We start from the raw sequence: 144179 nt of genomic DNA on the forward strand, positions 1-144179 counted from the left end.
CTCCATTTTTTTTTAAATATTGGAATTTGATTTGGCTAACAGATCTGTTGGTTTAATCTATCACCAACTTGATATAAATAGGTTTTGGGTCTTAGGCAGGGCCTGGCCCCAGGTAAAATTGTGAAATTGTTGAAATGAATCTCTGGCACCCAACTATCTTCCTTTCTGGCTTTCTCCTCTCATGCCCCTTCTCCTCTGGGTTTGCCCTGTGTTAGCTGTTTCTCTTGGAAAGTATTTGTCAATTATAATAATTTTATCTGAATAACCAATTACAGTTGCATAATAACATCATTTCTAAGACAGTTTTAGGCATTTTCCCACCTCTGTGCTGTTCAGTTTTTGCCAGAAGTTAGTGGTCTCTAACCTTGGCTGACCATAGAATACCTGGAGATTTTTGTTCCAAATACGGGATCCCAGGTCCCACCTCAAAACAAAAGAATAGAATCCTGGATAGGGGCCTGGGAATTGGTATTTTTTAACAAGATCTCCAGGCAATTCTAGTAGCCACTGACCTTTAGTTGGAAGTTTCCTTTCAACCCTGAGATTCTGTGATTTTATCCTCATCACAGCCCTGGGAGGAATCCTCATCCTCCTCATCATAGTAACAGGAAACAAATTAAGCACCCACTAGATAATACATTCAGAGTTGAAGCACTTTATATGAATTATTTCAGGGATGAGGCCATTCTTAATCCCTCTTCAACAATGGAGACATTTAGTGCTCATATTGGGCAAGGTCAGCTGGTAAGGAACTGATCAGTACGTCTTAAAATTCCTGTAACTACCAGAGAGGAATACATTCTCCAAATTCTCCATTCTGGGTTTCAGGGCTTTGTGTGTGTGTGTTGAGGGGGGCAGCGGTCAGGTCAGTGAAGGTTGTTTCAGGTCATTAGGCCTGAAACATAGCTGTGAAATCCTTAAGGGCAGGGAATGTGTCTTCTTCTCTGCCTCTTGCCTCCCCCCGACACACACCAAGGATCATGCCTGGCAAAGAGAAGGTCCTCAGTGAATGGTTTGTTGAGTTAGAATTATCTGTAACCCAAGTCTTATAACTTCTAGCCCAGGGCATTTCTGTTATCTGGGACTCAATGAACTCCAAGACCCAAAGGTATAAATTGGGAACAGGGCTTAATTTGTTATATCATGGATAGATATTTGGGATTTCAAAGACCAAAATCATACAAATTACAAAGATAATGATCTCTAATGATGAACTTTCAGACACCTGGACAGCTAGAACAGTTTTGGAAAGGTGTAGATTGTAGATCCAAATATACACAGTCACTTGATTTTCAACAAAGGCACAAATGCAGTTCAATAGAGAAAGGAAGTTCTTTCAATGAGTAGTACTGGAGCAAGTGATTATATGTATGGGGATAAAAAAAAGAAACTCTTAGTCCCTACCTCACACTATAATTTGAAATAGGTTATAGGCTTAAATGTGGAAGCTAAAACAATAAAACTTCTGGTAGAAAACATAGGAGAATCCCTTGTAAACTCAGGGTAGGCAAAGATTTCTTAGATCACAAGGTTATTAACTACAAAAAGAAAATTTGATAACTTGGATTTCATCAAAACTGAAAACAAGTGAAAGTCAAGCTATAGTATGGGAGAAAATATTTGCTAAAAGACTAGTATCAAGAATATACAAAGAACTCTTACATGAGTATATACAAAATTACTGATCTGCGTACTTAAAATTTCTGTACTTTACGTAAATTATACTACAATTTAAAAAAAAATCTGCAGAGTGTATAACATTCTTTACTGTCATTTCACAACAGCTGTATGAGTCAGCAATTATTCTCTCATTTTATAGATATTTCATTTCACTTAATAACTTGGACAATATCAGACAGAACCAGGGTTCAAACCCAAGTTTTTCTGACCTCAAAATGTCTTCTCTTTCTACTCGCATCATGGGACAGCAACAAAATCGTTCGTTCATTCATTCATTCACTCATTCCTTGCTCAATTAATATCTATAGAGAACCCATTGTACATTGGATACTGGGCTAGCAACTGCGATAAAGAGAAGAATAACACATGTCCTTGCCTTCAAGGGGCTCATGGCCTATAGAAGAAGACAGATCTCTGTGTGTGTATATATCTGTATATCTATATTTATCTATTCTACAATGTGATTAGTGTTATATTACATTGAACATCTTTTCTGAATTCTCAAATCAGGACCTCCGCTGGTACCCAGCCGTGGGCAAAAAGGGACAGAATATTTGAAGTCAGAACTTGTTCCAGGAAACGTGGTCACAGTGGACTAGCACCTTTCCAAAGCTCTAATGGAGCCTAGAAGAAGGAGGGTGGAAGTATTGCTTCAGGAAGAGGGATTGTTGCTCAGGGGCTCCCAAGTGCCCAGCACTATGTTTTACAATCCTTGTCTCTGCTGATCCTGACAACATCCTCCATTTGTAGTATTATAATAATATTTGTCTCATTTTACATTCAAGGAAACTGAAACTAGAAAAAATTAAGGAATATTCCTGGATCATATTGCCAGTGGGTAGCAGAATGTGGATCTGATTCTAGATCTGTTTACTTTGGGGGAGGGATGGAAAGGTCTTTGACCCCCTGGCTCTTTCCCTTGCCCCTTGCTGGCCCCTTGGGGGCTGCGTGTGGACTGTGCCCCTGCTTCTCTGTGTGCTGACTTCCACTGGTATGCTGGCGTGGTCTGCACACGTTTAGCAGGACTGATTTTTAAATATCTTCCCAACTTGGAGCTCAATGATAATCATGTTGGTAGCTTAAAATTGGATATGGTGGGAATGTTCAGACCATGGAAGTCAGCAAATGCTACAAATCAGGGTTTTTTTTGGTGGAGGAGGGTGAGACCAGCTTTCCCAGTACACCACTACTTTAGTTACCCAGAACCAGACCCTGAAGGTCTATACTTACCTACAACATTTTGACTTTTTTGTATTTTAGAAATGTGCTTTATCCAGTTAAATTCTTGCATGTAAATTTAATTTGCTTAGATTTTTATGCTCTTAAAAAGCTTTTTCCATTGTTGTAGTTTTCTTTGGGGGTTTGGATTTGTTTTGATTTTATTCTTTACTTTCCTATTCCCTCTGCTTTTTGCCATTATATTAATATTTGCAATTGGGGTGACTTGGTCCAGTTTGAGCTGCCACGACCTTCCCCTTTGACCTTGTTACTGGGCTCCCCGGGTGAGCTGCTCTTTCACCCTCCACCCAGTCTTGTGACCACACACAGCCATCTGCTCTGAGACCTCAGTCTGTGCTGTTGCCTCCCAAAATCCATCTTTCATGCCTTTTTTCTCTTTTGGCATTCACAGGCTGCTGGAGTTCAGCAAGTGACTCACAGGTGTTGATGTGTTGATCTTTTGAAAATAGTCTATTTTTCTTTGTCAACTCCCCCACGTATCTCACCATTGTCACCGGTCAGCCTGAGATACGAGAGCCTTAGCTGGAGACCACGAAGTGCCGGCTCTCTGGAAAGTGCTCGGGCTCCATCAATCACAGGAGGCTTGGGGGGCCCCGGAAGCGCTGGCCTGGGTTTACAGAGAGGCCGCTGGCCCAGCTGCTGGGGCCTGGGTGCACCCTGGATTATTTCTTCTAGGAGTTGGGTGGGGGGCTGAATTTCTAACTTTTCTGGTCACATGGAGGAATTTACCTCATTTATCTTCAACTCAGGCTCTCCCTGTACCTAAAGAAAGATACCTGCGAGACGGCAAAGAGCAAACCAGCTCATCCGTGGACCAGCCCGTGATATTGGCAGCCTGATCTCGCCTGCCACCGCATTTATTGAGTGTTTACTGAAGGCCAGGTGTTCTGCCAAGTGTTTTAACGGCACGGTCTCATTTAATTCTGATGGCAAATCCGACGAGGAAGCTCAGTCTCAGAGAGATTAAATAACTTTTTCACGGTCGCATAGCAATTAAGTGTGTGAGTCAGAACTTGAACTCAGGATTGCCGGTTTCCAGTCAACACAATCTCCTAACCTCTCTGCTATGCTCTCCCCACCCTAGAGGACGGAGCAATTTACCCCTCGGTGAACAGCACCTATCCATGTGTAAGCCTCCTTATTGTACAGGAGGGAGCTGGGGGAGTGGGGAGAAGAGAGGCCAGATGTTGGCTAGGGGACCTGGACACTGGGGGACACTTTGAAATGCAAACTTGGCCTTTGAGATCATTGTGAAGGTTTCTTTTCAAAGAATTTTACAGGAGTTGCAAAAACAGTGCAGAGAAGTCTTATATATCTTTCACTCAGATTTCCCTAATTTCAACGTCTTAAACAATCATTGTACTATCATCAAAATAAATTAACACCAGGAGACCATGTACAATCGTACAATACTATTAACTAAATGACAGCTGAAGCTAGTAACTAATGCCTAAGCCAGAAAGGAGGTGACTGGTCCTTCCAAAGCTAGGAGTGGGATCTTGGAGTTTGGTGTTTCCAGGCTCTCAGGGGTGGCCCTGGCCAGTGAATCCGCTGTCCTGCAAGCCAGAGGTGTGGGGTGGGTGGGGGCCTGAGAGGTCTACCCAGAGGCCTGGCATTAGCCCAGTAACGTCCTGATGTCCCCTTCAGCTCTCTGATTTCACCATTTATAATCTGATGGGAAAGAAAATGGTGTTCTCTATGTCTTAGATACATTTCATGGGAAGATCTTGGGGTCTAAGAATCAGGAGACTGAATATTAGATTATGTTAAGTTTTGGAAGATTATATATTAGACAACACAGGTGTTTGAAGAAGCCAAATGCTGTATGCACATGTACGTACATGCAAGTTGTCATCTTTTTCTTCTTAATTTCCCTGTCTCTCTGCCTTGCTATCTGCTCATGAGTAAAGGGCACTGACCTAGGGTCAGGTGGTCCTGGTCCCCTGCTCTGAGCTCAGTAACCCTGGGCTCTCACTGGCCTCAGGCAAATCCATTCACCCTTCAGCCTCCTGCCGGCAGTTGAGAGGGACTGATTCCTGTGATCTTTAAGCTTTCTCTCGCCTCTGACTTTTGCATTCTGCCTTCTTTGTTTGTGATTTTTAATCTACTGGATTGATTCTTCGGTCTCATGTTCTTCTCATTTTTCCCTCTCTCGCTCTTATTTTTCTGCATTTCTCAAACTTTCTTTTTCTCCTCCTCATTCTGTTTCTTCACATGTTCCCTGTGCTCCTCTGGCCCCAGTCCTCCCTTCTTCTACCTTCCTTTCTTCATCTTCCTCGTCCCGTCCCACTTTCCCCTCCCACCATTTCAGTACAATCGTCGTTATACTAAAGGCCCTCCAAATGCTTGTGGCAATTATTTCAAATGAGAGGGGAAAAAAAGAGGGAATTGAATCATAGTATTGGCAGCTGGCAATTTGCTTCAATCACAGAAAAATGTCCCCGGCTTCCTCGAAAATTGAAACATTGATGAAGAACAGATTTTCTCTGGCAGTGTGAATTCCCCTCTGTCCAAGTTTGGCGGAGGGCCTGCCTTGCTTGACATTATTATAGGCGTTTCGATGCATTCCCTGTTTAGCAGAGTTGGAACACATTTCAACCAACCCCTGTATTGATGTAAAACTGTTTTTATTTGTAATGAGGGTGTATTAAAATATATATACATTTCCACTGATTTCTGGCCCTTGGGAGGCCGGGGTCTGATGACGTCCAGGCAGGAAGGCCTGGGTTTTTCCACCTTCTCTCTGTGGGGAGAGTGCTGGAACTCGGACGCTGCCTTCTTCCCCACCCCCTGTGAGACTTCACTGATTTTAATAAACATTTTTTTCCTTTGCTTTCCTCAGTGACATAGAATCAGATGGACGTCAGTTGGACGGGGTTTTCCAAAGGTCATCTTCTCTATCCCCTGAACACAGTGACAAGGGGCCTGATTCAGTCAGGGTCTGGTGAGGTTTCAGGGATGATGCGAAGACAAGAGGAAAAGTCAAACATATGAAAAAGTACACGGATACAGAGAGGCAGCTATTTCCCTGTAATTCTGTGTGTGTGCAGGGGCACAGGAGAGAGCACGTGAAGGGGCGCAGAGGCCAGCCCTCGAGGCTGGTGAGGGAGGCCGTGAAGGAGGCAGAGGCAATGTGGCAGAGAGGAGCACTGGAATATTCGGGAAGGCCAGGAGTAACAGCTGATGACAGAGAGCTTCACCTTTCTGGAAAGACCTTTAGTGCCTTCTGTCAGGGTAGAGTCATCTTTTTTTGTCCACTAAGTTTCCTCCCTAAACCTCCCCACCTGCACACTCGTGGATACAAGCTCTTTGGGTCAGAGCCACAGCAATTATGGGCCTAGATTGCAGAGTTGGCAGAGACCTTAGAAACCATCTAGTCCAGGGGTCTCCACCTGCAGCTCCTGAGAGTTCTGAGCATGCCGTGAAATGAACAATAAAATTGCCTATGGGGCCATTTCCCCAGGGCATGATGGGAAGGAGTAGCTTTCCTAGAGGACATTCCTAAAGGACATGGTGATCAAAAAAGTCTTCCAACCACTGGTCTAGTTCAGTCTCTGTGTGGATTATCCGGGGGAACCGGGGACCAGCAAGGTGAAGTGGCTGAGCTAAGGCCTCATAGAGAGTAACATTTACAGATGATGAAACAGGCCTGGGGAATTTGAGTGACTCAGACAGTGAGCGGGAGAGCCAGGCTGAAGCTTAGAGGCTTCTTCTGTACGTCAGCATCTTTCCAACTGGGCCACCGCTGCCTGCTTTTGTCTCCTCATCCTGATCAGACAGCAGCAATGGCTGTCTGCACAGACTCCCAGTACCTGCTACTGAAAACTGGTTTTCATGAGACTGGTGTTCGCTGGGATCCTGTTTACAGGCAACATTCTAAGCTGCCATGAATAGCTCAAATGTCTTTAGTTTAGGGACTTGATAAATGGCAACTTTAAGACTTGAGTTCAACAGTATATCACGCAGCCCCTGTCGATCTGCACTTACTGTACCTATAACTCATACTCAGTTTGCTCCAAAGTGAATTTGGTCTGGAGATCAGCTGAGGGGTGCATAGGGTCAGGAGGTCTTGGCAGCAATTTGGTTCAGTCTTTCTGGCTTTGTCACTTCTCACTGTGGATGCCAAGCTCCAGTCACCCTGATCACGTTCTGTTCTTTGAGCATGCTGCTCCATGCTTTTGGTGCAAGCTGTTCCTTTGGCCTGGAATACCCTTCCCCTAGAAATGCCTTCTTATTCTTTAAGACTTTCCTCAAAAGTCACTCCCTCTGTGAAGCCTTTTCTGACTCTTGGCAGAGTTGGGGCTCCCTGCTCCCTCTTCCTGTGCCTGGTTCAGAGTTTATTATGGGGGTCAGTGAGTATTGGTGTAGATGTCAGTGTCATCTGCACTGGGGACTGCTGGAGGATGGGGGCTGTAGAGCACACTACAGGGCAGTGATTCTCACCCGGGGCTGTTTCGTCCCCCTGGGGTGGGGGGCATGGTGGTGTTAATGGCATCTGGTGGTAGTGCTCAGAGATGCTGCTAAACATCCTATAACACACAGCATAGCCCCTCTCAACAAAGAATTGTCAGGTCCCAGATGTCAATGGTGCCTCTGTTGAGAATCCTGCCATGGGGAATCAATGATCCCTGGTTGAATTCCTCAGATGGCTGGCACAAGCATGCTGAGGGTTAGTATGGTCTGAGAAGAGTGCTGTTTCCATCTCTTGGTAGACAAGACAGGGGGTATGCCCTTTGAGTACGGTGGTACAAAACAACAACAACAACAACAATTTTAAGGATGTTTCAAACACTTGGTTTGTGCTCTAAGAGTTTTTTGTGAATCTCTCAGCCTCTGGAGAAGATGACATTGAAGGTTTTTTTTTTTTTTTTTTTTTTTTTTTGCCAACCCTGGCATTCTAGACTTCAGTGCTCATCAAACATGTCATGAGCAGGCAGGACTAAAGGCTTCTGGCTCTTGACCTGGAGACCCCATTTGGGAAGATTTCATCTTTTTGAAACTCCTCCTGTGTTCTCAAAGGCACTAAAGCGCTTTAAATGGAAATTTTTTTTCCCCACTCGAGAACTTGTTGCAAGATAAAAGATAGACTACACATAGAATTTTGGGCATATTTTACCTAATTAGCCATATTCTGGAGTGTTTGTTTTGGAACAAATACATGCACATGCTATCTTTAAATAGTCAGCATAAATACTAAGACATTTTTTTTAGTTCACCCCAAGTCATTGTTGGCAAAATGTGCTAGTAGAGAAGGCTCAGGCAGGGACTGTGCCAACATGTGGGTCCATTCAGAAGGAGGCTGGGGCTGGGATGCTGAGAAGGGGTGTGTGTGCACGTTCATGGGAAGGAAGACAGGGAGAAGGAAGGAGCAATAAGAGGAGGTTGTTTGGGGGACAGGGAAGATGAGGGCAAGGGGTGGGGCAGGAGAACGGAGTAGGGTCCCATAGGAAGGTTGGCCTGACGAGAATGGACCATCGGTTTTAGTGACATGGTCTTGGATGAATTGAGTCATTTGGGGTCAGGGTAGTCCAAGGCCACAGGGACACACATCTATATCTCTAAGAGTAGTGGTCCCCAAACCCAGAAGCTCATTGCAATCATCTAAGCATCTTTTAAAATATTCAGATTCCAAGGTTCCATCCCTGGAGGTTCTGATTCTGTAGGTCTGGGATGAGGCCCAGGAATCTTTAGTTCATAAGAATTCCCTTGGTGATTCTGATGCTCACTCGGGTTTGGGAGTCAGCACCCCAGATTAGAGAAAACAGAGGGGTGGCTGACAGCCGAGGGGTTGCGAGGGAACGGATCTCCAGTCAAACAATCGAACCAGGTGCGAGACTGTGCTAGGGGATGGGAAAGACGCAGGTCTCTGTCCTTAAGGAGCTGTAAGGTGGTTGAGAAAAGGCAGTGGGTAGAAATTAAAAGAGAGTGACTGTGCAAACAATACATGAGGGCCTGGTACGTGGTAAGTAAGTGATCGCAAGGACTGTGGAAGACAGAGGATCTCAGGGCAGGGGTGGGTATATGTGAGCCCTGTCTGGAATGGCAGGTACAAAGTCACTGGGGAGGGTCACTCAGAGAAAGGATTCAGGCCTGGGAAGGCAGGGAGACAAAAGGAGGTCACAGGTGAAGTTGTGCAGTAGCCAGAGTTTGGACAAAGTCTTTCGTTTTGGAATCAGGAAGGATGAGTAGAGCAAGGAGTCTCTTAGGAAATGCAGTAAATGTGTTGCTAGGGCACCTCTCTTCCCTCCTTGTCTCAGGGCCATGGTGTTATCTCTTTCAAAGAGGGGCCTGCTCCAGATCAGGCCGTGTGGCTGCAACTCCTCAGAGACCTGGTGGCTACATCTGTCATTGAGGAAAGTCCTTGGGTGGGAGAGTGCAGGATCCCCCTGAGGACACTGCTGACATCCCGGCTGTAGTCATTCCCCGCCTTGGGACGTGGTCGTGTCTGTCCTAAATCATCCCTGTTCTGTTCACAAGTCTTTCTCTTCCCCTCAAAATAAAACTGATGAGATGATTTTGCTCTTCAAGCATGGGCTTATAGACAATAGCTTGCATTTACCCAGCACTTACTGTATGCCAGATCAATAACAAAAGGGCTCAGTGACATCATCTTCTTTAACCTTAATGTGAACTCTTGAGACAGGTACTAGATTAGTCTCCAGAGAAGCAGAACCAGTTAGGATTTGGCTCATGGGATGGGGGAGGCTGGAGAGATCTGCAGAGCTGATTTCCCAGTTCAAAGACTGGTAGGTAGGAGAATTTTCTCGTAGTCAGGGGAGAATCAGGCTATTGCTTATTCAGCCTTGAACTGATTGGATAAGCCCCACCCACATTATAGAAGGTGATCTGCTTTACGTAGTCTACTGATTTCAATGTTAATCTCCTCCAAAACACCCCCCCAGAAACACTGAGAACAATGTTTGTCCAAATATCTGGACACCCCATAGCCAAGTCAAGGTGACACATAAAATCAACCATCACAGGTACTAACTATGAGGATCAACATCCCTACTTTGTAGAGGAGGAAGAGAGGCATATATAGGTGAAGTCATGTGCCCAAGGCTACACAGCTGGTAGGTGGCAGAGCTGGAGTTTCAGCTTATGCAGCCACTGCCTGGCCTTCCTAAGCTCTGGGCTTTACTGTCTCCTGCATGGAAAGGGGACTAGGCAACTACTCCTGATGTGATTTACTGGACCAAATATCTCAGGCCTCTGAATGTCTCTACTCCAAATGCCTGGAGTTTCCCCAGGAAGGGAAGTCTCTTGGGGATACTATGAAGCATTTTGTGTATGGTTCTTTGTCTTCTGGGGACAGTGGGGTTGTCTATGTCTTCCATCAGCTAGTCGATCAGCAAGCCTGTCTGACTTATTTATCTAGGGACACTGCATACTCACTGGGCTGAGGGATGGAGAGCTTGGTAAGTAAATTCAGCGGGAATGAGCTTGGTCTGCTGTCCCAGGCTTGGTCTCCTGTGCCACTATGGGGTATCCTGAATAGCTCAAGAGTAGTAAGGAGACACTGAACTCTTGGAGGAAGTAGCAGGCTTCAGGAAGGACGGTTTCCTTAATATTTCCAGTGGTGGGAATCTCACTGCCTCACAAAGTAACCCGTTATATTTTTAAGAGGACTAAAGGAACTTTCTCCTTATAGTGAAATCTGCTTCCTCTTATTCTAGAGTAACAGAATAAATTGTCTCTTTCTTACACGTAAGCTCCTCAGATATATTTGAAAACAGGGATTATGTTCCCATCAGACTTTTCTTCTCCAGGCTAAATACTTTCATTCTTTTTGTCATTTGGTTTATAGATCTTTTTTTTGGCCCTGTCTTACTCTGGCTGTGTTCTGTGCCCTCTAAGATTCCAGATGTTCTAGTTCTGGTCTGACTAATACATTAGCAGAGTAGCAATATCACCTCCAAAGTCTTGAACATTAGGTATGTATTGATGCAGCCCACTTGCGTTAAATTTCTTGAAACTAATTGTTTATTATTGTTTTATTTTGCACCTGCAGTCAACTTAACTCTCACTACAGTTTGCTTGTGCACTTGTTTTTTTTAAAATTTAAAGTGCAGTATTTTACCTTATTATAATTCCTATTAATATATATCTTTGTTAATTGTGACCCATATTACGATCCTACTGTGCCATCTGACATCTGTCTGCTGACTCATGGCTAAGGGGAAAAAGGGAGAGGCATTAAAGACCGAAGTCTTCTTAATTCCTACCTTGGACCAGTGCCGCTCTGCTGGGAGAGGAATGAGAACTGCAGAGCACTGGGCTATACTGGGGAAGTGGGGAATGACAGTCTTTTTAAGGTGGGGTGAGGATCCAGGCCAATATGCCAGAAGTGAGTTCATTTCTCAAATGGAAAAAGAACACTGTGCTGCATTTTCCGTTTCCATTTTCGCTTGTGCCAGGGATCTGAGAACAAGAGAGAATCTGGTAGCTAGGAAGACTGTGGTCACGATGGAAAGACCTAGTGCAAAGGACCTGGTTGCTACTCAAAACTTTTGTGTGCTGCCCTTTATGTTTCCTCTGGGGCTTAATCTAATTTCTTTTAGACCCTTGGGCCCAGAAGCAAGGGGAGACGTGGCCCTCGCCCTCAAAAAGAAGCCTGATTGATTTGGGAAGAAGATCTGCATGTGTGAAACCACAGCAAACGTCTAGGAATGAAGATGACTTTATGCTAAGTGGCCTGGAGTTGCCACAGGCCACAAGGGGGTCTATGTAGGAGGATGGGGGAGAGGGACAGATCCCCCAGGCAGTGTCCCAGAGGAAGTGGGAATGGAGCTGGGTTCTGAAGGATTCGGAAGGGGAAGAAAAAAAGAAAGGCTTTTTGGGGTAAGAAGGGCGTCAACAAAGTGGGTGGTGGTGACAATGACTCTGCAGAGACCAAGGGATGGAAAACAGACGGGTTCTTCTCCAGGCAATGGAAAAACTGGCTGGCGGGAAATACTTGGTGGCAAGGACCTTTCAAAGACCCGGTTCTCAAATCTGTCTCAGCTTCGTCATTTCTTCTACCATCACCCAAATCCAGGCTCTCTTCTCCATATTTCCAGATTCTTTTTTCTTTGATTAAAACCTTAACATTTATTTTAATGAACAAATAATAATTGTGTATATTTACAGAGTGCAATGTGATGTTTTGATCTATGTATACGATGCAGGAAAATTCTATCATGCTAATTAACATATCTATCATCTTACCAACTTACCCTTTTTTGGGGTGAGAACATTAAAAATCTATTCCTTTAGCATTTTTGAAATATATAATACATTATCATTAACCGTGGCATCACGTGGTGCAATTGATCACTAGGAAGAACTTGCTCCTTCAGTGTAACTGAAACTTTGGACCCTTTGACTAGCATTTCCCCTTTCCTCAACCCTCTTCCCCCTCCACCTCCAGCCTCTGGTACCCACCTTTCTACTCTCTGTTTCTATGAGATCAACTTTTTTAGATAGCACAGATAAGTGAGATCATACAGTATTTGTCTTTCTCTGCTTGGCTTATTTCACTTAGCATAATGTCCTCCAGTTCCATGCATGTTGTTCATGCCTTCTTCACTGGTCTTCTTGCCTCTATCTTCCTAAATTCTCACCCAAGACACATGTTAATTTTTTTTTTTCAAACATGAGGATGAGCAAGATCCAAAGAGTCACATTAATGTGGTCCCAATTTCAAATGTTCTTTCCCATTTTCACTGTTGACTCTTAAGTGATAGATGTTGCATCTCAGTTTTCACTTGGAATATGTAATATTAATATTGAATTAATAGTGAATACTTCATGTAATGAGTAATTAATAATGAATAACAGTAGCTGACATCTACAGTGTGTTAACTAGATATGCTAGGTTTATATGCGCTAACATGACAATCCTCCAAGGAGGTGGGTGTTATCCCCATTTTATAGATGAGAAAATCGAGGCACAAAAAGGTTACGCAAATTGCCCAAAGACACATAGATAGCAAGTGGCAGTGCTGGGATACGCACAGGCAGTGTGACCCCAGGCCCTGCCCTATGTGCTACACTCCACACTTCATCACAGCAAATGCAGAGTCATGGTCGGCAGGGAGAGGAGTGGAGAGAAAGGGAAAGCTCTTTCTGACACCTTGTAAGTGTCACCCCTTGTGCTCAGGCATTGCACAAACATCATCTACTTTCATCCTCACCCCACCCTGAAAGACAGGCATCACTACTGTCTTATAAGTGAAGGAAACAGATGCTAAATGAAGTGGCTGGCGATGGGCAAGGGGTCGTCAGCTTTAAACTGAAGCCTGTCTTTTCCTCAGAGTCCATGTTTCCATCACAGATGTGAACTGGTTCCCAAGCAGTTGGTAGAAAGAGGATGAGAATGGGCCACATGTGAGCAAAGAGAGCATGATAACCATTAGAAAGCACAGCATTTCAGTCTGTGAGACACAGCTGGGCACAGCTGGAAGACAGCAGTTAGGGAATCTGCAGCCAAGGTGCTGTTGATTCATGTGTGTGAGAACAGAGAGTCTGGCCTGGCTTCAAGTGTTTATGTGCGATAAATCTGAGAGAGCAGCAGACATGGCCAACGCCAGCTACCGCCTGCATCAGACAGCATCTATCCCCTTCGTACAGGGTGGCAAAGGGCCACTCCCTCGCAGTGACCTCTCTAACCTCAGCTCCCACCCAGGTAGTAAATGCCATCTGCAGGGTCATTTCTGGATGACCAAGGTGGGCAAGAACCTTATTTCTGTGATTTTGGAAAATCTGGTTGTTCTGTTTTCTTATCCACCTCCTTTTGGGAAGGGAGAGGAAATAGGCAGGGAAAGCAGAGACCAAGAGATGCTTCCCAATAGGGCATACAACTCCTTTTTTTTTTTTCTTTTGAGACAGGGTCTTACTCTGTTGCCCAGGTTGGGGTGATCCTCAAGCGTCAGCCTCTCAAAGTACTGGGATTACAGGTGTGAGTCATAACTCTCAAGGTTCTAAAGCAGAGTTTCTCAAACTTTACTGTTCATCAGAATCACCTGGAGGTGATGGTTAAAACTAAATCTTGTTAAAATTAAGATTGCTGGACTCTGCTCCCATGGCTTCTGATTCAGGCGGTCTGGGGTGGGGCCCCCAAATTTGCCTTTTTAACAAGTTCCCAGGTGATGCTGATGCTGATGCTGCTGGTTCGGGGACCACACTCTGAGAAGCCAAGCTCTAAGGCCATCTCCAGTGGGCATCTGTGATGGAAGCGTCAGCCCAGCTGCTATACTTCCTGTTCCCTCCCGAGCACAGTATGACCTGTGATCACTAACATTCCCCTTCCCCATTTTTAACCTTTGCTCTTGCATTGAACATACCCAGGTAGACCAGGCGGGGTCCTTGCAGGAAAAGCATTCATTCCAGATGGTTCAAATGAAAAGACTTAAATATTTGGGAGGCCGAGGTGGGAGTATCACTTGAGAATAGGAGTTTGAGACCAACCTGGGTAACATAGTGACACCTCGTCTCTACAAAAAAAAAAAAGAATTAGAAAAAAATTAGCTGGGCGTGGGGCACACACCTGTAGTTTCAGCTACTCGAGAGGCTGAGGCAGGAGGATCTCCTGAGCCCAAGAGTTTGAGGTTGCAGTGAGCTGTGATGAGGTAACTGCGCTGCAACCTGGGCAACAGAATGAGACCCTGTCTCAAAAAAAAAAAAAAGAAAGTGTGACTAGAGTGGGCTCAGTGGCTCACCTATGATCCTAGCACTCTGGAAGGATGAGGTGGGAGGATCACTTGAGCCAGGAGTTCGATATCAGCTTGAGACCCTGTCTCTATAAAAAAATAAGAAAAAAATTAGCCAAGTGTGGTGGTGCACACCTATAGTCCCAGCTACTCAGGCTGAGGCAGGAGGATCACTGGAGTGCTAAGATCTCACCACTACACTCCAGTCTGGGCAACAGAGGGAGATGTTGTTTTGTTCTGTTTTTTTAAAGAAACTTAAATGAAGAGGCTGCTTGTGGAAATGAGGGCAGGATGTTACAGGCGCACACAGGGGAAGTTGAGGCACCTGAGACGAGCCGCAGCAGGAAGCTGTTACCACCTCTTGGGCTGCAGAGGCAAGTGGAGGAAACAGTGTCCTCCTGCAGGCTTTTGGATGCACTTGGCCGCTGCCACAGCACAGCAAGGAGGGACCTCGCTCTTCTTCCCCAGGTAAGTGGCCTCCTGGAGAGCCCTGCCAGCCGGCCAGGTGCCCGAAGGCAATGGGGGAAGCAGCTTCCAGGGATCAGCCTCCCAGGCACAGAACAGAGTAGAAAATGGATCTGGGGTGGGGTGGGGGCAAATGGGGAGTAACAAGATGTCAGCGAGACTCTGCTCTCTCTTTCTGGCCATGCCCCATCCCTCAACATATATTATACCTTTGCTTCCTCCAGAAGAGGGAAGAGAGACAGCATAATGTCTGCAGTCTCATTCCAGCTTTTACCCTGCTCACCTACCCTCAGCCCCCATCTCCAACAGGAAGGCAGTGTGTGCACGGGCCTTCTCTGGCTGCCAGGTGGCCAGGGCGGATTGGAAAAACACTCGCTGCTTCTGCAGCAGCCTTCACGGGGCTCTGATAGGAGAAGTCTGAGGGGCTGGGGGTTCAGCGTGGGATGGTTGGCCGGGAGGGGACACAGTGTTTCCAGTGATTTCCAAACCGTAAGGAACACAGAGTGCTTGGCATTGGCTCAGAAAGACCTCCCTTTCCATCTACGGAACAATGAAAATGAAATCTTTTTTAATCCTTAGGAAAGAAAACAGAGAGAGAAGAGGGGGAAACAGGAGGAAGAGGAGAAGTGTTTACACTTGAGAACCGTCCCAGAGCTGGCAGGCAAGGGGTTGTGTTGCTGCTGGCCCCGCTGGCGTGAGTTTGGTGTCTCTATTTACCTTTTTGTGGCTGTCAGGATATTTTTCTGAGCTACGCAGCAAGATCTGTGTGTCAGATAACCCCTCCATGGTAAGATAATATTTGAGCATGTTTGGGGGAACTGTGGGCTGGCCAGCTGTTTTATAACCTGACATGGAAGCCAGTGGGTGGCAGCTACGCTTGGAGGAAGCTCGCACACCCTGGGGACCAGGAGGGCCAGCCTGCTCGGTGGGCTGGGAGGGCATCGCAGGCGGGGGTCAGGCTCGCAGGAGGACGAGGGGCACCTGGGCAGAGAGTGCACTGGCAAAGGGGTCTAGGCCTTCCCCAGGTGGACTAAAAAAATCCTCTTCTCAGCTAAACTTCCAGTTCCTTTTTTTCTTGACATTAAAAACAAACAAAAACTGAAGTCAGAGTCTGTCAGGGGATCCCTGAGCCTTGAAAGAGGGGCCCCTACAAATTAGAGCCAAAGAGATAGAGAAATAGAGTCCCCATCATCGGATGGCCCCCTCAGTGGTCATTCATTCTCCTGGAGCTCTGCATAGAGACCTCGGCCTCACTGTCTCACTCCATGAGCCCCAGCTCTGCCCTTGAACTTACCACGCCGCCATTTTGAGTGCCTCTCCCTCATACACAGTCTTCTTCCTGCCTCCTTCCACCTGGACAGCACAGAAACAACAGGGAGGAATACAAGCCTAGGCTGTGTTGCTAGGATGCTGGTGATCGGGAAGGGAACAGCAGTCCTCTCTGGCTGGGTCCCAGGGAAGCGGTGACACTGGAGTGGTAGGAAGCCTGGCAATGTTTGGTTCCTGGATCAGGGTGAGTGCTGGGGTTCATCCTGGCTTCCTGGGGCAGCCGTTTCTCCTGCCCCACAGCACCTCAGAGCTGGAAGTAGATCTACATAGGTCGTCTGGTCTGGGACACCGGGGACTGAGTTCACCTTGTGCCACAGTCCAACTTGGGGGACACCTTCCCTCTCTGGGTTGCTAGTTCCCGGGGCTCTGACACAGAGGTTTGGCTAGATGAACCCTGAGATCCTGTCCAGCTTTGACAGTCTGTGATTCCAGGACTCCATATTGTCTCCACAGTGTTCTATATACCCAGAGATCTCGCCAGGATTCGCAGGTATGCTTTAACGAGGAAAATGGAGATTTGGGAACCCACCACATTTGGGAAATGCATCTCCCTGACACCATGACGGCAGTGATGGGGGTTGGGCCACAGGCACCACACCCTGTGATTTCCACAGAAGATCTGCTATGAGATGAGTTGGGGCTCCTTCCTCATTCTTGAGCCTCATGGGCTGTGCCTAAAGTCTCCATTCAGACACCTCCTCTTCTGGCATCCTCCTCTCTAGTCTCCTGCATGAGTCTGGCCCCAGAGCCAGGAGTTATCTGGAACCTTCCGAACTGGCTGCATGAATCTGTCTTTTCTGTATGTTCAGATTGAAGTGAGGTGCTCAAATTGGTGGCAGAGCTAAAGGCATGTGGGGGACATGGGGCTGGCCCAGGGTTGACAGAAGAGACTGGAAGCTGGTGGAGGTACCATGAGGCCCTGTCTTTGAGGTCTGATGGATCCTGGGCTTAATCTGACAGCCACTGCTCATCAGCTCTGTGACTCAGGGCAATTTGTTCCACTTCCCTAGACTTGCCTCTCCAATGTGAGAAATGTTCTAACCCTTAGGAGATAAAATTTCACCCACTTTTGAGGGTGGCTAGGAGGATGAAATGAGAACATTCATGTAAGGCATTTCCCTCATTTCCTAGTTCCTATTAGACATTCAATTCATCCATTTACTTCCCTCCTCTTTCTTTACAACATCCAAGTGGTGACGTTTTGGGCACAAGGGACTCATGATGTGTCCTGGGGCAGGCTGGCACAGTGCACAGAGCCACGGCTTCCTGGCTCCCTTGGTCCCTGAAAGAAGACAGAGCGTTTCTGCAGAAAAGAGGCCAAAGGATGATTTGGAAGTGACCTTGACATACAGGAAGGGTCTTGTGACCCAGATGTGTGCACATTGTGCCCTGAGGAAAACAGAGCAGCTGAAGGCCCTTCCAGGAAGAAAAGAATTTCACATAGCCACAAACACACAGAGCACAGGGCGTGGGAGGGGAGGCACGAAGATCCATCACCTGTGGAGTTGGGGGGCCTTCAGCTCACAGATTGCCAGTCTTCCATGGGCACCTGGGAGTTTCTCCTTGCACTTTTCTCCTTTTCTCTCCTCTTCCCCACTTCTGGGTCTTCTCCCTGCCTGTCTCCCTAGCCCTGTTGGCCGTGTGAGTCCTCTGTGGGAGCAGGCTGTGCTAGTTCAGGTTCCTCAGCGTGGAACGCTGCCCACACTCACAGACCTTCCCTTGCTGATGTTGGCGGCCTCATGACGTCACCTCAAGAGTCAGCATGCCAACGGAGTCTCTTCTCAGACAGGTGAAGAGGGGAGTCCAAGGAGTGAGGGGACCACTGATCCTGCTCCATTATAGAAAGCCTCAGTAGCCATATATGAGTCTCCAAAGGCTCATCTCACAGAGTAGCTTGAGGGATTTAAGCTAGACATGAAGAGGAACATTCTAATAATGAGACTTAAAGCCCTAGATCAGGTGAGCAAAACAAAGTTCACACCCCTTTCAACTCAGTGCATTTTCCTGAAGTAGAAAAGGAGACCCTTTTCAAAAGAAGAAGCCCCCAAGGCATTTTTTCCTCTAAGCTCCCATAAATCAGTTCAGATATGGCTGGGTCTAATGGGAGCCCAGTTAGGGGGCTGCTTGCACACTCAGGTGGGGATTTAGTTCCCTCTGAACCCCATCCTCGTGCTCCCTAAACCCCTCCCCACATGCACCCAGACCCAGATTCGCAGCATGGGTTCTCTCCTGCCTGCAAAAACCTGCCTTTGTTCTGTTGCCCACTCTCAGCTTTCTCTGAGAACAAAGAGGAAGTCCAGCTACAAACTGTCCTCTTGCAAAGTAATTAAGCTCACGGCATGGGGGCCGGTGCTGGGAGGGTTGGAGTCCACAATAGGTCTGCCAGGAGGGACCTGCTGGTTCTCACGTCCTTCTGTCCCCAAGTGGAGGTGGTGCTCCCACACGTAGCTGTCCAAGTGGTGACGTTTTGGGCACAAGGGACTCATGATGTGTCCTGGGTCATGCTGGCACAGTGCACAGAGTCACGACTTCCTGGCTCCATTGGTCCCTGGGATACTGCAGACTCACCCACACGTGGCAGTAGCGAGTGCTTGAGGAAGGGCTCTTTTCACTCAGAACCTATGAATCAGCTCATAAAAGAGAAGGCTGGGTTGCCAAGGGCATGCTGTGGGGGAGGAGGGAAAGAGAGGAATTAGCTATTCTTTATAGAGTGGACAGGGGCCAGAGAAGTTCTCTTTCTTCACTGAAGGAAGAGACAGAGACTGAAAAATAAATTCAAGTTGGAGCTGAGAACTGGGATCTTTCAGCACTAGGACCAAAAATAGGAAAATGGGCCGTGTTTTTCCTATGAGTAGTCTTCAGAATGGACTAGGATAGATATCTGAGAATCCCAGCTAAAGGCAGGGAAGTGAACTCCCCGGATGTGGGATGTGCAAGGTACTTGCCAGAAGTAACAGATCTGAAATGGTCTGGGGAGGGTGGTGGGGGGAGGAACATGGCATCTTCTAGAATCTCTGCTATGAATTAGGAGTACTTTAGTGATGTCCTCTCCAGAGGGCGCAACTAGAGTCCAGAGAGGTTATCAGAAGGAAGGTTTAGGCTGACTAGAAGGAAGAACATTTTTAATAATAAAAGCTGTCTAATGGTGGAATGCACTGTTTTATTCAGGTAATAAACTTTTGATTGCAGGATTTCTGATTTAAATCAAAGACTCAGATCTGGAATCCTTTGGAGGATTTTTTCCTACATTGGAAGGGTGGAATTGATGCCCCTCTAGGCTCCTTTAGAGAGCTAAGATGCCACATTTCTTATTCATTTATTTGTCTCAAAGTTAACGTACTTAGAGCTATAGAATTCTTTTTGGTGGAAAGTGCCCTCCATTAGGCTAGAGTTTGTTCTTTAATTCATTTACCTGTCCTTTGAATACCTACGAGGTACCACTCCTGGAGATACAAAAATGGAAAATACATGGTGACTTTGTATTTGGGAAGTTCTTGGTATATTGGGAAGGCAGACAAGGAAACAGATAAATTGCAACTCTGCAGGGTGAGGGCTTAAATAGCATCAAGAGCTATGGATGTACAGGGGAGCGGATAACACACAGCTCTCCCTGGGGGAAGAGGGTAAGCCTTCTCAGCCGGCGGCTCTCTCCCAATCTAAGTCCAGTCCAGTCCATACAGCCTTACTGAATGTCTGTTGTGTGTAAGGCAAAGAGAATGGATGAAAACATGCATTCTCTAAAGCTGCTGTCTCCGACTCCCGGACTGCAGACCTCCTACCCTGTCTGTGGAAAAATTGTGTCCCGTGAAACTAAGGAATGGGGGTGGAGGGGGGGAGCACACAGCAGGAGGTGAGTGGCAGGTGAACACGGAGCTTCATCTGTATTTACAGCCACTCCCCATCACTGGCATCACTGCCTGAGCTCTGCCTCCCCCCAACCCCTTCCCCATCAATGGAAAAATTATCTTCCATGAAACCGGTCCCTGGTGCCAAAAAGGCTGGGGACCACTGCTCTAAAGAGCTATTTGGACACAAGCTCATATTTGTGCCTTCAAGAGTGGTGTACCTTGGATGGGGGACACTGACAAACAAAATATGGTCTTTAAGGAGCTTCCAGTCTTACAGCAGCCCTTCTTTCCAGGCTGTGTGTCCCCTACTCTGTTGTGGAATCTAGATCAGACAGAGGGGTAGATAGGGTGGCCATTTGGAAGCAGGGTGTTGAAGGGTGGCAGCAGGGAGTGCCTTTCTGTGGCTCCCCTGCTCTGCTCTGACACGTGGCTGTCCACATGATGCCATTTGGGTCTGCTGGGTCCTCATTTCTCCAGTTAGCCGCCCTGGGTGAGGTCTGCTGGATGTCAGCAGGAGGCAGGGGGCATGTTTTGTGCTCTACTTCTTCTCTGGGTGCGGCAAAAGGTAGGAAAGGAATGGATGCGGGATGGAGAAAGATGAAAGTCCTCTCTTTAGCTCATTCTGCAGTATTGGTACCATCGGGACCACTGAGGAACTCTAGGCAGCTCGGAATATATTGGTGTATCCATCAGGGCCCAGTCAGGAGACAAATTAGCTGGTGTGGTTTCTAACAGAGGTAATTTAACCTACAGAATTGTTACCTAGGGACTCAATGTGAAAAGGGAACACTGAGGCATCACAGAGCAGGAAGCAGCCCCATCCATAGGGCTGGGGGAACACAAGAAAGGGGTTGGAATTATTAAAACTTAAAAACATAAGAGAAAGTGCTGGTCTCCCAGAGGTAGATAATGAGGCTATTACTTTGAGCGGTGGAAAAAATGGCTGCTACTGGGATGAAGCGCAGCTGCTGGGGTATCGAGTGAGAAGTAGGGTGCAGTGACACAGCCAGAGACGGAAGCAGGAATGTAACAGAAAAGGCGACAGACAAGAGCAGACAGACACCTCCTCCCTTCTCCCAGTCTTGCAAGTCTCCCTCTAGTGTTCCCTAAAGCACAGCTTAACGGCGGGCAAAGCAGAACTGTGGCTTGCAGAGTCCCAGCCCAGGGAAGCATGAAGCCAAGGACGGAAGGATGGGTTTGCCCCTGAAGTCATTAGCTTACCAGTTGGCTCAGCTGGGCTGCTGAGGAGGTGTCAGACCAAGAAATTTGCCAAAGAAGGTCAGGTTGGATTCTGAGTTAGTTGAGTTAATACTAGCTACTGAAACAAACATGAGCTCAAAAATGTATATAAAGCCTCAAATACAGTATCACTGTTTTTCTAGTTTGCATAAATCCCAATCGGGTGTTTCTGACCACTGGGGACTCTCTCGGCAGTGATTCGGGCATTCAAGTCCTTTCCATTTTATGGCTTTGCAACTTCAACGCATGGTTTTCAAGTTTGCACACTCCTCTGTGTCAAGACAACAAAACAAGACATACTGTAGAGTATGTGAGGTTTTCACGTGTCAGGCCTAGGGTGAGCACCTGTGCCCACATTCCACTGGCTAAAACATGCCACATGGCTCACTGCAAAGAGAGGCTGGGAAATGTAGTCTAGCTGTGTGCCCAGGAAGATGAGGATAAAGAAGGGATAATCAGGCAGTTATGCCACATGTTCAGCAGACCCTAAATGGCCTTTCAGCATCTTTCCTATGTACACTGGCTGAACTTAGCTCACGCCACAGGTGTCTGCACAGAAGAGGAGCTGAAGGGTGTGGGAAAGATTGAGTTCGAAAATGCCCCAAGAAATCATAATTTGTTCTTTACTTCAGTAAAACGCAGGCTTGTGTTCTCATGGTGTTTTGGTTTCGGACAGACTTCCCTTTTATTCCAATTTCATTCCTGGGAAGAAAAGACAATAATAGAGAAGACTCTTTCCACCTTTTTTTCTTTTTTGTTTTTAATTAGTGAAGTAATTCACACCCACTGTCAAGAAAAAAAAAAAACATTCAAAGATTTCCTTATATGGATGTCCCATTTTTTTTGCTTGTTTTTTTGATTTTGTTTATGATGTCTTCTGTATAAAATGTTTTATATTTTAATAGTATAAACTTTATTAATTTTTTAGTTCTGTCTTTCCTGTTCCCTATCCCAAAGTCATAAACACATTCTCCCATATTTTCTTCCAATTCTTTTATGTGTATACTGTTAAGGTTCTAATCCATCTGGACTTTATTTTTGTGAATCACACGGCATAGAAGTCCGGTTTTGTTAAACTTTTTAACCAGATGACTAGCTAATTGTCTATCTTTTACTGACTGTAACAGTTCTTTCCCAGTTATTTAAAATACTACTTTTATTACATCTTAATTCCTTCATATATATGATGTATTAATTTCCTGTTGCTGTTGTAACCAATTACACAGTTAGCAGCTTAAAATAACACAAAGTCATTATCTCGCAGTTCTGGAGGTGAGGGTCTGAAATGGCCTCACTCACTAGGCTAAAACCAACGTATTGGCAGGGCTGCATTCCTGCCGGGGGGTTTTGGGGGGAATCCGTTTCTTTGCCTTCTCCAGCTGTCCACATTCCTCTGCTCACTGCCCCTTTCCTTCTTAAAGCCACTGAGGGTTGGTTGTCTTTCCCATGCTGGGTCACTCTGGAGCTTGCTCTCATGAGCAGCAAATAGTCCTCAGGGCTCTTCATTAGGATGACTAAAAAGATGTAGAATGATAAAAGAGAGACATCAGGTAAATTTGCCCATGGAAGAGAATGTGTCTATGGCCCAGAGATATCAAGGGTTAGGGAATCAGAGGGAGAATGAATGACTGTGTCTCTCTCAGGTTGCTCAGATCAACCCCCTACCTGGCCCCAGCTGCCGGAGCAGCAGTACGTAGCTGGGGTGAGTTGACCTTGACTGTCTACCTGGACAACCCAGGGTCCCTTTCAGTAGCTGCCCAGTTTGAACTCTGCCAGTCTCTCATGCAGCTTTGGGCAGGGGTCGTGATCTGTTGGCCACACTCAAGGACACACTGCATTTACAAACACTTGGGAGGATTTTCCAAATCTCTTTTAGCAGCTGTACTTTCTAGATGGTGAATATTGCCTGTTTCCCAAAAAGAGGAGGCTTTTGTGCTCCCATCTCTGGTCCATTTCCGAGGGCCTCAATTTCACAAAACAGGAAATGGATGCCTGAGAAGGAAGTGTCCTTATTTGAGCAACATTGTTCACTAATTCTGGAAGTCTTAGAGCTGGGGCTCTAGGGTCATTCACATTTTAGGATATAGCCCTTTCCCTGGCCCCTCTGGGCTGCTGGGTTAAACTATGATCCATAAAACAACAGAGACCTATATGGCAATAGTAGTATGTAGTGTTCACATGGGGGAAGGAGATGTGTAGGAAAAGGGGGCGAGGCCCTCCATTTTTCTCAGGCAGATAGAAGACTGCTGCTTGTCCATGAAAACTGAGGAAATGTTTTTATAGGGAATTGAGTATTGGATCCATTTGTCCATTCATTCGTCTATTCATTTGTCCATCCATCCATCCATCCATCCTTCTGTCCATCTGTCCATCCACCCACCCATCTGTTCATCCATCCATCCATCCATCCATCTATCCATCCATCCATCCATATATTCGTGTATGCACTACCTGAGTAGTGTCTGAATAGCATGGAATTGTGACATGTCTTCCTAAGAAATTTGGATTTAATCCTATAATCAGTGGGGAAACATTGAGGATTCTTGGATGAAGACAAGATGCAGGAAGTAATTCAGTGAGAGGGAGGCAGCATAAAGATAGATCCACGGGGCAAAGACTAAGTGTGCTCTTTTCGTAGGCATTTGCATGTCTCTCTTTTTCATTTGGCGCACTGAACCAGCTTCTGGCCCTACCTGAAACAGAGTCAGACAAAAATGAGAAGGATGTAAGGACTGGCTGAAAGCCTGAGAGATCAAGCTATCTGACACCATGTGTTGGGTGGACTTGTCTGGAGAATAATCAGTTCGAAAAATATTTGCTGGGTACATGCTTCTTAATTTTTCCTATCACTTTTCTTTCACTTTCCTACCCAGGGGGGCCCCGTGCTTTCTGGCAGGACCATTGGGAAGGAAAGGAAGGGGCTGGACTAGGCATTGGGACTGTACTTTTTGCACATTTCTAGCCACCCTAGCAAATTGAGCAATCTGGCCTATTCATTGTGATTTAGGTCTGAAGAGGGTACAGTGTGTGCAGACAAGGGGCCGGAAAAGATAGGGGTGTGTTGGGGAGTAATTACTGAGGGTCAACATTAGGGACGGTGGGAAAAGAGACCCTCCTCCTCCATCCTTAATTAAACAGTCTCCTGCACAAGTCTCTGTGTTGGAGCCCTGTAGGGCACATTGCTAGGGTCCCTCCTTCTAGAGGATTATGGCAAAGGGTAGGGGAAGGAGCAGGAGATTTAGAGTCACACAGATCTGCTTACCAGCTGTGTGACCTGGGTCCCGCTCTCCCCAAGCTCTCTGAGCCTCAGTTTCTTCAACTGGAAAATGAGGATAATAATGTCACCTGACTTGGGATTATTTTGAGGCCTAAATACAATAATGTGTGTGAGAATTACTTTGTAGAATGTCAATCACTGTTTAAAGATTGAATATGAATAATAGCAAGAATTTTCCCAATGTAATTTCTATTGTCTTTGAATGCAAGCCCGGTAAGCCCCTTCTGAAATCCTCTGTGCTGTCCCATCTGGAGGGGCTAATGTCCAGGAGAGAAAGGATGACCTGGGCCCCTCAGTATTTACAAGTGGGGGCTGTATTCTCAGCCCATAAATCCACAAGCATGTGGATAAAGCACCTGCCTTTCCAGGAATGCACATGTATCCTGTTTTCAGACTTCATGACCCTGTATTGGTTTTTAAAATATAACTTATTGTGTTATCATGTCTAGTTGAACTTCTCATGTTTTTTTTTTTTCTTTAAATCACATTCAGAAAAGTGAACCGCTAATTCCGAATGGTTGGAGTTAGAGGGAGAGGGCGTGGAAATATGGCCCCAGGTTGAACTCTTTTTCAGAAGGAAAGCCTTGCTGCTCCTCAGGTTCTGGGACAGCCCTTCTCCTTTGCCCAGGGGAGAACCTGCCATTTGCTAACGATTGTCCTAGAGGGGCAGCATGGGTCCTCCACTAGGTCCAGGGGTGGGAGCCTGTCCCGTTGTCGAGAGAGCAGGGGTAGAAGGGCAGGGAAGGGTGAGCTCCAGGAAACATTTTTCCTGGCATCAGGTCCTGCTTCTTGGGGAATGAAGGATGTGAAAACTTTCTGTTTAGTTTTAGTTTTCCTGTTTAGCAACTGATAATCTCCCTGTCTGTTGAAGGCGTGGGTGCAGTTAATGCTGGGGCTTTTTGCCTGTTAAATTGTTAAAATGCAGAATGACAACCCCTTTGCTGGTGAAGGATATTTATTTCAAGTCCTAAATCAATTTCAGCCTCTCTCCCTCTCTCTTCCCCCCTTTCTCCTCCTAGTGCACCCCTCCCCTTTGGAACTTGGGAAAATCCAATTTCCTTCCTGCCTTAATCTCTCTCCAGTTTTGCACAGGCTCTGCTCTGCCCGCACCTGCTCCTTCCAGCTGTGAGATTCCTTTTGGTAAAATACTTTGTGTCCTGCCAAGTTGTCGATGGACAAGACCCCCATTGCTGCTTCCTGGCTTTCTTAATGAACACAGTTGTTCTGTTCCACTAAGTCCCCAGGAGCTCCCCCATTCAATCTATTAGCCAGCGGTGGTTTCCACAGTTAGAGAGAGACCCCTGCCCCAGGCCCCCAAGCGCCTGCTCTTGAATGAGGAAAGAATTTGAAATCAAGCACTCCCTGTGCTGGTACTAAGTGCTGTGAGCTTTACAGCCCCGACTCCTGTATCACAGGAATGTCAGGCTGAGTGAGAGAGACTCCAGATCTGCCATCTCCTCAGCCTTGGGGCGAAACCATCATTATTAATGACAGCAATCACCACCCAGAACTCAAGTCATAAATAATAAGTGTCTTTCAGCAGTCGCAGGAATGAGTGCAGACGTTCATCATCCACACACCTCTCCAAATAGCTATGGGAACGAGCTGCAGAGCTGTTATGGCCAGATTCTACCTCTATTCCAATGCCAGCAGCTTGGTTTTATTTAGAAAAGAAAATTCCCAAACAGCATGAACTTCAGATGATAGTAACAGATATTCCACAAAAAGGGGTTCTATGGCCAAGTAAGTTTGGGAAATCTTTGTTAAAAAATAAAGTTAAATATATTTCTTCATAGAAAGATTTCTCAGAGTCTTTAATATACTAATATGCATTGGGAATCTCCAAGAGAGGTAACTTATGTTTACCGAAAGTATTTGACCTTAACTGTTTTCCCCCGTTTTGGCATAACATGTTGTATCTTGCAGGACACTATTCAGTGATGTGCTGGAAATATTTAACAACTGGCTCTCTGGGGGGTGGGGGAAACCCCAATTAGTAGTGTTTGCTGATTTCCAACCATGGCCGTGAAGTTTCCAACTACCCACATGAAGTTACTGAACATGGAGTTGGGAAGATATGTGCACAATCAGATCTCTGAGCTGGTGGAAACTGGTGGGAGCTGGCTCTGGGTGACCCAGCACCCCGTGCACTGGGAATGGGAAAGAGAACAAAAGCCAAAGGATATGACTGGTGTTGGACTCCACAGTAAAGCAAGACATTCCCAGTTTTAGCAATTTTTGTTCATTTCTCTAATCAGCGATTTGAGTGGACTTTCTCTGCCTGCCTGCTTATTTATAATGGATGTTGGAGTCTCTGATGGAGTTTTCTGGCCCTGTGAACTAATAGTGAGAGCCACTCTAGGGTAGATTGATCTTGACTTTGCTACACCTTTACTGACCTCTTGTCTGTCTAAGGGTAGGTGCATCGGTGCCTGCCTGCCCTCTGGAATGGCTCTGTGGCCCCCTACTCAGTTGGGGTCAGAACAACCTTTCTGACCAACTCCCCTGCTCACACTTGGGCACCTCCCTTTAACCCTGACCAGTGCGTGCTGGATATCTTTATTCACACAGCTCATCTGGTAACACAGAGGCAAACTGAGATTTATATCTCAGGAGCGTTTGGCACAGTGGACCACTTTCTTCTGTTTTTAGTCATTTTCTTTTCCTGGCCTCTGAGATAACACTCTCTCCTGATTCTCCTCCTGCTGCTTTGGCCAGTTCTGCCTTGCTGACTTTTTCACTTGCTATCTAAATGCTTGCATTTTTTTAGAGTTCTTTAGACCTAGCTTCTTCTCCTTCTCCTCCCCTCCCTTCTTTTCCCTCTCTCTAGATGATCTAATTTATCCCCATGGATTTAAACACTATCATTTTGATGACTCCCTAATTTATAATTTGAAACCAGACATCTTATTTGAGCTGCAGACTTATATAACCCACGGTCTACTTGACATCTCTATCTGGATGTCTTACAAGTTTCTCAGCTTTGACTTGTGTGAAAAGGAACTTGATGTTCCCTGTGTCTCCACTCTGTTTCTCCCCCAGACTTCCTTATCTCAACAAATAGCATTTTCTTCCAAACAGTTGCCTGAGCCCAAAATCTAGGCATCATTCTTGACTCAACCTTTGTTCTTGTCTCCTGCAATCTATCAGTCTTGAATGAGTGAATTTCACTCACTTTTTCCTTTCATCCTCCGAGGAGCATTATTTTATATGACACTCAAGCTTTGTAACAGTCTATTGCATTCATAACCTACTCCTTTGCTCTACCAAGAAGAAAGATCTAAGAGAGGAATTTCAGCTTAATTACCCTTAATTCAATGTTCTTCCTCTGACAGTTCTTTAGACCAATAAGACCTCAAGAACCCCCAGTGTTCTTCCTGTTCTACAGATCACAAATGGGTGTCTCCTTGTTCAGTGGACCCCAGTTAGCGGGGGTTCCCTTCATATTTTCCTTATATTCAGTCATTGTCCTGTGGCTTTGACATTCCATGAAAACCCCTACTAATAGACATAGATGGGTGGTCCAATGGGACAAGGCACCTTCTGAAAATTCAGATACATGTGGTAAATTCTTCAATAATTTGAAGGTAAAATCTTCAATAATGGTTTATTCTTTCTTTTATGACTTTAGGTTTCTAGGGTGCTTTTGGTTTCATGGTGATTTCCTGTATCTCAATCTCACCTTTGGGAAGTAGAGAGTTTCAAGGAATTTTTTTTCCATTTTAAGATAGAGAAACTGGGGCCCAGATTGTGACTAAACATACTGAAGACCATGTAGTCAGTGACATGGCCATGCGGTCCCTTTGGCCTCAATTTCGGTTAGGAATAGAGAGAGACCAAAGCTCAAATGTCCCCAAGAGCACTGCTGTGTTGAGGGATGGCACGAGGAAGGACATACCCAGGTCCTGGGGGACCCTATGCTCACACAAGAGGGGCATAGAAGAATATGGAATTCCACCCAAAAGTGAACATTTAAGTTCAAAGAAGAAAAGACATCACCACAATAATGCCAGATTCAAAAACACTTACAAAATCCCATGAGCATCACAGAATTCAGAGAATGACATTTATGTTTTTATTCATTAATTAATGGACTACCGCTATACTGCTTTTATCTACATTTTTGGCTGAATACTTTTTTATTGCTTTTTTATATATCAATAATTTGGTAGTATTTTTTCTAGTGAGAACAAAGATAACTCAGTCTTTGTGTGGATTGAAATTTGCTTTTTTAAAAAAATTATTGATCACTTAGAATATATTTTCTGTCAGTTTTATAACTGGTTATTGGCAACGTCATGGATGTTTATGATTGTCAAATCCTAAATTCGGGAACACGTCTATCACTTTTCTCTCATCTGAGCTGTAAGATTTAAGGTGTTTAAAGTTTTGAGGGGTTTTCTTGAGATTTAAAAATTTTTAAGTGTGGTAAAATGCACATAATGTAAAATTTACCATCTTAAATTTTTTACATACAGCTAAGTGGCATTAAGTACATTTACATTGTTGTGCAACCAATCACCATAATTTTCTTATCTTACAAAACTGAAACTATAGTCATGAAACAACTCCCATGTCCCCTGCCTGCAGCACTGGTAGCCACCATTCTACTTTAGTCTCTACAGATTTAACTCTCCTAGATAACTCACACCAGTGGAAGCATAGAGTATTTGTCTTTTTGTGATCGGCTTGTTTCATTTAACATAATGTCCTCAAGAGTTATCCATGTTGTAGCATGTGTCCGAATGCTCTTCCTTTTTAATACTGAGTAATATTCCACTGTCTGTATATACCACACTTTGTGTACCCATTCTCCTATTGATGCTACCACCTAATATGAAAATTAATTTCATTGTGCAGCACGTTTATAATTGTATACATTGAGTTATCAAGTGTATGCCTGGTAAGAGAACACTTCCCTTTTGCCTAAGTATTGATGAGAACTGACTCCTCCACTTACAATTGTATGCTTCTGAGACTGAACCATTTTCCACATATTGGTGTCTGGCTCCTTATATTTCAAAGCTTGGTTCTTCTACATTATGCAGATTCTTCCAGTCTGGTGCCATTGGATACATTTATGCCATGATATGCCCTCTGGCTCGGCACCTTTATGCCAGATACCAGTTGAGTCAGTAGAATGGGTAGTAGGACTATTTCTGCACGTTACTCTTACAGTGGGACAGCTAGGACTACAAATAGAAGAAATTGAACCATGTAAACATATCCCACTAAATCAAAACTAAATATACTCTAGATTCAACTCTCTTTTAGCTAAACTTTCCAAATACCAGCAATGCTGACAATAGGGGGCTGAGGGAAGTCAGAGTGGAAAGAGACAGTGGTCTTAACTGGTTATGGTTAAAATATTCTTTCTTTTCCAAATTTTGCACCAAAAAAACCCAAAACAATAACAACAATAGCGACCAAAGTCCACCGTGTAAAACATTGCTCGGACTCTTTCCAAGGCCTTGGAACTGGCCTATGCAAGGGAGTGGCCCTGAGGGTCACATTTTCTTAGCTTCAGCATAGATTATGTCTGGGAGCAGGGTGGGCAAGTGGAGCCCCGTTCTACGGGAAGGGTGAGATGAGGAGTGTGGGGAAGGGCAGTGGTCTGGTCCGTCCAGGGCCCAGGACATTTTCAGGCCTTCCTGTGCTGCTTCTGCGATCACATACCACATGCTCTATATTCCTGGAATGGCCCATCTTGGCTGGGGACAGTGGATTCCCTAGTAAGATGACTGCAAGTTGTGATATTTTTATTTTACTGTCCCACCACTCTTCACCTGCAACAAGTGTCCCCTTAATAGCTTCAGCATGAACCCCAGCTGCCATTCCTATTCCTCAGGGTCTCTCAGTCCCAACCTCACAGTAAACTCAAGACATCCAAATGGTGCTGCCAGACAAGGCAGCTGGAAGCCAGACATCACGGCCGATTTGAGCAATTAGCTGTGCTCCCATCCTGGGCTGGCCTCATTAGGGTGTCCAGATGTCCACTGCTAGAGCTGCCTCCCACCCCTGGGGCAGGCTCTCTCCCCAGGTGAGGCCCAACTGTTGTCTGTGGGAGGCATGTTAAGGCTCAGAGAGCCCTTCCTAATTTTCAGGGCTGCTAATTGAAGTGGGGTGAGGATCGCAGAGGCATGGTCATGGCTTCCTGGTCCCTAGGGCTCCCTGGTTTCCCATGCATAATCGTCATCTGCACAGAGCTCTCCCCATCTGGGGCAAGCCCAGCTGCCACAGCTCAGTCCGTGGGGAAGGGCGCTCAGGCACAGTTGAGCTATTTGTCTGCTGCTCAGCTCCCACCATGACTAAATGGGAACATCTGGAAAAGGGCAGGGCAGGGCTAGGGCGAGGAGGAGAAGGGCAGGAGAGGATTAAGTCTTCTCCAACTTTATAGGAAGATTTTTCTTCGATAATGTGGGCCTTTTCTTTCCTGCATGGTGGGAGGTGGGGTAAGGAGAATTTCATCCTAGCATAAACTGACAGAGGGTCCAGCCGTACGTACCAGCTGTTATTAGGGCCTGTAAGGATCTCCACTAAGGAGGTTGTTCACATCTTAGTCTGTGTGGACAGGACCCCTTGAGTTTTGGGGTGCACAATATGTGTGGTCATAGTGTCAGTTAGACACAAACTAGAGCACAGGACTGGTCTTAGTTTGGCTGTTCCAGGTGTGGACTCTGAGATAAGGAATTGAGCACAAGTAGTTTATTTGGGAGACAATCCCAGGAAGCACCAGTGGGGAATGGGAAAATGAGATGGTGAAGGGCAGGAAGACAGATTGCATTTAGGATGCCAAGCATCCCTTTTGTTGGGGACTGAGAGTTTCCCTGGGACATGGGACTTCTAATGCTAAATGGGGGAAGTCCTGTGCAAACTGGGACAGGTCAGTCACCCTTGTGAGAGTGACTAAGATTACTGCTGCAGGTAACTGGGCTCAATCAGTTCCTTTAGAATTGCCCCACTGAGGGGCTAAGGGGCCGGAGTATTTATCCACTGGGTCCAGTTTGCCACTGGTGAGGGCTCCTCCCAAAGGTGTTAATTCTCTGCCAGTTCTGGTCTGCCCTGCCCTGCCCTGAGGCAAGTATGCTCCAATGGCCAGAGAAAGGAAAGGAAGGAAATCCAGAAATGAATACAAAACAGACCCTGCCTTCAAACATCCTTTAGTCTGGATGTGAGGAGGAGGCAATCTTAGAGGTGAAGAGGTCCTACCTGGAACGTAGGCCCCATGGACCTTTATTCCCTGAAGTTCTCACTCCCCCACAAATCTCCATTCAAGTGCAGTCTAAGTTCTTCCGCCCATACCTCCTGACATCCTGCCAAGTCTGCCTTCAAAGGGAAGGAGGTAGCAGTAGGTGAGGTGGCAGGTAGCTGTGCCTTGTTGAGTTTGGTGGGCAGAAAAGTCACGTTTGACCCTGTGTAGGCTGCACATCACGGTCACAATCCCAGTTGTTTCATAACCTGTGCACTGCAGAGCCCTGGGGCTGGATTGATCCTTTCCGTTAGACAGAATTGGCCCCCAGAAGATGTCCAGGCCCTAATCCCTGGAGCCTGGGAATGTTAGGTTATATGGCAAAGGGTTGCTAATCAGCAGACTCTAATATAGGGAGATTAACCTGGATGAAGTGGGCCCAGTATAATCACAGGGGTCCTTAAGCAGGAGAGAGAGGAGGTGAGTAGGAGAGAGAGGTGGAGACGTGCCCATGGGTCAGAGAGATGTGATGTTGCTGGCTTTGGAGATGAAGAAAAGGGGCCCTTAGAAGCTAGAAAAGACAGGAAGTGGATCCTCCCCTAGAGCATCCAGAAAGAAACACAGCCCTGTTGACACCTAGATTTTAGCCCAAGGAGACCTGTGTTGGGCTTCTAACCTCTAGATGTTAGTGGCTTGTTTTAAGCCACTTAGTTTGTGGGGATTTGTTGTAGCAGCCATGGGAAACTAATACAGATTCTGGCTCTGTCAAAACAAACTTTGTTTCCCTCCTTTGTGCTTTCCAAGTAAGAATTCATTTAAATTTAGAACGCCAGGGCTGGAAATCTGAAAGCCAACAGAGCAGGCCAATGCTGTCCCTGTCTTCTCAGAGTGGACAGTCCATGGTTGGGGTGGGGGGAGACTGAGGATGCAGAAAGGCACCTGCAGGGGTCTAGAGGAAGTTCTCTAGGAGCAGCACCCTAGCCCTCGTGGGAAGAACTAGGGCTTTCTGGAGTCTGGGGCCTAATCTTCAAGGTTTGAGCCTGGTTTGATGCAGGGGGATTACCCCATAGGGCCACACAGCAGGGTGCAGGAGCTGTTAATTCAATTGAATTGAGTTGAACTTGGAGTGGGCTCTTAAATTCTGTTTCATTTTTCTCCTATACCCTGAAGAAGGCCTGGCCTGATTTCGTCTGAGAATTCTTTGTGAATGGTGCTGTGAGCACTCCGAGACCTTTCTGAAGCAGTAGCATCTGCTTTGCTGCTGAGCTGGTTCTTCCCACACATCAGTCACAATTCCCAAGGCCTTGTCCTGTGGTCAGAGCACTTGGGTCTGAATTAGCTTATTTGTGGAGCACATGCATCACCTGTCCAGTGCCCTCTGCCCCAGCATGACATCTCCGTGTCCTGTACAGCAATCCACATGCTATACTGGGGCTTGTGTTATTTTATCTGACTGTCCTGTTAGGCTATGGGCAACTGAAAGGTCCAACTGTGTCTCATTCAATTTTCTAGAGTGACAGCTTTTAGCAAAGTGCTGGGGGCTTGGCATACTCTAATAGCTAGGTGAATATTTGTGAATAAGTTAATGAATGAGCCTTTGCCCTCCAAGTTGCTCTCTAGGTTTGAGTTTTCTCCCATGCCAATACAAAGGTAGCAGTTGTTAATTCTGACTTACAATGCAATGCTTCATGGACCATGTGGCAATTGAGCTGGTCCCTTAGAAAGAAGTAGAGCAGATGGGTGTCGAGGTGTATAGGGTGAGGGAGTCAGCTGGGGTCCAAGTGCAGAGTGTGCCTGGGGACTAATGATCAGACTGGTGTGGCTGTGGCACAGAGGACATGGGTAGGTATAATGGGAATTGAGTTTAGGATTGTGGATGGGGAAAAGATCATGAAGGGCTTTCAATGAAGCAGCAGGAGCTTGGAATTAATTGTCTGACCAATGGGTTGGGTGGGGGGCAAGGAAGAGTTTGGGACATATGAGAAAGTGGGTTTGGGTAGCAGTTGTAGGGGTTTAGTCTGGACATTTTAGAGGATTTTCCCAAGGTTAGTGGGTCTGAGTTTTCAATCTCTTAGGCATCTGAAAACGACTGTAAATAAGTTTCCTGGATCTTATTTATAAGGTCAGGGGCCCTAGGAGAGAATCTGTATAGTCTCTGAGTTGTGTCCAGACCTAAGAACCTCTGGTTTGTGAGTTTTCTTCTAAGGAACACGCCTGTGTGAGTGTGCTGTGTGCAGAGGCTCTGGGGCTGGCGTCTCTACTGGAATCAGCCAGAGGTCTCCAGGCCTGCAGGGGATTTTAATTATCCATCCTCATGCAGCCTCTTGGGTCCAGGGGGTGACGAACTGCACCTGAGGTATGTGTAGTACATCACTATTTGGCTCAGGGGTGCGAGCTCTGTGTCCTTCAAGATGTTACCCAAGAGTAATTCACGATATGTTCTAGAAGGAATTTTGCTGAGCAACTTGTGCGGTTTTGGATTATCTCTCCCCCAATCACGGCTGTTCCCCTGGACAAACATCTTAATCCCTGGAGTGTGGACCATAACCTCACATCCGAGTCCTCCTTTTCTTAGTTGCCTGGCCTAGGGCGGGCTGGTGACCCAGACTTCGAGTCATGCAGACGAGAGAGAAAGGGGCCTTATCCTTCTTCCAACTCTGGTCAGCTCCCCTTGTCCATAGAACAAATAAGGCCCAGGGGTTGTTGGTGACAGCTTGGTGAAGAGAGGAGGGCCTGCTGGTTTGTGGTCAGAGTGGAGCCCTAGAGAGCTCAGGCCAAGAGGAATTTGGGGGACATTAGCAGGGAGGACTAAAGGTTTGTGTCACCTGTATCTGCTTGCCAGAAGAAGGTGAGGCAGCAGAGTGGGCCCAGTCTAGATGCTTCCAGCATCCCCACACTTGTGCCATCTGCCCTAACCTTTCTTCTCTCAAAAAATTGCTGTGGGTTTGGACATCCCTGACCATCAAGCATTTGCCAAGGAGTTGGAGTGCTGAGGAAAGGCTTGTTCTTATGGACTTTTCTTGGACCCAGGACACAGAGGAACAAGTGGCACAATATACCTGGTGGTGCTCAATCATGGGAATTTGTCCACAGCTTGTCAGAGCTCACATCTCCTGTATTAAAAAAAAAAAAGTTTTTTATATATACGAGCTGTCCAGAAATATCCAGCCATACTTAATATAAGAGGAACAGTTCGTGCCGCATTGCTGCAACCCGGTAGCCAGGGCGAGTGGACTGGGATGCGCATTCGTGAACAGTGACGCCCTCACTTACTAGTCAGTAGGGTGCGAGATGCTATTGAGTGAGCACATGTACTGTGTGGCTGTCGCATTCAAAATGACTGAGTCTGTAGAGCAATGGATCTGCATCAAATTTTGTGTTAAGCTTGAACATTCCTCTGCAGAAACTATTAGGATGATTCAGAAGGCTTTCAACGATGATACAATGAGTGCAGCGCAAATAAAAGCGTGGCACAAATGCTTCAAAGATGGTCGAGAATCTATTGAAAGTGATCCATGTTCTGGAAGGCCTGCGACAAGCAGAACACCTGAGAATGCTGAACGTGCAAGAGTTAGTCTAAGAGACTCTGGGAGAACTGTATGAGGTCCCCAGGTGCCTACTTTGAAGGGGAATGAGGTGTCATTGTCCTATATACAATGTTTCTTGTATCTTCTTCAATAACGGTCTCTATTTTTCATAAGACATGACTGCATACTTTCTGGACAGCCCCGAATATACCATATAGCCTGTTGCTTCTAGGCTCCAACCCTATACAGTGTGTTACTGTGCTGAATGCTGCAGGCAATTTTTAACACAATGGTAAGTATTTGTGTATCTAAATAGAAAAGGTACAGAAGTTCTCTATTATAATCTTACTGGATCACTGTCATATATGCAGTTTGTCATTGATGGAAATGTCATTATGTGGCACACGACTCTATATATACACACACACACAGGCAGAGGGACTGTCTGATAGGCAGCATGCATAAGTTTTTGTTGATGAAATGCCTTGGGAGATATTGGTCCATTCTGTCTTTTTTTTCCCCCATAAAATCATAGATAATAGAGTCCCCAAAACATAGAAGTAGAAGGCACTTCAGATAGAGACCACCTTGCCCTCTCCTGGCCAAACTATGTGAGGCTTTGAACAGCAGCGCTTTCTTACAGGGGCGTTTGTGAGTCTCAGGCTGGGGACTGTGTTGAGAGGATGCTGGATTGGTGAAACACAATCTTTTTTTTCCTGGCTGTGTTTTCCCAAAAGCCTGAGAGGAGAGGTTCATCTGAATGCCAATCTTGCAGGGGAAAAGGAAATAAGAACTGACACTGGGAATGACTCTCCCCTGGAACTCTCCTTTGCTGTGAGCTATCACTTACGTGGGCTGGGGAGCTCTCTCCATGCTCGGCTTGGTCTCAGAACACGGCATGCTGAGGCTGTGGATCTGGGCTTGGAAGCCCTCCGAGGACAGAGCAGGCTGTCCAGACTACTGGTATCTGAGGGGCTTCCCTGGCGGCTGCAGCGCTTTCTCTTCAGCTGAGATCTGGGTTACATCCGTGGGCTGCTGTCTTCCCCAGGCCCTGTGTAGCTATGAGATTTATATTAAAACACAAACGCCACGAAATAGAGGTCCCTCCCTCTTCTGGGGTTAGAGTCTTAGGTGCTTAGGAGGGGGGCTCTGGCCTGGTTTCCAAGGGAAGCTACAGGTCCCTGCGTGTTGAAAGGAGGCATATTCTGCTTAGTTAGACCAGGGGGGAGTTGAGTCAAAGCTCCTCTTATTTTTCCTCCCCTCTTCTTTGCTCTATATCCCGTAGTTATGCCCCTGAACTGAACTGCCCCACCTGGTTGTGATGGGAGAACCCAGAATGCAGATTGTCTTCCCAATTTCCTCCCAAGGATGTTAGCGTAAGTTTTCCCTTTCAGTACCAGCCTCCCCCTGCCGTTAGAGAGGGAGAAGTAGAGGCATAGAAATAAAAACAAACATCTCCACGCTCCAGTTTTCACCCCATTGCAGACACCACTGGCTCCCCAAGCCTCAGTGGCACACATTAGTGCCTGACAGACCCAGAGGGAGACTTTGTCCGAAATAGCTTGACTGAGCTGCCCCGGATTTTGCTCTGGGAAGATGCCTGTGGCTCTATTCTTAACTCAACCACTAACTCATGCTGTGGTCTTGGGCAAGCAAGTTTGCTTCTCTGGACCTTGGTCTCTTCCCATGAACATGAGGGGGCTAGTTTAAGTGGTGCCCAAAGACCTTTCCCTTTCCAACATTCCCATCTCCAAGCTCTGATCCAGTCCCATCTTTCAACCTTCTCCTAGCGTGCTGCTGCTGCTGTTCCGGCAGGCAGGCTCGCTAGCACATGGGGTTGTTTCCGCTGCTTGTTACCAGAGGGACGGCAGTCATTAGCCTGCTTTGCTTGCGGAAGGCTTCACTCTTGAGATTTTATGTAGTGATGGCAGCGTTAACTCCCAGGGCTAACAACAGCAACATTTCTGGTTGCACTTTATTAATCCTGCAGCTAAACAGTGAGTTCAGGGAGCACTGGTGGATGGGAGGACAGCGGAAGCAGTGGGCCTTCACTAACTGCTGGTCTCTGCTGAGCGGGGCAGGGGTGGGGATGTCTGGGAGCACGCAGGCCAGGAAGGTGACTGGTAGTTCTCCCTTCTGCTGGGACACGCACAGCTAGATTGACAGTAGTTATTAGTGGGCTTTGGGGGACTGGCTGTAACATTATGTGGAAAGGAAGTGGGAGAACCACGAATAAAAACCATTCTGTGGATGGAGGGGACTAGGAAGAAGAAAATAAGCACTGCCCAGAGTTGGTGCTTCATGGTCTACCTCAGCCCCTGTTAGTTCTGTAGGCCCACAGATAGTAGGTTTCTAGTACTTTCTCAAAGGGTCAGAAGGGTAAGGTGGACTCTACGCAGCCACGATATTTTCAACAGGGACCAAAGACTCTGGAACCTGGTGTCTGAAGAGCAGGGAGACTTCTTCCCAGGGGCTGGTACTTCTGGAATTTCTGCCACATTGGGAGCCAGAGGAACTAAGTATTTTGCGTAGCATCAATCCTATGAGGTGCTCAGGAAAAAAAGATATGTCCCCATAAATTCTGTAAGTGCTCCAAACTCTGTTGGAAAGGAACACTATACAATACTACAGCAATGTCTCTGAAATCCCATAAAGTGAGGGGAACTATTTAATTTTGTCTAAGCTTGAGGCACCCACGTGTATTTGAGAACAGAATCATATAATTTTTGGAACGTCTACTAATGCCGCATAACTAGCGTTCTATGGATCAGACTTTGGGAAATGCTACTCCTGGGTGAACTTGGATGGTGGAAACTATCGGTCTGGGTCAACTTTCCCGTAGAATTGCAGTGCTTGCTCAGGGTCTGTGTGACTAGGGTTTTATTTCTCTCCAGATCCTGGGAAAGGTGTATATGTGGATTTATATTTTATTTTTGATAAATCAGCCAAGGGCATCTTAAAACTCCAAGCTCAAGGTATAAGCCAAAAATAAATGAAATGAAAATAAAGCAACTATAATTGGTGTTAACAGCTGGTGAGGTATACTACCCCACTTTCAAATCTTCCATTTGGGAGACACAAATTTAAAGGAGGAGGAAATACAGTAGCTAAGTGGCTAGGGGTGGGCAGTCTGCCTACGTTAGGGCCTCCAGCTGGAGAGAGAAACCATAATGAAGGCTGTCTCGGGCTCGATTCTTCAGAACAGAGAGCTGGAGGCAAACGTGCTAACATTTTGCTGAAAAGTGCAATCCTAGGGCAGCAAGAGTGAGGGATACACAAGATGAGGCAGGAAGGAGGGGAAGAACATGCAAAGTGCTGTGTCACAGAGTTGGCCACGGCCTTGCAAGAAGGCACACTGTGAGTTATTTGGTCACATAGGAAATCCTTGGAAAGGGTGTAAGGAAAAGTCTTGGAATATCTTGGAACAGATCTTTGGAAGAATAGAGAGGAAGGAAGAAGAATTTGCTGGATCCTTCCCATGCTTTGCCTCCTACCATTCAGTGTTCACCCTTTCAGGCAGCTGCTGGGAAAGCCAAAGCCACCACGAATCCGGCTGGGTGAGACTTGGGTGAGGGCTCACACAGAGACAGGCATGTCGGGGGCTGCACAGCCCCTACTCTGGGGGGACGCAGACATGGCTGACAGTTTTAGAAGATGAGGTGATGGCAGCCTCAGAGACTCTCCACTGGGCGAGCATTTTGGGTCCAGGGACAGGTGGGGCCAAGCAAATCTGCCGAGAAAACAAACTGAGTCCAGTAGGAGGATGACCTTAAGAAATAGAAACAGATATAATCCCTCTGGAAGGAGAATTACATAAATCACTTTTTTTCAATGTCATCATGCCTTGGGACCTAGGCATGATGAAATAGGATGGATAAGACAGGCCAGGCAGTCAAAAAGCCAACCTGTCAACAACCCCAGATTGTCTTCTGACATTGTGGCCTGCAATGGAGGACAGACACGTGTCATTTTATATACTCTCCCTTGCAGCAACCTCTGTCTAGGAGCCATCCCCAGTCTGGCCCAGGAGATGAGAGCCCTTAAGTACTGGGGGTTGGTTTTGCCTGTCCTAGCATTCAGACTAGGACAAGTTTATTTTTGGTTCAACCTTTGATAATCTACTCCCAGAGACCCATGCCTCCTTTGTACAGAAATTCTTCTTCTCTTTGTAGTCTCTAGGCTGACACTTGGCAGGCCTGGCCCAGCTGGGAGGCCATCTAGAGTTACATCTTCATAGGGGCTCACAAAGATTGTTTTCCTTAAGGTTCTCAAATGTTTTGCAAACGAAAAACAAACAAACAAAAAGAAAAAAAGAAAAAAAGAAAGAAAAACAGAAAACCGATCCCTTCCCTTCTACCACATAACTTGGGCAAGGACCTGGAGTGGCTTCTGAGTCTCTGATCTGCAGGGACAGAGCATCCCCTCCTTCCAGGAGGCACAGCACTTAGCAGGATTCTTTAGACTATGGGGCTGAGTGGGATCAGAGGCCTGTGTCTGAGCATGAGGTTTTTGGGTTGGGCGGATGTGAACATGGAGTTCATCTCAAGTTGCCATTTGTACATTGTCAGCAGCTAACAGGGTCAGGGTGGTTACATAACTCGTCTAAGGTCACATGGTAGCAGCAAGGCATTGGCTTCAAACTCAGGCATGCCTGAATCCAAAGTTTGTTTGAATCTCTTTCTCACCCCATAGGGTATTGCCTCCCTTCAAGGCTCCCAGGCTTGGTGGGTAATGATGATCAAAAGTTCTTGAGGGCCTTCAATTCCCTGTAGATGAATATCATAGTACTGTCCTCAGAGGTGAACATTATTAAGATAAATTTAGATCCTGGGAAACTTGGACATGCGTCAAAGCTTCCCGCATTGACGTCCTCTCCTTGTCCCCTTCAGGGACTAGCCCTCCTGTGCTTCTAGAAAAAGTCCTTGTGGCACTCTGGCCTCTAGGTTGGGGCTGGGTCTCCTTTTGGCTTGGTTGATGTTCTGACCTATGCCTGGGAATGGCATCCGCTTACTGCTGTGACTGCCTACTGCACAGGTCACTGTGGCCATCGCCCCTGCTCCTAGGCAGAAGAAAATGGTCTCGTCTGTTTTTGTTCTGGTTAATAATTTTGAGATTCATCAAAGTACCATTTTTAAATGCTTTTGGATATAAGTAGAACAATGAAAAAATCGCTTTAATTTTGACTTTGTTTTGAAGGATCTTCCAGACAATTTATGTCATTGCTTGACAGAGAATTTGGGCGATTTTTAGCATGACTATTATTACATCTTACAGACATAAGATTCTAGAACTGAAGTTCTTGAAAGAAGGCCCTGCTCCCCTAAATATTCAACAGTTTGGCTAGAAATATCATGTATGTCCCTTGACCTTTCGTAGATGCTGTTTTATTTCAGAGGCAGAAGAGGTTCACTTCCTCATTATAAAGACCAATACAACTTCTCACTGAAAAATTAGAAATATATTCAACAATAAGATGTTTAATCTGGGAAGGATCTTTGAAAGGGTCTAGTCAAGTGATTTTCAAATATGTTTCATGAAAATATGGGGTCTCATGAAGGAGTTTCAGGAAGATTACAAACATTTATTTTATTCACATTTCATGCTAAAAAATATGTAAACTATTTTAAAAGCTCTCATAAAAGCAGCATATATTAGACACCATACATTAATGCATTTGAGAACTGCAAAAAGTTAATTTGTGTTGCCAGGTTGTCAGGGTAATATTAGTTGTTGCAAAAACTTACACAGTGGTTCAAATATGGCAATAGAATAAAGCTTAAAGTTGGTGTTCCTGAAAGCCGGGCAGCTGTCCTTCAAGGAGAGATGTGGGGGTCCAGGATCCTTCTGTCTTGAGGCTCTACCGTCTTTCACTCAGGACTTCAGGTTCTCTGTGTTCCTTCTGTATTGGGCAGCAGAAGGAAAAAGAACATGAAGGATGGGGTGTCAGAGATTCCTTGGGGGTGGTGCACATCCTTCCACTCATCTGCTCTTGGCTAGAAATCTGTCATGTGGCCACATGTAACAGTGACGGACTCTGGGAAATGTAATTTACCTGCCCAGGAAGAAGAAGAGATGGGCTTGGCAGACAGGTAACTGCCCTCTGCCTTTCCAGCATATCTCTTTAAGGCACATGCTTGGAAATCAGACCTATTGTTTTGAGGAGTAATCATTCTTAAACCATTTATCTGTGTGAATCTGAATTTTGAGACTGTGTAATTAAGTTTAAAACATGATGTCAGCTTTTACCCCTAGTTCTGGACCTGATATTTTTGTATTCATCGAAGCAGCCTCATTAGTCTCACTGTTCATGTAAATACCAAGTAAATATCAGACATTCGAACTTAAGAAATGTTTTATGCTACTTTTAATCTGCTCTATAAATTATGTTCTACTGCTAAAAAACCTTGAAAAAACTGCTGATCAGGTGCAATTTCCTTATTTTATAGGAAATTGAGGCTCAGAGAGAGTGGGATACTTGCCCAAGGTCATACATTAATAAAGAAATTGCTGATATTTGAATGGGACTTCCTGGCTCTTAGGCCAGTGCTTTTCCTTCTATTGCCACTTGCTCCAGTGAGTGCGTCATAGCCCCAGATGCAGATGTTTTCCAGCCTATTTTCATTTTCTTGGTCTTTAAGGAAGAGGACAGCTGAAACTTAAGGGTTGTTAATTCTGCCATAAGATTTAATACCTTGCATTTTTGGTCCAGCTGTGCTATGAGTCAACATTTGACAAGCATTCATTGAGCATTATATGCCACATATCGGCTAGGAGCTGAGGATGCAGAGGGTGCAGCAGGCACCTTTCTAGAAGGATCTCACAGTGCAGCAGAGAAGCCAGATAGTAAACAGTGGAACAGAAGTAGAAATGCAAACATCTGCGAATAGGTGCTACGAAGGAAAAAGGCAACGGGCTGAAATAGAGAAAAACTGGGTGCGGTGTGTGCTTTCATATGGAGAGATTGGGGGCCAATGGATTCCTTGGCTTGATTCTGAACCCATTCCGGGGCTGGCGTGTGAACAAGCCATGATCCTGGAAGGAATGGCATTTTCCCCGTCTGAACGTCACCAGTGAGATTCTCGGCCTGGGAATATAGGTCCTCAGCGTTTTTGTGGCATAAACATTATAAAACTGTCGGAGGCTGTAGAATGTGCACAGACGTGAAAATAAGTACAAATAATTAAAAGATGAAAGTGAGTCAAGATTCCTCCAAGAACTAAATAAGAAAAGGGTTTTCCCTGATGGCTGATGAAGTAGCTAAGTAAAATCTCAAAGACAAATAGCTTTTCCATTTTTTAAAGGGGTAGGTTGGTGGAAATTTTTATTAAATATTCATTGGGATACTTGCTGCCTTTCCCTTCTCTCTGGGTTTTTACAGCCACACCCTGTTCTGGGATCTTCCTTCACAGGTGAAAATGAAGACAGAGGAGGCAAGAGCATGCAGGGGGTGGGTACTGAAGTGGACACAGGCCATGAAGCAGTGGGCATCGAAGTGTGTGAGTGGGGGTGTGTTGGCTTGGGTGTCCCGGAGGGCACACGGGGTGTTCCCACAAGCTTCTCAGAAAGAGGTGGTCTGGTGGGAGGAGGCATGCTGCTATATCTCAGAAGCCAGGATGCTAGGTATAAAAGGGATCTTAAAGAGCATTTGGCTCAACCCTTTTTATTAATATTTCCTATATGAGAAGACTGAGGCCAGAGACAGGAAGTAACATGCTCAGGGGTGCACAGCGAATCAATGTCTGAAGTCAAGGCTAGAACCTTGGCTTGCAGGAATGTTCTCATTCCTGCACTAGTTATATTCCAGGGCTCTGTGGGGCCATCCATTGAGAAGCCTTGGAGTAGGAGTTAGTCTAGAATAAAAAAGAATTTGATTCTAGGAGAGAAAGCCCTTCCTTCCACCTGCTTTGGAGGCTGGAGTGATGTGGCTAGTATAGAAAAGAGGTGAGGGCTGAAGATACAGCCCTGTGTGACCACGATAGCGTCACGGTTGCAGACAGCACGAGATCAGACGGAGGACGGGGTGAAAGAGTGCAATTGTTTTTCAACATCTCAAGTTGAAATTGTGACCCTGGTAAGAGCCATATATGTACTCATATTTTATCAGTAGAATGATACTTTTATTTATTCTAGTGGAATTTTCTCTTTTTTTCCCTTCTCTCCTCTCAAAACATTTGAGTAAGTTTGTACAAAGAAGCAGAGTTAATGCATTGTGAGGGAGGACAAGGAATCGAACTTAATGTTTTTCTGAGCCTTTGAAGGGTCCACACCATGTCTCTTTTCATTCTAGCCATTCTCCCGGCTTCAGGTACCATTGATGTGCGGGGGAATCCTGAGTCCACATTCCTCTTGCGGGTACCCGCTGTTGGAGATCTGTCTTCACTTCTTTGTCCCACAGTGATCTCAAACTCAACAACATTTCTCTGTCTTAGGCTGAGTTTTCCGGAAAGCAGAGCCTGAGACAAAGACTTATGAATTGTCTTAGTCACAGTTCTCCAGAGAAATAGAACCCATAGGATTTGTGCATGTGTGCGTGTATGTGTGTGTGTGTATGCATGTAAATATACAAAAGGAAATTTATTTTAAGGAATTGGCTCACATAATTATGGAGACTGGCAAGCCCAGATCTGCAGGGTGGGTCAGCAGGCTGAAGACCTAGCAGAGCTGATGCTGCAGTTTGAGTCTGAGTGCCACCTGCTGCAGAGTTGCCTTGTGCTCGTGGAAAGTCAATCTTTTGTTGTATTGGGGCCCTCAACTAATTAGACAAGGCCACTCTCAATATGGAAGGCAATCTGCTTTACTCGAAGTCCACTGATTTAAATGTTAATCTTATTTAAAAACACCCTCACGGAAACATCCAGAATAACGTTCGATCACATATCCGGGTGCCACGATCTAGACAAGTTGACACATAATATTACCCATCACTTGCGTGAATAATAGCTTATTTTGGAAAGTAATCCCAGGGGAAGTGAGAGAAAAGGAGAACGGAGCAAGGAAGGTGGGAGATCTGAAGCAAAGAGGCTTTACCACGTGGGTCCCGGGCAACTGGATCAGCCAGTTTCTGAGTAAGGGAACCATGTTCCCATCAGGTCCTATCCTCTACGGTTGCCTTGACAGCGGGAATCCCATCCTGCTCATCTCTTTGTACCCACATCTTGTAAGGTCCAGCTTGGCACAAAAGGGGCGCTCGATATGACAGTTGCAGGTAAGAGTCAGAAGGGACTATGCTTAGACTGCTGGTGGCTAGACCTCCTACCTGAGATCGTGACGCGGGAGGCTGGGGAATGATCGCATTACGTCCTCTGGCAGAGTTTGAGAACAGGTGAGGGCCTTGTCATCTGGATTCTGTTAGGGACAGACCTGGCTCAGCCAAAGGGGGTGGATCTATATGTCCCTGTGGAGCTCCTTTTTCTTACAGTCTGAGCCTTAAGAAGCCCAAGCGTAGCTTAAGCAGAAGCTGAGTTCTTGAGGTCTAGCCAGGGGAGGGTAAGTGTTGGCCCCTGTCCCAAAGAGCCAGTGCTTCTAGGTTCTGGGAATTTGTTCCCTAATCTCTGCTTACAGGACTCCAAGTGGCTGGAGTCTGCATGAAAGGGGCCTTTGTCTGATATGGGAATGGCTTTGGGGGCTAATCTCTCCTTGGATGCATTTTAATTCACTTTAATGACTCTGCCTCCTGTCAGGCTTTGCTTCTGTGAGGGGGGTTTGTTAAAGAGATTAGGAGGGGTGAACATGAGCCCCTGCATCCCGCCTTCCTCAGAGGTTGCAGTTACAGGGAAAATAGAGTTCTGCAAAATGTATTAGGATGCTCTGGGAGCGAGCGCGGAGGGCACAGAATGGAGAGTAGGAAAATTCCGCATCTAATAAACACGCTCACGTCCAAACCCTGCATGTCCTTCCACCAGCACGTTCACCAGCCTGCCGCCATTCGGCCCCCCGCCCGCCCCGCCGGTGGTGGGAGTCTGGGCAGACAAGACAGCATGATGTCATCCCCAGGACACTGTCCTTTCTCTCGTCTTTCTCTCCCTCTCCTCCAGTTTTGTATAAACACAGCTGTTTGTGAGGAATGCTGGCTTGGGAAAACATAAACTGTCTGCATTAGTGACCTTTCCTCCGCCACACACCCCTTCCTACCGAACGTGGGAGACTGGAATGCTTTCAGGCCAGCAGGCCCATTGTCCTCCTGTCTGCTACACCAGGCCTGTCAGCTCTCTGGTGGGGCCTGGGGTGACTGGACTCAGGGACCGTGCAAAGCCCAGCAGGCCAGACAGAAGCTCGTCAGCACTCTGGTTGTAGGTGACACCTCAGACCACCTGTGGGAGATTCCTCGAGGGCCACAGAACGGGGAGGAGGGGGATGCGGGCTGGAGGTTGGAGGGGTCAGAGGGGCCCGCGGCAGACACAGGTGCTTCCTGATCTGCCAACTTTACCCTCATAGCTGCCAGCCTCTGAGAAGCTAAGGCGGGGACAAAACAGCACTGACGGGCTCTGTCTGGCCCCATGCCTTGGTGTCAAGCTATTGAACAGCGGTGTCAGGGACAACTCCACCCTTGTCCCAGCAACTCACTCCTGCTTCCAGTTCACTCACAGTCACAATTTGGGACTAAAGGCCTTTTATCCTTTCAAAGAAGAGAGCCCAGGGGCAGCCAAACGGAGAAGCCAAGCCTGGCTCATGCAGTCCAGCTTCTTTTGAAATCCGGTGGTACTGTAGCCCACAACAATTTATTGGTGGTGGTTTTCCATTTCCAGATGGTGACCTCTGGGCTTTGGAGGTTAGGATGGATTTTATTCAAGCTACTGAACTTGTCATTTTGGCTGAGAACACGCTCACTTCCTGGCCCCTTGCCCCCAGCCCGGTCTGCTAAATCTCTCTCAGTGCCCCACTCTCCTGCATGGTTTTGTGGCCACAGCTGTGAAGGAGAAGTAATGAGCACTTCCTGGGCCTCCCTTTCCAAGGGGCAGGCACCTTCGAATGGGGCCCAGGGTAGCTGTCACTGTGGAATGAATGAGTTCGGTGCTGGAGAGGTGGGGGTGGATGGTGAGCCAACAGCCCTCTGCAGTGTTCTCCTGGGTTTCCACGGGGAGAGAAGACAAGGCTTCACCCACTTTGCCACATTAAGTAGAAATCAAAGAGGCATAACAGTTGGCTACTGGTTGCCTCTCTTGCCTACAGTTTGCCAAGGAAATCGTTGATCTGTATCCTGAGACTTACTGGCGACCTGCTATGCGTTGGGTGGGTGCTAGATGCTTTGCATGTGTTTTATCCTCACAGCTACAGTGTTAATAAACAGTGTGATTTTATAATTAATGATGAAGAACCTGAGAAAAAGGTAGCTTTGCAAACAGTATTCAATGAGTTAGTGATGGAGCCAAGATTCACATTGGTTCAAATTTTAATGTCCATGCATTCATGGAATTCAGAAGGAGACAGAAGAGGTAGGAATGATCAGAATGAACTTGTTGGATGGAGACAGCAATTGCCTTTGTGAGGTGTTTTGAGGGATAAAAAATAACATTCCTCCCCTCCCCAAATATTCCCCTTACAGCCAGAAATCTGACATCACAGAGTCGCTCCTTTGGGTTAAGCGTTGCCCTCCAGTTTTGCTCTGTTTTTGAATGCGAATATTTTTGAGAGAGAAAGTCTTCTAGCAATTAGAATGCTCTACTTAAAAATCCTCATTTTCTTTTAAAATGTTTTACTGTGTGTTCCTCATAAAGTAATACTTAACAGAAAGCAGTCAGTATCAGAATAAATGGCTGGGAGGGGACCTCTTAAGGGAGTTGAGAAGTGTTAATCTTTGACATTTACCATTATAAGCACATTTTAAGTAATTCCTGATAAAATCTGTTAGGAGAAAAGGATTTCTCTCTTGTTTTTTAAGTAGTAGAAAATTTTACCCTTCTGATCTGAAAAAGAGATAGACACGGGGGTTAACTTTCTGAGATATACCCACACGGTTGTAATCCCTCAGGACTCTGCTTCAAAGAAGGAAAAAGAAGGCATTTGAAAGATTTGTTGGGCTGAAGCTTCAAATATTATAAGATGAGATGATATTTGTAAAAGCACTTGGAGAAACCCTAGAGTTAAATGAATAGAAGCTATTATCATTCCTCCCAAGAATTATATCGACAACAAAGAGAGCGGGGGTGGGGAGTAGTTTCCTAAGGGAGCATTGCCCAAGAGTTTCCTGCTGACCTCTGTGCCTTGGGTTGTTAATAGATGCCGCATGAATGCAGTGTCTTCTGGTTAAATGAACTTGGAGAACATGGGGTTAAACAAAGTGAAGCATGTTTCTTCACCATAGGAGTCATCAGAACTTTTCATACATAGCCGTTTGTGGTCATTCTCCCAGGGGGTGGACAGTATAGTATAGGGGCTTCCTAAACTTATTTGACCACTACAGAATCCTTGTTTGGGGAGTAGAGGATGGGGGTGGCATTTCATAAGACCAGCATTCCCTGGAATACAGTTTGAGAAATGCAGCCCTAATCAGTAGTCATATTGGCTACAAGAGCTTTGGACACTAAGGTGTCTTGAAGCTTTAGAAAAACAGGGCATTAGAGTCCCAATGAAGAGGGGCAGGGAGTGGTAGATTTACAGATGAATATTCACATCCATTGTCAATGAGTAAGTATGGGGAATTGAATAAGAAGGCATTTTGACTTGGTCATTTAAGTCAATTTTATATCCAACATCCTCCAAAGTCTCAAGGCTTGGTGGAATTGTGGGCCTTGGGCAGTAATCAGCATGGGTCTCTCCCTCCTCTAAGCCATTCTGGCCACTGCTGTTAAATTAGTGTCAGCATAACACTGATTGTTTCACATTCAAACAGTCACAAAATTAAGTTCAAACTCTTCAGTCTTACATGCAGAGCCCATTACTTTTTGGTCCTGCAGTTATGACATGGTGGTTCAGACAGTCTGAATTCAAACCCTAGCTTCACTGCTTAATAAGGATATGAGCTTGGGCAAGTTATTTAACTACTCCATGCCTCAGTTTCTTCTGTCTGTAAAATGGGAGTAGAAACATTACCTTACTTCCTCAGTGAGTCTTCAAGGGTAAACAAAAACTGTCTGCCAGATATTAAGAGCTCAATAAACATTAGCTATTGTTGTTATTGACATTTTGTCTGGGTCCCCTACATGCGCTCTGAGCTCTGGCCCCAGCGAAAAGGAAAAATTCACTGTGTATTTCCTCCACCTACAATGCTGTACCCATCCTCATCTTTGCCTGCACAAAACCCCAGCAATATATATCTCAGTGCTTCTTGCTCCCTGAGAACATCCTAGATTCTCCCAGCTTTCCCTCCTCTAAATCCCTAACATTCCTCTGTGGGTTTCTTAGACTTTTAATATTCAGCTTCGTATTTTTGTATAATTTAGTTTATCCTTAGGAAGATATCTTATTTATCTTTGATTTCCTGATAGCTGGTATGATACCTTAATTAATTGCAGCCTCACTGAAAGTTGGCTGAATTGTTAAATTTCAGAGCCTTCTACTGAAATACAGACACCTCTTTAGTGAGATTATCTCTTAAGTCCTTACTTGTATACTCTTCACCAAATTTTTTATACTTTGGCAAGAATTTGTGAAAATGATCCCCAAGCTAGGCTGGGCATAGAGGTAGGAGGAGAAGCCAGGAAGCAAGAAGAGGATTATGTACTATGATTATATGTCTAAATTATTTTTTTCGGGAACTTTCCAGTTAAAAATATTCTATCCCATTTTCCCTGTTCATACTGACCACATATATGGATTTTATTTGCTTATGATATGGTTAAGGAAAGTAGAAAAAAAATCAAAGACAACTGCCTATAATCACAATTTTACTAGTACAACTGTAAGTGTCCACAGCTGCCATGTCATTTCTTTCACACATTCAACAAATATTTTCTGAGAACCTACATGTGCCGAGCACTGTGCTGGGTTAGGGACACAAGGATGAGCAAGCCAGACCTGTCTCTTGCCCTCATGAAACGTGCAGTCTGATGGGACTACAACCAAGTAAACAAAATATTCAATTGCTAAACCAAGCATAGTCATTGGTATACTGTATACAATCATTTATTGTTTGAATGACTGAATAAAAGAATAAAGACAATAATTGCCCCAGACCAACCTTGCTGCTATGTCAGGCCCCACAGGCCACGTATTCTGCACACAGCCAGGGAGTCCATTCACAGACACAAGATGTGAAGATTGACTCTAATCAGAGCAAGGCAAGGATTGCTTTAGAAATCATGTCTCATACATAAGCTGGTTCTGCTTCTAGCTGCAAGCGATCATGACTTTCTAACTTTTCTGCGTTTGCATGACGCACGGCCCTGAAATGTTGCACAGCTGCTGTCATCTCTCAGAGAGCTCTCACAGTCCTTTGCACAGTCCATGAACCACTGTTAGCACTATTGTCACCATTAGTATTTCTGTGCCTTCCCTGTGGGCTCCATAGGGCTCTTGCTGCTATCCCCTGCCCTAGAACACAGAGCCTGGCACATAGTAGGTATTCAAAAGCTGATAGTGGGGGGATGAGAAAGTGTCCTACGTGATGCCTCTAAACATAGGCTCAACAGTTGCCTCCCAGCTCCTCCTACGTCTGAAATCTGAACCCTATTAGCAAACCCCCTTCCCTGACCCTGATTTGAACTTCAGTTTGCTAAGCTGAAAAGGGAGAAAGGCGTAAAATGGGAAGAGGAGCAGACGTTTTCTTAGCCCTGTGGGCCATTTCACCCCCCTTGCCCATGCATTCCAAGACAAATCAAGAGCCAGGTGGAGCTGGCTGCTGTCCCCCTCATTCCCAACAGACAGGCGGGAAGGCCTGGCCGGGGACCTCCGTGGCCCATAGGGTATGTGGAGGCCATGCTGTGACTTGCAGCTGAACTGCAAAGGCCCAGCCTTAATACCAGTGCAGCTGCTCTTGGGGTGGGAGACGTGGGGGGAGGGAAGACCATATCTAAGTCACAACTCCCAGAGTGCCACAGTGTAGACTGCTCTTTGCAGGTTGGGATAATTCCTGAAGGACTGAGTTCTTTCTCAACTGGGTAGACCCCCGGAAAGAGGTCCCACAAATCTCCAAGAAGGCTGAGACTAGAGATAAAACAGGGAGGAAGACCAGGGGTGGGAAGTCATCCCTTTCTATGCTGTAAGAGAAAGACAAATATATGGAGGGAGGGAGGGGGAGAGAGAGAGAGAGAGATATTAAATGGAGAAACACCAGGAAATATTTCCCTATTATTCAAGTATATGAAAATGAAACAAGTTATTATGCTTCATTTTCTCCCATTCACTCTTGTCCTCTGATTCTGGGTAAACCTTGAAAACAGGTAGAGCTCTGCAGAGCAGCTGAGGACACTAAGGCTGGAGAGAAGATACTTGGCTCATACCTTAAATTCCAGGAGTCTCATGAATTCCTTTCTAGGAGATGTTCTAGCGAAGAATATGTGGTCTGCGGTGACCTTGATGGTTCTCTATTCCAACCTCATTGTTTTCCAGGTAAAGCATCTGAATGCTGTCATACCTTGCCCCAGGGTGCTATTGTTTGAATGTGTCTCCCACAAAGCACGTGTGGGGAACTTAATTCCAATGCAATAGTGTTGGCACTTGGGGCCTAAAGAGAAGTGATTATGCCACGAGGGTGGAGTGAGTGGATTAATGTTGTCACCCGAGAGGGTTCGTCATTCTGGTAGTAATAAGTTCCTTCTAAAAGGACAAGTTCAGGCTCTTTGTCTCTCTCTCCCCCTCTACCATGTGTGGACATGGAGAGGGAGAGTCCTCACCAGAAACCACACCAACTGGCACCTTGATCTTGGACTTCCCATCCTCCAGAACTGCGAGAAAATAAATTTCTGTTCTTTGTAAATTATGCAGTCAGTAGTATTTTTTCACTGCAGCAAAAAATGGACTAAGACACAAGGGAATAAAAAAGTGTTTTGGGGATGGAGTCCCCAAAGAGTGATTGCCTCATGCATCCTGGGGGAAAAGAGGGAGGCCTGTGTGTGCCTTGCAGGCACCATCCTGCTCACTGTTAGGTCTCTTGTTCTGTGCCTGATTTCCCTCTGTGTTAGCTGCTAATCAAGCCCTGGATGAAATGCTGTGTGGTGAAGTGGTGGTTCTGGGAAGCAGAAGGCTCCCACCATGTGATTTGATGTCTCCATTGTACTCAGGGATGGTCCCATCCTCAGAATCTGACCCAGCCTCTATTTGCCAGAAGCTCCAAGGGAAGGAGCAGAGTGGCTTGCTGGGTTCCAGCACCATATTAGCCCCTAGAATGGAATGCATGGAGTTCCAAAGCTGTAAAGAACTAGCAGAGGACATGCAGTAAGAACTGGAGCCCTCCATGCATTCTGCAAGGTGGAGGCAGAAGGGCTGTGCTTCTATCTCTGTGAGTTTTCTGGTGTCTCAGAGCCTCTGGCCTGTCCACAGTGCAAAGCTGTGCCTACTCAGGGGGCAGCTCCTGCACATCCACTTCTCGTCCTCCCCTCCCCCAAACCTGGCCCTGCTGTTTGTTGCCAGGGCCAGGGAAACAGAGATGGGATGAGTAGAAGAGAAAATGGATGAGGTTTTGGAAACGACCAATGGATTTATTAGGTGGTCTATGAATGGGGACAAGTGTCACCAGTACTTTTTCAGATGGAAACTGCAGATTAGACAGTGTGTTGGTCAAGCTCTTAGAAGTTGTAAGAATAGACACACTAGGTCACAGTTCAGTTCCTGGGCTTTCTTGCAGACATACAAAGGAATGCAGACTAGCATGCAATCTGATCTCTACAGCAGAGCAGCAGGAGGGACCTGTGCCTTCAGGACAGTGGGGGCAGCACTGAGCAAACCCTCTACCTCATTTAGGATTTGACATGATTTCCAGGGATTTGCTTTCTTCTATGTGTGTTTTAATTTACTTAGTCCATAGGTCAGGAGGTTTCCAACTGCAAAAAACAAGAAGAGTCTCAAACCTGTTTAAGTGATAAAGATATTTAAAACTTCACATAAAGTCTAGAGGTAGGATGGGCTACATATAAAATGTGCTCATGTGGTTGGGTTTCTTTGTGATTTGCTCTGCTCCTTTCCCCTGGAAGGGTTGGTCTTGGCTCAGGCTGTCTTCCCTCATGGTTCCCAGATGGCTGCCCACAGCAGCTGGGGCAAATGACTTCTTATGTCACATATGGGCAGATAGGGAAAGCATGGAATAAAAGCCCTTCCTCTCCACCTGATTGGCCAACCTTAGTCATGTGCCTACTTCTGGGTAAGTAGTATTGCCCAGGGAATGCCATGCGCTGATCAGCCTACACCTGAGTTCTTGAATCAAACACTGATCAGGAGATGAGAATTAGTGCACTCAGAACCCACACCTGAAGGCACACAGTATAAGTGGACACTTGAACAAAATTGAGGTATCCTAGGAAGGAATAAGGGGTGAGAGAGGCTGGACAGATCCCCAAGAGAGTCCACCACACCTAGCATGTGAGCATCCCAAAGATACTGTCTGTCCCTGTGCGCTTACCGGGTGGATTTCATCTCTGAGGTCATCAGTCTTCCTGACCCTCGGCTGACATGTGGTTGCCTTTGACTGTTCCCCTTTCTCTGGTCCAAAACGTTGTGATAAGGCAGCACGCTGGTTTTTCTCAACACCTGAGGCATAAACTACAGTAATTTTTTTGCGGGAAATGACTGCACAAAGCCATTGTTATAACTGGCAGGCTCCTATAGGCTTTATGGTGGACTTAGTTCAGAAAGGTTCAGCCCCTTGCACAAGGTCATGCTCTGCTGAGTGTCAGAGCCTGCACTAGAAACAGGTCTTCCTACTACACTGGGAAGATGTCAGTGTGGTGGAAATGACATTATCCCTTTGGGGGTAAAGATATGTGTGAAGAATGCAAATTTTGACCTTGGGCAAATTCCCCAACTTTTCTAGGCCCCGGTTTACACACTAATATAGTAAAGGGATCTTATTAGAAGATATTGACAAGATCTTCCAATTCCCAGAATCTATGAATAGCTTTAGATTATGTGGCTCTTCCAAGAACCTGACAACACTTGCTCTATTAGATCACTTAACTGCAGATTATTTGTTTAAACAGTTTCCCAGGAGTGACCCAGAACATCCTACATAATAAACCAGTTGTTAAATCATAAACAATATGGAAAGGATTCATCATCATTATGCTTCTCAACGGAACATCCCTGGGGCCTTCGGGCTGCTTGGACACTCTGCCTAATGGAGTGTTGTCAGGGATTCCTTATGTGGGTGACCATGTATCCAAGAATTGGAAAAAAAACAGACTGTAACAAAAACTAGAGCTCTACTGGAAAATATGTGGGTTTTTTGGAGGATGAAATATAATAGAACTGTGAAGAATCAAAGAAATTTGTCTGTGTTCTTCTTTTACCTTCCTTCTTAACTTGGGGTTCTGTTGTCATTGTCATCCCCATACTATGTCACTGTCAGGTTCTCAGCTTATGGCTACTAATCCCTACTTAACTGGTTGAAGTTTAGGGTGTTATGTTTCCTGGAATATTCATAGGAAATCATAAAGCTTCCAGCCCCAAAGGAATAGATACAGGAACATGTAAGTACGGGCAGCCTGGCATCCCCAGTGTGAATTCCTCAGTGTCTTTTTGCAACAGTTTCACCCAAGAACTCTTGTCCTGAGTCTCTTTGGCTTGTCTTGAGTCAGTGCCGACACCATGACTTTGATTCGCCAAGCTTGAGTCATGGGGGTAAGAACCATGGGCACACCCAGCCATGGGGCTGAGCGAGAGGGGTGGAGTGGTCCCCCAAAGCACATTTACAAATGGAAGAGGTGACTGGTTATCCTATTGTGACCGGCCAATGGGAGGATCATTCCTACCAGGAAAGTCTTTCAGACCTTGCGGTATAGTCCCAGGAAGGCAGCCATGTGCTCACGTGGGACCAGACTCCTGCTCTGTCTTCTAAGACGGACGGGGCCTCATAAAAGGTGAGGGTCCCTCAGTGTGCCTGGCAGGGTAGGTTAGCGTGGCTGGAAGGCCCTGGGAATTGAGCTGGGGTGGTGGTATGTGTGTTGAATTTAGTTTAGGCTGCTTAGATGGAAATAACCGCTGCAGTCTGAGTCATTTTTCATCTACAGCTCAGGAAGGCAGAAGAGGGCGCAGCAGGAGCCAGGATCTCTGCAAATAAAGCATCCATCAGGTTAACCATGTCCGAGTGGCATCTTAAAGAGAGAGCGTGGCTCTGTGGTCAGCTGGCCTCCGGGTCACTACAGGGCTCTGGATTTGCCAGCCCCTGCTGTCTGCTTTACCATGGCATATGTTGGCTCATGCAGACCGACATCGCACCCCAGCAGGTCTCCAAGATACCTATAGCGGCTGTCCTCCTTCTGAGCCCTCCTGGTAGCATGGCCGCCTGTCCCCTTTGCTACTTGTTTTGTAATGTGGGGACACTGGGATTTGCCAAGATTCAGCTTTGCTCTGTGCACACATGATCCAAGACCACCTCTGACCCCCAGGCCTCATCTAGATAGGGCAGTGGAGATGGGTCCAGCCATTAATTTCCAGGGAGACCTCAGTGGCTTCCACCTCCTCTCAGTTAAAAGGTAAGAGGGTCTATCAGACACCCTGATCCTGCTTCAAAACCCACGCGTGGTCACAGAGCATGAGTCAGAGTGCCACACGGGAGGCAGTTACTGTACTTATGAAGGTCATTCTGTTATTTAGTTCTTTTGTTAAATTTTTGCAGACTGAGGGGACCAGAACCCAGAACTTCCAATGTCTCAGTAATTGTTTTTCTCTATTATTCTCCCTCCCTGGTGACTTCTCTGAGTGAAGTGAGAGGACAAAGGTCGGGATAGCAAGAAGAGTATGGGGCTGAGGGCTGCACCCATTTTGGGGCTAAATAAGTGTTTTTTTTTTTGTCATTTGTAGAGCTGGAAATGCCAGAGCTATAGGGCACGTCAGGGTTCTCCTGGCTGCTACATGGAGCTACAGAGAAAGGGTGTCCAGGTCACAAGTCATGTCGCACCACAGTGCTGAAGGAGGAAGGAGGGAGGTCCTGGTCATGCAGACAACTAATTCTAGAGAATTCCAGAGGGCACTTCTCAGGCTCCTTGGAGGCTTGGAGGCAATTTTGATTCAGTCCACGGAGGAATGTTTGTAATCCAGAGCTGTCCCACTGTGAAAGCTGCTATCTTGTGAGGTAGTGAGCCCCTGTCAATGGAAGTGATCAAGCAGAGGCTGAAGGAGCAGCAGACAGGGACACTGTGGAGCATGTTCCTGTGCAAGAGCGAGCTTTGAGCACTCCCTTAATTCCCTGAGTTCCCAGCTCAGCAGAGGGAAACTCCCCCTGGCTCAAAATCAATGGGGTCTAATGCTGTCCTTTCTCCATGGTCCTGGCCTGGCTCCAGTGCTGTGGCTGAGGCACAGGAAGTGCTGGCTCCAGGCCAGGCCTGGCCAGGTGCATGCACCTGCTGGGCCCTCCTCTCAGGTCTCCATCAACAGCCGCCTGGGTGAATCTGCAGGATGAAGAGTGGCTCCTTCGCTCCCCGCTCAGCTCTCTGTGCCACTTCCCCCATCACCCGCCCGTGCATCCAAGAGCTATTTGTTTTATATTTACCCTCAGAGAAGACACATATGAGAGGAAAGAGCCTTTGACATTCTCCCCAGGGCCCTGCAGGGAGCAGGCTGTTGAGTGGTCAAGTTGGAGAAAGGAGTTTTTCATCTGTTTTCTGTTGTGGGCCCCATGGGGGTGAACACCAGGAGGGAGAGAACGGGAGTGGGCAGGAAAGGGGCAGACGGGGGTTCACCTGTCTCACACCTGGATGATGCGTGCCCCAATCCAGAGTGGAGCCAAGAATGGGCAACAGCATTGGCCATCTCACATGGCTCACATGGCCACCAGATAAGAGTGTGTAGGTGGACATGAGCTCCCCATGGCTGTGCCTGGGCTTCCCCCAGGGCTGTGTCCACTCCTGACTCTAGGGTGGATCGGTCCACTGAATGCTGGGCTATGGGGGCTGGCAGTGAACTTGGAGAGCACGAGCTTCATGACCTTGTGGGTTAGAGGCGGGAAATCAGGCCCAGAGAGTCACAGAGAGCTGGTGGCAGAACCTGGGCAGACCTGGGGTCTCTGGGACTTCATGCTCCTTCTGCCATGGAAGCTGGTAAGATGCCCCTCCTGTGACCTGGGCTATGTGATCAGGGTCCCCAAATGCTGCAAGGAATATCCCAATTGTCTGCCCCTTCTAGCATTGTACAGGTGAGGAAGTTGAGACTCAGAGACATGAAAAGCCCAGAAAGATGATGCGACTTCTCCACATACTTACAGCACTGAAGGCAGGCTCAGGTCACCTGGTCCCAACTTCCCCTCTCATATCGACCTGAGCCAGTGTCCTCAGAGCCCCATGGCATCAGATTCATATAAAGCTAAAAACAACCAAACCTTCCTCAGTATTTTTCTGTTTTTCCAAGTGCTTTCACACCTGGATCTCATTTCGTCTCACTGCAGTCCTCCCAGCAAGTGACAATTCCTAGTAGCAGTGCTTTGGGGCTTTCCGTCCTTGTAGGGCTCCACTGTGCACAGGCTCTAAGGACGCCCCATGCCAGGCACTGGGTGTGCTTTCACCTCCTCAGTGGCCTGGGACATCGTGGAGATAGCTTGCCTGTTTGTCCACCTTCTACATCGCTCAGCAAGTCACTGGCAGAGTTTACAATCCGTCTCCCCGACTACTGGCTCCCAGGTCTTGGAGCAGCCCCTGAGTGATGTTGTCAATCACTGAAGATTTCCTGGAGGCCCAGAAAGAGCGTTTTCTGCCGAGTCAGAAGGTTTCTGCTTCCAGGTGGCTGTAAGTTCCTTAGAATGTGTGCTGTGACCTTTGGCAGGTGTTGGACGAGGTGGGATGGAGGTGAGACCATTGCCTGCACTGTGCATTTTATCTCCTCTGTGATTGTAAAGAGCAACCCGGACACCCAGGTCCCACTTGTCCCTCTTTAGGGCCCAAGAGAGCAAGAGTCTGCAGGGCTCTGGGCAGCGGCAGGGATGACCCATCCTCTTCCACCCCTCCCAGCCCTGACATCATGTCCAGTGTCTGCACAGTGAAGGCTCTAACAGCGCTGCATGGTGGTGGCCCCTCTCCCTGCAGGCAATGTGGAGCCCACGGGCTGCCTCTGTGAGGCTTCATTCACCATCCTCTGTCCTCATGAGCCTAAAGCAGCCCCACCCTGGGTGTGCATGGGGGACCTCACGTAAATAGTCCCTGACACACAGAAATCCAGCCCACACTCCAGGCCGGCGGCGCCCCATCTTTCCTGGCACCTGCTCCATCACCTCTCCCACGCTCACTGTCTGGAGATTCTCTGTGGTTGCCCAAATCCCACCGCCTGGAGGGAAGTACTTCTCTCTGCCCTCCAGGCCCCCTCTGTCACTCCTCAGGTGGCCCCAGACCTGGCGTGGCTCTCACGCCACCCATCTGTGCGCATCCTCCCTTCGCTTCTACCTACAAAATTCTTTGCCGGCCACCAGCTCACTTGGCCTTTACTGCTGTGAAGAGTGTTGATATGGGATTTCTAAGGTGGAGGTGACAATTCAGTGAAGGAACTAATGCTCTCAGAGACTAAGGAACTGAGCCAATGTCACAAAGCCAGTGGGGATTAGGAGGGGGCCCGGTCATTTAACTCCCACCCGGGGGCATTTGCGCTGTAGTCTCTCCTTACTTGCAGCCCCTGCAGTCTCCTACTCCCCCCGGGGGTCTGTCCAGCCCTACACGTTTACACCGGCTATAGTGTCCCCTGCATCCCTTCTCCCTTCCCTCCCTGAGTCCCACGTCCCCAAGCACTGTTGCACAGCAGTCTGCCTCAGCCACAGTGTGGCAAGGAACACACACACACAGTTGAGCACACGGGAGACTCGTAAGTAGAGAGACACGGAGACATGAGACCAGAAGAGAGAGGTCAAGTAGTGGAATTGAGGATTGGTGGTAACAAGGGACGAGGGAAGAAAGATCAGCGGTCGGAGTCAGAAGGCCAAGTCCTAAGCCCGCCTTGCCACTCACTCTGGCTGCGTCACTGGGGAGAAGCACTTGGCCTCTCTGAGCCTCATCTGCCAAACAGGTTTTGTTTATTTAATAAGTATTCATTAAGTGTCACTTTTTAGGTGCCTGAGATACATCAGTGAAAAGAATAGTTAAAAAAAATTCTGCCCTCTTGTGAGTAGGAGTGGAAAATACAGATAAATACACTCGGTAAAGGATTTAGTATGTTAGAAGACAGATGCTACAGGGTGTCAGTCTGGGTCGACACCCAGTCGGATTGAGCATTCAAGGAGATCTTTAAAGGAAATGCCTGTGGGAGACAAAATGGAGAGCCACCCGCCAGCCACATGAAGGTGACCCTGTGTGAGGAGAGAGGAGAGAAGGCTGGGTGGAGGAACCCAGGTTTGGCAAAGCCATCAGGGAACCAGTCCTCGAGCCAAAGCTGGACACCAGGGGTCCCGGGTCTCCATGGCATACTCAGTCGTCGGCAGGGCCAGCTCTTGGGAGGTTAGACTCAGCTCCGATGCAGCGATGGGTTTCACAGTAGAGCAGGGGCCCTTGGCCAATTCTGCCATCTGGAGCTGGGGGTCTGTGGGTTGCACTCTCATGGCTGCTACACATGAGAAAAGAAACTCTAAAGAATGGAGCAGGTTTTAAGGAGGGGGGGTGTTGGAAGATGGGCAGGGTGGTCCTCACCAACAAGGTGATATTTGAGCAAAAATTTGGAGGAGGTGAGGGAGAGAGTCGTGTAGATGTCATTGCCATGGTTGTTGTTGACGTCACTGTGCTGTGAGCTATGCAGGACGGTGGTGAGGGTGGCAGGCATTCATGAGTGGGAAAGCACTTTGTAACAGTATAGACCTAGCTGCCTGACAGCAAACAAACAACAAGGCCATTCGTCCTGGCATCTTGGACTGATTGTCCCCAAGAGATGAGATGCTGGCTTCTGTCCCATCCGTGTCAGACCCCCCCGCTGGGGAGGAGCAGCCTGGATGAGCGCACAGCCGTTGGGAAAGCAAGGTGTCCTGTGTCCGGGGTATGCGGCTCCCAGGGGTCCAGAACTCTCCGAAAGGCCGAAAAAAATAGCTCCCAAGTCCCCAGAGGATGGAATCTTATTTTCAGCTCAACAATGGGATATAAAACAAAATCTTCTTTTCTCAGACAACTAAATGAATCTATTATTCTCCCTGACAACCAGAGATAACAATAGCTCCTGATAAGAGATCTATTTTGTCTTTGTGGCATCCTGGCGGATGGCGCTCCATTAGAAACCAAGTATCTACTGTGGGCCAGACTGTGCTGAGTGAGCCAACTTGCTGCATTTTCTTGAGTATCTGAGTGTTCAATTCACTTTACAGAAATAGGAAACTGAGATAAGGCCCTAGGACACCACAGCTGGTGATTTGTGGAGCAGGGATTCAATCCCAGGTAACTACCCGTCCAAGGGTCTCTGTCCCCCATCCCCGCATCCCTTGTCTGCACTGCATGCCCGGGAGAGGAAGGGGTGGACCCCCTTCATCCCTGCTTGACCCAGAGCACACACACGGGCCCTGCTGCAGGAGGCTCTCAGGTTGGGTAATAGACAGCCAGTCCGCACGCCACCGGCTGTCTGCACCTTCTAAGTGAGAAGATGGCCATATAATCTGTTATTCTTTGGAGCTACAGTTCTTAAATAAGTCTCTATCAGTATCAACTAAGGGAAAGTGTTAAAATACCAATTCCCAGGTCCTGCCATTGGAAATTCTGATTTGGTAGGTTCAAAGTAAGCCCAAGAATCTGTATTTTAATAAGCACCATTGTGTCGTGAACATGAAGCTAGTGGGCCACCATCAGGTTGGGGACCAGTACATTTGGTGGCATTCCTAAGGGAAATGGTCCCTGTTCTTCCTCCTGTCCTCAGTCAAAGGGTCAAGGAGCAGAGGCTCTGCCAAATGCCTGGATAACTCCTCCCTAGCTCCAGTCACGGGACAAGGACCTGGATCCAAGCAGAGGGGAATTTGGAGATCTGGAGGGGGCTCATGCATGTCCTTTATGTGGTCAAACTTCCTCTGCCTGCCCAGAAATGCCCCTGTATCTCTTAAAGAAGGGTAGGTGAGCTGGTGCAGGTCTCGGCCCTGTCCTGCACAGGTCCTGTGTCAGGCGGTAGGAACCTCAGACATCTGTCTGTCCATCCCCATGGTTGGCGTATGGACCAGAGAGTGGAGAGGATGGTTTGTGATCACGTGACCAATAGCTCCAGAGCCAGAGGTGGAGCCTGAGTCTCCTGATTCCCATGTCAGCCGTCAACGCCACACTTCCTCTTGCGCCCAGAGCTGTGTGCTGCTCTCATGCGCAGCATCCACTGTCCAGCGTGGCCCTGTGGGCCTGCTGACCCTCTCTGGAGGCACATGGGGATGCGTGCTGGGTCTGGCGGGAGGCCCTTGGGGTGTTACACCCCCAGCTCCCACCCTCCACATGCAGCAGGGGTGATCCCCACGGGCACATCAAAAACCACAGCCAGGCCCACCCCATCTCCATGCTCCATACTTCTCTCCCCTGCTTCCTGCTAACTGATTAGGACCCACCCCTGAGTCTATTGCTTCCTGCAATTCGGTGGTGTCTGATGGGACTTTCAATGGCAGCAGGTAGATATTTCCCCGGTTAACACAGAGTGTTTGCTATACACCAGGTCTAAGGGCTCTAGATGTATTAACATTAAATTCTCACGACTATCTCATGACGTAGGCACCATTATCATGTCCATTTTATAATGAGGAAACTGAGGCACAGTGAGGTTCAGTGAGCTGCCCAAGGCCATGGAGCTGGTGGGTAGCAGAGGCAGGTTTTGAATCCAGGCTCTGAGTCTAGGTCCTGAGCACGATCTATGCTCCTGTGGGATTTTTATTTCAATGTATACTAGAAAACAATAAACAAGTTAAATGCCAGTTGGGAGAAATGGACTCCAACCCCAACTTGCTATTAGGTCTTGGCTAAGATACACAATTTTTAAAAGGTGAGGACACGGAGGCCCCGAGAGCTGGAATAACTTCTCCAGTGTCCTGCTGTGAGTTAGGGGCCAAGCTGGGGCTGGAGTCCTGTTCTCCGAATGCCAGCTTCCTGTCCACTGCTTTCTCCCTGCAGTTGAGTGAAGCCAAGTCTTTCATAACTTAAATCGTTTACACTTCACATTGATACTTTGGAACCAGGCATACACCATGGTTTGTTTTCCATGAGAAAATTTAAAATCAATTTCCCAAAGTGGTTTGGCCAAGAACACTGTCCAGGATCTGCTGGGGTGGGGGTGGGGGACACCATGTAAATGTCTCAGTCAAGACATGGTTGAGTTATAAAGCACCGTGAAAAGTAGTTAAGTGGTATCATCCTCTTCTTCTCCCGCCCACCACCTCTCTTTCCCTAGGGCTCCTGTCCCTAGGGGCCGCTCCCATGTAGCATCTTCACCCTAAAGCACAGATGTCCGGGCCACCTGGACAGCTCCTTTTGTCCTGAACTCATCTCCTCCTCCTGAACCCTCCACCTCAGGGTCATATCAGCCTCCCCAGCCCCATACGCCTACAGCCTCATCTTACACCCCCAGTGGCAGAGAGTGGGGACTAATAACGTGGCAGTTTCATTCTCTCTCTCTTCCTTTTTGGGGCTTTATGCTCTGGAAGTGCTTTCTGCACCACGAACTCCTTTCCCTCCTTCCCCATTTTACAGTTTCCTCATCTGTAAAATGCCGATCGGTCCTGATGGTGCTGACGGTCACTGGTAGCCTGTCATTGACCCTGATCATGTTGGCACTGAAATAATGTTTATTCCCCTTGCCCCTCGTTCGATTTCCTCTCCTCCCCACACTCAGCTGTCACCAGCAGGCAGTACAATTTTTCATTCCCCAGGAAGTCCCCAAATAAAGCTTATTTTTCAATGGAGGTGGGAGGAGCTACACATTATTCTTTTTCAAAATAATGACAGGAGAAGAAAAGGAACAACAACAACAAAATCCCTGAAGCAAATCAAAACAGGAAAGTCCACCCTGGCAGGAGGAGCCGGGAAGGAAGGTCAGCGCCCACCGCATTCCAAGGGACCTTCAGCCCCTGCATTGTGGTTTTATATATTATTAGAGATTTTCTGACAAATAAATGAAGAGGAGAAGCTGGATGGTGCTGACAGTTCTGGTGGGAAGTCGCTCCTGCCCAACAAAGGCCCTGTCTAAAAATACCCGGCCAGGACCTCGCCGTTTCCATAAACAGATGGACACCACGGGCCTGGCGCAGGGGCAGAGGCAGTGGGAGGAAATTGTATCTGACAATGATAACGATCTGGCATCTCCCAGAGCTTCACATCCTGGAGAGTCCAGCGGGCTGTCCAGATTGCCACTTGTGCAAACGCGGCGGCTGTAAATAGAATCGCACAGCCTGGCTGCCCCTCTAGGGGCCCACAGGACATCTCTCCCGCCCCTCCTCCAGAGCTGTGCACAAAGAGGAGGCAGAGAGGTGGAGGGGTGGACGCTGCTGGAAGGCTGGAGGAGGTGAGGTAGGGACCCCAGGGGACTCCATGGCCTCCTCAGTCCTAGCTGCGGGCTGTGCAGATGACATCTGTCTGTGTGCCTGCACACGTGACTTTCAGGAAGTCTTGCTCACCCTCTTGGGATCTAACCTCCCAGATCTGTAACCAGGGAGAGACACAATTCCAGAATGAGTATGTTCAGCTCTGAGGGACACATGTGAAGAGGCCAATGTAACCAAGAGGTGGAGTCCAGGGGACCAGGGACCAGACGAGTGGATGCTCTGGGGGATGAATCAATACGTGAAGGCCTCTCATATGAAAAAAGGATGTCATTTGCTTTTCATAACTGCAGGGAGTAGAGAGAGAATCAGGAAGTGAGAGTGTAAAAATAAATCGTGCCATCCTCCTGGAGAATGTGTTCCTGGTCCAGGTTGCCCACATTGAGTAGGGATGCCAGGAGGGCAGAGCTGCTCATGCCTCAGGTGTAGCAGCAGAGGTTAAAGGACAGTAGAGGTGGGTAGTGATTAAGGCTTTGGAGTGAGGCTTCCTGGGCGAGAGCCTTGCCCCACTCACTCAGCGCTGTGCATCCCCAGGCATGTTACCTGAGGTCTCTGGGCCCTTGTTTCTTCATTTAAAATAGAAATAATAAAAGTTTCTGTTTCATAAATTATTATGAAGATTAAATGGGATAATACATATAAAGTTGTGCCATATAGTCCGTGTTTAGCCCTCCAGACCCTTTCTCTACCCCTCTCTCTGCCTTCTGCTCTGGAGGCTCACCACTATGGACCAGTCTGTGAGTTCCCATGGCCTCTGCTTTCCTGGTGGCCTGGCCTTTCCACACCCTACATGGCCATTTCCAGAGACACCATGAAGTTAAGCACCTCCCTGTGGAAGGAGCAGGTGGTGTAGGTGGTGGTGGCAGGAATCTCTTGGTGCTGTGGAGCTGGTGGGAAGGACCACCATGCTCTGAGTGAGGTAGCATGACAGTAAGACAGGGTGAGAAAGGCTTGCCAGGGACTTCTAGGACTTTACATCTCTTCCTCTAAGCTTCTCTGACCACTTTGGCTCCCAGAGCTCCTGTAGCTTTACCTTCAACCCTTCTCTTCACTGCACGTGGAAACTGCGATAAGACGAGGGTACAGGGCACCTCTGGAGGCTAATTAATGCTGGTTTCATATTCTACCTCTGCTGCCTACTGACTAATTGAGTTGCTTTGGGCAACTTACTTAACCTCTTTGAGCTTAAACCTCAGTTTTATCACCTGCAAGATGTAGTTACCAACAGTACCTTCCTGACAGGGGTTTTTTTTTGAGGAAAAATAAGAAAATGTATGTAAAGTGCCTAGCACAGTTTTATTACGTAGTAGTTATTTAATAAATCTTAGGTCCTGTATCAGTCAGGCTCCCTGCAGACAACATAGGCTGTCTCAGGTTGGGCCCCTCCAGAAGCGGACACAGGGACCAGGTTTGAGTGCCAGTGGTTTACTGGGAGCACTGGTAGGGAGTGGGGAAGTGAGGCAGGGAAGAGAGGAGTGAGGTGGGATGTTAGTGAGCACATCACCACCAGGAGCCACAGGGCTCAACCCTACTGGGGGCCTGTGGGAGAGGTGTGGACACACTTTGGAGTCGCCTCGAATGTCTAGGAAGCTGGGCCTTCTGTCAGTCTTTGAGGACTACCCTTAGGGGTGTGGACACTTGTGCAGTCCAAGCATGTCACTGGGGCTGGGAGAGACAGGAGCACAGTGACAAGTGCACAAGAAGACCCCAGTGGGAATGGTGCCCACCTAGGGGCTGCTCACAGAGCACCATAGCATCTGCTCCAGATGGCTACTCATGAAGGAGAGAGTTTAATGAAGCGTTTATTGACATTGGGTGGGCAGGTTAAAGGAAACCAGTGAGGGATGCTGAAGCACCTGGAGCTATAGGTAAGAAGCAGCTACCATCCCTAGGCCTGAAGGTACCAGGGGGGAGTCTCGTTTCTGGGACCCAGTGAAACAGTAGCCACAGATGGGCCTCCAAAGAACAGTTATGTCCTCAGGTAACAAGATACAGCCACTGCCAATCTTTGGACAGAAAGGGCAGGAACTGGGGAGTGAATATCCAGACCTCTTGCTCTTCCTGCCCTCCAATTTCCTACTGTTGACTCCCAATAATAGAACCCCAGGAAACCAGATAAAAAGGAGCTTGGTTTGTGCATCTCTGAGACATCTCCCCCTGGGGCACAGAGCAAGGTGAAGCTGGAGATGGGATCTGGAGGAGTGAGAAAAGATGTCTTCCCTCATGCCAGATTTCACTAATCATGTCTTTAATCTCATCTCCACAAAGGCATTGTGATGTCCCAGAAGGCTGGGGCTGTGTCTTGTTTTGTGATCCACTTGTTTCTAGTGTAGTGCCTTGCACATACTGCAGACCTAAACATTGGGTGATTGACTGACAGTAATGGAATCTGAGAGCTGTTGAAAAGAAGTGGGTTACTTCTGGGGAGGGGGTGGTGGTCTTTGATGCCTGGGGTAAGGAATGTGATTCAAAGTGGTCCCCAGGAACATCAGTTCTTTCTGGGCTCAGTAAGTATCTGAGGAGTCCAGAGTATCGTGTGAGGATGATGTTGTGTAGGACTCTTGCATCTGCATCATCTTCAGGAGGGTGGACTGCTCTTTGACCTGTCGGTGGTCAGGCTGCCGGCCTCTGGGCTGCTGTCTTCAGTGAGGAGCAGGACGTCCCTCCCCGTGTCATTCTACCACTACTCATGCTGGCTGTGGCTCCACTTTTCCCTGGTTTAATTCCAGTCCACTTATTCCAGCTATTATTACCATGGTGGGTATTATTTATGAGGTACTGACAGAGAGCTTGGCGACAGAGCAGATAAAGAGATGCTTTAGTACATGCCTTCCAGCTGTTGCAACTGCCACCACCTCCTCTTTTGTTCTGGAAGATTCTGAAAGATTTCTCCTTCCCCTATTTGGTCTTGGATGGGAGTTAATAGGACAGTGTTACTCAAAGGGAAGAGCTTGCACCACGTCCAATGGAATCAGTTTGAGAGCTGTGAAAATGCAGATTCTGGAATTCCACTCCAGAAATCATAATCTGCATGTGACTTGCTGCCCTGTAGCTTAACACGTTCCCCAGGAAGTTATTAAGTCCAGTGATTTTTGAGAAATCCTGCTCTGGGAACCCCACTGAGTGGAAAGAAAAAATGAGAAAACAAGCAGGGTAGCAACATGGTGTCTGCTCTCCACGCCCTGACGGACAAGCTCACAGAGAGAACCCAGGAAGAAAGGTTTTGAAGAAATTCTGCCTACCTCTGTTTTAAGACACTGACAAATGGAATACAATGTGAGTGAGAAAGCTGTGTTTGGGATTTCTTGGTTTTAGACTCCAAACAATTTATAAGAAAGTGGTGTATGTGAAAGAGATCTTAGTCATAAAATCACATAAGTAATTTTTATAAAGCTGATGCTAGTTGTTTAGTGAGTGTTACTCTACTGGCTGGCCATTCCTCTAAGGGCCTTTTATGCACAAAGCTCATTTAATGCTCACTATAACCCCTGGATGTCTTTGTATTAAAAATATCTCATTGTGCAGATGAGGAAACTGAGGCACAGAGCAGTAAGTGAATTGCTCAAGGTAAGGAAGTTTTCAAGTAGAGCCAGTATTCAAAGCCAGGCAATCTTACCTCCTGAACGTATTCTATGCCAACTTTTCATGTGATAAAAACAAGGCTGTGTTTGTTAAAGTGTTTTTCTACTGTCACATCCAGTATTAATTCCAGAAACTCTGAGTTGCCTCCTGTGTGCTGGGCACTCTTATAATTACTAAGGAAATACAGGTAAAAAGACTTGGTTCTGGATCTTAAGGAATTCACTCTGGAGTTGGAAGACATCAAACTTGATTGAATTTCTTTCTTTTTGTTTAAATGCAGCTTTTGGGATTCTGTACAGGTTGAGCATCCAGATCCAAAAATCTGACATCTGAAATGCTCCAGAATCTGAAATTTTTTGAGCACCAAATGATGCCCAAAAGAAATACTCATTGGAGCATCTCAGATTTTGGATTTTTTGGATTTGGGATGCTCAACAGGTAAGTAAAATACAAATATTTCCAAATCTGGAAAACATTCTGCAACCTGAAACACTTCTGGTCCCAAACGATTAGGATAAGAAATACTCAACCTGTATAAGATTCTTTGGGAAGGCATCAGAGGTAACTGAACTTGTTGTTTAGGTGGGTGGGAAGGTGTCATTGTATATTGCAGCTGATTCTTGAAAGACATGTAGGAATTCTTTGGGCAGAGAGAGGGATGCCAATTGCAGGGAGAGGAAACTGCACTGGTAAACACACAGAAAAGGAAAAGAATGGGGTATTTTACGTGTGCTGAAGCTGTTGTGTAGCACAGGGACTGTGGGGTCTGGGGGGGAGCAGGGAGGTTGGTAAGGTAGGCTTGGGGCCACATTGTAATGACCTTGAGAGCTGAATGGGCACGTGGGCTTATTCTGTAGGCATCGGGCAACTGTGGCAGGGATGGCGTGGTCACGGATGACTGGCAGTAGTGGGAAACAGTTGATTAGAGGGGGAAAAAGAAGTCCAGGAGACCAGCTTTATGGTGTGGTAAAAACAAAAGCAAAAATAAAAAACAAAAGCCTAGGTAAGAATCACGAGGACCTGAACTCATTGTAATGGCTGAGGAGAGAGAAGAAATGAAGATAAGAGGTATTTAGGAAGAAGGACCAATAGTTCTTAGAGACTGATTGGATACTGGGGCTGATGGAGAGAGAAAAACCCAGGCTGACTCCGGGGTTTCAGGCATGGAAGGCTGAAAAGGTGGCAGTGCTGATGCTAAGGTAGAGAATGTAGGATTAGGGATGGTTTTAGGGAAAGAATAAAGTATTTAATTTGAGGCCTGTTGCATTTAAAGGGCCAAGAAATTTGAGCAGGGAACATAGAAGAGAGATCGGAGATCGTGATACATAAGGCTTACTTTTTGTTAAGGAAAACTTTTTTGCTATCTGATGGTTCTACTTGAAATTTTTGTGGACCCTCCATGCTCATCCCACCCCACCCCAACTGGAGAAATGTCTTAACACTTTTTTTTTTTAAGAACACGTTTGTACTTTACTAGCTGATAAAGAGCCTACCAGGTAAAAACATTACTCAACTCAGATGTTTAGAAATACAACTTTCTTTTTTCTTTTTTTTCAAAATTGAACTCAACCACCATTTTTGCTGATGGTTTAAACTTTTATCTCTGCTCCTGAAAGTGACTTAGCCACTTCTGGTTTACACTTTACTGATTCTGAGTTAATCTTTTTGAAACAGAACCCAGTTTTCCATTTTTTTTCTTTTCTTTGTTTCTTTTCTTGTGCTTTTCTTCTCCCCTGGTTGCATCTGAGCAGAGGTAGATTTATACAGTATTGTGTCGGTAGGAAGACTATCTAACAATGCCTAGGAAATTAATTCACTCGTCTCCTAGTATGGCAAAATAAATTTTGAAATGTTAATTTGTGTGTGTTTTAATCTGTATTTTTTCCTTCTCTAGTTTTAAGGAGGTAGCTTATAAGTAACAAAAAAAAAAAATAGTGGTTTTATCATGGATCACAGACTCTGAAGAACAGGTTGCCTGGCTTCAAACCCCAGTTCTGACATTGCACAGCTGTGTGAGTTTGGATGAGTTACTCAGCCTCTCTGTGCTTCACTTTCCTTGTCTGTGAACAGACAATAGGACCTATCTCATGCAGTTTTTGTGAGAATTAAAGGAACTAAATGCAAAGTGCTTAGAACAGTGCTCAGCACGTAAAAGGGTTATATAAGTTTTAAATTTTATTAACTCCTTGCCTTGCAGGATGGAATATGGAAGCTACATTGAAATCCAAGTTTATCTCTGTCTTTTGTAAAAGCCTAAACCTACCTGGAGACTTTCCAGGTATCTTAGAATGGGAGGGAGACAGGAGGGAAGCAAATGCTTCAGAGCAAGGCAGAGTGAAGACACCCCCAGGGCTGGGTCGGGGGTCTGCTGGTGGTGCCCTGGAGAGGAGGCTAGTCTTGCAGGGAATGATGATATGGGGGCCTGGGGAGGCTAAAATTGGAGCACAGTGACCATTGGACCTGAAGGGACTGTATAGGCCAACACATGGGACATCCTAGCAGGTACTGAGTGGGCTTGTTACCCACAATCAAAGGAGGGTCTTTACGTTGGCACATTTCTGGAGAAGAAGCCTCTCATGAGAATGGCAGGTGACTTCCCACCCTCTTTCTCCTGGTATATTAGGGACTTGGAATGAGATACAAATGGATTTAAAGAAAGTGAAAACTTAGGCCTCTTCTTTTTTGCACACGTGAGGGAGTGTGCATAGTCAGTTTCAGGTAGAAGCATGGGATGGAGGTGCAAACAAATGTCTGTATTACTCTTTGCTTTTAATTAATGAAAAATGCTCTTTCCTCTTCCTTCCTTCTTTTCCCCCTAGGAGAAATAGAAGTCGAGTCCTTGATCTCTGAGTTTAACCAGGACCTCCCTAGAGCAGCCGTCAGACAGAAAGATTTAGCCCCATTCCTCTCCACTTCTCTCAGCCCTCTCCCCGGGACCGCCTGCCCTTCTGCATTTCCCTTCCTGTCCTTCTCCTAAAAGCTCCCCTGTGCAGCTGCTCTGCAGCTGGTGTCTCTCCAGTCACCCCCCCCACACACGTCACTTTCCTGTTGAAGGGGGCTTAGGGAGAGCTGGAAGGTGCTGCATCAATGTGAGACATTTCCTCCCCTGCCCCTCAGCTGCGCTGCTCAGCTGCGCGTCCTCTGGCACCCACAAAATCAAACACCTGCCTGCCAGATGTTTGCACCTACAGGCCTGCAAAGCTGACTGCAGCAAGTCCCTCAGAACCCAGCTGGGTATTTAGATGGGGGCAACATTAAATGAAGTTCTTGGCCCGAATAAGATTTGGGAGGGGGTCATCTCTTCCATTTCTCTACCTTCAGGAAGCGTGAAGCTAAACAATTGAATTCTTTATGCTTTAAGAACATCTAATGGAAGAGTTCACAATTTCCCTTGGGATCAATGTCAGAGGATTTTCTTTATGACTAACCATATTTCTTTCTAATTTTAAAGGAGGTGGGCTAATATCACGCAGCACTTAGACATAATAATCATTCTTCCTTTTTCCCCAGGGCAAGTATTCAGAGGGGAGGAAGTGTGGTGGTGTAGAACGAGCACCGTCTTTGGGGTCACAGAAGCCTATTTTCAAATCCAGGTCTAGCCCCATGCCAGCTATGACCTATCTTAACCCCCATGTCTTAATTTTGTCCTCTTTAAAATTTGTCTAGTAGCACCTGTCCAGAAGAGTTTGGCGGACTAAATGGATACTGTGTGTGCATTCCTAGTGTCATTGCTGGCTCAGAGTAAGCCCCCAGAAAGTCATAGTTGTTTTCATTATCATGAATAGCCCATTTCTTAATTCAAGCAACAACAGCAAAAAAGATATCTAGCATTAATTACCATTGGCCCATTTCTGCTCGGTGCTTGCTGAACTAAGTGTTGCATGAAACAAGGCAACCCACTAACACCTTTTCTTTAGTCCAGGGTTTTGAAAAGTGTGCTTGTACTCCACCTGCATCAGAATTACCTGGGAGCACTTGTTACAACTTCAAAATCCTGTGCCCTAACACACCTACTGATTCGAAATCTGCTGGCTGGCAGAGAATCAGCATTTTATCAACACCCCAAATAATTCTTATCACCTTAAAGTTTGAGAGCTAGTTCTTAGGGTATATTAGTAAGATCAGGTGGCTCATAGGTCAAAGAAGCTATGTTACCTGGTGTTCCCTGGCGTGCAGAGCAGGAGCTCTGCTATGTATCCCTTTGTTCTCCCCAAGAGCCGGCCGTCAGCTGGTGCTCACCGTCTCAGAATCACAGGGGCACAGAACGTCAGCATTTGAAACAGCCTCAAAGGTCATGTCATCAAATCTCTCACCAGGTACAAGAATCCCTTTTGTGGAAACCTTGAGAGCGGATTGTAGTTTCTTTAGAGGATTGAGGGAAGTGGGATAAAAAAAGTAGGAGCCCAGGCACAGGGAACTAGGGAGGGAGAGGTCTGGTTAAGGCCGGACACAGCCGGCAGTAGTTGTGAGATGCTGGTTGCGTGGAGGGCCCAGCACTGGCTTCGGTGGGAAGACACCAGGAATGGGGAGAGAGGACTTGCAGTGTCCCCACCATGCTCAGCGTCTGGACAGAAACTGCGGAATCTAGTCAATTGTATCACTGTTTCTAAATGACCAGATGTTAGATGCCAGAATTTTGAGAAGTTTGAGGTCCCTTTGGAGGACTGAGTGGGGAGCAAGGGAAAAAATGGAAATAGGAAGAAAAGAGAAAAAATGAAACCCAACAAGATATAGGCCAATGATGATTATTAAATTAATGAATGCCTTTCTGGAGCCCTTCTGATTGAAAAGCCCTGGATATACAAAGAGTAATCAAATGTGAATACTCCCCCTGGCCACCCAAGGGGAAGCAGGAGTGTGGGAAGAGTAAAGGCGTTGGGGTGAGATTTGAATTGGGACTCACCACTTAGTAACCCCGGAACCTGGAAAGTGCCTTAATTTCACTGAGCTGCAGATTTCTCATCCTGACAACGCTACCTTTCCTGTTGTGATGAAGACTAAACTGAATAATGTGTGAAAAGCATCTAGTACCACAGTTTATACAACTAATAAAAACCTCCACAGCCTGGAAAGGATTGCTTTCTTTGTTAGATCCTTGAAATTCTCCTTACAGCTTATCTAGAGGCTTATCAACTGATCTTGATTTATGCCACATGGAGACAGAAATAGTAAAAATACCCATCCCTCTGAAGGACAAATCTAGGTTAGGCAACTATTTTGGCTATTTTGTTTTATTATTATTATTTAATTAGAAAAATAAAGCAAGTAATTTAAAAACATGACAGAAGAAAGTTCTGGACCTGGGTAAGATGGAGTAGGCACATTCTACCCTCTTTCTCCCACTGAAGGCAAGGCCTGGACAGAATGCATGGGACACGTATTTGAGGGCTCTGAAAAGTAAATAGTACCAGGAAGATTGGGAGAAAAGGGAAGAATTTGAATGACCACTGAACCAGGAGTGAGTTTATCATTTTTTCCACTCTGGTATTTCCTTGAATTCAATGCAGCCCCAAACCTGGAAATGGGTAGTGGGGTGCAGACAGGGAGGCAGAGAGAGGACCCTGAGAAGCCCTCTGGTTCTGGCTTGAGTGGAAAAGAAAGCTCCTTACCCTCAGAGAGAGTTTAGAAGTTCCTCACTTTTCTTTTCTCTATTTTTATTCTTTTCTTCACTTTTTTTGGGGTCCCAGAACAATCCCTTAGTAGCAACAGCAGCAGTGGGAGGCTGCAGGAACCTAAAACTCTGAGAAAAAAGCCTTTCTCTACCATCAAAGGAGCTGTGGGCCCAAGATTGGTGGAAAACTTCCCCAATCTGGTGAAAGACAGAAGCCTACAGATTCAAGAAGCTTAATGAGCCTCACACCATATGAATCCAAAGTCATCCACACACAAATACATCATAATCAAACTGCTGAAAACTAAAGAAAGCAAAATCTTGAAAGCAGCCCGAGGGAAGTGATGCATTATCCATGGGAGAAAAATAATTCTAACTGTGAATTTCTCAGATTTCCCATCAAAAACCATGGAGCCAGAAGAAGTTGAAACAACATTTTTTAAGTGCTGAAAGAAAAGAACTCTACATCTATAATTCTATGTCCAGTGAAAATAGTCTTCAGGAATAAAAATGCTCAGATGAAGGAAATCAAAAAGAATTTGTTACCAGCAGATCTGCTCTAAAAGAATTGCTAAAGTGAAGTTTTCAGACAGAAAGGAAATGATACCAGGAAAATGAGAACATCAAGAGTGGAAGACAACAGAAATAATAAATATTTGGAAAAATTTAATAGACAATTCTTTTCCTATTAAATTTTTTAAAGAAAAAATATATATAATGATCATTAAAAACAAAAAAAGTAACATTGATGGGGTTTTCTATGTATATAGCTATAACACACACAATAACTACAACATAAATGGAGCGGGAGGGGCCTACATGATGGTAAAGTTGCTATGTTCCATTTGAAATGGTAAAATATTGAGTTAAAGTAGACGTGAAGGAAAAGTGAAGTAAATGTGTTGTAATTCTAAGAGCAACAAGTAAAAACCAACCAACCAACAAAAACCCTATACAAAGAGATACAGTAAAAAATGTAATAGATACAGCAAAATAGAATGTTTTAAAAAAATGTTCAAATAGCCACAAAGAAGAAGGCAGGAAAGGGGAAACAGAAAAACAAAACGGTAGAAGGAGCAAATAGAAAATAAAGAATAAAATGGCAAATCTAAATTCAAGGATATAAATATTACATTATAAAAAATTCACTTCAAATTACATATACATATATGGAGTAATATAAAAGTAAAAGCATAGGAGATGACTTGCCAGGCAAATACTAACCAAAGGAAAGCTGGAGGGGCTATATTAACAGAAGAGAAAGTAGAATTCACATCCATAAAAATGTGCTCATGGATAAAGAGGGGTATTACACATTTCATAATGATAAGAATTCATTCACATAGAAAACATACCAATCCTAAATATTTTGCCTCTAAAAACAAAGCTCCAAATCATACAAAGGAAAAACTGACACAACTGAAAGGAGAAACAGACAAATCCACAATTACAGTTGGAGACTTCAAAAGTCCTCTCTCAATAATTGATAGGACTAGCAGGCAGTCTGGGAGGACATCCTGATCTTTGTCTCCCCCTGTCCTCTAATCTCTACCAGTACCTCCCACCTGGCTGAACCCAACCACGTGCCAGCTGGAAATGTCATCTTCAAAGATGAGCCCCCTAGAGCACAGGGCAGGGCAAAAGGGCAGAGAATGGATTTGGGGTGTGTGGTGGCAGTGATTAGAGACTGTCTAGCACTGAGAGCAAGAGGAAGAATGGCTACTTGCTATAAAGAGAACTTTTAGTTCAGAGGCATTGATTGAAACTGTCAAACCAGATCATCTAGTTGAAAGTCAATGCTCTTAGGTGTTTCCGTGAACAATCTCCCCTTTGCAGGGGAGGCTGAGTGGCCTGGTCTGTGAGGGTGAAGGGACCATTTGCATGATCAACAGAACCAGGTGGCTGTCCTACCTCTGCTTCTCTTTTGGCTACATACACTGAGTTATAGCATTAGGACTGTCTATCCTCCCCCAATTCGCGTTTTCCTACTTATAGAATTAGGCATGGCTTTTCTTCTGCCTAGGTTGCTTTCCTGCACAAGGCTCTTTGAGAAGGATACAGTTCATTTCAGTTTAAGAGATGGCTTGGGATTTATTCTTAAATTTAGATAGGCCTGATCATGAAGACAGGAGGTCTTACAAAAGTAAGATTTTAGAGAGAATAGGCAGTTCACAAAATCACAGAAGGAATGTCTTGCAGATGTCACCACCCACCCAGAGAGTTGGTGCCTCCCTGAATAGTCCAATTCCAACCAAGACTTTGCTTGACACTTCCTCCAAATACAGTGTCTCCTCAAAAGGTGGTGCTGTCGGATAAGGGGAGATTTCCTTGGTGGCTGGCTCACAGGCTCTCTGGAGAGACACTCTGGCTGGGGTCCAGGGAACCCCTGACTCCTGACCTCAGCCTGGGAGTGCCAGCCTGACCTCCACCATCAGATCCCACACAGGCCACCTCCATCTTGGTCGGGTACCCAGTGGGTTGGAGTGGCCATGGGAGGAAGGGGGTCTTGATGGCCTGTGAGGTTTGCACTACTTCCCCTGGTTTTCAGGGAAGGACTGAAGTGACAGCAGGAAAGGAGAGAGAGGAGAAAAAGGAAAGAGATGGAATGGAGAACTCTCCAAGCCTTCTCCTACCTCAAGAAAGAAAGCCAACAGGCAGCCTTCTTGTAAGGCAAAGTGGTCATGGTGCTCACAGATAGCCAATTCAGAATTTTGGGGTCCCATGTAGGCAGTTTAACTGTCAACACAGTATTGCTCTTGAAGACAACTGTCTCTCTTAATTCTTAAGCATTTAGAAAATTGAAAATTGAATTGGCTTAACCCTTTTGATGGTGGTTCCATTTGGAAAACTTCTAACAATCCTGTGGGAATAGTTTAGGATATTCTTGGACAAAGATTATCTCCAGGGTTTCATGAGTTGAGCTAGTGTGTGTTGAGTATGAGTAGAAAGATTTTATTCTTGCAACTTACTACAGAGAAGAAGGAGATATATGGAGGTGAGATGCTGATGGCAGCTCTGTAAGAAATCCCATATTCAGTCACCGGTTCCTTAAATGATGGTTTAGGGCTCTCAAAATGAATTTTAGAATTACCAAATGAAGAAAATGAGCTCTGAGTTAGTTTATTCTTTAACAAGAACTTTTTGTGCCACTGTAGTCAGTACAGGCTTTGCAATCTTCAGTGGAAACCACTACATTTCAGATGCCTCATCTATAAAGTGGAGCCAATATTATTACCACACTGGGTGGTTGTTAGGAATAACTGAGAAAATGGCAACAGAGGGTCCTTAATAAATGTTTATAAAACAAGATATGTGGGAATCAGGTCTTGTGCCAGGATCTCTCTAGGGAGATGGACATGGAAAAATATAAGAGAGGAAGTAACCAAGCTTCTTGGAACAAGCTCACACTCACTTCTAATTTTTTTTTCTTTTGAAACAGTGAATTAGAGGTCAAGGCTAGAGTGAAAGGAGATAAAAATGACCAGAAATACCAATGAAAAAATATCCGCTAGAAAAAATCAGGCACTGAATTCTCCAAAGCCAAGCAAGCTAGCTGTGGCTTTTATACCTCCCCGAACACTGTGACCCAGAGGGTTTTCATTTAAATGGACTGTTTTGCTTTATGGGTTTGTCTTATGACTATTTCTTTCATGGCCAATTGTGCGGAAGTTGCTCCTAATTGCCCAAATGTAATATAATAATAAGGGGACTGTACAATATGCATATTAAATTCTAGGTTAGGAACCTGCTAATAAGAAACAAGAGAGGGAGCTGATAAGATTCTCAAGTACAACTCTCTTGTTTTTAAATTTTTTTTTGGAGTTTTATTGTTTTCAAATTTTTTACTCTAAAATTTTCCAAACAGACACTAAAGTAGAAAGAACAGTACAAAGAGTCCATGTATATCTAGGTCCCACAATTTCCAATTCACAGCCATTCTTGTTTCTCCTGTGTCACTTCTCCCTCCCTGTGTTGAGTCAATCTCAGACATCATTTGTTTCAGCCATAAATGTTTCATATGCATCCAAAAAAGACAGGGACTCTTACAAAACCCTCAATGCTATTATTATATACAAAATTAAAATTCAGTTCTTAAAATCATCAAATACTCAGTGTTCAAATCTTCAATTGTCTCACATACATTTTCCTTCTTTAGTTAGGATCCTGTTAAATCCACACTTGGAGATTGATTGGGGATAGAACTTTTCCCCTAACTTCCTAATTTGAAATAATTATACACTCACAAAAACTTGCAAAAATAGTACAGAGAGGTCCTGTGTTCCCATCACCCAGCTTTCTCCAATGGTGAAATCATATGTAACTAGATACATGACCAAAACCAAGAAATTGATATAGACACAATATAATTAACTAGACTACAGATCTTATTTAAATTGTACTGATGTTTTTGCATGTACTCATCTTCTATGTCTTTGTGTATGATTCTATGAGGTTCTATCCTATGTGTAGTTCATGTAAACACCATGCCAGACATGATACAGAACTATTGTCACCATAAAGGAATTCTCTCCTGCTAGTCATGCCCCTTAATAGTCGCACCCTCCCTAGTCGTCTGTAACTCCTGGAAACCACTGAACTCTTCTACAGCTCTATAATTTTGTTTTTTGAGAATGTCATATAAATGGAATCATAAAAATATATAATCTTTTGATTTCTCTGCATTTTTAAATTCTTTTAAAGAAATTTTCCACGTGAGCCGAGAATATGGAAATAATCATCTTAGGAAACAAAATGCCAGCCTGCTAACTTTAAGCAAATGGATGTTTATTCATTCAACACATTCACTGGGGATCTATGATGTGCTTGCAACTCAATGGTAGACAAAAACTAATTGTTTTCACGCAATAGTGGCTGTGTTGTGTTGCTGTTTGATAAGGTTGTCAGAGTAGTGTCTACAAATCATAAAACCATTCGTCTTTCAGGAAGAAGTTGTTAGGTTTAGCCTGGATTTTAGTCTCTGCTCCCTTCTCTTCCCATGTCTGGCAACTCCTGACTCCACCCATACCATCAGCCTGTCTTAGTTCATTCAGGCCCCTCCAGAAAAATACCATAAACTGGGTGGCTTGTAAACAACAGAAATTTATTTTCTCACAGTTCTGGAGGCTGGGAAGTGCAAGATCAAGGCACCAGCAGATTCAGTGTCTGGTGAGAGCCTGCTTTTTTGGTTTGTGTCCTCACTTGGTAGAAGGGACGGACTAGCTAGCTCTATCGAGCTTCCATAAGGGCATTAATCCCAGGCATGAAGGCTCTGCCTTCATGACCTAATAACCTCCCAAAGCCCCACATCCTAATACTTGTGGGCTTAGGATTTCAACACAGGAATTTTTGTGGGGGGCGGGGAACATAAACATTTAGCCTGTTGCAAGCCTATCCCATGCTTTAGAGCTAATTCTCACCTGAAATGGAGGTGATTTCAATCTGGCCTAGAACCCTGGGATTCAGAAGACTGTCCCTTGTTCTATCCACTTCACTTGAACTTTGTGCTCTGGTTTTGCTAACTGTGTCTCTGTCTTGAGCGCAGCCAGTGCACCCTGCACTCCATTCCTGATAAGTAGGTTTCCGGTATCTGGTCTCAGTTTTGCTTAGTATCCAGGTACATCTGGGGCTGTGTTTGTGCTTTTCTTTACCAGTGTAGGACCCAGATTCTAACCACAGCTTTGAGGGATGCTGAGACTGCACCGGTCCTTGCCAGCCTGCCCACTAGCCTGTGTGCCTTCTCCTGAATTCCCAGTCCCCATTACCCAGCATGCCCACACCTCCCTGAACCATTACCTCTCTCCTGGTGCTGTTTCCTCTGTGTACCAAATTCTTCTTGCCAGATTGGACTTAATTCACGCACAGTCCTGGCTGGCTCTCTCCCTATCCATGCCTGGTTTCCAGTTTTGGGTTCTCTGGCCTGTCTTGTAACACTGGGCAGAGTCTGCTGTAAGACTGGGTCATAGGCTGCTATATCTAAAGATATGGTCTTCAGCCTGGGGCTTGGGGACCCCAGCCTTAGGGTGTCATGACCTCAACTTTAACCTCCTAGATATCTCTAGACCCCTCTCTATCACCTTAGGCCAGGCAACCATTATTTTTTAATGGACTACTGAGGACTTACATTCTCCCCACTGCAGCCAGAATTGTCAAAACCACAAATCTGAACACGTCACCCCCGCTTGAAACCTGTCAGTGCTCAGACTGCACCCTTGCCATTGACCTCAGGGTGAAATCTCTAACATGACTTTTCATGCTCTGTATGGCCTGGGTCCCACCTATCTTCCTTGTCTCATTTTAGGCCTCTACAGACTTCACAATCTGCAATTGAGCCATTCTGAGGTTATTTCAGTTTCCAGTGGCTCCTGCTAGTCCATCATAATCCCGTCTTAACCTCCTGTCTTCCCTACGAGGCCAGGCTGTCTTGTGTTCACTGCTATGTTTCCCATGCTTGCCACAGCACATGGCACAATTGGTTAAATTTCAATAGATTTTAGGGGTACAAGTGTTTTTTGTTGCTTGGATGAATTGTACAGTGCTGAAGTCGGGGCTTTCAGTGTACCCAGCACCAGAGTAGTTAGTGTACATTGTACCCAATAGATAGATTTTTGTTCCTCATCCCTCTCCCCACTTCCCCTTCTTGGTTTTCCATGTCCATTACACCACTTTATGACTATATATGCCCCTTATTTAGCTCCCACTTATGAGAACACACGATATTTGTTTTTCCATTGCTGAGACACTTCACTTAGGATAATGGTCTCCAGTTCCACCCAAGTTGCTGCAAAAGACATTATTTAATTGGTATTTATTTAGGGAATGAAGAAGTTGCATTAATCAGGGCTATTCATTCATTTATTTTTTATTAATTCATTCATTCTCCAACAAATGAATGGTGGTTTTATTTGAGAGAAACATAAACCTAACTCTACTAATTTAAATTTTTAAAAATGGGGGGGGCATATTTGGAAGTGTAACAAAGTCCATGGATGGGAGGGGTTTAGCCACATCTAGATCCAGGAATCCAAACAAGGTCGTCATCTCTCCATTCATTCATGCACCTCTTAACTCCACTTCTCTCCTTGCCTTGGCCTTTATTTTCTCTCTAAGAGACAAGTTTATCCCCCTTCAGTTCTTCCAGGATTCATATCTCTTCTGTTCTGTCCCTCCAAATATAAAGAACTCTGCCAGCTTCAAGTGACAAAACCCCAAGATTGCATTCTATCTGACATGCTCGTACCCACAACTAGAACCATCATTTTGGCCACAGAGATGTTGTCCTGTGATTGACAGTGTCCAAGCCAGTGCCCTCCTGTGGCCAGGAGGAGGGTGGGGTGATGCAGAGGTGGTGCAGCAGGGTTAGGAGCACATTAGTGTGTGCTCAGAACCTATATCACCTGGGTTCAAATTCCAGCTCTGCCTCTTACTGAGTGACCTTTAGCAAGTTACTTAAGTTTTCTCTGCCTCAGTTTCCTCATCTGTAAAATGAAGATAATAATAGTACCTCACAGGATTATTATAAAGATTAAAGAAGTTAATCTATGTAAAGCCCGTAGAGCAATTCTAGGTACATAGCAAGCACCATATTTGTGGGATAAAAGTAATACAATCGAGTTGCATCTTCCAAAGAAATAACCACTTTATTGATACCTTTGAGCAAATTCCCCCCTCTCAGCCCCAGGCCAGTGTGGGTGGGTATGGGTGAGGTTTCAGGAGATTGTGGGTTTGCTAGCTAGAACTGGAATCAGAGGACAGTCTTTCCACCAACTGGGAGCCAAACTAAAAAGGACTTTACCTACAAAAGATAGTATGTTTTTTCAATAACATCTATATAAAGTAGAACAGCATGTTGAATTTTTTTTTGTAAGAGGCCTAGTTTTCAGTATTCTATCCTGAATGCCTCTAAATTATCAAGCTCATGCAGAAATTATGTTATTTTGTTAATGGTAGCTGCCTGAATGTCTTACTTAAGCATTATAATGAAAAATATTTTACATCAAATCTTTTGTCATATCCCATCTCGATTTTGATTTTGGTGGGAGAAGACGGCCATGGAACATGCTGTATAATGATACACTTGACATATGGTCAAAATCATTCTTGAACAATGTTATTCTATAGTCAGATCATATTTTCTCTCCCAGTCTCCTTCCATTGTCTGCAGGGTTAGGGGAATACTTTGTGGCCATTGGATGGAATCCACTAGATTTCATTTTCCAGTGAGACAACTGTCTGCTCCGTCCACTCTGCCTCCCCACCAGCTGCTAATGATAACAGCTCATTTTTATCGAGTGCACAGTGTATACTGGCTACCTTGCTAAACACTTCAGGTGTGTTATTTCACCTAATCCCCTCAACGATTTTCTAAGATATGTTCTGTTTTGATTTCCATCTTTCAAGTTAGGAGGCTGAAGCTTAGAAGCGTTGTTACCTCCTCCTGACTGTGCACCTAGTAAGCGGTAGGGCCAGATTTTGCACTCAGAAAGTCTAGGCGGGGTGCTCAAGCTCAGCCACTGTGCTAGACAGCCCGGCCTGGCACTGGCAAATGTGCTGAAATCCAGTATTTGTTGAACAAATAAATTGGAGGGTGGATGACTCTAAGGCGCTCATCCAGGGACTCAGATCTTTAAATGGAGTGTCCAGGGCCCTGGTCCTTCTTTTGCTGAACTAACCAGGACAGAGTTCCAGTCTCAGAAACATGACCCCAAGCACCTATATTTGGCTAGGTCCAGTGTAAGAAGCAGGGACCCTTCAGATGCCCTCACTGCCCCACAGGCCATCAGGGAATCACCTGTGTGGATCTAGAATCTGGGATGAGGGATTATCGAAGCTACCACGTGCCCCATGGGTGCCGCCTCATTCAATCCACCACAGACCCAGGCACAGAGACCAGGAAGGAACTCTTAGCCTGTAGAGATTGGGGTGTGGTTGAGACACTGGGCACACAGAGGGAGCACACTTGGCTCTGGTTCTTAGCAGAATGTGGTCACTCTCCTGAACTAACAGAGCACCTGCTGAGTAGCTCTCCTATTTATTCATCTTCCTCTGCCTTCTATGCTACTATTGGGGGATATCTCATTTTTCCTACTGAAGTGTGCTTTTTGAGATCAGGGATGGTCTCTGGCTCATATTAGATGCTTAAAGAAATAAAATTAATTAATTGACAAAGCAGACAACAACATACACTGGGGAAAAGAAGCCCTATTCAATAAATGGTGCTGGGAAAATTGGATAGCCACATGCAGAAGAATGAAACAGGATCCATATCTCTCACCACTCACAGAAAATTAATTCAAAATGGATAAAAGACTTAAATGTAAGGCATGAAGTCAGAGGAGTTCTAGAAGAAAATATAGGGAAAACTCTTCTAGATATTGGCCTAGGCAAAGAATTTACGACTAAAACCCCAAAGGCAATTACAGCAACAACAAAAATAAATGGGACTTGATTAAATTAAAAAGCTTCTGCACAGCTAAGAAAATAATCAACAGTGCAAACAGACAACCTACAGAATGGGAGAAAATATTTGTAAACCATACATCCAATAAAGGGCTAATATCCAGAGTCTACAAAGAACTCAAACAAATCAGAAAGGAAAAAACAACCTCATTAAAAAGTGGGCAAAAGACATGAACAAAAATTTTTCTAAAGAAAATAGACAAATGGCCAACCAACACATGAAAAAATGCCAATCAATCAGGGAAATGCAAATTAAAACCACAATGAGATATCACCTTACCTCCGTTAGAATGGCTTTTATTAAAAAGTCCAAAAACAATAGATGCTGGCATAGGTGCAGAGAGAAAGGAATGCTTAGACTGTTGGTGGGACTGCAAACTAGTACATCCTCTATGGAAAACAGTACAGAGATTCCTCAAAGAACTAAAAGTAGACCTACCATTTGATCCAGGAATCCCTCCACTAGGTATCTACCCAAAGGAAAAGAAGTAATTTTATCAAAAGACACCTGCACTCGAATGTTTATTGCAGCACAATTCACAATTGCAAAGATGTGGAATCAACCCAAATGACCATCAACGGCACTGGAAATCAAGCAGGGGGAGGGAGGAGGAAGGGACAAAAACCTACCTAATGAGTACAACGAGCCCTATTTAGGTGCTGGACATACTTATGGCCCTGACTCAAGCATTACAAAAGCTATCCATGTAGCAAAAACATTTGTGCCCCCATTATAATTTGAAATAAAAAATTAATTAATGTGCGTATTATATGCATGTTAAAATAAACTTTTTATTTTGGTATAGTTTTAGATGTACAGAAAAGTAGGAAAGATAGTTCAGAGTTCCCGTATGCCCCACAGAGTTTCCTCTGTTGTTGACATTATGTGTTATTATGGTACATTTGTCACAACCATTGAGTCCATGTTGATACAGCATTATTAACTAAACTCCACACTTTGTTCAGATTTTATTAGTTTTTTTCCTGTTCCAGGATCCCATTCGTACCACATTATGTTTTACTCATTATGTCTCCGTAGGCTCCTTTTGGATGTGTCAGTTTCTCAGCCTTTGCTTGATCTTGATGACCTTGGCAATGTTGAGGAAGGCCGGTCAGGTACTTGGTAGAATGTCTCCCAGTTTGAGTTTTGCTTCTGTTTGTGTCATGGTTTGACTGGGACTTATGAGATTTTGGGAGGAGGACTATGGAGGAGAAGCTCCATTCTCAACACATCGTGTCAAGCGTGTGTGCTATCAGTTTGGCATCACAGATGATGTCAGCCTTGATCACCTGGCTGGGGTAGTGTTGGCCAGGTTTTTCCACTGGAAAGTTACTTTTTAATTTCCCCCCTTTTATAATGTAACCTTTGTAAGCAAGTCCCTGAGCATAGCTCACAGTTAAGGGGTGGGGAATCGTGCCCCATTCTTTGAGAGGGAAGTACCTACATAAATTATTTGGCATTCTTTTGCACGGGAGATTCATCTACTCTTTCATTTATTTAGCTAATCATTCATTTGAGTCAATATGGATTCGTTGATATTTATGTTATAATTTGAGTTATATAATCCAATCCTACATTTTTAAATTTTTATTTTATTATTATTTTTTTATTTCAGAATATTACAGGGGTATGAATGTTTAGGTTGCATATGTTGCCTTTGCACTGCCTGAGTCAGAACTACCATGCCCATCCCCCAGACAGTGAGCTCAAATAATTCCAGTTTTGTCTATTAGGAGTAGGATTTTTTTCGTTGCTTCTTTTTTTTTGGACATATATTTATTATTTTATTTATTTATTTATTTATTTATTTATTTATTTATTTATTTATTTATTTATTTATTTATTTCAGAACTTCCTTACTTTCTGGCTCTATGAGAGGCTCCAGGTGATTTATCTTGAATTTGCCCTGCTCCAGCCCCAGAATCAGCAGTTTCTCCAAGGAGCCCTGGTTCCTTTTGTTGGATGATGGTATTAGAAACCAAGATCTGGGTGCTGGGGTGCTTGTTGCTCCTAGAGTGCCATTGCTTCTAGACCTTCCCCGTGGTCAGAGCAAGGAAATATACCTGTGTATAACAGCCCACGTATACAGACATACCTATAATTATTTTCATGTATAGCCATCAGTGTCTACAGTAAGCTAACCATGAATTCCCACTAACATCTCTGACTCCAATCCACATGGTTCCTTCCACCTTTACCTGCTTCCTTATCTGTAATGGTGAGAAACCTGGCCCCACAACCCACCACTTATTAACTAATTTGTTCAATCCCAGTACACACAGTTTCAGAATTCTTAATCCGTACTGCTATGAGAAACAACTTACCAACTAGAGTACAGTGCTTAAGTGCATTTCTATTGTATGTATTTTAACATCAAGGTTTTTTGCCCCAAGAATTGTTTATTCCAATGCTAAACAATGGCTCTTTCTTAACAATATTGCTTCAATGTGAATATACTTAATGCTAGTAAACTATACACTTAAAAATAGCAAAAATGATAAATTTTATATTATGTATATTTTGCCACAATGAAAATCTTATTTCACCTTCCTCCAAATATCTCAATGAATTTCTAAACCTGGCTGATTATCAAAATCAAATTCTTTCTTGTGTGAACCAAAAATCTGTATTTTTAACAAATGTGCCAGGTGATGTGGTAGCCACTAACTGTACTAATGGACCTTTTCCTTCAAGAAAAGAAGATATGCACCCAGGGCACCTGGGATCTGGGATCTGCAGCTGCACTGCCAGCATCATGGAGAATGCAGGGGTCCTCTGGGACCTGCCGGCAGTGCTGGTTGTCCCATCTGGATGATGAGCAGAGGTGTGGCCTTCTCCACGGCTGGCCCGAGGACCTCACCCAAGCCTCGCTTCTCATCACCAGCCCAGCCCTCCTGCAGGCCTGGCTCGGCAGCTCTGCCTTTGAGCTGCCTGGGCATCTCCTGCAAAGGTTGTGCTGAGTTGCAAATAATTCAGAGCTCTGCCTCCCCCACCTTCGGCGTGATCTAAGCATGTCAGAGTGGCCACATGAAAGAAAGCTGCTTGTTTCTCAGAGCAGTTTGCCAATTGGATAACCAAGGATCATCCTCCCAGCCCATAATAAAACCTCCATTAAAACCTTTTATTACATCTCCTGATCTGTAGAGCAGGCTTGCTTTCGTCCAAGGACTATGGAAGGAGTTTCCAGTGTGGGTCCCCAGCCTCTTGCCTGTGGCTGTCTTCTCTGACACCTCAGAGGGCAGTAGCCTGTCTGGCAGTGAGCGGGGCTTTGATTCCAGAGCCTGACCTGGTCCGTGTAATTAGATCCTCTGGCTAGACCCTATCTCATGGCTGAATCACCAGAAGACGTTGAAGTTACTAGGTCCTGGGAAGCCTTGAAACTGTCAATCCCTTCCCTAGTGGTGAGAGTTTATGTCTACAGAAAACCATGTGGAGACTCAGCAACTACCTGGGTAATTTCAGGTCCTCTTCAAATCACTTTCACCTATATGATCCAAACATGAAGTAAGGGGACTTCCTTTTCACCTGTGTGATTGGTGAATTACCTCTCTTTAAATGCTACATTGTGCTTTTGAGTGCAGGGTGGGCAAAGGAGAGACTGTAATCTAAACAGCCAAGGCTTCACAGACATAAGAGCACAGGCGGGCGACCACGGACAACTCTGTGCATCCTTAGCTTGCAAAGGTCAAGACAGAGGACACTGGGAGGGAACTTGGGCTCAGAAGACAGGTTAGCACTTCAGGAGACTCAAGGATCTTGGGAAAGTCGTGCATCCTCTTTGATTTTCTCTTTTTCTGAAAAAAAAAAAAAACAAACAAAAAAAAACAAAAAAAAAACAGAGTTCAAAGGATTGATGCAAAACCTTAAATAAGAAAATGAGTATGAAAACATTTGTGAAGTGACCCGTTAGGCCACTGTGTTACCGAATTAGCTAGATTGGAAATTAGGTAGTAGATAACATCATTCTACCTTCTCTAACACACTCCGGGCTTGCCGATCCTTCCCTCTCCCATGTACGTGCTCTGAGTGGTCTTCTGTATTCACTGCTTACGATACACACCATTCTCACAGCCTTTCTCTGCCACAACCTTTAGAATTATCTGTCTCTAAAGCTACACCCTCAGCTTCATCTCCTTCTTAATTCCATCTCATTAACTACTTCTCCCCAGAGCTCATTCGTATGCCAGCCACTCTGCTGGAGCGATCTGCTTACCAACTCTACCAGGATGTTCCTCCGCCCTCTCCCCGGAATGTCCTGCTCCCTCGCTTTCCCCTAGAATAATCCCATATCCCATCTGACCGTAACCGTGACCATTTCAGCCCTCAGTGAGTCCCTGCCCTCTGGAGCACAGCCCGCGTACCACGCTGTTGCCTTCTCTTGATCACATGTCTTAGCACTGTCTCTCCTGCAGAGCTGTGTGGTCCAGCTGCCCAGCACAGTGCCAGACCTATAGCACTTGCTCAATCAAAAATGTGTTGAGTGGATTGCAATAGCACCGCTATAGGGCTTTGACTTCTTCCACACGATTTGGCGCAGGTTCTTTATCAAATGCCACCTATATTTTTCAGTTCTGATGGGTGATTTTATACTGTGCTATAGACAAGGGAAGCTCTTCAGGTGGGCGCCCCTGACGGCCCCCCGTGCCTCCTCCAGCCCCTCAGCTCATCTTGGGCACACTTGAGGGGAGTCCCTTTCTCCCCATCCTCCCTCTGCTTGTCAGCTTTCTGCCCGTGTGAGTTCAGATGCCTGGGGGGTGTCTCTTGTGTGCAGTCCCTCATATTCAGTGGGGTAGGAGGAAGTCAGGACACAGTAGCTCGGCTGTCCCGGAAGGTCCTCAGTGGTGTCTGAGCATAAGGGTCTGGGGGATGCTGATTCGTGAGTCACTCACATGGATTGTCACTACATAATATTCTCCCTGACTGCAGTGTTTGAAATCCTGGGAATGAATGGGGCAGTCTGTGGGAGGGTTCTGAACCACTACTGGTGTTCACCAGTGTGAAATGTGACATCTGGAACCTTCCTCTGCTTCACGCAGGAGAGTGGGGCCCCATAGCCAGATTGATTAGTTTTCGATACTGTCTCTGCCACTCAACAGGGGTGAGATTTGGAGCTATTTACTTGCTCTCTCTAAGCCCCAGTTTTTTTCTAATGGATGATGGCATTTATCTCAAGGAGCTAACCAATCTGAACTGCATAGGACACACAGTAAGTGCTTAATATGTGTTAGCTACAGTTACAATTACTGAATAACTTTTCTTACTTTACAAAAAAGTCCATGACCTTGAAGGCATTTCCTCATGTCTGCTTCCACTATCCCATTTCCCTCTTCTCCCTACTTTCCAAAGCATGTACCTCGATGCTCCATCGTCTTATCCCCACCCCCATCCTAACCTTTGTAACTTGGCTTCTATTTTCATCATTCATGGAGGCTTCTTATTGTAACGTATTTGATAACAATCCAGTCTCAAGTCCACGAGAAGCCTTTTCTCAGGCCTCTCTCTAGGTGTAGAACTTGGCACTGTGGAAGGCCCTCCTCTACTGATGTCCTCCCTCCCTTGCCCTTCCTTGACTTACACGACTCCATATTCCCCAGATCTCATTCTCTGAGCTTTCTTTGGCTTTGTCTGTTTTGATAAAAATTTTCTAGTTATATTAGCTCTTGGAGCTTCCCAGAGTGCTGCCCTTGGCTTCTTCACTTCGTTGTCCTGCTCTCTGTGGGTATTTCCCACCCAGTTTGTGAAGGACGGGTCACTGCAGACAGGCTCATGTCACCCAGCTCTGCACAGTAGCAACCGCATGTCGAGCAGGTTAATTTGTGTGTGTGGGGGGGAGAAACACAATTTATACAATGCAGGTGGTTCTGGCCACTATTCCACCCAGTGAATAGGCAATGGGAAACAGGCTTCTACTGTTTTTCTCACATCAGGCCCTGAACACAAGCCTATAATTTCTTTCGGTGCTCATACGGCACCTCCACCTCTGCAGAAATCACAGGCCCTACTGGACTTAGGGCACAACTGGATCTCATCTCAGTTCCAAATGTGGCACCTCTCAAAGGGACTCTCAGGGATCACTTTGCACCTGCTCAGCATTGACCTTAAGCATCGCCTTTGGAACCTCATCCCAGTGTAAGTCACATGCACTGGCCTCCAATGCAGATTCCTGACCTGCCTTGTGGCGAATCTTTGTTTCTGGACCCTGCTGTGACAGCTTCAACTGCTCTAAACATAATTTTATCTCCATTTTACTCTCCCAATCCCGTGCCTTCCGTGTTCTTTGTTGACACATTCTGGAAAAAACTCAAAGCCATCTTTTGATCTTTTTAATCTCAATGCTTCTTTACTCTTTAGGACTTGGCGAGCTCTCTTCTGGACTCTGATAATAGTTTTCCAAGAGGTCTCCTCCCTCGGTTCCTCCACCCTTCCATCCTCACTCCGTATCCTTTCCAGAAAGCTCTCTCTAAAGAGCAGAACCAATCCTACCACTCCCTTGTTCAAAAACATTTCTTGACTCTGCATTGAATACAAACTGGAGTCCCAAGCCGTCAACTTATTCCTTGAACAGAATGCCATTTTCCTGTTGCCAAAGTGTTGCTCACACTGTTTATTCAGCTTGGAATACATTTTCCCCTCATCTGAATATCAAAATCCTTCCTAGCTGTCAGGACCCAATTCAGATGACACCTCTGTAAGCCTTCTCTGATCCCTTAGGTGCAGGATTAATGATTTCCATTTGGGTTCTTATTGCATGTTTTTATATTTTGTGGTGACACTTAGCACAGTCTGGCCAGTGGTCACTGTGCAAGAGTCAGTCATCCCTACGTGGTGGAGGGCAGGCAGGGTCCCATGTCTCTGTGTTTTAGTCATCCCTCAGTCCGTATGTTCCTTCATCTCCTTCAGGGCCCAGCCAAGCAATTTACACACAGAGAGTTTTCCACAAGTGTTTGCTGTTGAAGTGAATTTGCTTTGGGTGTTGCTGGACTGAAAGATTTTCAAGTGGCAAGTGTGGTTCTTTTGAAAAGAACTTCTGGGTCTGCATTGAGTTCCAAGGCAGGCCAAGCCTTGGGAAGGGCAGATCCTATTTCTAGTTGACTGTGGCATGTGCCTTCCCCACTGTAGGCTCACATTCTCCTCTGCAGTCAGTTGCCCAGGACTAACCAGATCCACAGTCCATGCCTTCTGCATCCAAGCCACTGAGGGCCTGGATAAATATTGGCAGATAGACAGCACAGAGAAGTTGTGTAAGACGCCCAGTATCACAAAGCAAATCCCTAGGGAGGAATGGGTAAGCCCAGTGATTCTCTGCAGGCTAAAGACAAATGTCAAAAAATGAAAAATGATTTTCCAAATTATATGTCTTCTCTCCTCAAATGGTCATTTTCTCTGCTTTGCCTGGCCCCCACGCTGGGGGTACATGGGAGGTATGAAGAAGAAAACCTAATTTCCTAAGAAATCTGCTCGACACAAATGTTGCTTGCTCAAATCACCTTCCTTCAGCTTTCAATGGTCTCCTTCTCCATCCTCCTGTCTCATGGCTCCTCTTCCCCTGCCCACCATGAGAACTGGTGTTTCCAGAACTCTCTTCTCACTCCTTATCCACTTCCATGGCTTCGGTTTGCATTTCCCTGCTGAGGACTCCCCCTCCATCTCTGACCCTGGTCCAGACATTATAATTCCTGCCTTCCCAGATCCATAAAATGCCTTTAGTTCTATTATCTATTATTTCTTGCATCTTCAGCAAGGTGAGCTGGGCCAAAGAGTCCTTATTTCCATTTTACAGATGAAAACGCTGAGTCTCAGAGTCAAGGGCAGACTCAAAGCCCCACAGCAAGGCAGCCACACTGGCAGGACCAGGACTTGTCCTCCCTGCTCCATGTGCAGGGCAGTGGTCACTTTAGCCATGACATAGTACTGTCACCTCCTCAGGGCTGGGCACAGAGCTCAACTTCAGAGGCAGGACACCACATCTTGGACCGGCTGGCTGTCCTTTCTGGTAAGATGAAAGTCTCTCCACACCTCTTGCCTCTCCTCTTTTGTTCTCATAAACATTTCTTTCTCTGTGACCTTTCTTTTACCATGTGGAACCTATTTACTCATGAGAAACTCAGCTTGGATGCAACATCTGTTTTCTTGCTTTTTACTCCAAACTCCCTAGCTGAGTTTGTAAGCAGGATGGAGTGGAAGGATTTGCTGAGTTGTTGTTGTTGTTGATGGTGTGTGTGTATGTGTGTGTGTGTGAGAGAGAGATGCTGTTCATGAGAGGACTTGCTGTTGCTACCTGGACCTTACCACTCTTAGGCTTCACCAGCCGCAGGAGTCAGGGCAGAGTTCCGGCTTCTAGGCATCTCAAGACTCACCCCAGAGCTCAGCCTCGCTCCCTCACCCATCCTGCCTTCCTTCCCTGTCCTGATAGGAGGAGGTGGGTGGCTTGCCCTCTTGGTCAGGCTCCCCAAGGGGAACCGCTTCCTCCTCCCATTTGTCCCTGGCTCCTACTGGGCCAGATTTTGGAGCCAGACCTGAAGGGGGGCTCTCTGTCTTCTCAGGACCTCTCCCCATTGCTGACATCCCTCAGGGGCGTGACCCCATCCCAGAGCTGCTTCAGCTCTGTGGAATGCTTTTCATCTTTAGCCTGGGTGAACCGACAGCCTCTTCCTATTTGAAGCTCAGCTGAACATCCCACTTATTTCTCTTGGCTTCTTCCCTACCATGCTCCAGGGCCTGCTGATGGCTGTGCTCATCTGGGCTGTCCTCACTGCTGTGCACATGGGCGAGGGACTCAGGAAATCCTAGGAGAATTAGGTGATGCACAGATAGCCAGGGTCCAGGCTCTTTAGCTTACAGGGTGGGAAATGGAAGCCTTGCCTGGCGAAGGGGCCCACTCAGAGCCATACACCTCGTTAGTCAGCAAAGCTAGCAGGTAGGCATTCTGACCCCAGCATGGTGCTTTTTTATCTGGGGGATGTAGGCAGGCAAGGATGAAATGATAAGAAGTAAGCGTAAGAAAACTGTACATGGGATTGAGCTTTTAGCACTTTAGTACTTTAGGCAGAAAATTGAAACCAATGGTTCCCATCCCAGGATTCTGGGACCTCTCATGGATTTACCAGTAACCTGTATTCTTACATGTGAAAGGGAAGGAAGAGACAGGGGGAGGAAAACTGCTCCCCACCCAGGTTTGGATGACATCCTGTGTCACTGCTTTCTTGGGGCAGCCAGCGTTGCCCACCTAAGCTCCTGAGCAGGCAGATCAAGTTCTCTCTGCTCTAGGGGAGTTCATGGGTTGGCTGAGGAGACTGGAATCACAGAAATAAAAGTGACTGAAGAATCTGGGCCAGCCTCACCTATCAGCTGAGGAGCCAGTTGTCATTAAGTAGGGGTGAGGTATCCTTTAGAGGTCAAGGTCTCCTTGAAAATCATCTAGCCCCCAGAGAGTGCTCAGCACTGACGTTGGGGACCACCACTAATGGACTGTGTCTCTGTCCAGTGGTGTCCTTTGTTAGGAAGCAAATGTTTGGGGGGAAGGTAAGACCTAGGAGAGAATGGGTGAATGCCTGGTGGGAGGATGGCTAAGCCCAAAGGAAAAGGGACTGAACTTGGAGCGGAGCAGCTGATGCTGGCACAAGGGGTGTGAGCTGCTCTGTGGTGCTTGAAGTATGGAATAGGAATTGCCTTTATTCTTGTACTAATTTTACTCTACCAATAAAATTCTTAAATATCCAACAAAATCCATGCCTAAGCCGCAGCTCCCAGGGTGAGTAAAAAGTCCATTTTTTGTGCCTTCCTTCCCCCTTTTTTAGGTTGTGTTTTCTTTTAGGTTGTGCCAGGAAATATGGGAAAGTCCTCTGGTCAGAAGGTTTCAGGAATTTTCCTGAGGATACCCATCAGACAGACCTGCATGGTTGATTTAAATTTAATTTTTCCAGTACCAAGTTTGGCTGCAGGACCTTGTCCCAGCTCCCGGAGTCTCAGTCTCTAAGACTTAGCCACTGGCCAGTGATGCAGGAGTCCTAGCAGAGGTTCACTTGGGATGCAGCCTTTGGGTAAGGGACAGGTTCACGCTGTCCTGGAACTTGTCCCTCACTTGTCCTCCCCATTATAGGACATCCCATCATTTCCTGTCTGTAACTGGGCCACTGTTTTCCTCCTGGACCACAGCTCCCAGCTCCTTCTCTTCTTGTACAAATGGCCTGGAAGAGTTTCAGTTGACCTGGACTTTCAAAGACAAAACCTGCTTTGGGTGACTCCCAGAAATCCAGAAATGTCTCTTTTCCTCCTCCTGCTCCTTCTCTTTTTTCCCCCTCTCCTCAACACCCCTTCTCGATCTCCTCTATTGACTTTCCTTGTGTTTCCTCCATCTCTTTCCTCTTTGTCTCTTCCTCCTTTTCCATTTTCTTCTTCACGTTGAAACACACAGCAAAGATCTTAACCCTGCTTGAACTTACGGACAAAAAGACCTGGCCACCATTCTTCGATGAAGAAGGCCGAAAGCAAGATTATGTTTTGGTGAACTCAGCAGCAAAAAGATGCAAAATCAGATATCAGTCAACATCTCCACATGTCACCCATCACTTGGCGTTTCCCATAAACACTCTGTAGGATGAGAGTCATGGATCTGGACCCTCAATTATTGCAGAGAGAGAGGCTAAATTCAGCGGAGTGGCCAAGGAGGAAGATCAGGAAGGGGCCACCCCTGGCTCTCTCCCTGCTGGATTCAGTAACTTACATCACTAACTGCATTAGTCTACGAGGACTGCCATGACACAATGCCACTGACTGGGTGGCTGGAACAACAGAAATTAATTTCCTTATGGTTCTGGAGGCTGGAAGTCCAAGGCCATGGTGTTGGCAGGTTTGGTTTCCTCTGGGGCCTCTCCACGGGCTGCAGGTGGCTCCCCTCTTGCTGTGCCCTCACACAGCCTCTTCTTCTCTGTATGCATCACTGGTGTCTCTCTGTGTGTCCCTGTCCCCTCTTCTTCTAAGGACACCAGTCAGACCAGATAAAGGTATGTCCTAAAGGTCTCATTTTAACTTAATCACTGTTTTAAAGACCTTGACTCCAAATACAGTCACATTCCGAGGTATTGGGGATTAGCAATTCAATGTATGAATTGAGGCGGGGCACATAATTTGACCCATAACACTACCTAACCTAAGTTCTTGAACCAGTGAATCCCATTCTCCCCACTCAAGGTCCTAGGAAGCACTGGCTCAAAGGAAACTTGGCAGGTCTTTCACAAATTTTAAGACATCCACCATAATGACTCACATTTGTGATTGCAAATTTTTGTACTCCTCAAATGAACCTCATTATTCCTATAGATGGACTCGATACTGAGTTAATGTCAAAATTCTGAACTTATCATAGAATTGGTCTTCTGTCTTGACTATTGGGATTCTTCACAGAATTTTATTTGAATAAAACTCAGATGTGCTTGGAAGCCAATGGAGAAGGTGGACAGATAGCTCCCAGCTGGGGAATCTAATTCTGCTGTTCTAAGCAGCTCCCCACGTGCTGCCTCCACAGGTAACGAGAACACCCACATCCCTTCTTAATCCCATCCTGGCTTCCCTCGGCCTCCTCACATCATGGCGACAGAGGGAAAGGGCTAACACAGCCGTCAGCCCGCTGCTGCTCCTCTCCCAGGGACTGGGGTCAGTGAGATAACGTCTGCGGAAGAGCCTCTGTGGGGGAACCGCTCGCAGTACAAGGGGAGCTCTTGTTATTCCTGGGCTCCCTGGAGCAGCCCAGGTAACCGGCCCTTTCATCTTAATGGGCAGCTGATGCTGCATGTAACTCCTTTCTCCCAGAGTTAAGGTTTTTCTTTAAAGAAATAATTAGCGGGTACTTTTAAACCTCTCCAGTGACTCATTCTTCTTTGAAATACTAACCTGGGGTTGTCTCCTTCAGAGAATAAAATAATGATGATAGCAATTTATTTCATAGCTAGAGCCAGGCCAATTAGCACATGCCCTGTGCTCAGAACTTTGTTTGGAAAAAAAGCTCTCTAAAGTCTCTTTCAGCTCTAATGTGTCCTGAAATTCCATTACCAGGGCTTTTCCTTCGCATGCCCTTTGTGTGGGGTTTCCATAGTAGGGAAGGGGTCAGGTGGGAGGGGTTGGGGTAGTGACCCCACAGGCAGAAGCTTGGGGGTCTAGTGTGCTTTGAAGTCTTGTCTGTCTAGCAGACAGGAAGAAATCTCTGTAGGCCTTGAGAGTCAACCCTCCAACCTCAAAGGGGAAGGGAGAAGTTTCTGTATCATGGAATTTCAGCTTTTCATTTATCTTTATGATGACTCAAGGAGGCTAGGAAGGATTTGTGGCTCACTGACGACACACAGTCCCTTGAACTTATATAACACACAATCTCATTCATTTTCCTTTTCAGAGATCATTTTAGTGCCCACACTTTTTTCCCTTTCTTTTACCAATTTGTTTCTTACTGCAGCTTCTATGAGGTATGTAAATTTAAAGCTAGGATTATCATCCAAGACTCAAAATGACAGCAAGAGAAGGTACCTTGCAAGTCAAGTGTGTCCAACTCTCTCATTTTACAGATGGGAAAACCAAGGCCCAGAAAGTAGGTGGAATACCTTCCAAAGGTCACACAGGGAGGTTTTAGAGGAATTGAGATTAAACCCCCAAGTCTCCTGACTTCTTTGCCTTTTCCACTTTCTAGCTTTGGATATCAAGATTTTGATGTATTTAAAGGAATATAGGCTGGGTTTCAGAGTACAAGGCTCATGATCTTGACAAAGTACTTAAATTAAAGGCTAACTTAAATTTTACTGTAATTGGGCCCAAATTCCCTCTTTCTACCTTCCGTAGAAATGAAGAGTGCTAGTGAGCAACTTTTCAGTTGGACTACAACTGTGGCATCTCTTTCTTGGGGGCATATTTATCACTGGGGTGCCTTTTCTTTAAGTTTTCTCTTTCTCTTCGAATGTAGGGCAACACAGGACCCTGTATGGAACTCCTGTTTGGAACCCAACACGAGAGTCTGAGGAAAGCTGAGGCTTCAGGCTCTGGCCAGATGTTCCCACATCCAAAAGGAGATGCTGAGCTATTCGGTGAGTGGAACGTGAGACCACGTTGCTCAGTTGTTCAGCCAAAGCTGATCATTCAGGAGTGGGGCTTTACCCCATGAGGTTTGCTCCCACACGTCAGCTCATGCACCTGAGCATTTATTAATCTAACAATTTTATCTATTTAGGTTCTGGCCAGTGATGAACTAAACTTGAACAAGTTGCTTAAACGTGTTCGTACATAAATAAGTTGCAGTTTTCTGGAATGTAGACTGGAAATAAAAATAATACCTACCTCCTAGAGTTGTTAAGAGGAACAAATGAGACATCACATGTACAGGATTTGGCACATAGTAAACAGTCCGTAAGAATCATTTTTATTGCTATTATTTCTTCTTTTTTCCCAACCCCACCCTTGGTATTACTTCTTGACAACAAGTCTGAGAGAACTCTTCTTAATTCTTTTTAAGGATTAACTGATCTAATGGACTTGATGGTGCATGGGTTGGGGGTGGTGTGTGGGGGCTGATTCCACATTCTGTTCCTTTCTTCCTAACGTGTGCTAACCAGCGTTCGAGGGCCTCCCCTGGGTCGTTTGTCTGCACTTTCTTGTGTGAAGGACTGCCAGATTCCTGTTCTCTCGGATAGACAGGGATACCAGGCCAATCTCTCTCTCTTCATGGCCAAGCCAGAAGAAATCCATTTGGAGGGGAACAGCTCACCACCCTCCACACTCTCTTCCCTCACCCAGGGCTGAGTTATTCTGAGGCTATAAAAAGATCCCTGTCCACTTCAAAGGGCTTTTTATCAGCTCATCCATACAGATCCTGTTCAACTCTTCTCATTTTCAAAGGCAGAACTAAACCCCTTGGCTGAACCCCCAGCTAGGCTCTTACCTTCCTTAAAATATCTTTCACTTCAATTAAACTGATCCCCCTTAGCTCCTTTTAGCAAGCAGGTTGTCTTCACAAAGAGTTCCCTGACACCCCCCTTCCCCCTTCCACCCACCCCAGTCACCGATGCATCATGCTGATCTGCTGGCAGATTCGTGCAGAATTGAGCAATGTTGCCTGAGGCTGCCGGACGTTTTTAATCCACTCTTGTTTCCCAACATAGCCAGCTCTAAACCACTTTTGTGCCTTTAGGAAAGGGGCAGTTAATTAAGCGTTGATTTGGAAATTAGCAGCCTGGGTTTCCTAGGTTTTGTTGTGCCATAGACCTTCCCTGTGAATTTGGTCGAGTCTGGGTTTCATTTTCCTAGAAGTAAAATGAGGGTGGTCAGTATAACCATGCACAGTGATCTATGCAATGATTTCTTGGGGTAATTGCCTGTTTCTAAGTCTGTCTCTCCCATAGGGTGTGTGTTCCTTGAGGACAGGGAAAGTTGTTATATCTCCGTATCCAAATTTCTCAGAAAACATTCCATGAAGGTGCCTGAGCTCTCCCTGTGTACCTAACCTTCCTATCCAGTTGTACCCATCTAAGGCTGATAGGGTTTTTGTGCCTCCTTAGCTTTGCCCAGTGTCACTATCTCCCAAATACTGAGCTACCTCCCTCCACAGGCAGGACAGGTTCCAGGTGATCTAACACAACTCTATCATGGGAGGCAGAACAACTGAACACCGAACTCCCTGGATCCTCCCACCTCTTCTGGGTTGGATGCAGCATCACATTTCTGGTTGAAGGATCTGGCTTCCATAGTTACTTGTAAAGGGTTCAGATGATGTAACCTAGAAGACCCCAAATGGCCAAACTTGAACTGATGGGAGAGAGGAAATAGGAAGGTGTCTGCATAAAAGTTCATGATTTTTCTTCTCTCCAAGGGTTCTATTTTTATTTTATTTTATTTTTTGGTACAACATGTGCAAAGATGTTCAGTGTGATTGAGTGACCCTTTGGGCTTCTTCAAAGTGTTGTAAAGCTGTGTCCAGCTTGGTGAGGTATCGCTTTTGCTTCTTAGTCTTCCTGCCTCTCTCGTGTCCCTTCCCCTCTACTCTTGCTGCCTTGGGATTGCACCTCCCAGTAAACTATTAACACTGAAGTCTCCCCTCAGACCCTATTTTCTGGGGAACCCATGTTCAAATGTCATCTACCCAAATTAATCTACTCAAAACCTACTCATCCTTATAGGTTCATGGAAAGTTAGAACTAGAAAGGAAACTGCTATTCAATTATCCATTTTAATGGACAATGAAATGAGGTCTAGAGAAAGGAAGAGACTTGCCAGAGTTAGTGGCTAGATTAGTACTAAGAATTCAGGGTTCCCGATTCCTACTCCAAAGTCTAGCAATAGGAGGATGGAAAGGGAGGAAAAACGATTTTCTTCTCCCTGCCTGGTGCTCCAGGAGGTGAAAATTCTTTAGATTGGTGGCAGTGCCAGAGTGAAACGTCTCCTTCTTAGCTGGTCCCTGGGCTGGATGATTTGTCAATAACGTAGGGCCATGTAGGCAAACTGGGACAACAAACATTCTGTCCAAGGAGGATCCATCTGCTTTTGATCAGGGAAACAGAGACACACCCAGGATGGGAGTGAGAGTCTAGAAATCTGCCGTACACAGGGGCTTCAGGAACAAGGCAGACTAAACCGGTATCTTTACTCTCTCATTGGACTTCACAGCTACCCTGGTTAAAAGCAGGGGCTGAACAAGACCTTTAGAAGGGCCCTTCAGAGCTAACAAGTGAGTCTTTGTACAGGGCATCATCTGAGCTCCTTCCTTTTTTTCCCAGGGATGAGACTAACAATCGTGGGTATAAGGGTTTAACCACATGACCATTGTCTGTTTCTAGGATAAGGGAAGCGAAGAGAACAAGAAGCTCATAGAAACACAGAATGGGAGGGTGCTTGGGATTCAAATAGTTAACCTATCTTACTTTACGCAGATGAAGAAACCAAAGACCCAAAGGTCATGTGACCTGCCCGGGGTCAGGCCTCGGATTGGGGTGGATCTGAATTCTGAAATAACTTAATTTTCTAATGGAGAAGGGGAATTTAGAAAAAAAACTTAAGATTTCCAGAAGGCTGGGTAGGGCATAAATCAGAAAGTGGACTATTTTTCATCTTCTTTTCCACAGTCTTCTGTGTCTCCTCTATATACCACCTCATCCTCATAGGAAATTTTAGAATGTTCTGTGGTCTTGATACCACAACTGTTCCTCCTTCTCCTTGCTCCTGTCTGAGCTGTGATGGAAAGTGAGGACAACCTGAGGGAAATGCCAGGGTGTTCTAGTGAGGTAGACTGGATCGGAGTCAGCAGACACGGGCATCTTACTAACTGGGAACTTGGGTACACCCTGCAATGTCTCTGAGCTTCTCTTACCTTATCTCTAACGTGGGGATAAGAACATCTGATTCACAGGGTGGTAGAGAGGAAAAGGTGAGATAAAGTACATCTAAAAGTATTAATCTGGGTCCTAGGAGAAACCAAATTAGGATACTTTGAGGGAATGCACTAGAATTAGGATAATTCAAAGAGGGCTTATTAAAGGAGCCTCTGCGAAAGTAAGGGCAGAGTTTTGAGAAATCACACAGACAAGGCAGCATCCCAGCGTTAGTACCATGGGGGTGGAGAGGAGGGAGGCCTGTTCCAGAGCCCAGGCTGGAAGGGTGAGGAGAGGGACTTGGGGGAGAATCAGTGGTCCGTGGAGAGGGCTTTGGATAGGAGCCCTGGACCTTTCACTGGAGGAGGCGTCCAAACCAAGGCGACTTTGCAGAGAGCTCCTGGGCCTTCCCCTCCCCCTCCCTCTGATCTTCTGCCAGGGCTCCATTGGCCAAACCCAAGCAGGAGTCAAAGGCAAGGTCAGCCTCCCAAGGCAGACAGCAGGGTGCAGAAAGGTAGCAGGGGTACCTGGAAGGGCAAACGGAAGATGGTGGCACAGAACATGCTTGTTAAACTGTGAAGCATGAACACAGTGTCATGGATCTTGTGCTGTGCCATCCAGAGCCACCACAACCAAACTCGTGTCCCCTAGATGCTACCAGTGTTGTCTGCTGACCACTCGTAGCTGAATCCCTCTTCAGGACTTACCCAAGAGGACTTGGGACTTTTTCCCCAAGGTCATGCCCCCTTGCAGCTATGTTTTATTTTCCTCTAATCTGGACTTGAGATCTCTCTCTGGAGAGTGACCGTAAACTCTAGCCCTGCCCTGACAGGGCTCCAAAGGAGGTGGCCATGGGTGTTTAGAGTGCATCTTTCACGGGATACTTCTTTATCCTGGAGGACGGCCTGTTACCTAAGCGTCTGACTCGTGACCAGGTGTCCCTCTTGCAGGAAACTTTTCTATACTGGCAGACTTGTGTTTCTCGTATGATCTGTGTCCAGTTTATTCCTACCAAGACAGCCGCTCTCTGGGAGTACCCTGACCAGGAGGAGAGTTAGGTCCAGGTGTGTCAGCCAGGTGAGACATGGAGGAGGCAGAACAACAAAACAAAACACATGACATGACAGGAGCGGTATATCACTTACAGACCCCAGGGGGAAGAGGGGCGGGCGCACACCTGCAAGGCCAACAGGAAGTGGGAGCCACCCGGGATGCACGCACTTGACCAACAGTGTGGGCGAGAAGGACTCGTAGGCCAAAGCTCTTACTGGGCTCTGGGGCGATACCCAAGTAGGTTTCCCGAGGGAAGTTCTAGTTGGTGAGTCTACAGAGCAGGCCCAGGCTCCAGGGATTCGCACTGTGCGAGGTGGTCACTGTGGCATGTCTGTGCAGCCCATGCGGGGCGTGGGGCCCAGTGGGGTGAATCAAGCAGGCTGTGTCTAGCTGTCCCTTTGGGAAGGGTACGCCAGGAGGCAGCTGTATAAGGCAGATATCTGAATCTATCACACTAAAGAATTGAGAGGGGGCAGAGAACTGAAAACTGCGTTAAGAGGGACTAAGCCCTGCCTCTGGTGTGAGAAAGTTAAACCTATATTCAAAATGGATGTCAAGGCGACATAAAATTATAAGCATTCATTATAGCCCACATCTGCAACTGGCCTCTACGGGAAGCATAGAGGCCCCCAGCCTTACCAAGTTCTAGACAACGCAGAAGGACCGTCTCGGTTGTGGAGCTCCCTACAGGACGGGCGGGGGCCGCTGCTGCTGCTGCGATGTGGGTCCAGTTCTCCCTCTGCCCACTGCCCACCTCCCATAGGTGTTGGTCCCAAGAGTGCTCCTCACAATGCAAACCCTCAACTCTGAGTCTGCCTCCTGGGGAACCTGACCTGTGACACACAGTATTGTACGATTATTACTGATGTGCAGACTTTAAGCAACTGCTATAAGCCCAGCCTTACCCTTTATTCAGCTGCAGTTGTGCAGCTTGTGCAGGCTGTATGGGGACGTCCAGCCAAGCAAATCAAATGAGAGCTGAAATCCATTCTGCACAGCACTTCCTGAGCTGTTGGCCCTGGCATGGGCTTACTTTTTTCCTAATTTACATAAAGTTTCTCTATGGGCTCTTGTAGCGCTTGCTGTAGGCATTTTATTCTCAGTGAAGTGTCCCCAAGGATGAGACAGAAAGGGAAAACAAAATGTCGGGGATGAAGCTGCAACATCCTCCGGAAAAATAAGAACAGCTTGTCCCTTCTTATAGACTCTAAGAAGATGGCATTGAGAGTGAGACAAACCTCCTCAATGAGCCCTAAGGTGTTTAGCTTCTTTCTTTTTTTTTTTTTAATTTCAGAGCATTATGGATGTGCAAATGTTTTGATTACATGAATTGCTTTTGTGCCATTTGAGTCAAAGTTATAAGTGTGCCCATCACCAAAAGAGCGTGCATCGTACCTGTTAGGTGTGTATTTACCCATCCCCTGCTCCTCCCCACCTGCTTGGTTTTTGCTGATTTTACTACTATATGTGCACATGAGTGTTGATAGATTAGTTCATGTGCTAATAGTGAGTACATATGCTATTTATTTTCCATTCTTGTGATACTTAGCGTGTGTTCGTTATTGCATCTTAGCTGGTCTTATTCATTGCAGTGTGACCATTAGAGAGTAACTTATAGTAAGGATGGGATTTGCATCTAATTCTAAATATAATCCTCTTGTTCTAGAGATGGCTTATTTCCTCATTGAAATTTAAAAGCTGATTCTACTTTTCCATGGTCAATGGAGAAGATTAGTAAGAACACTATTAATTCATCTTCGACTATCTCATTTTCTGAGGAAGTGAACTTGGGGAGAGAAGTGACATTCTCCAGGCACTGCAGCTCTCCAGTTTCAGACTATAGGCCAGTTACCCGACTCCCTGTCCAGTGCTCCTACAACAAAACTCTACCAGGCTTCAGCCCCACTGAAGCCCTCTGGATGGTGGAGAAATTTCCCGGAAAGGAAGCCAGAGGGACAAGAGAGTCCCCAGCAGACCCAGCTTCCCTTCCCTTGACAGTGCTGGGGGAACACTGGCGCTGGCTGTGCTTCCTTCCCTCCTTGACCCCGAGCAGACTGCAGAGCTCCCGGGGCAGGCCCTGCAGAGGCCACAGGGTATAGACAGAGCTGCGCCTTTGATGTAGCTCCAGAGAGAGGCCACTGTCATTGACCAGTGGCTGGGGTTCTATTTTATGTAGACATTTCCCATCTTTTCTTAAAACATCCCTGTAGGAGATAAAGTATTGTACACTTACAGCTTTGGTTTGCCAAGAACTTCCCACTAGCTCATCTCATAAATCCTACCAAGCCTCCCTGGAGCAGCAAGCCCTGGCCAGGACTGCGAGGCCAGGGGAAGACAGGAGTCACTGATGGGGCAGCCCACGGCCACCGGGAGATCACTCTCGGGAATTTGTGTCTCCTCATCCTTCCTGCCCTCTGAACTTTGAGTCTCAACATTCCCGAAGACAGTCAACTATTACCTCCAGAGATTATTTATATTCATTCTCTCTCTCCCTCTCCCCACACCACCGGCCCCTCCACCCTGCTTTATCATTCTAAATTTACATTAAAGACAAGCTCTTTCTAGTTCAGAAGCCTCAAGCCTGGATCATGCCTTACTCAGAGCATAGCACTTGGCCTTTATAGATGAAAGCTTGTCTTCTTGCTGAGCCGTGAGACTTGGACAGATGTTTCCTCCACATCTAGTTGGGTGTCCCCGCCTGGCTTGCAGAAAGATGGGAGTTCCAGGGCCCAGGGCAGGTGGGAGGACAGGAAGGCAGCCCTGTCTTCTCTTTCTACTTTCTCTTCTTCTGCCAGCACTAGGCTCCCTTGGAGGTTGGCTGTGGTCTTATCTACATGCAAGTTCAACCAACACAAGCTATTTCTCTGATTCCAAAATATTTTCTTCTTTGGATGCTCTTCTGGCCTCTCTTTTCCAGGTGTTCTTTGTGCTGTTCCTCCACTTATTCCGAAGCCCCACTTTCTTCCCTATGTTCTCCCTCCTTCTGCCCTTCTTTTTCTTTCCTTCCAATCTCTCCAGATCACAGGACAACAGAAATAGCAGAATGTTATTACAAGTTGAGCACCCCCACTTCAAAAATCTGAAATCAAAATGCTCCAAAATTTGAAACTTTTTGAGTGCTGGCATTTACTACAAAGTAGAAAATTCCATACGTAAGTACTATAATGCAAACTTTGTTTCATGCGCAAAATAATAAAAAATATTTATAGCATTACCTTCGGACCATGTGTATAAGATGTATACAAAGAAAAATATCCCCAAGATATCTCATTATGTAATACTTGGAAATATAAAAAAAAAACCAGAATTGGTCCCAAGAATTTTAGATAAGGGATAGTGAACCTGTATCAGATTTACTTTAAAGGTCAAGCCAGACACTCCTGCGTCACAGGAGAAGAATCTTAGGTCCAGAGGGGTGAAGTGTCTTACCTACTGGTTTCCAGGTCGTAGGTGCCAAAGCTACAAATACAATCCACAGCTACTTATTTCCTAACCAGTGCTCTTTCCATGGCAGCACATGCTCCTCTTTTCCCTTTGCTTCATCCCTAATCATTGCTTTGTGCTCAAACTTCTGTCTTTGCCCTTTCAGCTGCTGCCTCTACGCCAATCCTTGTGGCCCCTGAGTGGGAGGGAATGGGAGAAATCCAAGGACACGAGCCTTGATTGCTAGGATGGTCAAGTTCAGAACTTAGTTCCAAAGCCAAGTTCCATGTCTGACACGAGATACCGCAGGCGTGGGCCCTGGGCTGCCTTCAACATCTGTGAAGGTGCACAGCGATGGAAGAGCCTTATCTGCCTGATGCCTGAATGGAGGGAATGTTGAGGAATATTCTGTGGATAAAGGAGAAAACAGACATTTTGTTCCTTTCTGAGATACCCAAGGAGCACTTAACTGGAAACCTTTCTCTTGGAAAGGGTGGGGAGTTGGGTGGGGAGAGCAAACCGGAGATTTCCGAGTAAACAGAGGATTCGTGATTCATTTTCTTTCTGGGAATGACACAGGTCTGGTCTCTCTGTCTTTCTTCTCAAGAACCAACATCGAAGTTCTGGGTACCACTGTGCAGTATGATTTGCGCTTCTTATGGCGGTGGAGAGAGAGAGAGAAGGAGAGAGATGGAAGATCTTATTGCTCTAGGGCACAGGAGGCCTGAGGTAGAGTGTTCAGTTTTAGTGGCCCTGTGGGCAGGGCAGGGATAATTTCCCAGCATGGTTTTGGGATTTCTTGTGACTTTGTCTTGTCAGCTTTGGTCCTAACCCATGATAGGTTTTTTCACTCCAGGCACTAAATGCCCTGTTCCCTAGGGAGGAGGGCCCCAACAAGCCCTTTGGAGATCACTGTCTCCTGGGAATGTGACGAGCTTTTGAGTCCTGCGTTTTAGAGCAATTCCAGCAAGCAGGCAAGTTCTCTAAAAGATAAGGCAATTTCATCATCCTGTAGGGACCCAATCTAGTCAACCCAGGAACCGGCACCAGATACCAAGAAAAACATGGCTTTTGAGCCATACTGACCTGCATCTAAATCCCTGATTTCTTTCTTATAATCACTCACTATCTTTGTGGTCTTGTGAGGCTCAGTTTCCTCATCTGTGAGATGGGGCTGATAATACTGACTGCATAGGTTATTGAGAACAACATGTGGGTGATGAGTACTTGGCATTACTCATGCCCAGGAAATTTCCACTCCCTTAATGTTCCCAATTCCATTTCAGCTCTTCTACCTCAAAAAGCAACCTGAATTAGCCAGAACCCAACAAACTTGAACCCTCTAGTAGCTTTGTTTTTCACCTTTGACTTTTAGGAGAGTGATAAGTAAAAAGCAAACCAGATCACAACCTTTAAGGAGCATCCTAGAGTCACAAGAATTTGGGTAGAGGCTTGGGGTGCCCTGGGCCCTTTTCTCTGCCCTGAGTGGCCCTGGGAAAGCCTCTTCCGAAGTGTGGGTCCCGGTGGTCTCTCCTCTCCTCTCTAGCTCTGTGATTCACTCATTCTAACTTCTAGACAGTAAGTGACTCAGAGTTGCCCTGCAGCTACTTAAGCAGGAAAAAAAAAAAAAAAAAAAAATTTTGGTGGAATTTGATCTACAGTCCTGAACAAAACTTCAAAGTAGTACCAGGCATTTGAAAAAAGATTTACAAATAGTTAACCCCAGTTAGGCATCCTAGAGGACTCCAGCAAAATTTTAGGATTGTTACCGGCAGGTGGAATTTTCTGGGTGACTAGGCTATTCTGTGTTAATTTGATGTAATACCTGTGCTCTAGAGAGTTTACAACGTAATAAAGATGGTAAAATACAAGCCTCTCAGTGGCTTTCCATTCTCCCCCAATCTTTAATACAGTCCACAAGGCCCCTGTCCTCTGGCTTCTGCCATATGTCACCTGTTCCCTTTCTGCTATAGCCCTGCTGGCTTCTTTTAATCAAAAGTTCTGTTTCCCTCTCTCTCCCCGAGCCTGGCACCCCCTCCCCTGATTTCCCCAGGCGTCTCTTATTCATGCCTCAGATTTTAGCTCTGATGTCTCTTTCTCCTGAAAGGTTTCCCCCATCCTTCAGACCCCTCGGCTTCCTCTGTTACAGGCTCTTATTGCCGACCATAGGTTTAGCTCTTGCACAATTATCATCAGATCACTCACCATGTAACCAGTTATTTAATGTCCGTCTGCCCTTCCTCAGCTTCACTTCCGTGAGGGTAGCCCTTGTCTTAGTCATCCTGGTAACCCCAGTAGACAACAAAGTGCTTTGCCATTGCAGGTACTTAATGGATATTTATTGCATGAATGAATGAATATGAAAGTTGCATTTTGCTGTAAGAGCCAAGTTGTCACGTTAGACCACAATACCAGGCACCAGGCACCAGGCAGTGCCTGAGGTGTTGTCTGACCAGTGGGCTGGATGATGCACGCCGAGAGTTCAAAGATGTGGTGGTCACTGTAACTCAGGAAGGCTTCTTGGCTGCAGATCATAAGCGGGTGTGGGCCTCTTCATTCCTCTCATATTCCAATTCATCAGGGTTTAAATCTGTAGACAGCTCTGCCCACATTCTTAGCGTGTTTTATGGGCCAGAATATCAGCATGAGTCAGCACTGCCCCTGTCGTGCTAAGTTTATCCAACATCAGTTGCTGTGATGTACTGACCGGAATTTGTTGACCTCTTACCATGGATAGGTTATAGTCCATGTTCCTGCAGCTGTTTTCTAGTATATTCTTAGGGTCGTACTTCCAGGATGGCGTTAATCCTTTTACTATTTTATAGTGGGCAGCTAGCAGTTGGTATCTCAACTGGGCAACCACATCCTTCTGGAATAATCCATAATGCCCAAGGGATCATCCCCTTCAATACTTTCCATCTCACTGTGGATCCCTCACATTGGGGCAGGCATCAGGCAGTGAGCTGGGAGCACTGCCGCCTGCAGTGGGCAGGACTGGGACAAATAGGGGTCAGGGAAATATTGATGGAAGAGCAGATATGACCCCTGTCTGCAAAAAAGACAATCTGAAATAGGAGGAAGAACATCTGAGAGATTCCAGAAGATCTTGCCATCATCATATGCTAAAAGGGCATTTTAGTGCTGAAGATTTCACCATGAACTATGAATAATAAAGCCTTATATTGCTAATTACTCATTCTTAGTTTTATGAAAACTGGCAGGGTTCTGTATATTCCTTTCTTCTTTTTAAAATAGAAGTATAATTGACATAGAATAAATTAGGCATGTGTAAAGTTACAAATTGGTAAGTTTTGGCACATGTATGCACCCATGAAACCATCATCACAAACAGAATAACCAATACTTCCTTTATCCTCAGGGACCTTTACCCAAATGTCCTCGTCTGCCTTCGTGAGCCCCTCCCTCCTGCTCCCACGGCCACCCCACCCTCAGGCAGCCACTGAGCCACTTTCTGTCACAGTAGGTAAGTCTGCATTTTCTAGAATTTTATGTAAATGGAATCTTACAGTATGCACTCGTTGTTCTCTGGCTTCTTGCACACAGCATTTTCTTTTTGAGATTCATTCAATAGTTTATTCCTTTATATGGCTGAGTAGTAGTCCATTATGTGGCTAGAATGTGATTTGTTTAGTCATCTGAGGATGGTTGTTTGGATTGTTTCCAGTTTTTGGCTACTACGAATAAAGCTGCTATGAACATTTGTGTATGAATATATGGATATATGCTTTAGCTTATTTCTGTTAAATATCTAAAAGTAGAATGGCTGGATCATATGTTTAATTTCTTAAGAGACTGCCAATCTGCTTTCCAAAGTGATTGTGCCATTGCATTTCCACGAGCAGTGTATGAGGATCCCAGTTGTTCTACATCCTTGCCAACACTTCATATGGTCTGTCTTCAATGTTAACCACTCCAGTAGACGTGCAGGAGTATCTCTTTGTGGTTTAAATTTGCATTTGCTAGTGAGTATTGATGTGGAGCATCTCTTCATGCACCTATTTGCCATTTGTGTATCTTCTTTGGTGAAATGTGTTTCACATCTTTTGCCTCTTTAAAATTTTTATTTGCCTTCTTACTGAGTTTTTAGAGCTCCTTATATAGACTATATACAACTCCTTTTTCAGATATGTGATTTGAAGATATCTTCTCTCAGACCAGGGCTTGTTTTTGCCTTCTCTTAACAGTGTCTTTCAAAGTGTGGAAGTTTTTGATTTTGATAAAGCCTAACTTAACAATTTTTTCTTTTATGGATCATTCTTTTGGTGTTGTATCTAAGAAATCTTTGTGTAACCCAAGGTCACGAAGGTTTTTTTGGTATACTTTCTTCTAAAAGTTTTACCATTTTACTTTTAGATCTGTGATTCTTTTTAAGTTAATTTTTGTGTGTGACATAGCATAAGATATGAATAAAAGTTCTTTTTTTTTGCATGTGGATATCCATTTGCTTCAACACCATTTATTGAAAGATTTTATTTTCCTTACCAAATTGCCTTTGCACTTTGTCAGAAATCACTTGTACATATATGTGTGGGGTCTATTTCTAAACTCTCTCTCTTACATTTCAGTGATGTGTCTAACTTTATGCCAACATCATATCCTATTGATTATTATAACTGTAAGTTTTGAAGTTAGGTGGTGTTAGACCTCCAATTTTGTTTTTATTTTCCTAAAATAGACAAAACTTCTTTTGTGTTTCCATGTGAATTTTAGAATACTGTTACCAATTTCTAGAAAACAGGCTGCTGGGATTTGGATTGGGAATGCACTGAGTCTATGAGCTAATTTGGGAGAGAATTGAAATTTGTTTCAATTGGGGTTCTCCAAAGAAACAGAATCAATAGGATGTGTTTGTGTGTATGTGTGTGTTTTATTATGAGGACTTGGCATGTGTGATTATGGAGGTTGGCAAGTCCAAGATCGAAATTTGAAGACCTGAGAACCAGAAGAGTCAATTATGTAAATTTCAGTCTGAAACTAGAAGACCAATGTCCCAGCTCAAGCAGTCAGGCAGGAGTTCCCTCTTACTCAGGGGATGGTCAGCCTTTCTGTTCCATTCAGGCCTTCAGCTGACTGGGTGAGGGCTACCCACATTAGGGAGGCCAGTCTGCTTTATTCAGTCTCCCAATTCAAATGTTAATCTCATCCAAAAACATCCCCACAGACACATCCAGAATAATGTTTGACCAAATATCTGAGCACCACATGACCCAGTCAAGTTGACATAATATTAACCATTGCAATATCTTAAGAGTATTCGGTCTTCCAACTCATGAACAAGGTGCATAGTTTTATTTATTTAGGTTTTCTTTCATTTTTCTCAACAAATTTTTATAGTTTTCAGTGTACAGGTATTGCACATATTTTATCAGATTTATTCCTAAGTATTTTATGTTTTTGATACTGTTGAAAATGGTTTTGTCTCTTAATTTTACTTTTGATTATACATTGCTGGTATATGGGAATATAATTTTGCATATTGATCCTGTAGCCTTGCTATACTCACTTATTAGTTCTACTACCTTTTTACTTTTTGTAGATTGCAGGAGATTTTCCACACAAATGATCACATTGTCTGCCAATTCAGACAGTTTTTTTTTTTTTTTTTACTTTCTTTTACAATACAGATACAATCTAGATGCTTTTAATCTCTTTTTCTTGCCTTACTACACTGGCTAGAGTAAAATGTTGAAGTATTGAGAGCAGACATTTTGTTTTATTTCTGATCTTAGGGGCAAAACTTTAATCTTTCACTATTAAGTAATATCTTAATCTGGTTTTGATATTAGGGTAATGTGAGCTTCATAAAATGAATTGCAAAATATTCCCTTCTCTTCAAATTTTTGCAACAGATTAAGTTGAATTGGCATTGTTTCTTACTTAAATGTTTGGTAGATTTTACTAGGGAAGCCGTTTGTGTGTGGAATTTTCTTTGTGGAAAATTTTTAATCATAAATACATTTTCATTTATAGATATAGAGCTATTCAGGTTACCTATTTCTTCTTTAGTAAGCTTTGATAGTTTTTGTTTTTCAAGGAATTTGTCTATTTCATCTAAATTGTCAAAATCATTGGACTAACGTTGTTTATACTATTCCCTTATTGTCCTTTCAATATCCTTGTGATCTGAAATAACGTCACCTGCTTCACCTATATCCTTGATATAGATAATTGTATACATATTTTTTTTCTAAATCAATGTGACTAGAAGTGCATAATTTTATTGAATTTCTCAAAAAATAGCTTTGGTTTCATTTTTTCTATTATTTTATGTTTTATATTTCATTGATTTCTGTTCTGTTCTTTGTCATTTCCTTTCTTTTGCTAATTTTCGGCTTAATTTGTTCTTTTCTTCTAGTTTCTAAAGGTAAAGTCTGAGGTCATTGATTTTTTGGCCTTTCTTTTTTCCCAGTGTGGGCTTTTAGTGCCATAAATGGTAATCCCATAGATTTTAATATGTTGTGTTTTCATTTTGATTCAGTTCAAAATACTTTCTAATTTCCCTTTTGATTTATTCTTTGACTTGTGGGTTATTTAGAGGTGTGTTATTAGTTTTCAAATATTTGGCAAATTTCCAGTTTTTTTTGTAATTTCTTATTTAATTCCACTGTGTTCTGATAATATACTTTGTATGACTTGATTTCTTTTAAATTTAGTGTAACTTGTTTTATTACCCAGAATATGGCCTATCTTGTAAATACATTATGTGCATTTTTAAAGAATGTATATTTTGCTATTCTTGGAGTGTACTATAAATGTTGATTGTTTAACTTGATTGATAGTGTTTTTCAATCCCACCACATCCTTGCTGACTTTCTGAATTCTTGTCCTATTAACTATTGAGAATGGACTATTGAAATCTGCAACTATAATTATGAATTTGCATATATCTCCTTGTTGTTCTATCAGTTTTTGCTTCATGTATGATATTTTTAAACTCTTTTTTTTGGGACATAACTTTTTAGAGTTATTATAGCCTCTAGATTAATTGACCCTTCTTTTATCATTATGAAATGATTAGCATGGCATAGCGCTCCCAGTTTTGCTTTTAATCTATTTGTGTCTTTATATGTAATCTGCTTGTTATTGGTAGCAAATAATTTGGTCATGATTTTATATCCAATCTGATAATATTTAGCTTTAATTGGAGTATTTTAACCATTTGCATTTAAGGTGATGATTGTGATGATTAGATTAAGCATTATATTACCATTTTTTTTCTTTTTGTCCATTTTTGTCCTTTTTCTGTCTTCTTTTGGGGTTAATAATAATTTTTTTATGATTCCATTTTACCTCTTTTGTTGGTTTATAGATATTAGTCTTTGTTCTTTTATTTTGGTGGTTGCTGTATGGCTTATAATATACATCTTTAATTTATCACAATCTACCAATAAGTGACATATTAATAATTGCCATTCACTTATAGTGGTAGTTGTCAAGTATGGACAATTTTGCCTTCCAGAGGACGTTTGGTAATGTCTGTAGAAATTTTTGTTTGCCACATCTTAGGTGGTGTTATTGGCATCTATTGGAGGTAGAGGTCAGGCATGGTTCTAAACAGCCTATAAACCACAGGAGAGCTTCTACAGAACAATCTTCTACCCTAAAGGTCTGTAATATTGGAGTTGACAAATCCTGCTTCAGTGTAAAACTTTTATAATAGTATATTCCAATTTTTTCTTCATGTTTTTTGTTATTGTTGTCATACATTTTGCTTTTATACATATAATAAGCCCTATGCTATATTTTTGTTATTTTTATTTAAACCATTATCTTTTATGTATAGTTAAGTAGTAAGAAAAATTGTGTATATTTATTCATGTAGTTACCATTTTTGATGCTTTCTGTTTCTTTGTATAGATCCATATTTCCATCCAGTGTACTTTTCCTTTTGCTTGAAGGTCTTCCTTTCATATTTTGTGTAGTGCGGGTCTGCTTGTGATGAATTATTTTAACATTTGAATTTCCTAAAAATATCTTTATTTCACTTTTGTTTTTGAAAGATATTTTTACTAGGTATAGAATTCTAGTTTTATTTTTCTTTTAATACTTTAAAAATGTTGTCCTCATTTGCATTGTTTCTGATAACAAATCTGTTGTCATCCTTTATTATTCTGTACATAGCATCTTTTTTCTGTCTGCTTTTAACACGTTGACTGCCATGTGAGTTGTATTTAACTCAGGCTAGTTATGAGCCTGAGGCTCCGTGAAGCAAAATCTTGCAGTTGGTTCATGAAAATCTCACTTCTTGTTACAATTAATATTGACAATTTAATTCTAAAAATGTGGATTGCATATAACTCATGCATAGTAAACAATAAAAAATAACAAATTAGAAATGATTGTTTTGTTTTAATAAAACACCATGGCCCCAGGGGGAAAAAATTTTTTTTTCTAGTGTGGCAGTTGATGTGTTAAAGATTTTATTCTTTATTACTTGTTTTGAGCAACTTGATTATAGAAGCCTTGATATAGTTTTCTTTCTGTTTCTTGTGCTTGGTATTGGTTGAAATTTTTGGCTATGTGGGCTTAGATTTTTCATCAGATTTGTAACAATTTTGACTATTATTATTTTCAGATATTTTTCTGTCTTCCTTCTCTCCTTTGGTCACTCCAATTAATCATATATTAAGCCATTTAAATTTACCCCACAGGACACTGATGCTCTTTTCATTTTTTAAAAATTCTTTTTTTCTCTGTATGTTTCATTTTAAATGGCTTTTAACAGTATGCCTTCAAGTTCACTAATTTATCTTTTGTAATATCCAATCTCCTATTTATTTCATCTAGTATATTATTTTCATCTCAGACATTGTGCTTTTGATGTTTACCAGTTTTACTTTGGTCTGTTTATTATCCATGTCTCCACTTAAGTTTTGAACATATGGAATAAAATTATAATCACTCTTTTCATAATCTTCTCTGCTAACTCTAATATCTGTGTCAGTTCTGGGCTGGTGTCAATTGATTGATATTTTCTTCTCACTATGAGCCATATTTTTCTGTTACTTTGTGTGCATGTACTCTTTGATCAGATGCTAGAGATTTTGAATTTTATCTGGTTGGGTACTATGTATTTTTATAATCTTATAAATATTCTTGAATGTATTCTGTTACATCATTAAATTACGTGTAAACAGCATGATACTTTTGAGTTCTTCTTTTAAGATTTGTTAGAATCAGATTAGCATTTATTCTAGGGCTGATTATGCCTCCCTACTGAGACAAGACTCTTCTAGTACTCTACCCCCCAATGCCTTGTGAGTTATGAGGTTTCCAGTCTGGCTGATGGGAGCAGGTGGTATTCCCAGAGCTGTGTAAATTTCAGATGCTGTTCTTTCTAATTCAGGTGATCCTTTAACTGACTTTGATTTGTTTCCTCACACACATGCACTGATCATTACTCTGCAGGATACTTGAAGGGGACCCTCTGGTGATCTCCTGGATTGTCTCCCTGTGCAGATCTCTCTCCTCTGGAACTCTAGTCTAGACACTCTAGCCACCTTGGTCTATCTGGACTCTCAGCTCCATATCCCCAACTCAGAAAAGCTGCTGGGCTCTGCCTGTGTGTACTTTGTGCCAAGGCCCACCAACCCTAAAGCAGTAGCTGGGGTAATCCTAGGGATCACCTCATCTGTTTCCATCTCTCAGGGATCACTAGCCTTTTTTGCCTGATTCCCAGTGTCCTGAAAACTGTTATTTCATATATTTTGTCTGAATTTTTTGGTTATTTTGGATTGGACAGTAAATCCTTTACTTGTTACTTCATCTTGGCCAGAACAGAAATCTGCCTATATCTTGGCTTTGGTGATTTTTCACATCTGTACACATTTGTCACAACTCATAGAATAGCACATTTTAAAAGGGTGAAGTTTACTGTATAAAATTTATATCTTAAGAAAAAAAATTTAAAACCTTTATGTTATAGTGGAAATGTGAAAGGTTATAGAGTTAAGAATCCCAGGGGTCACTCATCCACAAACCGGCTATGTGAGTTTAAGCAAGTCATTTGATCAACACTAGATTGTGGTTTCTTCATCTTTTAGGTGCAATTTCTATGCTTTGCTACTTTGTAGGAGTATAGAGGGAATAATGTTAGATAATATATGCACAAGGCTTTGTTAAATTGCCTTTTTATGCATTACCCATCTGGCTTTGCTTTCATAATTTTTTGTGTTTCATCTGTCTTTTTTGTTAGACTAAGATCCATGAGGGCAGAAATCTTACTGGTTTGTTTACCTCTGTATCTTTACATATCATAAACAAATGAATATTTGAATATTGCAAGTTAAGTGTTATAACTATGCACACATACCTTTGACTTACAGACAGATTTTTACAGTCTTTATTAAGACATAAAAAAAATCAAAGTCCTTCTTTACAAAATCATATAGCTTACGAAACTCAGTGTGGATGGCTTAGATTGGTGAATTAGGGTTTAACATTTTTCACTTTCCTGTTTTTCAGGTTAATCTTTTCCTCTACATGGGAGAGCAAAGCTTTAGAATTCTCTTCCTGGGGACAAAGGAGTATTTTTTTGCATGGTGATTTATTATTATTATCGTAGGCTTTTTTATTTTGAAATAATTTTAGATTTACAGAATCTTTTAGATTTACAAAGATAGCACAGAGAGTTCCTATATGCTCTTCATTCAGCTTCCCAATGTTAACATTGTACATAACCGTGATACAGTCTTCAAAACTAAGAAATTAACTTTGGCATAACAATATTAACTAAACTACAGACTTTATTTGGATTTCATCAGTTTTTTTTTTAACTAATGTCCTTTATCTTTTTCATGATCCAATCCAGGATACCACACTGCATTTAGTCATCATGTCTCTTTGGTCTGTTCTAACCTGTGACAGTTTCTTAGTCTTTCTTCACTTGTCATGACTTTGACATTTTGAAGAGTACTAGTCAGGTATCATGGTAAAATGTCCCTCAGTTTGGGTTTGTCTGGTGTTTTCTCATGATTAGGGGCTCTGGGTTTTGGGGGAAAATGCCCAGAGATGAGATGCCCCCTTTGTCACATCACATTAGCATCTGCATGATATCAACTTGATTATTACTGGTAATGTTAATCTTGATCACTTGGTTAAGGGAGTATCTGTCAGATTGCTATTTTTCTCTTACCACGGCCTATTTGTTAAAAATAAATCATTCAGCCCAATGGACTCTCAAGGGAAAGGGAATTAAATTCTGCCTCCTACAGAGAGGAGTATCAGAGAATTGTGCACATATGCTAAACCACCACAATAATTAAGAAATATTTTTGGGAATACCTTGGGCAGTATGTAAATATTGTGGTTCTCTTTAAAGTTTCCCCACTCATTTTGCCATTCATCTGTGGGTCTTGCCTGCAGCAACCATGACTGAGATGTTCTAATGGCAATTGTCTATTTCTCTGATTTCTTCTACATTTAATATTTGGAATTTTTCTGTTAGGAAGATGTGTCCCCTCTCCTTCATTTATTTATTCAGTAATTGATTTATGTAAGTAGGAAGTTATAGATATTAATCTTATTCTTTGTGTTTTAATCCAATGCTATAATTATCTATTTTGTTACAGTTTTGGCCACTGGGAGCTTTTCCATGTTGACTCCTGTGTCTTTTTGATATGCCCTCTACTGGTTGGTTTTTGAGCGCATCGTACAGCATTCTGGACAGAGCCCACACTTTAGGATACCTCAGACACATTATACACCAGACGATGTGATTCGCTCACTCAATATTTCATATAGCTCTAAAATAGGTTGCCCTGGGAGACTGGGCCTTGAAAAAGAATGAGGCTCAGGAAATGATTTGGCTGCCCAAACTTTACCTATACACGTAAGTGAACACAGACTCCATTTTCTGTCTTTCTCTGTTTACTACTATTTCTGCTTCAAATTCCTAAGTCCAACTCTTGTGCTCCTGTTTCAACAACTTGCATGGGTTAGATATAATCTTGTATCTACTGTGTGTTGACACACAGCTCTGAAGACAACAGGTCTTCATGGTGCTTTGGGGGGAGTGTGGATGGAAGCAGAATTTGAAGGCAAGGGATAAAGAAGGAAGGTTTATCCTGCCCAGCACAGTGGACCAACGGCTCCATCATGTACACACATGCCATTCAAAACAGTGGATACACAGTTTCTTCATTAAATCAGCATTCTTAGTGTTTTTCTAGGGAAGAAATAAAATCAGGCAGAAAAAAAATTAAAAAAGGGGTGATTCAACCTGACGTATAAAGCCTCCTACCATTCAAAACCTCTCTACCTCACTACTCTAGAGCGAAAGTTTTTCTGGCTGGGCTTTCTCTGAGTTCTCCGAGATAACCAGCTCCTGAACACACCTCTCCACCTGCCCGTTCTGGATCCTAGGAAACTTATGAGAAAATGAAAACTGCAGTCCACTATGTGGTGGCCTTGCCTACTTGAACTCATAGAACTGCTTGAGCTGAGATTCTTCATTGTGTTGCTCGACTCTTTCACTAGTCTGCTTGAATTGAACAAGGCTTTTGGCTTCGCCCAGACCTCATTGGATGTACTTAGTGGTTGTACATTTACGGAGCAGGAGGGGAACAGCCAGGGCAATCTGGGCTTCTGAATGATCCCATTCATTCCACAGAGGCATTAACTGCTGCCTCAGAGCCTTCCCACAGCTGTTCCCATTTCCTCCTGGTTCTCCACGGTTCTGAGACTTCAGCCTTCCTTTCCCCCTGCCATGTGGGTTATTTCCAGTCCAAGTTTATTTAGGCACAGTCTCTTTCTTTATATAAATGTGTATATTGGGTTTTTCAATGCATCCAGCATCCTTTCCTCGCCAGCTGCCTTTTTCTGCAAATGACAGCATTTGAACTCAAACAGAAAAGAAATAAGGCCTCTTCCACTCCTGGGGCAGCCACCTACCTTGCCTCCAGAGCTCTCCTGCTCCATCCTGTTGATCTTGGGTAAACTGTGGAACTGGATATGGTGGAACAGAATTTCAGAGTCATTTACCTGAGCAGTTTGTATCCTTTGGACCTCTCCCAGACAGCCCGTTGAATCTCAAGTAAAGTCCAAATGCTTTTTTTCTGATCTTCTGTGGCTCATTAATTTCAACTTATGCGTGAACTATGTGTCCATGTTTCTTGGTTTGCTTTGACTCATACCAAAGGAGTAGTTACAGCTGATGAATGACCCATTAAAGCAACCATTATGAGTGTTGACAAATACTTATACACTTTATAAATGTATTCACACACATTTATTTAAACTTTTTTTGGCATTGACAAAACAGAGAAGCATATATCATGCACAGATAATCCTATGTCATTTGCTTGCTTATTCCAAAGCCATTTCTTGGCAACTAGCATCTTTAGAGAGCCAATATCGTAGCCGTAACTCATTTATGAATTCAACCACTCAACAAACATTGGCTGAGCACCAGTCGTGGGCCAGTCTTTACTCCAAGTTCCAAGATGGCAACAATGAGCGAGATAGGCAAAGTCCCTGCCTTTAAGAACTCTCATGCTAGTATATTCGTGGAAAATATAAAGGAATAAAGGGAGAACAATGCTAACATTTGTGGTAAGCACTTTGTATAATGTAATAAACTTATTAAATCCTCACAATCATTTTATGAGGTATTATTGGTGCCATTATGTCCCCTTGCCAAGACCCTCTAGTCTTCTGCACAGTCTTTTTCTCACTATATTTATCCATAACTAAGCTCACATGGATGAGGCAGATATGCAGTCAGTTATCATGCAGTGAAATGTGTGCTAAATAGAGATATGGTCAAAATGCTAAGGGTTGAAGAAGAGATAGTGTTCACTGTCCAGGCAGGTAATTACCTGGGAAGCTTGTTTAAAGTGTTGATGCCTGGGACCAAGCCTCAGAGATTCTGATTCAGTAGGTCCAGGCTGGGAACCAGGGGTCTGCATTTTAAGAAATGCCCCAAGCTATTCTAATGGAGGGGTATCTTCAGACCACTTTGACAAACAGCAGTCTGGAGTCCAATGCAGCCAAATTTATTCCTTACTGATATTCTAGTGTATGAAATATCATTGCCAGATAGATTTATTCATCTATTTCTTGATTTTTTTTTCAAGAATTGCCATAATTTGCCATCTTATTGTGAATTATATCATTAACTGCACTGATCCATAAAACGCAAGGTGAAAGTCCTGGACAGTGGGGGAGAGAAAGACCTCATTTCCAGGACTGGGCTGAGAGATCAAATGTCAAGCTCCGCTAGAGACTCTCACAAGCCTCTGCTCTGTGGCTCTCATGGCTGCATCCAAAGAGGTGAAGTAGATGGAGACTAGCTCAGGGCCTCCTCCCTAGGTTATTTTGCCTAAGACCCATCTCATGCACCACACCCTCTGTGCTCTGTTTTGAACTGTTTCTTTCTTCTTTGATCAGATATCTCTCAGAATTCTGTCTCCCCAGAGTCTTCTCAGACTTCCAGGCATAACTTCACCTCTTCACGTCATCTCAGGGAATTCTCAGGCCTTTTGTGCGTAGAGCATGTGCTAAGGATGCTATTGATTACAGGTATGGCTCTTGGCCTACAAACTCCAGTCTGGAAAACATATTGCATTTATTTTCTGTAAATCAACATAAATACAGCTGTGATTCCTCATCCCTTCAGGTTGTTGGTAAATGCAAGCTGATGTCTGGGTGTTGCCGAAACTTCCGGGCCCCAGGGTCTTATAAACACCAGGACTTTGGGGAGGCCCTTCTGCTCAGGGAAAATGATCCACACTGGTTAGAGCCACTGGTCATCCCTTCACGTTATTGCTCCAAGTCCAATGTCTCTGTTTCTTTGTGCCACACTAAGAACACGGGGACTTTTGAGAAGAACGGGCACCCATTGCACATGGGTTAAATTCCCTCGGTATGCACACATAGCTATCCTCTCTGAGTAGTTTTCACAGCCCCTCAAACAGTGCTGCCAAGAAGCGGGCTCTTACTCATGGTGGAAACTAGAACAATCTGTTTGAATAGATTAGGCTTTGTTTGAAGGTAAGCTGAAACTGAAAGCCCACTTCTTTTGTCTTTCGTATAAGTCACTCAGGGGAAAACTGTTAAGGACTTGGGTATTTTCTTGCAGTTAGAGAAGATGGAAAATGAATTTTTTTTTATTGCTTTCTTAGAAAAAAAAATAACTGACATTGAGAACTTACTATATACTAGGACTTGGACTATGTTATCCTATTTAATCCTCTAACACATTTAGACGAAGATAACAACCTTCAGATTTTACAATTATAGGTAAAGAAACAGAGACTGGGAGAGGATAAGGAATTTGTCTAATATAAAAAAAATTAAGAACAGAAAAATGAAGTTACTTGCCAATGCTGGGAATCATTTACTCTTGACTGTAAAACCAGGAATTGTTTTTTTCCATCATGATTCGTCTGTCTGTCATTGCTACCAATGTGACTAAAAGGATTATTTCTCTAAAATCCTCTTTCTTTAGTGAGCAGTGTACATTTAGGTTGCTACCCTATTTGCCCTTTTACAAAGATAGCTGTAAAAGATCTTTAATATTTGGAAAATCAAATTTTAGCAGAAGTCTAAGTCTTTTCATTTAAGAGTTTCTTTTGTTATTGGTTATGGGTATAATTAGTATAAGAGAAATCAACTTTTGGATCCTAGATTGCCACTAGCATTGAGTGGTTAAGAGGTCCAAACCCCTCATATCCTTGTCTTTTCTTCCCGAAGAGAAATATGTAACATATTATTAAAAAAAGAGAAAATTTATCTTCATGTGCAAAATGACCCTTATGTTTTGATGGAAATCCTCCAGTGTCCAAAGCCCCTTTGGGAGAGTTATGTCATTTTCCAGTCTACATTCTGTCCTCAAAGTGGCCTATGGCTACATCAGCATGGCTGATGCTCAGCCTCAGTCAACTTCAAATGTTTCAGAGGAATAAATACTCCAACTTTTCTTCTTCTGTTACCTCCTAATCCTTTACCTTAAGCATGCTTTTCTACCTGTGCCGTCTTCATTTTGCCTGCTGTGACTTCAGCAGTTTTTCCTCTTGTTACATCTTCAGAAAAGATAGAGAACAGCTGGCCTCCTCTCTGCATGTAATTACCCTTCTGAGATTTGAATGCTGTTATCCACTTCCTTACATTTAGTGAAAGAAATTATTGCTGGACATTTTGGAGGACTTACCGGATGCAGCTTTTAATAAAATATCCATAAGCTGGAGTACAGCCACCAGATAGGAGATGACCTCTCTTGGAACCAAAGAGTCATCAGGACCATAAATTCGAAGGCATAACCCATCTGGAGGGGTGCGTGCTGGTGGGACAGCCACTGTTTTTGTTTTTAACAAGACAGCATTTTACTGCAATAAATGTAGTCAGAACCATTAGTCAATGGCAAGATATTGGCACTGTTTATGTTTACTCTCAAATGATTAACTTAAACTCAAAGGGAAATGAATTTAGATATGAAGAAATTACAGTGAGGAGAGCAAAAGAAAATGTAGGAGTGTTTGCAGTGTGTATTCTTATTCCAATAACTTCCAAATTCAATCATCTCACAGTGATTTACTGAGTGCACACTATGGCCCAGGCACTGTCCTAGGCACCGAGGCTACAGTGATGACAAGAAATGTCATCATAATTATCATATCCTTAAACATCAAATTCTCTCAAACAAATATTGTTAGTCACAATTCTTGTTTCTTAAGACCTTTTACACCAAGATAGACACACTGATATAAAGCCATCTAAAGAAAGTAGAAAAAAGTAAAATTACAAAAGAATGGCAGGTAGCACCATCTTTGAAGAAGCTTGAGGAGGACTAACAGACTCTTAAAATTGGGAAGTACATGAAGAAACTGCAAGTGCAGAGGCCCTGAGATCTTGGTGTATCCAAAGAGAAGCAAGGAGGACCATCTTCCAGAGACACCCTGAGAGAGGGAGCAGGGTCAGAGACAAGCTTGGAGAGAGCCAGAGGCCGGCCGCGGAGGCCCTTGCAGACCAAGGAGCAACTTTGTTGGAAACCACCCATAAAAAGGGTCTTTGGTTGTTTAGAGTTTCTGAGATGCCAAAAATTTGGAGAAAGAGCACAGACTTTGAATTCAAGTTGATTTAAGTTTGAGTCCAAGATCTGCCACTTACTGTGAATTGGACCAGTTAAACAATCTCTCTGAACTTTGACTTCTTCATCAGTAAATTGGGAACGATTAACTTCAGAGAATTGTTGTGACCATTAAAAAAGCAAAGAAGAGAACTGGATAGTAGTGTGGAGTGCAGCAGGCCCTGAATAAATGCGGTTGCTACTGCTCTAGCTGTTAGGCCACATTTAGAAAGGCTTTCAGCACTCAGTGTCTGTGCACAGAAGACATTATTGTTTACAGTTCCTAGTTGTGGAAACTGCATAGGTAAGGATTAATGGCAAGCTGTTGCTAATAACTATATTCATGTGCCATATAATGACCTTTGGTCAATGACAGACCACTTATACCACGGTGGTCCCAGAAGATTATAATACCATCTTTTCACTGTACCTTTTCTATGTTTAGATACACAAACATTTGTCACTGTGCTGCAATTGCCTACAGCATTTAGTATAGGAACATGCCATACAGGTTTGTAGCCTAGGAGCAATAGGCTATATCACATAGCCTAGGTATACAGTGGGCTATACCAGCTAGGTTTGTGTAAGTACATTCTATGATGTTCACACAATGACAAAATCACCTGATGACGTATTTCTCAGAATGTATACCAGTCATTAAGCAATGCAAGACTGTAGTTGAATCTGCATTCAAATCCCCAGGCTGGTCTGACTCCTAAATCCTCTCTGCCTCCTTGATAATTCTAAGATGGAATTTCTCAGGAGCCAGTAGACCTCAACCCTAAAAACAGTTTGAAGGTAGACAAGTCAGAATGGAAACAAAAATTGAAAACCTGAATCTTGCAAGGGTATTAGGCTTACACAGTGGCCGTGCTTCCCAGAACAGTGTCAAGAGAGGAAATGGCAGGGTGGAGTGGGAGGGGAGAGGTGGAATTCCTTGGGATACTTAATGGGAGGACACAGGCCATATATCATGGTTGCATTAGACATCCTAAGGCCCAAAGCAGGAGACCAGACGGGCTGGCATCTTGGCTTCAACATATTCTTCTGTAGTTCTAAAAAAACAAGCATGTAGCTTATCTAGAAAGATCAGTCATATGTGGATTCTGGCACCTGCTTTCTAGTACTTGCTCAAAATCCATGAACTTTCAACTTGGATGTTCTCAGCCTCATGAAAATCCTCAGCTGCCTGCATGTCTGTCTCATCTGTCTACAGGTGAGATACGGGAAAGGAGAGCTACAAGGCTAGCTTCTAGTAACCTAGGAGTTACCAGATATAGGAAGGGGAAACAGTAATGTATGGGTTTTGTGAAAACAGTTTTGATGTTCAGGCCAGGCTCCTTCCAGGACACCTCCTAACCAGAAGGAGCAATCTTGGGGCAAAGTCAGGCAAAGTCCTATGGGAGGGAGCTCAGGAAGGACCATATATAGTAACTCTCTGTTATCCAGAAATCCATATGATTGGTTTCTGTGATGCTGTAAAAAGCATGGTGTCTGCCCAACGTTAAGAGGCTCAGTGATCTGTTTTGGGGTTGGGGATGCTACCTGAGGTTTATAGCCTGATAGTGCCAAATTTGGAGACGAGACTAAGCAGCATGGCAGCCAGGGGCACAGGGCTCCTATAAACAGTAGAGCTGTTGTGACGCCCAGATGAGACCATGGAAGCAGAGAGCCCAGCACGGGCCTGGCCACATAAAAGTGCTCACTAAATGGAAAGAGGAGGGGATGCGCGAATTCGTCAGATGGCAGTGCATTCATTCGAGCTTGGAGTGACCTCAGGCTGTTGTATTCCTTTCTGCCCTATTCACACCTCTTAGAAAAGTTTAGTAGAAAAGTTTAATGAGCCCAGTTTACCATTTAGGTCACCTGGAAATGACTAAGGTCCCTTTGGGGTAGGCTAGCTCTGCTCAAGAGAAGTAAAGAAAGAATAGAAGGTGGTATTAATAATAACCGTATGATTTCATGATGCTGTTCTTCAATGTGTTATTGATTGAATACCTAGAATGTATTAGGCACATATGATCACATGTAACCCCTCATATTTAGCAGTGTCTTCACATTGAACAAATGAGAAAATGGAGTCTCACACAGGTCATGCCACCTATCCATGGTAGGGGCAGACTTGGAACTCTGACCCTAGCCTGTCTGATTCAGAAGCCCAGGTGAGGATGGCGCAGCAAGGGAGAAAAGTGTGGAGGGGGATGGGAGGTAGGCGGAGCATGGCAGGTGCTTGGTCATTGGTGTAACCTTTGGCATGCAAAGTGCTTTGGCAAAGTAGCACTAGACATCACCGGGGGAGCCACCTGGCCTTGTGGGGACCAGGGTTATGGGTGACTCCTTTTCCAAAGTGTATTCTCAAGCCATCTTGAGTGAATTGTTATGTCCTTCAGTGAAATTAGGCTGTTTTGGACAGGACAGGAGAGGAAAGCATAAAAAACTGGATGAAAAATTAATAATTTAGGCTCTTTTTCAGAGAGAAAATGGAGAGGATTAACTGTTTTAGATAATCTAACACTTTTTAAAAAAAATATGCTTGGGGGCTTGAGTTTTATTTTAACCACAGCATGTTTCACAGGGCTCTCACAGCTGAGGTGGTAGCAGGGAATAACTTAGCAGCCCCAGAACAAAGTTATGCAGTGTGGTGGGGGGAGTTTCTCTATTTCCTTGTTTTCAGTTCCAGAAGAATCAAACCTTCTGTGTAGGCTGCCTGACATAGGCCATGGCCTTGTCGGTGGCTCCTTAATTAACAAAGGGGTTTTTATTTATCCAGTGCAAAGCTTTTCTTACCTCCTTTCCCTATCCGCTAAACCATCCATGCAAATCAGCACGTACCGAGACCTCAAAGAGATCCGACAGTGGACTTAAAAGAATCCATGCAGCCAGCCGAAGGGGAGTTTAATAAGCTTGGTCTCCCCTTTTCTTCTTCTTGGATTCAGTTTTTACAAGACTCTCAATGTGTTTGCTGCAGGAAAATGCTGAGGCTCTGGGAGGCCCAAGCCATGGAGGGCAGTCAGAGAGCTGGGCATGGTGCACGGGGAAGGTAGCAGGAAGTGTAGCTTGGACTGCAGCCAGGGACTGGACAATTCAGAATTTCTGCAGCCTCATACTCCTGGGAAACACTTGGCAAAGCCACAGCCTGAAATATAGGCCTATGGCTTTAGCTTCTAGGACTTCAAACTGCACATGTTTCCTTCCCCTAAAAGCCTCAGGCTAGCTTTAATCTCTGTCTTTCAGAGTCAAAGGCTGGCCAAGAGGAATTGGACTTTCACCCACAGGCAGTGGCCCCTCTGAGGAGTGATGAAGGCCTCTGAGGTTGTCAACCTGTTGGGAGTAGCCCCTGTTCCTGGCAGACAGCGCTGCAGCTGGCAGGAGAACTTACGTGGTAACTGGCGGCCTCCACGCATTCCAGAGAGGGAGGAGGGCCGCGCTCTCCGGAGAGATAGTGAGATGAAGGGAGGTGCCAGGCTTTCTGGGATCTTCGACTCTCAGCTGCATTGCTGAGGAGAAAACCAGCTACAAAGACACCATGAAAATTGCCTTGGTAATCCGCTCTGAAAGTCACTCTCTATCAGAAAAAAAGGAGAAAAGACGAGTGATCACCAAAGCAGGAAATGGTTCCCAGGGACCCTTGGGCCCCTGTGGTTGAGGATTATGTCGAAAAGCCTCCCTTGGCACCCCCAGTTAAGGCAGTAAAGTGTAGACAGAGGAGATCAGAGCTTGCTGGCTGTCAGCGTGGTGAGACACCAGAATGTCCATCCATTGAGTCCCCAGCAGTGGTAGAGACAGTTGGTGCTCACTTACTGTTCACGCCTTTGCAGTTGGACGACACGTGCCACTGCTGGGCCAAGGCAGTGAAGGGCCACTGTGCCACGTCCGTCTCTCCTTGCTCTGCTGGGGCAGCCATGAAAGGCACATGCTGAGTTGGAGGGACAACTGCACCTCTGATTTGGAGGAGAACCCCTACCAAGTCTCACTGGATTTTGAGTGAATGAGAATTAAACTTTTGTTGTGTTAAGACACTGAGCTTGCCCATGCCAGCCACTAGAAATAATTATGATTAATAGGATGGTGTTGGGCTGATCTTTTCCAGGGACAGCCTTCCAGCGCACCAGTGTTTCTCCAGAATAGGCTGATGGAGGCCTGTCTCTATCCAGTCTTGCATAGCTCCCACAATGTTTTGCAAGGTTCTTTTGTGGGATCCCTGAGTATTAACCGATCCTGGATATTTCTGGACTGTTAATTGGAAAGCACTTCCTTCCTATATGTCCAGACTGCTCTTGCTGATGCCAGTCTAACAGCCTCCAGCTGCCCCATCCGCAAAACACGGATCTGATTGCATCGACTCATCCTACGAAGGTCCAGTCTTTTGGGGCTTGGATGTGGTGGTACTTGGCCTGCTTCATGGCCCTTCCCCCATTTTTGCAAGATGGTGATTTCCTAACGTGTGGGAAGGCACCATACCCAGGAGCTGAGCTAGCTCAGTGATCTCCTTCCAGCTTCCCAAGAACCCCAGTAGGTTAGAATTCTTTTTCTGCCTTTTCTTACAGTTAAAAAAACTGCCAGAGAGCCTTCTAGTTGCAAGGCCAAGAACTGTATCGCCTTCTCGGCTCTGTGATTCCACAGCCTCTGAACCCTTTCCACTATACATGGATATTCCAAGATTCCTTCCCAGTTTAGTCACAACGAGATTCTGAGAGTGTCCTCTCTTCGGTCAATTGTGCTCAGTAAGCAGAGACCTATCCTACTGTTCACAGGTCTGCTGATTAAAATCTACGGGACAGGGGAACAAGTTTCCCAAGAAGTCATGAAATGAGTGTTTATTTCTAAGAGACACGAATGTGCATCTCACAGACTGATGGAGAACAAGATTAGGAGGAAATCTCGCCTCGTCTCCAACATCTGGAACTACAGCACACCTTCCTGCTCTGACCGCTCCGCTCCCTCCAGAGGATCTGTTGAGGAGATCAATACCACCATCTCTTTGTACCTTTATTTTCCATAGTCTTCTGCGCATTGGCTGGCTGAGATTTTGTTCTCCATTCCAAGCACATTTTCTTTGATTTAGACTTTAGGAAAGAAGGAGAGGAACCATGAATTAATCCATCAAAGGGGTGCTATAAAATAGGTCTGTGGCCCTGGTGTGAAGTTTTAATAATAATAATTACTAGAAGGGGGATAGGAAGAAAGGTAGAAATTGAAATTGTCCAAAGTAAAAATGTACATTCCTCAAGTCAGAATTCAAGAGAAAGAAACAGACCCAAGATGCAGTCTAAGGAGTCATCTTGCTGCAGAGCCAAATAAACTGCCAGCTCAGTACAATATTGCCTTTGATGCTCTTGCTCCAGGGACTTTCTCTTTAATGGAGGGTAATTAATTATCATCATCCACTTTTACTTAGTAATAATCTTTTACAGGCGCTTGGGCATTCCAAATGCATGCCGTTGCCTAATATTTAGGCTGGAGGGAAGTGGTTCTTGGGTGGATGAAAATTGCATCCCTGGAGAGCTTTTGCTTTGGGGCACATTCTCCCCAAGACTCCATGACTCACCAGCTGTGTGGGACTTTGGGAGCTGAACGCTCTGGGTAAGGCCTGTGGAATCCTGGATCCACAATTCAGGGTAGTCGGAGGGAATAAGGCAGAGTGAACACAGCCCAGTTTTCCTGAGGGAGCAGGAGAACACTGAGAATTGGGATCGTTATTGAAGATAACCATGAAATGCCACTTCCCTTCTGTCTCTGCTCTACCTGAACAGCATTGGGCAAAGCATTTAACTTCCCAGGCTGCTGCAGATCTCCAACCTGAGCTGGACATAAAAAGTGTCTTTGCTCTTGAACTCACTCAGCTGTTCACGAAGATGACTAAGCTCATCCAACTGAAAGGGATAGAGCTCTTCAAGGACAGGTGCAAAATAAATATCAGCTATTAAAGTTGACTTCATAATGATGACATGCCTTGAACCAGAGTTGCAGCAACTTGCCCCTCTGCCTGCAGCTTTTTCTCTGGCCATTGTTTGGCTTAGAGGTTGTTCTCGCGTGTGAAGGTGGATGGTGAGAAGGGGAAAGGAGAAGGAACTAATGTTTAGAGGAAGCTGCACTGGTCAGATACTTTGCCAAGGTACTTCATCTGTATTTTCTTATCTAATACTCACTACAACTCTGAGGTTGTACCACTTATTTTACAGATAGAGAAAGTGAGGCTCGAAGACTTGAAGAGAAGTTAACTTAAGAGACGTTGAGCCAAAACCCAATGCTGATGGGGTCCAGAAGGCTCTGTCCACTCTGTAAGACTTCCTCTTAAGTAGAAAAATAAGGGGAAGGGCGTGTCAAAAGCCAGGAAGGGAACAAAGCCAGATTAGTTCTCCTTGTACTTTCTTCAGTCTTATTTCACTCCTCTCTCATTCTAACCCTCAAATTGTGTCTATCTTGAGAAATCAGAACTGGCAAAATGGTAGGACTAACCTTCTCTAATCCCAGCCCGCATTCTTGATTATAGTAGCCCATTTCCCTCACCTCTACCCCTCCAGGTGCTGCTAGGACACATGTCTGTCCTCTTCCCTCCTCCAGAGCTGGAGCACGCTCCTCCCAGCTCCCTGCTCTACCCCACCCAGAGCCTCTCCCTGGCTCCTAGAGTTGCCAAGCTCCTGGTGACAGTGAAATCAGAGGAGGAATGTGGGCTGCCAGGTGGTGTCAGGTACCTGAGACCCAGCTGGGAAGATAAATAGAGTGCCTTGCCCTTTCTGAGTTTTCTGGACCACTGAGAAGATGGAATTCCAGAGATAAAGTTCCTTCCCTCTCTGAACCCTTGGCTCTTCCTTGCTGTTGGAGCTTGCTGACTTCAGCCTTTGGAAGAGAGGGAGAACTTCCGGGCAGCAATACTGTGGATGCTGCGTCCTTGTTCAGCTTAGCAGCCACACTCCTGGTGCTCAGTCCTGGAAAACACCTCTTTCTCTTTGTCTCTGTCTCTTTACCTGCCACTCACGACATTTTCTCACCTTGAATGTGATAAGAGAAACAGTAACTAAGGGGCCACTACTGAATAGAGAAAGAACACTGTAATTCTAAGGAGTTGATTATTTCTATTTGGATTCTATGAAGTCTGAACTGGGATGAGAAATATGAGATGTGTATGTGTGTGTAAGGGTGAGGGAGAGAGAGAGACAGAGAGAGAGAGAGAGGGAGGGAGGGAGGGAGGGAGGAGATCACTAATGTCAAACACCAAGAAGAACTTCCAGCTTGGGAGGTATGACAGATGGCTAGGTGCTAGGGTTAGTGATGGGAAAAAAATAGAGGGTCATTTCTATTAGAGGTCTCAGTTCAGAAGAGACATGGAAGAAGATATACTCAGAAGACAGCTCCTAGACCAGGTGGCCCAATGTGAAATCAAATAAAGTATAGGTCCACAGCTAGAACTCCAGACTTCGAAAGCATCATCGGAAGCAGAGTACCTTCTGGACTGGCATCCATTCTTTTTTTATTACAGTATTATCACTGTCATCTCAACAAATGAGCTATCTCAACTCCCAGACCATGGAGGCAGATTTATGTATCATATGGCTGCTTCCTGAGCAAAGCTACTGGCTAAAATGCTTTTCTAACCCTTCAACTTTACATCATTTCTAATCTCCAAAATTTAGACTGTTTAGTGGTTATCTCACCAAAACACACTCTTATAAGCACCCTGTGTCCATGGTCGTGCAGGGGGAACTGCAGAGCCGCCGGCATGTACAGTCACTGCCTCTCATTGTGATCTGCTCCCTGAAGGGCTTTCCAAGCCAGGCACTCTGCTAAGGGCTTCACAAGCATTACCCTATTTAAGCACCACAACAAGAATCTTATTTCTCAGAAGAAGATAAAGATGTTAAGCACCTGCCCAAATGCAGAGAGGCACCCAGAAGCAGAGCTGGAGTGCAAACCTCAGCATCCCAGCTCTAAGACTGGTGCCTTTAGCTGGGTCTGTGGGAGAGACCCTCCTCTTGAGAACCCACCCGTTACATGGCATGATTCGCATTCTGTCTGCTATTTCTTGTTTCAAAGTAAACCAACCAGAAACACGGTGGTAGAATGACAATTTCTGAGGATCAGAAATTCAGAGTGGGCAGAATGGGATGGTTCTTCTCTGCTCCACAATGTCTTGGACCTCAGTTGAGATGACTCAAATGGCAGGAATTTGGAATAGGTGGGGCTGATGGGTTCACTTCCAAGGTGACTTATTCACTCATATATCTGGTGCCTTGGTTAGGATGATGTCATCTGGAGCATCTCCTTGTGGCCCCTTTGGCATCATGGTTGCAGCACCCTGCGCATCCTTACATGGATACCCGGTGCTCCAAGTGGGAGTGTCCCGATGAACAAGGTGGAGCTGCAAGGTCCTTCCTAACCTAGCCTTAGTCATCGCCTAGCCTCATTCTGCCGTGCACCATCAGTCAAATAACACAAGCCTGCTCGTATTTAAGGGGAGGAGACATGGGCCTCACCTCTCAATAGAGGACTGTCAAGAATTCCTGGCCATGTTTTAACACCACTACGTATGTTAAAATTTTGGGTCAGTAACCAAGTGGGTTGAATGCTTTAGATCCTGATATATGGTAAGGGCACATTGTTTCCTTCTTCTTTTTATATGGACTAAGTTGAAAAGATTAAGGTGGAGATAATTTGGTCCTTATTTGGCTGAAGGCCTCTTCTTCCCCATCGCTAGTAGGAAGGGTCAGTAGCAGCCCAGGACAGAGGAGCAGCTGGATTCTGCCCACAGAGGGACATGGGCTGAAGAGAAACCACAGAGCCCTGCCACCTTTGATGTCCTTCAGGTTTGTTCACATCAGTCCAGCTCTTTCCTTTTGTAGCTGAGGAGGCTGAAGCCCCAAAAGGAGGAAAGACTTGTCCAGAGCCGTGTCATCCAGTATGCTAGCCACTGGTCACATGTGACTATTTACTTTGAAATGAACTAAAATTAAAAGTTCAGCTCCTCAGTCTCACTAGCCAGATTTCAAGTGCTCAATAGCTACATGTGGCTAGTGGCCACCGTATGGGACAGTGCAGATATAGAACATTTTTATCATGGCAGAAAGTTCTCTTGGACAACATTGTTCTAGAGTCACACAACCAGCTAGTTGTAGAGTAAATCTTAGTGTAGAGGATCAGGGAGGCTGCAGTGAGTTCAGACACTGTGTACAGAGGCTCAAAGCACATCTCCTATGATCACTTTGTGCTTTTGCACATGCATTTTAGTCTGGCTGGCTGTGACTAGCCAGGTGACCAGGTCTAAAGAAGAGGCTGAAGGGCTTGGGCTGAAGGGAGGAGGAATGGGTGGCCCTAGGATCCCTGCCTGGGGATGAGGAGAACCAGGAGAGAAACTTATTTGGCAGGCTAGGGGAAGCAGCTCCAGAGTCGGGGTGAGCTCCTGTCTGGTGGGGGAGGCTCCCCAGGCTCTCACTGCAGCAGACAGCACTGAGTAATCAACATTCTTTTGGATACAGTCCTGGCCTTTCAGGAGTGCCCTACCCCCTTTTCAGCCTGGCAGCTCTCTGTCATCGCTCCTCGGCTTGGACTGGGGTCCAAAGCCAGTTTCCCTCCCTTACCAGGCCTCTTGGATCTGCCAGACACCAGCATCATCCCTCCTCTCTGGGCAGCACTGCTGCCCTCTTATCTGCTGCCGCAGGGAGAGAGCCGTCAGCACCCTCCCCCTTCCATTGCCAGGTGCCACCAAGGCCGCTCTGGCCTGGTGCCCACTCACAGGCAGAGCAGCAGAGGCTCGAGTCCTGACTTCTGGCCCCAGCTCCACTCCCAGCCCTGTATATGCCTTTAGCCAAGTTGGTTCATCTCTTTGGATTTCAGTTTCTCATCTGCAAATGAAGGTGGAGTGTTTAAGTGAGTGCTTTAACATGCACACAAATCTCCCAGGGATCTTGTTGAAGTGTGGAGTGTGAGTCCCTAGGTCTGGAGTGGGGCCCAAGATTCTGCATTTCCGATAAGCTTCCAGGTGATGCTTTTGTGGCTGCTGTGCAGAGGCAAGGATTCAGGGCTGGCCTGTAGCACTTTTTACAGTGATAGAAATGTCCTTTATTTGTGCTCTCTGACATGGTAGCCAGTAGCCACAAGTGGCTATTGATCATCTGAAATGCAGCTATTGGGTCCAATGAATTGACTTTTACATTTTATTTAATTTTAATAAATATAAATTTCAATCTGTAGCAAATGGCTGACATGATGGACAGCACAAGATAGCTAATCTCTGACATCTGCCACTGACCAGCCCTGTGAATTCGAACTAGTCATTTAATCTCTCAGAAGCTCAGCTTTCCCACTGGTAAAAATAAAAAAACAAAAAAACCAGAGGTGACTCTTCCTGTCTAACAGGGCTGTTGGTGGGGGTGGGGTTGGGTGGTAAGTTACAGAATAATTTGTAGACTGTATAGACATGTGCTATGTAGTAATGACATCATTATTATTAGTAACATAATATAGTAGAGTGGTTGAAAGAAAAAGAAAATTAGAGTCAGACAAACAGGGCTCCAACTCCATTTTGAGCACTTTCTAGCTATTTCTGTCCTTCTCTGAGCCTCTGTTTTCTTATCTCTAAATTGTGAATGACAGTAACTCTTTCACAAAACTGTTGAGAGAACTAAATGGATCAAATGTTAAGAAGTGATCAGTATAGTGCTCAGGACACAGTAAGTGCTCAATTAATGTCAATATGGCTCAGTGGAACATCTTGAGTGGTTGGAATTTAAATTCTAGGTATAGTAGTTATTACCTGAATGTTCTTGGACTAGTTATTTAAATCTCTCTTTGTCTCAGTTTTATCAACTTTAGAAAGAAAATCATAAAACTTACCACAAAAAGTTCAGTTGTTCATTGAATTTTGCCATTTGACAAATAGCAATCGTTAGCTCTCTCTTTACGTATTGTGTGCTAGTTGCTTGAGATAGAATAGCAAATAGAAACAGAAAATATCCATGGCCTTAAGATCTGTATGACCTACTATGTGCTAAATCAAACATCACATGAAGAGTGTACACGGTGCTGCAGGGGTCTGTAATTGGGAGGTCAGAGAGGACCACCTTCAGAAAGAGACATTTCAGAGAAATTAGCACACATTTGCCAGCGGGACATCTGCTATAGTTTGAATATTTGTTTCCTCCAAAACTCATATTGAAATCTAATCCCCAATGTAGCAGACATTGAAAAATGAGGCATTTAAGAAGTGATTAGGTTATGAGGCCTCTGCCCTCATGAATGGATTAATCCAGATTAATGGATTAATGGCTTATCATGGGAGTGGGACTGGTGTGTTTATAAGGATAGGAAGAGAGACCCGAGCTAGCAGCTCAGTCCCTTTGCCACATAATGCCCTGCGCCACCTCAGGACCCTACAGAGTCCCCACCAGCAAGAAGGCTCTCACCAGATGCAGCCCTTCAACCTTGGACTTTCCAGCCTCCATAACTATAAGAAATAAACTTCTTTTATTTACAAATTACCCCATTTCAGTTATTAGAAATGAGCTAAAACTGTATTGGAAAGGAGGAGGTGTAGAAGAGTCTGGACTGGGGACGTAGATTTGTGAGTTGTCTACTCACAGAGTTGTGGGGGAGTAAAGGAGGTAACATTCGTAAAGGGCCAGGCACAGCATATACCTCTGAGGAGCACAGCATATGGCTGCCTCCTTCTGCCCCTCTCCTTTGTGGAGCTGGGGAGCAGCATGTCACTTTGGCTGAGCAGGAGCAAGCTGTCCCTGTGCTCTGGCCTCCAGACCTTGCTGCAGCTCAGGTCTTTCTGAATCTAGAACAATTTCTTTTTCTGGTTGAACCAATTCATCAATGAATCTGGATGTGCTAAATTAGACACCATCAGAAGTTTACTGGTTGGTAGATATTTCACATTGTCTCCAGGTGAGTAAAATGCTAATACATTCATCCTAGAGGAGGAATGAGATCTGTACTTCTTCTGTCACCAGGAGATGGAATGGCATGACTGTGTAGGTATTGGGGTCTGTAAGTAGCTGCTTTGAGCTTCTCTGGCATTTGTAGTCTGTATGGATCATTTGACACCACCACACACACACACACACACACATGTACACGTACACACACACAGACACATACACACAAGGATAGATTTTATTGGTGAAGCTTAGTAGTTTTGATTAATTGAAGCATTTGATTTCCTTCACAAGGAAGTTGTCTGGGAGTTAGGAACCTGTCTTGTGTCCCTGTATCTCCACACAGCCACCCAGCATGCAGTCCACATGTGGCAACGAACCTGAGAGATGCTGATTATCTGGTTGACTCAGTTCTCCCGCCTCTGCCTTGAGGGCAGACTGCAGAGACCACAGCCTCAAGAGGGATGTTACAGGAGAAGCAGCAGCCTGCCTCTCTACAAATCTTCACTCTGAAACTTACTCCCTTTCCCTGGAGTCTAATAATCTTGGCACTGAGTCAATTCCCTGAAAAGCAATTATTAGGAAGCTGATTTACCAGATGACCAATTTACCTATTTTCTGATGTGTGGACTTTACCAAATTGGATCCTTTGTAACATTTGACTAGAGTGTTCAGCTGCTTTGCTAGGAATCTTTTAACACATTTAACATGAATGTTTCATTTTTGTTACTAATAATGTGACATCAAGAAACATTTTATCATTAGTTACAAAATTTAAGGATTTCACATGGTAATCTCTCAGTTTATGTTAATATGAATGTGGAACTGTTTAGGCTGATGGTTACTTCTGATTTCCTTTGTATGCTTTGGAATATAAATTTTAACTTAATCTAATTTAAAATTGATTTACTTTGTTTTCAGATTTAAATGTAAACTTTTGATTTTCTTTATATTGAATAATTACTTTAAATTTAAATTTAATTTCAAATTCTGACATATTTCCAATGCTTTTGCATATAAGTATAAAATTAAATTTAAATGTTGAATTGCCAGGAATACATAATTAAGGCAGATATGCTGTTTGAGGAATTGGCAAACACTACTAAAAAGGGCTTAATGTTTAAAAAGTAGAAAATGACTTTAAGACACAATAGAAACCAGAAGTGGCTAAGAAGAAAAATCATTACCTTCAAAATGTTGATACATAGCATTTGATGAGAAGCCATTGGGATTTACTGACTTTGTAGACATTATCAGAAATAATCCATATTTTTCAACAAAGGAGAAATTATTCCTTTTTGGTAAATCAGCTAGGCAACAAGAAATCCTTTTTTAAATGTCAATTTTGGGTGGGTTTTTTTTTTCTTTTTGGCCAATCTCCTTGCATCGTTAGCATTCTGTTACCAATTTCTCATATAGTAAAGCTACCTTGGTTTATTATTTCTAGCCATTAGTGGCCACATTTTAAATCTTGATTGGTTGCTCGTACTGTTTCCAAGTTGATTCCTCCTTGATTATAGTGGATCATGAATACTGTGGGAAATCTCTACTGGGCATCCTCAAACTCTTCTGTGCTTTGGTTGTACCCTTTTCTCTTGAATCTTTCTGCAAAGAAAATTTTCAATTAACTTTAAATTAAAACTAAAATAAATTAACTTTAAAAAGCACTCAAAATAAAGCAGCGTTGTTATGTTCAAAATATAATTTAAAATTCAATTCTAGATTCAAAAGCATCCAAAAGAAATCAGAATTAGTTAGAAGAAAATTCCCAATTAAAAACTAGACTACGCCAAAGATATTTTCATTACATGCAGAAAATCAAGTGGTTAAATATTTTTATATTATATTGAATAAATATTTTAATTAACACATTACAACTTATGAATTTAGTAAATTTAGTGCATTGGTCATTTGGCAAAGTTGATCTTCCTAAGAACTGGCTTCCTGGGAATTAGCTTTCAGCAAATTGACTTTTCAGGGAATGAGTTTTATACCAATTGAACATTCATTGAAATAATTTTCACTGAATTGACAGATTCCACCCATTTTCACCCTCTTCTCTTGAGTTCACTAGAATCTTCTCTCCGTCCATCCAGCCCCTGTGAATCTCCAGCCAGCTTAGTTTCTCAACGCAGCAGATTCATCTTGAGAGCACTTAATGTGAAGTTTTTATGAAGTACAGAAAAAAGTTATGTCATTTTCTGGGACCTTTGGCATGCCAGAGACTAAAGGTTTTAAAAGGTTCCCAGTGGCATGAATTTGACATTTTTGTCCCCTTCCTAGACCTCCCTTGGGAAACACTGGACAACTGAACTGAATTCCATCTATGCAGCTAGAAGGAAAAATTAAGGCTTCTAATTTAGTTCTGGAGTTTGAAGAGATCTTAAGATCATCTCACCCAGGTGTTCCCAACCTCAGTACCATTGACATTCTGGGCCAGATGATTCTTTATTGTGAGGGGCCGTTCTGTGCATTGTGACGGTGTTTAGCAATATCCCTGGCTCTGCCCACTAGATACCAGTATCACTCCCCAGTTCATAACAATCAAACATGCCACCAGATATTGCCATATGTCCCCGGGGGGTGGGGTGCAAAATCATCCCTTGAGAACCACTGATCCATCTTTCATCCAAACTAGAACTTTCCCTTACATTATACATGGTGTACCCTCTGAATGCTGCAAGGGCCTGCGAACTCATCTCCTCTCTTTGATTTTCCTGGGAGACTGTCACCTTAGTGTCACAAGAAGAGTATGAGCTTTGGGACATGCTGTCCTGGGGTCAGATCCTGTCTCTGACTTGTCTCATTTGGTGTGACCTTGGGCAAACTTCAGAACCCATTTCAACCTGTTTCTTGATATGTTCTAATCCCTATTTCATAGACTTCTTGAGGAGACAAAATAGCCATGTGTCTAAAATGTCTGGCCCTTTTTCGTGCTTGATAACTATATTCATTGTATTGATTCCAAATCCTCCATCTTTAACTTCCTCTCCTTGGTTGTACACCCAAATGCCATGCAAACTGTTTGACCTTTGGATTTCACGACAGCTCTGAATTCAGCCCTTGAAGGCTGCCATTTCATTCTCATTCCTTCTCAGCAGACCAAGCTCCATAAACCTTGATTCCTTTTCAGTTCAGAGATGACAACAGTTTTCAATTTAAGAGGAGATTGATTGTTAAGTCGCTGTGGAGCTGGGAAGAAATGAAGCATTAGGGCCAGCACATCCATGGGAAGAGCGGATTCCTCAAAAGCCTTGCCAGAAAGAGTTGGTCTTCCAAAGAAGGCTGCACCAATCACTGCAGAAAGGGTGGGTGCTAAAAAGAAAGCAAACCCCCAAAGCATACTTTTCTGCAATGATGCTCTAGAGTTGGACACGCTTTGAGGGCCAGGCTGGGAGGCTGAGGCCACACTGCCCTTGACATCTCTTTCCCCACTGGTTGCCTATTTAAATTTAGCTCCTGACACTTTCCAGGAAGTATAAATGAGACATGAACCCTTGAGCCCAGAGATCTGAGAAGCCACCTGACTACTCAGAGTGGCCAGCATCTGATGAGCAGTTTTAAAAAGAGTATCATTTAAGTCTTTAATCCATTTTGAGTTGACTTCAGTATATGGTGAGAGATATGGGTCTAGTTTCATTCTTCTGCATGTGAATATCCAGTTTTTCCAGCTCCATATATTGAAGAGACTGTTCTTTCCCCAATATGTGTTCTTCATGCCTTTGTTGAAAATTAGTTTGCTGTAAATATGTGGATTTATTTCTGGGTTTTCTATTCCATTCCATTGATCTATGTGTCTGTTTTTATGCCAGTACAATGCTGTTTTGGTTACTGTAGATTTTAGTAGATTTTAAAGTAGTGTGATATTTCCAACTATGTTCTCTTTGCTCAAGATTGCTTTGGCTATTTAGGGTCTTTTGTGGTTCCATATGAATTTTAGGATTGGCTTCTTTATTTCTGTGAAGAATATCGTTGGTATTTTGACAGTGATTGCATTGAATCTGTAGAGTGCTTTTGGTAGTATGGACATTTTAATAATATTAATTCTTCCAATTCATGAACATCGGCTGTCTTTCCATTTATTTGTGTCTTCTTCAATTTTTTTCATCAGTGTTTTACAGTTTTCATTGTAGAGATCTTTCCCTTCCTTGGTTAAATTTATTCCTAGATATTTTGTTCTTTTGGTAGTTATTGTAAATAGGATTGTTTTCCTGATTTCCTTTTCAGATAGTTTGCTGTTAGTGTATAGAAATGCTACTGACTTTTGTATGTTGATTTTGTATCCTGAAACTGTGATAAATGTTTGAGCTAATGAATATGCTAATTATCCCGACTTGATCATTACACAATGTATACATGTATTGAAACATCACATTGTACCCCATAGATATGTACAATTATGTGTCAATTAAAAATAAAACTTAAAAAACAACACTAAGGCCGGGCGCGGTGGCTCACGCCTGTAATCCTAGCACTCTGGGAGGCCGAGGCGGGTGGATCACTCGAGGTCAGGAGTTCGAGACCAGCCTCAGCAAGAGCGAGACCCCGTCTCTACTAAAAGAAAATAGAAACAAATTAGCTGGGCAACTAAAATATATATAGAAAAAATTAGCCGGGCATGGTGGCACATGCCTGTTGTCCCAGCTACTCGGGAGGCTGAGGCAGTAGGATCCCTTAAGCCCAGGAGTTTGAGGTTGCTGTGAGCCAGGCTGATGCCACAGCACTCACTCTAGCCGGGGCAAAAAAGCGACATTCTGTCTCAAAAAAAAAACCAAAAAAACAAAAAACACTAAGAAGAGCACTGATGTCAGGGAGCACTGAATGGTCCTGTGAGGAACTTTCTAGACTCCTGCTTGCAGAGGCCAAGGGCTGGGCTCACCTCATGTGCTCCCATATGTAAGTTGGACTTGATACAGCTCAATTGCTTTTGTCAATTTTATGCCTGGAAAATGCAGGCCCCAGGCACTACTGCCTTATGTTGGGGGAGGGATTATGAGTCAAAGTGCTGGGGGTCCATCTAGCTGGTGCCAGAAAGATCCCCCAGCAGGGATGGCAGGCCCTGGAGGGACACAGGGGACTTGGGGAATTTCCTTCAGTGGATTTTTGATATATTTGAGAACATTTCCTCAAATGTCAGAGCTGGCCCTTGTTTGTCTTTGGATGGTGGAGGAGAAATGGAATTGAAATGGCTCTGGTTTGAGAGGATGGTCTCCCAAATTCCCACTAGAAGCAGATTGAAATCATGGACAGTGTTAGGACTTGTACACAGGCAGTCCTGCCTGCCATTCCTGGGGGCAGGAGAGCCTGCTAGAGGGGGTTAGGCCAGATTGTTTAAACACAGAGCTCCTGCGTCTAGCCTAAGGCTCCCTGCAATTTAGTCTTAGACAGTCTCTTGATTTATGAGTCTAAATCCCATTGAGCTCCATTGTGAATCATGAGTGCCCGTCCCTGGCAAGGTTTTGAAGATAAGAGCTTCAAAACAGGAGACTTCCCTCAGCCCAGGGAAGAAGAGCAGGATTGTATTTTCTAAGTCTGTAAAAAAGCATTAAACTGCTTTTTGGGCAACTCTCAGAGGGGAAGAGGCATTTCCAAGGTCTTCACTTGTCTGTAGTCTGACTTGAGGAATGATGAGAAGGGGTTTGGAGGTCCTCATCAGGGCTTGTCTCTACTCTCCATGGAAGATCTTTGCTGTGTTGGACTTTCTTGAAGCGAAGGTGACCTTGATCCTTCTAGAAGCAATGAGTAGCTGTCTGGAAAGGATGTCCATCTGGGTTCCCTAGTTCAGTCTCCCTCCCAAACTGCAGGACTGTAGGCAAACTTCTCTTTGAGAACCACTGGGTTTCGAGGGTCTTTAGACATTGCTTGCTTCCATCTCAAAAGCTCAGAGAAAGCCAGAGCCAAAGGAACTTGGAGCCAGTCAGTTCCACGTGGCCATTCTGAAGTTTAAAAACCTGAGGATTGGAGATGTGTCATGACTTGCCTAAAACTACACATCAATTAGTGTCAGAGTCTTTCCGCCTAGTCCCGAGCCACTTCAGAGAATCCTGCCATTCTCTCCATTTCCACCAAACTGTGTCTGCTGGGGATGTCTAATTGCATTTGCAGTTCTCACTTTTTTTTTTCTTCTCTAAACAGCTATCTTTACCCTTGATGGTGATAATGAGCGATGCAGAATAGTATCATCTGTGTGTTCTCCTTTTCCTTTAATTACATTTATTGAATTATTCATTACTAATAATTCAACAATTCATCATTGAATTATTAACATTTTCAAATTATATTTATTGATTTACTCCCTCAACAATAGTCACTGAATATTTAGCGAGCCCTGTTTTTGTGCTATAGATGGTGCTAAAAGCTCTGTGTATGTTATCACATTACTCTTCAAAGTCACCCTAAGAGGTAGCTACTCTTTGTGTCTCTAGTTTACAGACAAGGACACAGAGATTTGAAGAAGTTCTGATTATCCAAGTTTGCACAGTTTGACTTGGATTTGAGTCTCATTTCAGTTATTTTCTGCCTGGCACTTGGGTTGATAATTATGTTGTAACCGGTCTTTTACCTGAGTTCAAGTTAGCTCTGAGGTTGTGAATGGACTTAAGTGCTTTTTCCAGCTGACCGTTTGCAGATTGGCTACATTGTTGTGCAATGCCTATATTATTCCTCTTTCCACAGGGCCCTTCCTGCTGTTCTAATCCCATGTGGAAATTACCATGCCTGTCTTCACCTGAGCCAGTCAGTATTTCTTTAGGGCAGGAAAACATCTTGAGCCACACGAAGCTACCAGCGTAGTTTACTCCAAGGCTAGATGAGGCACATTAAGCATACCACTTCCAAAGGTGGAGTAATTTTTTTTTGTTATTATTTTTACCTTCTTTTAATTCAAAACAAGCACTTCTAAAAGCTATAAATCTCCATACACCAAATGTTACCAGGCTTGTGGTATATGATGACTACTCTGGATCCCAAACCTAGAGGCATCAGAGAACTGAGGCCAACAAGTGGTTCGTCATTGCAAGAAGTTTGACATTCCTGATGCCCCTGACACAGCCCCAGCCTACCTCTGCAATGATGATATCTTACTCTACCTCCCTATATGCAAGCTTCATTGCAGCCCATCTTACTCACTGTTTCCTACAATATTGTCCCCAAAGGTCTTTATATTGCTACACCACCTTCTTGGTGCATGTCTCCTGGATCTCTCTAGCTGCAAGACATTTCCCCTTTCACTGAGTTTCTTCCCTAACTTCTTATCACACTTGACACATTCCACTTGGTAAAGGAGCCATTTATCTACAGGTCTTAGCTTAGCTGGGCTTAAAAGTGGAAAGCCAGGGCAGGATTTTAAACAGGAGAATCAAGGGTCAGATTGTGTTTGAATGTTCTGTTTTCCCATGCAAAAAGAGTGGCCAGGGAGAATTGGGCAGAATTGGACAGAGCCTCCTTGACCTCTGGGGTGGAGCTTGGTTGGAGACAATGAAAGTCAGTGAGAAAACTGCAATATTTTGGAATGCTTAGAGAGCTATGCAAATCTATGCTTTCCTGCCTCTGGTTTCCCAGTCTTTTCTCGAGTATATCTTCCAGTTCAACATATCTTTCTCTTTCCTCTGAGATTCTACCTAAGTGCATGTGTGTGTGTATGTGTGTGTGTGCGTGTGTTGTTGGTTTTTTGCTGATCTGCTATTGTTGTCACTACTGCAGCCAGTATTCCGGATGCAGATGCAGAGAGATAGTGAGCCTACAACTGACAGGTGGATACAGTTTTGAAATGAATAGTGCTGAAGATTGGATGCTGATAAAGGAAGTCTCTCTCTGCTTGGCTTCCTGAATGTCAAAGTGGTGGGAACTGGTGAGCAGGTGACTGAGGGGGCAGATTCATCTCCTGACCTTGACAGCTTTAAGAATAGGAAAATCTCCCCACCCACTCAATACTTGCCTCTGTTTATAATGGGCAAGAGCCATTTCAAAGCAAGGCAAGGGCACTGCCAGGCTGACCTCTGGAGGGCCTTTCTGAATGAATCATCTGTGATACTGCCTCTCCAGCCACTGTGAGTGGGGAGTATGTATCATTATTTTAGCCACATGAAAACTGAGAGCGCTACATAAATTCACGTTACTGAGCAAGAGTGGTTATGGTGACCTTGTATATTTTCACATTTATCCTTACAATTCCCCTGCTCCTTTCCTATTTCAGCTTATTTAAAATTATGGTCTCCTCTAGAAGTGGAGGTATTTCATGGAGTGGGAGGTGGTCTAGAGGCAGGGCCCTGCACCCAGAGAAGCATGAAGAAGAGGGCAGGAGGTCAGGGGAGTTGGCTTCTCCCTGGACTTGGTGAGGACTGTGTGTTTCCGAGGGAACATTCTGGCCTTGTGCAGAAACCTAACACAGACACGTGGCAGCTCCCTACTGATCCCCATCCCTTACAAGGCCTCGGTTCTCTTTAAATCAGCCTGGGAATCAAGTTTATATTACATCTATTTACATTTTTCCAAGACTCAGTTAACACAGGGCTTGTTTTCCTCACAGTGCTGAGGCCTAAATTATAAGATGCAAGTTAATTTCATTTGTGTGCATATAAGGGGAGCCAAGAATGGCCAGAGGAATGATCTGAAGCTTATTGAGTATTAATGGAAGGGCACTTACAGATATTCTTCCTCCAAGAGAGAAAACTGGCATACAGAGAAAATGACTTTGGCCAAGGCCACGTGGGGCATTAGTGGTGAAACTGGCCTGGAAACCAGGGGACCCGACTCTAATAAGACTTTATTGATAAGCCTAGAATTTAGTTTTCTTATGTTCAAAACAATTTTAAGAATTTCCCGAGACAATAAAGACTTCCAGATTCATATTCTCTTGCACTTTCTCTACCCCCTTGCCCACACACAATATAACTAAGAGAGAAAGAATATTCCACATTTCAAAGTACATATAGGTAGGAGAGTAAACTCCCAGATCCAATAGGGTCAACTCCAGAGCACATGCTGGAGCAAAGAATCAGGTAGATGACTGTGTGGAAAAGAAGAAAAACAACTGGAACAACTCCGGGACCAGGTAGCTTGAGCACACTGGATCCGGTGAATTGAAGGCAAGGGCTTGGCTATGCACCTGGCTGAGCTGCCATGAAGAGGGCCACCAGTTCCGGAGGAGAGGAGGCCACCTGGCTGCAGTGCACGAGGAGAGGAGGCTAGGTAGTGAAGGGGACGAGGGAGTAAGAGCGTCCCACCAGACAAAGCGAACCTCAAAAAGCAGAAGACACACCAACCCCTCCCCCACAAAAGGTGCCATCACTGCAAGAAACTACAGTTTCCCATGCCAACAGAAGAGGGTGCTCTTGAACTAGGAAACATTGTCAGTCATTCAAATGCTGTCACTATGCCTATGTACAACTGTGTATTTAAACATTTAAAAAAGGACAGAAAATGGCAGACGACATTCATACTAAGGAAACAAAATGTGAGAATCAAAACATTTCGGCAGATGAAAATTATCTTAACAGAATCAAACATGAAGCAGAAGAAAACTTTACCATAACACCCAAACTGAATTAAATATCCTAAAACAAGCATTGAAAATATAAAACAAAAGACCTAAAATCAGAAGTTCTAGGGTTTAGAACAGAAACAGACCAAAAAGAACCCCAGGAAAAATGTGAAATAAGAATTGAGTGAACTTGGTAAAGCAATAGAAGGAAAAGACAAAATTATCTTCACAATAGAGGCTAAATTACAATGTACCCATGGAACAACATATTTGATTGAAAATATAAGCGACTGAGGAACACAATTTAAAAAGCCAAGAGAATGAAGATAAAATGTGGAATGCAGCAAAAGAGATCAGAGAGAAAATAATTGATAGAAGAAAGCCTCACAAGAGCCCTAGAAAGAAAAACATTACAGTGGAAAATTACTAGTGTTTAAAGCTATAGTCTAAGAAATTTAAAGAAGACTTGAATCTGCATTTTTAAAGGACCCACAACGTACCTGGGAAAATTAACCTGGAACAGTGAAGTTTAAGGCATATACTATAAAAATATTAGATTTGAAAGGTAAAGAGAAAAAATTCTCTAGGTCTCCAGGCAAAAAGGCCAAATTACTTACACAGGAAAGAAAATGAGACTTCTCATATAAAATAAGAGACCAATGCAGTTACATTTTCAAGAAACTAAAGGAAGTGTGGAATACGCTCTATCTAGATAGGCTAAGCTTCACGTACCAAGCTGAGAAGCAGTTTTCTATGTGCAAGACCACAGAGAACACTGTACTCACTATTCCTCTCTGAGGGACTGACTAGAGGGTGAATGTCACTCAACCGAGATAGGACCAGGACCTGGGAGACTTTGGTGAATGGACTGAGAGTGAGAATTGAATACATTTCAATGTAAATCTGTAATTAAAACAAGGATGGGGACAAGAGTGGAAAAGTAGTACAACTGTTAAATGTCCAGACTAAACTGAAATAATACATTGTTGGATAGATAATAGGTGGGAATGAAGGACATCATTTAAAGCAAACAAAACAATAGGTAGCAGGGTAAACAGACTAAGGGCATTGTAGTAGATATTAGTAAAAAAGTAAACACCAGAGCAAAAATACTAATCTCCCTAAATATCAAAAGAAATATAAAATGGAGCACAGGAAACAAATCATATGGAGAAAGAAATATAACACACATAATTTTATACAAAATGTGAGTTGAGAACAGATACATTAGTTGTATTTATAAATTATATTTATCATATTATAAATTCATTAAGTTTATTAATAAATTGCATAATCCTCCATTAAAAATATTTTCAAATGGACATGACAAAGCTCAATTTCTATGAGATACATAAGAAATACACCTATAATAAAGTGGTTCAGAAAGTCTGAGAATAAAGAGATTAAGAAAAGTATTCCAGACAAAGGGAAATGATAAAGAAGGATATAAAGGTTTAATCAACCTAACGAATAAGGTAGATATTATGGACATATATCAAATCTCAACTCAATAGTATAGAAAATATACCCTCTTCTTAAGCACAAAGAGAATGTTCAGAAAAGTTGACCACATGTTGGGTTACTGTCTTAGTCCATTTGGGCTGCTATAATAAAATATAGACTGGGTGGCTTATAAACAATAGAAATTTATTTCTCATAGTTCTGGAGGCTGAGAAGTTCAAGATCAAGGTGCTGCGTCTGGTGAGAACATACTTCCTGGTCATAGATGGCACCTTTTTTCTGTGTCTTCACATGGTGGCAGAGACTAGCTAGCTCTCTGGAGTCTCTTTTATAAAGAGACTAATCCCATTCATGAGGGCAGAGCCCTCATGACATAATCACTCCCCCAAAACCCTACCTCCTAATACCATTAGGATTTCAACATATTAATTTTAGGGGGACATAAGCATAGATTCCATTATAGTCACAAGTCTTCAGTAAGTGCCATGAAGTAGAAATTAATTTAAAGAGATTCTTCTACCTGGAAATTCACAATGGCATCTCTCTATTAAACACCTATTGGGTGAAGGGGCTATACAAATTAAAACTGAATATTTTCTAAAAACAGTAATAAAATGGAAATTATGCACATCAGAATTTATGAGATACAATTAAAGCAGTGATGTGAGGAAAATCTATGGTTTTAAATATTTAAGTCAATAATACAATAATTAAAATAAACACATTTAATTTCCAGATTAAAAATCTAGAAAAATTACAAAGTAACTAAAATGAAACCACAGGGAAAGAAATAATAAATACAAAAGAAGAAATTGAGGTGATAGGAAACAATAAAAAGAGTAGAACTAATCAATGAATCAAAATGTTGGTTCTTTGGGAATAAAAGGAAAAGCAAAATACCAATAGCCAACCTAATCAAGGAGAAAAGGCAAAGTGCAAATATCTGAAATAAGAAAAGACTAGAGGGAAATGACCATTGTAAAAACAAAAATAAATCACAAGTGGACTGTGTTGCAAAACGCTATGCAAATACATTTGAAAACTATGAAATTGATGATACTCTAATTGAAAATTTAATTTGCCAGAACAGACCCCATTTGATATAGGAAGCTTAAGCAAATCATTCCCCAGAGTGAAAAAAAGTTGGAGAATGTTATCAACAAATTATTCCACATAGAAACACCAGACCCAGGTGGTTTCACAGGAGAATTCTACAAATCTTCAAAGATCAGATAATCTTAATGCTCCATAAATTGTTCCAGGATATAGAAAATAAAGGAGAGCTTTCACATTCTTTCTAAGAAATGAGTATAACATTGATTTCTAAACCTAATAAAGGTTAGGGAAAATTATAACAATTATCATTATTATTGTAGGAAGCTAAAAGCCAAATTCTTGTACAAATGTAGATGCTAAAATTAAATAAAATGCTGGCAAAATAAAATACTGCATTAATAAATAAAACATCAATACCAAATTCCAGGGATGCAAGGATTTTCAATATGGAGAAATTCATTAATATGATTCACTTTACTAGTATATTTGATTAGAAAAATCATACAATTATCTTCATTGGTGCTGAAAAGACCTTCAGCAATATTCATCACCCATTCCTGAAAAATTCACTCAATAAAACAGGAATTGATGGATGATTTCCTTACACAATTTCATGCATGTACATGTATATATGTAATTTATACATATATGCATATATCTGTCCTAAACTTAGCATCTTAACTGAGAAGCATAGGAGGCATTCCTTCTAAGGCCAGAAATAAGATAAGGTTGCTA

The 144179-nt window shown here is 44.4% G+C and overlaps 1 long non-coding RNA gene across 1 annotated transcript; it reads left to right on the forward strand.

The window, feature by feature from the left end:
* Positions 1-15703: 15703 nt before the first annotated feature.
* LOC123643444 lies at positions 15704-105952 on the forward strand. The gene is made up of 3 exons (XR_006736788.1): positions 15704-15861; positions 94615-94735; positions 105864-105952. It is a non-coding gene; the product is annotated as an uncharacterized LOC123643444 (long non-coding RNA).
* Positions 105953-144179: the final 38227 nt, after the last annotated feature.

This window comes from Lemur catta, chromosome 8, assembly GCF_020740605.2.
Source record: "Lemur catta isolate mLemCat1 chromosome 8, mLemCat1.pri, whole genome shotgun sequence".
NCBI classification, from domain to species: Eukaryota; Metazoa; Chordata; class Mammalia; order Primates; family Lemuridae; genus Lemur; species Lemur catta.